Source organism: Crinia signifera, chromosome 6, assembly GCF_055691185.1.
Source record: "Crinia signifera chromosome 6, ASM5569118v1, whole genome shotgun sequence".
Lineage (NCBI taxonomy): Eukaryota > Metazoa > Chordata > Amphibia > Anura > Myobatrachidae > Crinia > Crinia signifera.
In genome coordinates, this window is record NC_139222.1 from 239,585,450 (window position 1) to 239,721,785 (window position 136,336).

The 136,336-nt window shown below is 44.4% G+C and overlaps 4 protein-coding genes across 4 annotated transcripts in view; 2 read left to right on the forward strand and 2 right to left on the reverse strand.

Moving 5' to 3' along the window:
• The first annotated feature begins 21,590 nt into the window (after positions 1-21,590).
• On the forward strand, positions 21,591-63,369 carry STYK1 (serine/threonine/tyrosine kinase 1). Its single transcript, XM_083149163.1, has 10 exons — positions 21,591-21,780; positions 42,115-42,213; positions 42,502-42,630; positions 44,795-45,034; positions 49,751-49,932; positions 53,613-53,696; positions 55,260-55,468; positions 58,561-58,601; positions 59,843-59,939; positions 61,433-63,369. The coding sequence occupies exons 2-10, from the start codon at positions 42,132-42,134 to the stop codon at positions 61,635-61,637; spliced, it is 1,269 nt and encodes a 422-aa protein (XP_083005289.1). The 5' UTR covers positions 21,591-21,780; positions 42,115-42,131; the 3' UTR covers positions 61,638-63,369.
• A 7,528-nt stretch (positions 63,370-70,897) lies between these two features.
• Positions 70,898-83,885, forward strand: LOC146009106 (claudin-10-like). Its single transcript, XM_083149164.1, has 5 exons — positions 70,898-71,211; positions 75,337-75,498; positions 81,651-81,732; positions 82,138-82,245; positions 83,700-83,885. Exons 1-5 carry the CDS (start codon positions 70,992-70,994, stop codon positions 83,824-83,826), a joined length of 699 nt encoding a protein of 232 aa, XP_083005290.1. The 5' UTR covers positions 70,898-70,991; the 3' UTR covers positions 83,827-83,885.
• A 4,502-nt stretch (positions 83,886-88,387) lies between these two features.
• Positions 88,388-101,927, reverse strand: GABARAPL1 (GABA type A receptor associated protein like 1). The gene is made up of 4 exons (XM_083149165.1): positions 101,733-101,927; positions 99,843-99,921; positions 99,442-99,560; positions 88,388-90,765 (listed from the first exon to the last, which is right to left on the reverse strand). The coding sequence occupies exons 1-4, from the start codon at positions 101,820-101,822 to the stop codon at positions 90,700-90,702; spliced, it is 354 nt and encodes a 117-aa protein (XP_083005291.1). The 5' UTR covers positions 101,823-101,927; the 3' UTR covers positions 88,388-90,699.
• Positions 101,928-107,541: 5,614 nt separating this feature from the next.
• The window catches only part of TMEM52B (transmembrane protein 52B), a 38,503-nt gene continuing 9,708 nt past the window's right edge, over positions 107,542-136,336 (reverse strand). The window contains exons 4-9 of the mRNA XM_083150185.1: positions 127,543-127,607; positions 120,728-120,771; positions 120,428-120,466; positions 119,160-119,329; positions 112,777-113,032; positions 107,542-107,603 (exon numbers count right to left, since the gene is read on the reverse strand). Coding sequence (XP_083006311.1) covers positions 112,818-113,032; positions 119,160-119,329; positions 120,428-120,466; positions 120,728-120,771; positions 127,543-127,607 — 533 coding nt within the window. The 3' untranslated portion in view covers positions 107,542-107,603; positions 112,777-112,817. The remainder of the gene's footprint in view (positions 107,604-112,776; positions 113,033-119,159; positions 119,330-120,427; positions 120,467-120,727; positions 120,772-127,542; positions 127,608-136,336) is intronic.

The window sequence follows — 136,336 nt, forward strand, 5'->3', positions numbered from 1 at the left end:
GATTTTCCTTGATGTAATTGGTCATGGCTTGAGTCTCTGGAAGAGAGAGAGGATAAGTTCTACCTCTGGGTGGTTCTTTGCCTGGGATAAGGTCGATAGGGCAATCCCACGGTCTGTGAGGAGGTAGGACATCAGCGCCAGACTTGCTGAATACATCTGAGTACTCTTGGTAGGGAAGAGGCGGAAGGTCTGCTGCATCGGCTGAAGAATGACGAGCTGGGAGTACCTTTTGGAGACAGGTACCGGAGCAGGAAGGATCCCAGGAAAGGATTTCCGATGTCTTCCAATCAAGACGAGGATTGTGAAGACGGAGCCAGGGTAAACCCAGAACCAGAGCATGAGTGGCTCGGGGTAAAAAGTTCAGTGTGCAGGACTCCCACTTTTACTGTAAGTGGCAAAGTTCTGCGGGAGACTGTCGCATCAGGAATCCTACTGCCATCCACAGCAGTAAGGAAGACAGTCTTGGAAAGACTTTCAGTGGGTAACCCCCACTTGCGGACCAGTTCTGCAGTAACGAAGTTGCCAGCGGCACCGGAATCAAGAAGTGCGGAGACAGTCTTGAAATGCTGACCAACTTGTAGGGAAACTGGAAGGACACAATCAGTTGCTGATGGAGAGGACTTAATTACTCCTAGCCTACCCTCTCCTTGACGGGCTAGGAGAAGGAGTTTTCCTGACGCTTTGGGCATGCAGAAATTTGATGTGCAGGATCGGCACAATACAGGCAGAGCTGTGCCAACCGTCGACGTTCTCCTGGAGACAAACGGAAACGGTTTATCTCCATTGGTTCTTCTTTGGAATGGACCGCAGGAGCAGTGGGTAAAGAAGGCGGAGGAGTTGGCACTTTAACTGGAGCGCTCTTGTGACGTTCTACAGCCCTTTCTCGGAAGTGTAGGTCTACTTTGATACACAATGAAATAAGGTCACTTAGACCCGAGGGTAAGTCTCTGGTAGCGAGTTCATCCTTAATACGATCGGATAGGCCATGCCAGAAAGCTGCGTATAAGGACCCATCACACCAGGAGAGTTCAGACGCCAGGATCTGGAACTGGACCAGATATTGCCCGACGGAGCGGGATCCCTGTCTGAGACGGAGGAGTTCAGTGGAGGCAGATGCTGATCGCCCAGGCTCATCGAAGATACGCCGGAATGTTGACACGAAGTCCTTGTAATTGGACAGGATGGCATCAGATCTTTCCCATAAGGGAGATGCCCATTCTAACGCTGCTCCACACAGGAGGGAGATGATGTAGGCGATCTTGACCCTTTCAGTAGGGAAGTTGCTGGGTTGCAGCTCAAAGTGAATCTCACACTGATTGAGAAAACCTTGACAGGTCTTGGGGTTCCCATCATACTTGGTGGGGACAGACAGATGAAGGCGAGGTGCAGCAGCCATTACAGGAGGATGAACTGGACTTGGAAGTTCTCTGACAGGCTCAGGGCCACTGAGAGTGGTCTGTAGCTTATCCAGCCGGGAAGACAGATCTTGCAGACAATGAATCACTTGGCTCTGCGCAGCCTCTTGCTGATCCAAGCGAACAGCCAGTTGCTGTACAGGGCTGGGTGGAGATGCTTGGTTTGCGGCTGGATCCATTTGGCTAGTGCTTACTGTCACACCAGGGGGCTTAGTCGACAAGACTGAGACCTCTGGTGGGGACCTGGACCGGTACCTGAACCGGGGAGGTTGGAGAGGACTCGTGGGATCGATGGTGGAACATCGGATGTGAAGACTGTGGGTCCGGAATGACGGACGGAAGACTTGAGCTTGACTGTGGGTCCGGAATGACGGACGGGAGATGACTGTGGGTCCGGAATGACGGACGGAAGCAGGAGATCCGGAATATCGGACTAGCGATGAAACATCGATGGTGGATGATGCTGGAGCATCGGAAGGACCAGAGTCCCGGAGCTAGGCTTGGTCGCTGGGCTGAGAGGCAGGATCACAGGCGGTGGAATAACCTGGACTTCACAGGAGATGGAACAACCTGGAACACACTGCAGCATGGAAAACAACACCAGCAGAGAAATACACTTGCACGGAGACAAGGACAGCTGACCATACACTGGAGACAACTGAAGCACTAGCAATGGTTCTGAGAGCTCCCTGCATACTTATACCCACTGGGTGGCCAGGATTGGCCGGGCAGGTATGACAGGGAGATCAGAACCAACGGGATTAGACAGCACAGACATGTGACTGGAAAGAACATGGCAGCCCCCATGTCTGCTATGGCGGGAAAGTGTGTTTGTGCACACCATGCTGGATACTGGGAGCAATGGCGGCAGACAGGTGGATTGCCGTGCACTGGGGACTGTCACTGGGAGACAGGAGGCCGGCAGAGATGACGTCTGGACCGCAAGCTGAACCTGCGGAGGCACTTAGCCGGTAAGAAAGTCTGTCTGACAGCTCGGATCGTGACACGAGGGACCGATTGAATTAGAATAACCTTCTTTGTCTTGTGTCTTTTACAAAACTGGATATTCTTTAAAGGAAGTTGGCAGTAATATCAGGCAGTGGCAGTTAAAAACAATGTCAGAAATGATGACACCATAAGTGACGTCTTTAGCAAACAATGGTAATACAGGAAGAAGAAGCCTGCAGTGTCTCCTGTCACATTAATTTAAGGCTGGCACAGAGTTTACTATTTACTGGACTGATTGCTTCCGGAAAGTTTCCCTGACTTGTGTCTGTGCCCAGTATCTACACAGATGTACTCAACAAAGAAGCTACTCTATTTCTACAAGCACTAGCCTGTCAAAATGACGGAACAACATAAGAGTCAGCACCGGCTGCTCTGCATGCCTGAAACGGAGTACCACTTGAATTGCTTCATCAGGCTATATCTATTTTCCACCAACTTGCACAACACTTGAATCCCCCCTCGCAAACACACACACATGGGCGGATTCATACCGGTTTGCAGAGGACCGAATTTGCACAGTGGTCAATTATAGGAAAAAGTGCGCATTGACTGCAATTCACGTGCATGAGGCACGGCTGTGACCGGCTTCTGCAAATTTTACTATTTTCAAGCTAAACACATGTTGATTGACAGGGAGTGGGTGTGTGTGGGTGGATCCTTCCTGTTTTGTGTGAGTGCCAAAAAAAACTGTGGGCACGCCATTCAAAACACTGGGAGCGTCATTGAAAACGCATGTGTATTTAAGCCTGCTAGTGGAGGACATAAACAGGCCCGATGTTCTTGTTTTATTTGCAGCCGCCCAGTAAGTCCTAGGCTACTCAGCGGCTATGAACACCAATGACCATTGAAGAAGGAATTCAATGGCGAGTGAACTACGAATGGATTTGGGCATATTCGTTCGTGTTACAAATGGATGTGCATCAGTACACACTCATTTGCAAACGGGGGGGGGGGGGGGTTCGCTGGTGCATTATTTACTACGCTGGCATAAGCAGTATAAAGTAAAGTGCGTTTGTTGACTATCCTTTTGGCGTCCCAAAATATCAGAATATTTTACATTTTCTGTAAGATAAATTAGACATTTTTTAAAAGGTTTCCTAAAATATGTAGAAAAAAGAACACACTTATTTTATTGAAACGTAGGGGGTTATTCTAGTTCACTCTTTCTGACAAAATCCTTTTTAGATGGACAAAACCATGTGCACTGCAGGTGGGGCAGATGTTACTTGTGCAGAGAGAATTAGATTTGGGTGGGGTTTTACTTCAAAGTGAGATCTATATTGCAGTGTAAAAATAAAGCAGCCAGTATTTACCCTGCACAGAAACAAAATAACTCACCCAAATCTAATTCTCTCTGCACATGTTACATCTGCCCCCCTGCAGTGCACATGGTTTTGTCCATCTAAGAAGGATTTTGTCAAAAAAAGTGAAATAGAATAAGGCCCATAGTCCTAGTTCAGTACAAAATAATACCCAATATTTCCTTTGTCATACAGGTATGGAAACAATGGGGATTATTCAGATCTGATCACTGGGCTGCTATTTGCAGAGCACTGCCATCAGGTAATCGCAACTCAACCAGGGTGAAATCCTGCTTGTGCAAGCCTGCGAATTTGATGTGCAATCGAAATTACGCCGATCGTTGATTAGCAGCAAATCCATACACAAGATACTTGCCATCTAATGAGTTTTCAAGTACGTGCAGTCTGTGCATAGCCCAGGCATTACTTGACCAGTGCGATAGAAACATGCTTGGTCTCTGTGACAGTTGCCACCAGCCAGGCAGAATTGAAAGCAGTGACAGCCAGGCAGAGAGCAATGGGTTGCCCTGCTGTAGTCAGAGCAGGACTGTGGCTATTTGAAATCTCCCGCTGACTCGCGAGCCAATTGGAGCTCACAGTCTGGCAGTCAGTCAGGTGTGGCAGTGGTGGTTGATTGGCTACCACACCGCATGCTCCGGATTGGCTCGCGAGTTGGTGGGATATTTTATATGTGGTCAGCTGCACATTATAATTTTGGCTTATCTGTATTAGTTTTTGTTTACGTTTTCTTTATTTATGACTTCATACTGTACATAGAAACTTTCCCTAAAAAACATATAGTAACAGATCCGTATTACAGATTCTCAGAATGGAGTATTGACTCTGTGACTCGTACCCTGTTGACTTTTAAGTGGAGAAAATGACATTTTTAGATGTTTGCTGATTAGCAGCATGTGTACACATGTAACCGGATATATATTACAGGGAGATTTTGTTCATTTATAAATGAGTTCAAATGTCCATAAATAAATAAATCACAAAATCATTCCCCAAACAAACTCGGGGCCTTATTCAGACCTGTTGGCTAAGCCTAGCGAAAAGGAAAACGCCACCCGAACACCCACTCCCCCCCACTGTGCTAATCCCATCTTTAACACGTGAGGGGATGTGTACGCTAATTGTTCATTTATTTTCGTATTTGGAGAGTTGACAGGCTGGGGCACACAGAAGCAACAAAGCCGGCGCAATGGGAGGAGCAAGGGGAATCACAGAGGAGATCAGATTGTACCAGTGACCAGAAGGGGGCGATATTAGGACATGTCCACCAGATGTGAAAAAAGGATCCAACTTGACCACAGAGGTTTCCGCCACAGATCACCAAAGACGGGGCGGGCGCTGACATCATGCGGCATCAGCCACACACCCAACCAGGGTTACGCCCAGCGTTTTTATGGGGACGGCCATAAAATACTGGGTGTTCCCCTGATGCTGCACATTTCCTCTGCTGCCATGGGAATGACTCGGCGAGTGTGATACTTGCCGAAGGCATTCAACAGGGGGTCTGCACAGGCATATATATACATGCATGTCCATACGTAAACCCCCCACTATCGGGAACAGGGCGAATTTGGACCTGTACGAATGGGTCTGAATCAGCCCATTAATGCTGTCCCAATCTCCACCATAAGACACACTGACTCATCTTGCTTTATCTCTGCACTCGCTCAGATGCTGCCCAGATGCTCCTGTACCCGGCTGTGTGGCGCTGCGCAGCTCGAAGTGGTCAGCGGTCGCGCTGTGCATCCTGTTTGCGTCACCTCTTTGCCAGCCACACCGACCTACTGCCAGACCTCTCTGCCCGCAGCTCTCGGCCTGTGTCACCTCTATGCCAGTGTCACCTCTCTGCCAGTGTCACCTCTTCGCCCAAGGCACCTCTCTGCCAGAATCCCTTCTTCACCCGCACCTCTCCGGCCGCTGCACCATGTAGTAAACCTGCACAATTAAGGTTCCTCAATTCCGGGCCTCCCTGTAATCCCAGGATTGAGCATTGTTCAATACCGATTCCCAGGATTGAAAAAATGCCCTGTGATTGGCCACCCTAATCTGAGGATGAATCTTAAAGGAGTTCTTCTGTTGAAAAGAAATTTTCAGGGAACCACCTGCGCTCACACGGAACAAGCTGCTAAGGGATCATACAAATCAGGGCTACCAAACCCCAAGAGACATATAACCAGACAACAGAGTAAATCCCAACAGCGCTAATTCACAAGATCCTTGTTCAAACTGTTCTCTCTTCTCTCAGCCCTTTGCAAATTCCAAAGGTGGTAATTCGAGGCACCGGAAAAAAGAAGAAACTTCTAATTAACGTAAGCCAACAAAATCGTGTCAATGACCCAATATGTAGGTTCTTCAACTCACCTAGGCCAGCTAGGAGAGGTTCACATAAAGGTATCTTTAGATGGCAACACTTGATGTAAGGCACAATCGGAAATAGACTTACCTAGGGACAAAGCCCTATATACATCCAAAGGTTTCTTTGATTGATGGAAATAGGCACCACGCATCCTGGTGCCTATTTCCATCAATCAAAGAAACCTTTGGATGTATATAGAGTTCTTCTGTTACCTGTAGTGCTCACTCCCTCTGTGGATATTTGACTTTACTCTTAGCATAGTTGTATAGCTGGGAGACGTAAAATCTGCTATCGGCCGAGCCCGTGGTTACACAATGGTGTGCACACATTTCTGAAATTGTAGTAAGCCATATGGTGCATAGTGAAATATTAGCCAAGGTCCACACAGAAAGCAATTAATAAAGTACATATGAACATAAGGCTACTGGACTTTCAGTTGTGTCAATGTCACATATAGTAACGACAAATGTAACTTTTGAGCCACTGACTCCTGATTGCCTGTGCAGCACACAATAGGAATGGCTGGTGGAGAGGAAGGCAATGTAAGGAATGTAATCAGAAAGGAGAGGCAAGGAGCTGCACCATACACTACAGATAACGGGGGTTATTCAGCCTTGCAAGTCCATCAAACCCAGCATTGTGAATGATTGGCTGGGGCCCCCCATTCACAAGGGCAACTTGCTTGCAGGGGTTTGGGAATGGGTGTTTTACAGTAAAATCCATTCGCAGGGCAGGGTGAACCTCCCACATCTTTCGATGGTCGCCGACCATCGAAAGATGTGGGAGGTGCACGCATATAAAAGTGACTTTCAAGTCACTTACATATCCATGCACGCTGGGAAGGAAATGGGCAGGCAGCTGACATCTGGTGATTGACAAAGATTTAGTACATTTTCTAAAAAGATAATGAACAGTATTTTGATTGTTTTTATAGGATATACTATACATTGCTCATAACTCACTTTCATTTTTGTAGAAACAGCTATTTTTTTCATAGCTATGTACCTGTTAGTACTGACAGCTACCTAGTAACACTAGTATGCCATAAACTAAAATCAGCCACCACAGAAGTAGATGGGGGGAGGGGCCAAGGCTGACGGCAAAAATCCCCGCCCCTAATCCACACAAACTCTACAATTCAAATTATGCAAAATGATGCGATTTGTGTAATTTTAGTCCCGCCCCCTCACCGCAGATTCCGAAATTTGGTTCAGCGCCCCGGGGGGGGGGGGGGGGGGTGTGCAGGGGCTTTGGGGAGCATGCGGGAGACTTGTTCATCTTCCCGTGGGGCAGGGAGGGGTCCCACACATCCGGGTCCCCCACGCCGGCACTGCTGCATGGAGTCTGGCAGCGCGGGGTCTGGCAGCGTGTGGCGGGCAGGGGGTCCCTGCGGCGGATGTGAAGTCAGCGGCGGGGTCCCTGAGGCGGATGGGAAGTCAGCGGTGGGTCCCTGCGGCAGGTGGGAACTAGTAGTGCTATTAGTTCCCATCCGCCACAGGGACCTACCGCTGACTGTCCATCTGCCGCCCCAGTACTGCACGGACCCCATTGCCCTGATCCCCGTGCTGCCCAGGTACCAGGGGGGGACCTGCCTCAGTCTGGGGGCCTACCTCCATCCACGGGGGCTGGGCTGCCTCCATCCAGGGGGGGCTCCATCTGAGGGGGGGCACAGACCTTTTGTTGTCCAGGGCCCCCACAGACCTTAATCCAGCCCTGGAGGGGCGTTCTTATGGTAATGAGGTGCGGGGGACGGGCAGCTGACATCTCCAGATGTCAGCTGCTTGCACACTTCCCCCGAGCATCCACGCATATATAACTGACTTCAGAGTCACCCCCCACATTCACAAGCCCCAACATCCATTCGCAAGCCCCTGCGAGCAATTCGCCCTTGCAAATGGGTGGCGCTAGCGCAAGGCGAGGTTTGCTGGACTCACAAGGCTTCGAATTCACAGCCTTGCGAATCAACCAGAATAAACCCCATACTGTAATGATGAACTGCAATGTATGTACTTGGGGAACACAGTGGGCATGTGGGGAACACGCAGCTGGGGGCCCATGCGATAGCTGCTAAGGGCATTTGGGGCACACTGAGGGCAATATCATCCAGTAGTGTCCCCTTTTTTGTTAATGTTTGAGTATCTGATACCTTCATTTGTGCGGGGGGTCGACAAATACATTTTGTTTGCTGTACCTCTGCCTACTTATTCACCCCACCTTTCCCCTATGGGGGCCCTGCACATTTTGGCAGTCCCGGGCCACTCAATTTGTGATGGCAGCCCTGATTGCAGATAACAGGGGCATGTATGCCCAGTATTCTGGGTGTTCTAAGGCTAATGACAGAGCACTTGGATGCCATTTTAACTTAAGGGTCGTTCTTATATACGAAGGGGCTAACTGATGTTGGTATTATAATCCCAAACTGCATCTTTGGACACAGGTAGAGAATCTCCAAATGCAGAGCTGGGCATCTTCTCACAAAGAAATATTCCATATGCGGCATCAGCGTATACTGTGCTCTCAGATCCGCTGTGACAGAAGCCTGAAACACCAATCCAAACTACATCAACCTCTGTATCAGGACCTTAGTGCCTGTCATGTAGTGACATTAGCTGGGACTAAGCAACACAGTAGATGAGACAAAGATGCTGGTGTAAGATTTTGTAAATCCCCTGGTACAGTTGCATTTATGTGATTGAGAGGCTTAGATACATGGCAACCACTGCTCTGGAGCACTGGAGAGTTCTCAGGTCAGAGCTGGAGTAAGGCTCCGAGGGGCCCGAGGTTCTTAAGACAAAGGGGGCCCCTAACGACTAAACACACACATAGAATACATTCCACCCAACATACAATACATACACACACACACACACACACACACACACACACAAAGCATACTTACATACATACACACAAACACACACACACACTGCATGCATACATATGAGTGCTGGAGGTCATGTTTTGCTACAGGGGCTGCACATGCTCAGCAGCTCCCCCTGCTGGTGTGCCTGTGTTCCATAGTCACTGCAGAGAGCACTACCGGCTTCAGAGTTGCATCATTCTGCGCAGGGTGGCCCTCAGAGATGAGGGGCCTGCCCCCCCCCCCCCCCCTATCCGGTCACTTAATTGTGGGTAATTTGCAGGCTGCCGAGTATAGGTGCCCCCTTCCTGTAAAAATCGGGACAGTTGGGATGTATGCCTTTGTATCCGGGAACACTTCAAGCAATGATCCATAGTACATTAATTTAAGATTTGTTCTGCAGCACTTAGAGGAAGAAGAATGATGATGATGATGAAAGTTAGGAAATGGACAGGGAGTGACAACAGTCTGTTCCCAAAACCACTGCTGTGAGAATAACTCTATAAATAGAACAGTCAGCTGTGTGACACATAGACCTTGTGTAGCTGAAGTCAGGTATCACACTGAGCTGCAGATACACATATTCTGTACAATGAATGCGTGGGTGCGGCTTTCCTTTTCATTCCAATGGACAGGTTTAACTGGGCTGACGTCCGTTGTTAAGTCACAGTAGATAAGCACACGTTAATAATATTCTATATCATTTAGCTGCACGTACTTAAAGTCTGGCAAATAACGTGCTGATCTCATGTGAGCTGTACACATAGATACCAGGGCATAGCATGAAATGTGCCCTTACAGGCCACAACTTGTATTAAAGAATCCAGTTATTTATATATAAAACCAGCATAGTGTCCTCAGTAACTACTTAACTTCTTAGCTGTGAAATGGGACTGACAGAAATCTATTTAATTATTTTAAATTATTTCCGTTACAACTAAGCCATACTGATTGTTATCAAATCACGCTTTATTTTATTGATAGTGGTAACACCGGCTCCTTTCCTCTTAGACATACTAAATTAAATTTATTTAACGTGTTTATTTAGTGTGGTATAATCTGTGTGCTCTATTCCGACTACTGCGCAATCCAATTAATTTGGAAATTATCACTATGGCCAATAAGGAGTAAGCATTATATGCTGTTGGCGTTAGAGAAAGTTATACCACTGACATCACAACATGTAAAATAACTATTCCCGCCCTGGACAGTAGCCATTTGAAGAAGAACTTGTCATAGAACACAGTAGGCTGCAGTGGAGACACAGATACAGACACATACAGCCACAGACATAACAAACACAACACACATTGCTGTACCTAGACATCTTTCATCTTTCTCTATCTTGTTTAAATTCAGTAATTCCTTCTATGCTCTTTAATCCTCTTTCATTCTATTCCCATCAAAAATATCTTAATTATCTTTCTTATTCACACATACACTAGTCTACCATTCATTTATCTGTTATTGATAATATTGTTTATGCTTGATCCTCTAATGTTAATATATTGGTGATTGTATTTAGTACTTCCCAGAGTAATTTCCCCATTTGTTAGTTTTTTCCCTAATTTAACCTCCACTCAAATCCACCTTAAACTCCCCACTTTTAGCATTTCTCCCTACTACCCCAAACAACTTTTAAAACCCTCACACTTCTACCTTATTACTTTCTGTCACTTATCAAACCCCCTTTAACCAATAGTTTCCGATTACCCACCCATTTGCCGCACCACTCCTCACATATACAACCTCACAACCCAATATTACCACTTATTCCACCTTCCCTCCTTCTTACCCCACCCCAAGTACATTTTCACCTTCTCCCTTACTCTACCCTCACTCACTATATTTCCTTTTTAAATTCTATTTCCCTTATGTTTTACAAATTATAAATTTCAACGATAAAATTCGACAACATGCTTTTGTAGCAAAGGTACACAAAGAATAAACAGAAATGATATATTTTGGCATGAAACGCTGGTATAATTATATAAGTCATCTAGAGACATGCTAGTGAGGTCTTCTGACTGTAACAACTGCCCGTTGTTCCCTTAGAGTTGGACAAACTCACTGGTACTTAGGATGTCATCAGGTCTTGGTGTTCAGGACAGTAGGGGCTTACATAATTAACTGGTGATCACAGAAGTATACTTGCTGGAGCAGTTGCAGACCGGAATATAACTGGGCTAAGGATAGACTCAGTTATTAGGATATGACATCAGCGGTTCAAGGGGTAAGCAGTCCTCCAAATTCAGGCTGATAGTCTTAAGGTAGAGCAGGCATGGTGAGGCACAATGGGCTCAACCAGGAGGTACCCATATTTGAAGGACTTACCTTTTAACCCACCAATTACCCCACCCTAATTGCTCACCAAAGTACCCTTTCACCCTACCCCCTTATACTACCCCCCTCTCATTTTACCTACCATACCCCTCTCACTTACACTGCTAATTCTCAAATATCACATACATGCATAAATATTGGCATTGGAAGAAGTGGGTACAGTCTGTATCAACTCCTGTGGCAAGACCAAGATAGATTATTTTAATGACTAGAAGAAGACCCATCACCAGATCCATAAAACAGTTAACGAAGAGAACCAGATGGTTTCCCACCATCGATGTCAAGCTTACACGAATAGTTTTTTTTTTTTTTTTTTCCTTAAGGTGTCGGGACATGTAGCATAGCTCTGCCCCCCCCCCCCCCCCCCCCCCCCCGGCACCCGCAAAGCCCCGCCCCCGCATTTTGATTGGCCTACAGGCCAATCACTCAAAGAAAATGGATGACCCTCGATATATATAAAACATCGATGTCATCCATTGAATATTTATACACTATCGATGGTCAGTTGCACTTTTGCCATCGATGGCAACCGTCGATGGCAAAGGCAACGATGGCCATCCCTACTTCCTGCCTGTGCTGTGTGCTATTAAGGAAAAGGGAGTGCTGCGATTGACAGGAATCAGCTGTCTGGGGCTTCCGGCTGCCGGCTCTGCTGCAATCATGTGACAGGTACAGCTGCAGCCACAGTACACACAGCAGCGGATGTTGAGCAGTTAGCTCGGGCCCTGCACTCGTCAGGGCACGGGACGCAAGTTCCCCCAGACCCCCCTAATGGCGGCCCTGAATATTTCCTATTATTGCGCAATAATACCCCTTTCACAGTTGCCAACAGCTTTGCTCCTCTGTTTCAAATAGTCTCTGGAGTAATAAATATTTATTTGTTTGCAGAATGAAGTCTTTTCCGTGACTTCTGACAGTAGCCTTATTTGTAATCCGCAAGAGTCTAAAAGGTAATTTCCTTAAACTACAGTAGGTGCAACACTGTAGAAACTTTTGTTTGCCATTCCTTTGCTGTAAATAATCTCAGGATATAGGGGGAGGGGCCCTAAACTGCACACCCTAGACATATGAGGTGCTACCTGCTGAGACTTGTAGTGCAGCAAGCAGGAGGAGGAGTTTGCAGGTGCACACTAAATATATATGCTAGACCTTTTAATATCTTGCTATATTGCATTTGAGGTTACACTAAATATATATGCTAGACCTTTTACACTAAATATATATGCTGGGCTCTTTGGGCTGCTGTTGCTGGGCTGCTCCATGGCATCATATTGTATACTTTGAATCACCCCTTTAGTTTGTTTAATATATATGTAGCACCCTTCACATTTATTATTACTTCTTACCTAGGTAAGTCCTATCACATATCATTTCCCCTATCCCTTTTACTATCACTTTAATTTCACACTAATGTGATGCCATGGGGTGGTTCTGCTGGGCTGGCCTGGGGGGCCCTGTGCCCTGGACCTGTCCCAGAGTAGTGTTAGGGACTTGTCCTATTGAGGTAACCTGGATGCGGTGGACAAGCCCATACTAATGGCCATTACTATGCTAATAACCTCAAATGCAATATAGCAAGATATTAAAAGGTCTAGCTAATCTCAGGATATACAGGTACTGTATTCCAATTACTCGTGCATATTCTCTCAGTCTGTCTCACTGAACCTCTCTCCGCTACGTTATGCACCGAGGTTTTCCTGAGTGGATTTATTAACCAGAATCGGGTTATATAATGCCCAATCCTGCAGCAATTTAGTTCTTGATGCAGATAATATTTAAATAACAACAGTTCTGTATAAATATGATATACAAGCTGTGCTGCTTAAGTTAAAATAGAAATAACTGGAACGGTGTGATAACAAGTCTATGGCTGGCAAAATGGTCACAATAGCTGCCACAATTAAGCTCTGTAGTCTCTTTAGTGCTTGCCTGTGTCCCACTACCAGTGGGGACTGTAAATAACTCTGACAGTGGCCTTGGCTGAAATGCCTTTTATATAATATAAGGTGGAGCTCCATTACCAACCCTCTTTGCTGCCTTATTCAATGGCCGTCCGCTGCCTTGCCTCTGCTTTTGGGGAGGAAACCCAGGATTTGCCTCTATGCACCTAGCACGCTCCTGCCTTAACTCACTCTCCTCAGAATTGGGGGTCCCAGATCACCATCTCACTGGGATTTGGCATCATAAAGTCTCCATTGGTGGTAACACAGCAGCATCAGCTCCTACCTCTCTCAACGTTACCTCAGACTTCAACCCCAACTGCTGTTCACTTTTAGCTGTCATCTCCCTGTCACTGGTCATGTGACTACTCAATACAAAGGCTTGCTTGCTCAGATGCCTTCTGGGGTAGACAAAATGCCAAATACTGCTAGAAGATAAAGGCGACACTCACAGGACTAAATAGCGGAAATGAAGACTGGGGCCACACTGAGGTTCCTACTAGACGTTTCAGTAGGGTAGACTTTTTTTAAGAACAAATGGACGGACCATTTGATCTTGAAAAGAGAGTACCCAACAGAAACGTTGAGTAGGACGGAGCCTCTGTTGGGAATCCCTCAGCCAGCACAGCATCCGCCCAGGATAGTCAGGTCCAGAATAGAGGGCAGGTCCATAATAGCCTGGGCGGATGCTGTGCTGGCTGAAGAATTCCCGACAGGGGCTCCTGATCTGGACTGGAGGACTGAAGTTGGAGGCCCACATTCCATCTACCTGCCTGCTGCTTGTCTGGGTTTATATGTCTTGTGCTCTTTTAAAAGTCACTTTATTGTAAGTGCAAATTGTATATTAAATTTGATTTGATCTAATTGATCTGCACTATTCCGGTTTCTCTTTTCTACCCTTATATGGACAGACATGAAGTGCTATTATTCTCATTGATTGTTGAATATCAAAAGTCCAATACCGTTAAAGTGTATAGGACATTCTGGGGGAAATTTACTAAGACGTGCATTCTACTTCCAACATCTCTATGAGAGATGTGCAAAATATCCGCTATAAATGCCGTCATCCCTCACAATTGTAAAAATTCTCATTTTCAACCTATTTTGACAAAATCACTTGGCACTCAATGGGTTAATGGCGGATGTCCACTCTACTGCATACAATGGGGGTTAATTCTGGTTGATTCACAAGGCTGAGTGAGTCCACCAAACCCCGCCTTGCGAATGGTTGGCTGGCACCACCCATACGCAAGGGCTATTCGCACACAGGGCTTTGCGAATGGAGGTTACACAGTAGCAGCGGGGACCTCCCACATCTTTCAATGACCATCGAAAGAAGTGGAAGGTGCATGCATATAAAAGTGACTTTCAAGTCAGTTACATATGCGTGCACTCTGGGAAGGAAATGGGTGGACAGATGACATCTGGTGATGTCAGCCCCCCCCCCCCGCATTATGGTCTCATCACATGAGAATGCCCAATGTTCTCATTGGAACGCCCATTAAACACTGGGCATTCCCATATGCTAATGGTGTAACAATAACAAAGTAAAAAATTTGCGTTCTTAGATGCTGTAGGGTAGCTGGTAGTACCACCCCCAACAAATATAACACAAAAAGTAAAACAATAGGAACCCGCGTTTCCTATTTTGGTAGATGGTGATAAGATTGGGAGTCTTGATTTAGAGTTCTCCTCCTTTGTGATGTTCAGTCAAAATTCGCAACCTCAAAAATGAAACAAAGAGAATCTCATGGTGCAAACTTAATGTTATATTATGAGTGACTGCTTCAGCGAAGAAGAGGTATCCATACGGTATAGGGGCCTCTCCTAGGCCAAAGAGTATAGCACAGATTGGGGATCACACTTTCTATTCCTTTATTAGATTCCTTCCAGTTTTCCTGAAAAAATATAAACATATAGGGGGAAAACTTATTGCGTAAAAATCTAATTTATTCAGATAGTAAAACACACAAAAAAAACGTAAATAACAAAGCCTGGTACCGCATCTGGCCTTTCACAATAGGCTAGGTTAGAAGCATATGTGGGGTCAGATGTTAAAACCCGGGTGGACCTCCTCATATAGGGGGAAATTTACCAATATGAAAAACCTAGTTTTTCGTATTGGTATTTTCCCTACGACTGCATACGACTGTTTAAGTCGTATGCAAAGTCGTGTTCCGGAGGATCAGTTACAAATCAGTCATATACGACTGCTTTGCAGTGCTGCAAGTAAGGGGGTACGGCGTGGTATGGAGTACCTGTAAGAAATATGTTGCAGGTACGCAGTACCACTTACTCCCTGACCCACTGTCAATTCTATTTTTATTTTAATTCTAAATATAATGCATCCGCAGCCCGCCCATCCAGCGTTATGATTGGTGATGGATGCAGCTATCGGCTACTGCTGATTTAGCATGTCACACTGACAGGCATCAGCGGTGCTGACAGCATGAAGAGCATTCTCCACAATTGTAAGCACAAGCTGTCCTGCTCTCCCCCAAGCAAGAGCCAACCCACCCCCAGTCATTCCCTGTTTCTCATTCCTTGTCTCCTGATGCCATGCTACTATTGTCATTTAGTCACTCCTCTAGCTTTGTGTGACCACGCCCCCTCATGACACATGGCCACGCCCATTTTTGGTGGAGGCTATCAGTACCACCAAGAAAAAAACTTACTTGCACCACTGCTGCTTTGTAACCCTCCGATGGTGTAATGATTCGTATTAGCGGACGTATATACGGCTGCTAATACGAATTATTTCTAGCAGTCTGCACGGATCAGTCAGATCCGTGCAGGCTGTAAGGTGTAAAAAAAAAATAGAAAAATAAATAAATAAAAAAAAAACGGCGTGGGGTCCCCCCCACAGCCGAAACCAGCACCAGGCTGACAGAGCCTGGAGCCGGTAATTAAAAATCAGGGAACCCGACAAATAGGGGTTCCCTGATTTTTAACAACCAGCCCCAGGCTCCTGCTCTAGGGCTGGTTCCCAAAATACGGGGGACAAAATGAGTAGGGGTCCCCCGTATTTTAAGAACCAGCCCCAGGCAAAACCAGCCAGCAGGGTAATGCCACAGCCGGGGGGAGACTTTTTATGCAAGTCCCCCCGGCCAAAGCATTAACCCTACCGACCAGTCAGCCTGGCCAGGGGCCCTGGGGGAGTGGGGACCCCCCCAATAAAGGGGTCCCCCCCCTCCAGGACTTACCTGACCAGGCTGAAGCCTGGTGCTGTCCTCGATGCCCCTAGGCGGTGGGCATCGAGCTGATAGTTATGTAAAAAATAGAACAAACTATTGTTTTTTACTGTGGCACTACAAGTGCCAGCAAGCCTCCCCAGCAAGCTGGGACTTGGAGAACCACAAGTCCCAGCCTGCTGGGCATTAAAGGGCCCGCTGGGTCTTGTAGTGCCACAGTAAAAAAAATAGTTAAATAAAACACACTGACACCCATTTTAAATAAAAGTTTAATACACACATTACATACATACTGATACTTACCTTTCTTGATCCCGTAGGTAGCCCTTGTCCTGATGTCCTGTGTCGTCCTCCAGGTCCATGTCGGCTGTCTGTGTCGTCCTCCAGGTCCATGTCGACGGTCCGTGTCGTCCTCCAGGTCCATGGCGGTGTCCGGGTCCGAAGAAATCCATGTTGGAGCTGTGGAAGGAAATCCTACTCACCTGTTCCTGCGCTGAAGAAGTCTTCTCTTGATCCGACGTAATCCAGGTAATCTTCATGCTGTCGGCGCTCCCCGCTGTCTGCGCTGTCTCTGCATCGCGCTGAGGAGAGATGCTGAGATGTTTCATATTCGGCGCCTCTCCTCAGACTGAATTCTATTGGCCGCCTAGCAGGCCAATCAGGAGCCGACTTTCTCGGCTCCTGATTGGCCTGCTAGGCGGCCAATAGAATTCAGTCTGAGGAGAGGCGCCGAATATGAAACATCTCAGCATCTCTCCTCAGCGCGATGCAGAGACAGCGCAGACAGCGGGGAGCGCCGACAGCATGAAGATTACCTGTATTACGTCGGATCAAGAGAAGACTTCTTCAGCGCAGGAACAGGTGAGTAGGATTTCCTTCCACAGCTCCAACATGGATTTCTTCGGACCCGGACACCGCCATGGACCTGGAGGACGACACAGACCGTCGACATGGACCTGGAGGACGACGCAGACAGCCGACATGGACCTGGAGGACGACACAGGACATCAGGACCAGGGCTACCTACGGGATCAAGAAAGGTAAGTATCAGTATGTATGTAATGTGTGTATTAAACTTTTATTTAAAATGGGTGTCAGTGTGTTTTATTTAACTATTTTTTTTACTGTGGCACTACAAGACCCAGCGGGCCCTTTAATGCCCAGCAGGCTGGGACTTGTGGTTCTCCAAGTCCCAGCTTGCTGGGGAGGCTTGCTGGCACTTGTAGTGCCACAGTAAAAAACAATAGTTTGTTCTATTTTTTACACAACTATCAGCTCGATGCCCACCGCCCAGGGGCATCGAGGACAGCACCAGGCTTCAGCCTGGTCAGGTAAGTCCTGGAGGGGGGGGACCCCTTTATTGGGGGGGTCCCCACTCCCCCAGGGCCCCTGGCCAGGCTGACTGGTCGGTAGGGTTAATGCTTTGGCCGGGGGGACTTGCATAAAAAGTCTCCCCCCGGCTGTGGCATTACCCTGCTGGCTGGTTTTGCCTGGGGCTGGTTCTTAAAATACGGGGGACCCCTACTCATTTTGTCCCCCGTATTTTGGGAACCAGCCCCAGAGCAGAAGCCTGGGGCTGGTTGTTAAAAATCAGGGAACCCCTATTTGTCGGGTTCCCTGATTTTTAATTACCGGCTCCAGGCTCTGTCAGCCTGGTGCTGGTTTCGGCTGTGGGGGGGACCCCACGCCGTTTTTTTTTTTATTTATTTAATTTTTCGATTTTTTTACACTGAAGCCTGCACGGATCTGACTGATCCGTGCAGGCTAAAACGCAAATACGACATGAAAATGGTGTTCTATTTTCCTGTCGTATTTGCGTGGGTGTTTTACACCACTAAGCAGCCGTATTATCAGTACGGCTGCTTAGTAAATCAGAAACCACCATTCTTTTGAATGGTGATTTCTGTCGTATTCTATCGATGGTGTAGACATTCGTATTTGTAAATACAAATACGAATGTTCCATCTTTAGGACTACGAATTGTTGTATTTTTGGGATTGTAAATCCCGAAAATACAAATTCGTAAAAAAAAGGTGTATTTCTCCCTACGAATACACCTTTTTTCTACGAATCCATTTTGGTAAATGTCCCCCAAAGTCTCCAAAAGTAGTCCCAATGCCAGGTTCAGATAGGGATCCCAGGTATCCTTAAATCACCAACGCATTTCGACCTGTGCATATGCACTTCCTCAGGGAGTGCATATGCTAGTGGGGCCGCCCGCCGCTCCTCTCCAGGGGGCAAAGCAAACAGAATAAGGCCCAATATCACAGAGCAGCACCTGGCTCCTATTGCTGAAGACCAGTCAAGATTTTGGTGTCACTTTTGCTGCTTTCACACCGCAAAAACTGCTTAGACCAGGTATTTAAAACGTTTGTTTTTTTTAAACGGGTCAAAGCAAGTTTAACCCGTTTCACATCGCATGTAAATACCTGGTCTAAAGACGGTTTGCAGTGTGAAAGCACCTCTCTCTCCCAGCCGTCTCTCAGTGCTCAGCAGCGGCCCACATACATACAGTACAGCAACAGCAGGGACCCAAGCCTACCCAGGAGTTCGGCTCTGCCCCGCTCCATTAATGGCTTTCGCCAACTTCCGCCGCATTTTGCGATTCACCTGGACCCCAACCTAATGTGGGATATAGTCGGGGAGCTGGTGGATGGAGCCTTCGGCAAGGTATACAAGGTGAGCGGGATGCCTGCTGCTTCTGTGCCCGGGCATACCTGCACTCAGCCCGGAGGCACTGGGCTCTGGGTGACCTGCCGGCCAGCCGCACACAGGGGAGCTGCATGTATGACTGTGTCACCCCTGGGGAGAGCCCAGAACATGAGCTGCACTAACCCAACACATGTAACCTGGCATAAGGAAACATGTATGCACGTGCCATGGTGGGTTTAGTATATTCTGCCCATGTTGATGTTCATAATGGTGGGGAGTGGGTGGGGACGGACGGCCATGAATATATAATTACAGCAGTGCATATTTAATGAGCGGGTCCCCACCCGCTCATTAAATATTCACTGCACTGGGTCTGCTCATTAGATATGCACAGAGCGGGACCACTATTGGCTGGGTCCTAAATACCGTTTGAGACCCGAACCTAAAAAGAAAAAAATAAATAAAGGCTCATGTACGAGAGAGAGAGAGAGAGAGAGAGAGAGAGAGAGAGAGAGAGAGAGAGAGAGAGAGAGAGAGAGAGAATAGAAAGAAAATATTCTGCAATCTTTCATGAATTACTGTATCAAACTTTGTAACCAGAAGTGTAAACATTGAAATATTGTCGGACCAGGTGGATTGTTTATTTTGGAAAGGTTTATAAAAGTCCATGCCATGGACTGGACAAACATGGTGCAAGACCCGAGATTTCCTGTTTGTGATGTCAGCACGGCTGCTGTAGTGCAGTTGCCCACAATAATATATTTGTGAGCCAAATGAAATATTTGCAGATATGTTACTTATTCAGCTGTACAATGGGCAAATAGGAACAGTTACAATCATTACTAACTCTGTGCCTGTATCGCTCCTCCCCAAAATAGTTATTGGAATTTTTAGATGAGCTAAAAAATAGATTTTTCCTTCTTTTCCGAGGAATAGGTTCTCTTCAGAAGGAGACCTAGCTGCATATGAACCACCTGTCTGGACTTATCACAATATTGCTGATTCATTACACATAAGCAATGTGACGTAGAGGCCAATTTGTATTCCCTACAATTTTGCACTGGTAATGATCCTTTCTTATCACTGCATATCTGGGTATTAAAAAAATATTATTTAGGTAAATTTAAGAACAGTCATTGGTTCATTCATGTGCAAATACTGTAGTGTTCACGCTAGGCTGTTTTAGTGGGGCGTTGCACCCTGCCCGATTTTTAAAGGGAAGAATGTGCCCTACGCCTCTAGCAGTGTCCTGCTAGAACAGCCTGCTGCATGTCCCAGTCGGTATGCATGGGGAAGCCCAGCACCGCCGTAGATGCCCAGCACTTCCCTGGCAGTGACTTCAGCGGGGCCAGGCCCGCCCCCTTTGTTGATGTCAGTGGGCCTCACCGCTCCTTTGGCGATGGCGGCGGGCCCGGTCATCCTTCATTTTGTGATAGTGAGACTTAGGGGCGCCCCCTGAGCCCCTTGGCAGCTACATAAAGCTGCCTGATGGTAGAGCCAGCCCTGGATGTACTGTGTATATGGTTGACGGATCTACGATGTAGACAGTTTCCTTCAAGGCTGTGCCCACAGCCTCTTCAGGAGATGGTGCTAGGAAACCCAGCACAAACAGTTTGGGATTCCGGAAAATTCTAATGGAGGACGTGACAATACGTGAATGTAAGATTAGCTAACATTAAAAACAGAAATGCATAAATACGCAGATGACTGCAGGCCCCCAATGTTGTGGGTTTGGAAGCTCCCTTTATGGACTAATCCGCGCTAGCGTGGCTGTGTGGTGTGTTCTAACTCCATGGTATAGTCCATAACAAAAAAAGCCCATCTCTAAGCAACTACAGTATGGACCTTTATTCAGATCCGTTCGCAGATTGCCTGCCTGATTCCCACAGGGTCCGATGGTTGGTGTGCGCATTTCTGTACATGTGCATACACACGCACGCACCCAACACAGCATCTCATTAGCATATGGGAACACCCAGCGTTTCATGGGTGTGACGTGCATCACCAGATGTCAGCGCCCCCCCCCCCCCCATTTCCTCCCCAGCGTGCATGCATATGTAAGGTTGACCATTGGAAAATGTGGGAGGTTCCCTCTGCCCTGCGAAGGGAGGTTAATGTGTAACCTCCCTTCGCAGGCCCCTGCAAGTAAGTCACTCATGCGAATGGATGGCGGCAGTCAACCATTCACAAGGCGGGGTTTGGTTGATTCGCATGGGTGCGAATTCGCATCCGAATGAATCAACCAGTTATATCAATTCTAAAAGTCCACTTCATAGATTCCCCAGCCAGCCTTGGTAGTAATTTTACAGTTCCAATGTCCTGTGTGTTGTCAGTGTGTTACCGAGATTGTGTGTGTGTGTGTGTGTGTGTGTCACTGAGGTTGTAAAGCACATTGGTGCCCTGCAGCTGCACCTTGCACACTGGGAAGGAGGTTTCTTACCCTGCACACAGAGAGAGGGAGGAGAGGCGGTCAGTATACATCAGAGCCAGAAAGACCTGTCAGACAGGTGTGAAGTCAGTGGAAATCTGATCACAGACGTGTATCCTGGGACCTTCCTGTCTGTCTGAAGCGCTCTACAGTGGAGAGTGTCACAGAGAAAGAAGCACATACTGTACATCGCCCAGCGACAGCGAGTGTACCAATAAAGGGCTAACAAGGACCATGATCACCAGTAAGGGGCACAGACTACATACAGGTAAGTGTTTAGGTCGGAAGTAAAATAAAACAACTCGTGGACCATGATTTGTGCTGTACACATGCATCATGTGGATGAGGACAGATACTGTACATAGTAGTTGTGTGTCGAACTTTGTACATGAAAACAGGAAAAACAGAGATACAGTATGTAGGGTACATGAGTTCGCATAGCAAAGGCATTGATACGTAGATTATATCAATGTTATTGTATTGGTTTTACATTGTTTTTGCTTTGCTTTGACATTTTATGAATTAATACTGTACAATGGTCTCCATGAGAATACATGCACAGGCACTGAGACAATGGGCGGGATGTATTAATACTGATGTACTGTATGCATATATTTGGCATATTTGTAAATGACATTTGTGTAGCATATTACTGTTTATATCGGACCGGTTCCCTTTTCCTTCTTGGCTTTCCAATGCTCTTATCTCATTAGGTTTGATGCATATAGTTGGACTGTGTATGACTTCCTATCCTTATTGCTACAGTGAAATTTGACGTAATAAAAAGCAGCAGCTGGTGTATCTGAGTACTTCTTATGCATATTGAGACTCAGTCGCACACGGATATACAAATATCACAAATCAAACTGCAAACTAGCGATGTATCTCTCACAGTCCCAATCTGCCAATTGTTTTATTTATGTGAATAAGACAAAGTTTGAGTGAGAAAAGTGTTCAGCGAGTCACCTGGACCCTAGCTTGCTGAGCAGAGCATTTCTGGGCGACTTGAGCAACAATGTATTATTGTTATACCGGCACTCTGGAAATCAGGTGTTAGTTTGCCAGGTGCCCTCTGTAGCCATCCCAATGGCATGGGACTATATACATATATAATTGGATGTTAAATTGCATAAATCTCACTAACATGTTTGGACACACTAAACACATGACCATGTATTATTTACCAATGACCGCACAACTCGCAGCAGTGTGACCGCACGCCTGAACAGCTGTATTCACGTGAGTGAAAACAATACCATCACTCATGGGGAGACTACTCAAAGAATCACCACATCACTGCCTCAGGTGGATAGAAATACAAGTATTGATGTTTACCAACGTCAGTGGCGGGTTTGGTACTTGTGTAGTTTCACGGCGGCAGGCTATGCTACGTTTTCAGTGTAGGCTAAGCTACAGTACGTTGTCAGTGTAGCCCAATGGCTGCCTAGCGTAGTCAGCGTAGTGTCCCCGCAGCAGCCCTGTGTAGTCAACATAGTGTCCTCGTCAGGCAGCATAGTCACCATAATGTCCTTGGGAGCTGCAGCTCTGTCCCCGGCGACCCTGGTAAACCTAGTAAGCGCCTCTCACACAGCAGTGGTAACCACCAGATCCCCTGCACTGGCGGACACCGGCGGAGAGGCGATCATGCGGCCGCCAGCGGAGAGGTGCTCCATCTGTCTGAGAAGCACGAGCGTCTCATACGCTTGTGCATCTCAGTAATTCTTGCGGCAGGGTACAGCAACCCTGCCCAGGGCCGGCGCCACCACTAGGCAGCTCTAGGCATTTGCCTAGGGCGCCGGCCACTGGAGGGCGGCACTTGGGACGGAGCAGGTCACAGAGTGTACCCCCCTTCCCACCCTGCTGGACCAAGGTGGCTATCCCCGGCAGCTTTGTGCAGGAGCTCTCCTGGGCGGTGATTGACAGCGGGGGATCAGGAAACGCTGCTGTGCTATGATGGTGCCATCGGACACACAGCGCGTGGGGACACTGAACTTGCGCTGTCTCACCATCATAGCAGAGCAGCGCTTCCTGAGCCCCCGCTTTCAATTGCCGCCCAGGAGAATCTCCCCCCCTGGAGTGACCCGGCAGCGGTGGTGGACGCATCACCCCCCCCCCCGGCGGGTGAGCGGCGGGTGGGGGTCGGAGCGCTCCCCCCCGCCTGGGGCGTTGTGGTAGCTAGTACCGGCCCTGACCCTGCCTGTGTCTGCTTCAGGGAGACGGACAGGGTTAGGGGTTCGGTAGCGCATGCGTCTCCTGCACAAAGGGAGGGTGCGTGCGCAAGTGTGTCTCATGCACAATAAAGGATGTATTTGCCAGTGCTCCATGTTAAATGCCTTCATTTCAAACCCGCACTCTCCACGCCAGCCTGAAGCGTGGCGAGCAGATGCGGTACGCGTTCTCCTGACCTGTTCATACCCCCACTATCCACGTTGGCGTGGAGTTGATTTTAGAAAGTGTGGCGAGCGCAGCAAGGCACAGCCCAAAGTGTGGTGAGCGCTGCTAGCCCCGTGCGGGGACATGGATTACTTGACGTGTATCAGTGGTGTATCAACACCACTTAGAGCTATTGTGTCATGGTCAGGGACCAGTTTATAAGATTTCTATAGCACTTTTGCAGATGCTTCAAAAATGTTTATAGGTTGGGGGGGGGGCACTGGGGAGGAGGAGGCGGTGCTACTAGGAGGAAAAGAAGGCATCATCTTGGCTGGTAGGAGGCCACACCATAGAGAAGGAGACAGGGAGTCATAGGGACGAGGTGCGGCCATGTGAAGGAAGAGCCTTGGACTGCAGTAGCTACAGCATTGCAGACAGCAGGCACTTTCATGTTAAAGTGGGGCTGCAATGCACGGAGGATGTAATGTGCGGTCTTTCCGCTGCTCCTCCTGTACATAGCTCCTCCTTTTCTCTGGCGCCTCTCATGAGCTGTTCCTTTGCCACCAAGACTTCCAGTGGGCCTAGGTGCTTGGGGGAAGGGGGCCAGGTCACAGGAGGGAGTGTGGATAACTCGATCATCTGTTCAGTACATACTGCCTATGGTCCCATGGTTCATGGAATAGGGGATTTTGGGTTATGTTTTTCTTGCACTCCTAGTTTTCAATATAGAACTACAGATGGAGCACATGTCAGCCAGCCTGCAGGATTGGCAGGTGGCCTGAGCTGGTGCAGGCTGGCGGACAGGATCTCTATCTGACGGGGATGCGCGACCGTCTCACACGCTCATGCATCCCCATCAGCAAGGCAGCGGGGAGCGGCTTACCTGCCCATCTCTGCTTCAGGGAGACATGCAGCGAGTGGGGGCTGCGGGGGACTTGCAGGGAGCCGGTGGAGGGCTCCAATAGAATGTGGTGTGCAAGCATCTCGTGCGTGCCCACCCCTTATGTCAAAAGACAGCGGCTGGCACGGGGCGGCGATTGGCGATTCAATAGCCATTGAGAGCTGCTCCATCTGTAGGTAATCTGCACCTGCTCTACCCCACTCTAAGCCCCAGGCACAAGTATACGGACCATTATAAGTCAGGTATTACTGGTTACTACTTCTCAAGGAACAGTTCAAAGAAATATCACAAATTCACCACTGTTGTATATGTAGATATTTACAGACAAAGAGAAATGATAAGACTTGCCAACGGTGGAGCTGGAGGAAAGGATTGTGTAACTGAAGCCTACGGCAATTGTTATTAAAGCTTGTGGTCTCAGTATTGATCCAGTAATAACCCTCTAGTCTGATGTAAAAGGTAGTGCTGGGACGTGAGCTCAGATATCCATGTGAAGATCTGAGTGCAGCGTCAGGTAAATGTATCCTGGGGAGGGGACAGAGCTGACAGGTAGGAGAAAAGGTCAGGATGAGAGAGTTGCATTCTCACACTACTCTTCTCCCACTCACCATTTGTGTGCAGGACAGGAAGAATAAGATCACTAGGATGGGACTTTAGGAAAGTCAATTGGTTTGTGTACTTGTTATGCTCAGGAATCTGGATCTGTCTGTGGGTAAATGTAATTAAATGCATTGGCATGTGTAAATGTTATCTTTTTTACTGTGACAATGAGTTGGCATTCATAGCTCAATGACAAACAATGTTTGTAATGTACAGTATGTATCCCCACTACATGGGCTTGTTAGCCTGTTCTTTCACATGCTGGACACGGAGTTGTCAATCCGTGCTGGTGCTTGGTACAGAAGGTGTACTGTATGTACTGTATATTGTTTACGGCAGATAATGGAGAAAGTAGGTACAGAATACATGTGTTATAAGGAGTAATGCTGGGTACACACCAGGACGACTAGGGCCCGATCCCCACAATCTAGATCCAATTCCGATCAATTGGATGTAGATTGTGTGCTTATTGGGCCCTTTTCTGACCTGGTGTGGAAACACAACAGGGATTGCTATCCGCACAGGACCCTCGTCTATTGGAGGTTTTAACACGGGTGGACCCCCATTTATCACATAATCTGATATATATAGATATTGTGAGAGGTGTGCTACCACTGGACACAGAGAATTAACATAAACACAAAGAGAAAAAGAATGTCCTTATGTGGTGCACCTATGAAAATTAACACGAATAAAAAGTAACCTTTATTCTTTATTAATTAAAAGAGCGAAATATAAGAACACACAAACATAACATGCAGTGTATTAAAATAACGGCGGCTCACTGTTACCACACACAGTATTATTTATTGTAATTTCAATTTACAGGTATAGATAGCCAACACTATATTGTTTATATCTTCAATTTATATTAGAGTGTTTATATGGCTCATTCCTCATATGCACATAAAGTTATTACAAATACATATTCTCCTGTATCTACAATTATGACACAATCTAGAAGAGTAGTTTATTAAGTTCCCAGAGATATGTCTGAGGTCCACTTATACTGTGTATCTTTGTGAGGACCCACTTTGAAGAGGATTCCGAGGAGTCTGTGTTCATACCATACCTCCCCACATATGAAGCTGGGATTGCTGTGTTAGGGGAGTGTGGTTTGGTAGACTCAATGGGAATCACTGGTAGGTATTTGTGGGGAGTCAACAGTATCGTGTCGACTTCAAATGTCAATTATATCCATACAATATCTCCCTGCATATAAAGCTAGAATTGCTTGGGGAGTGTGGTGTATAACCACTAGATGGATATAAATTTTGTCTAATAGTGAACATAGATGGACATATATGAGGAGTCAACAAAGTGATGTCGATTTCCAGTGTCAAGAGTTTTGATATCGGCATATAAGTAGTAGGTAAGTATTAATAGCAATTTTCTAAAGTAATCACCCCAGGATTATTGTGGTGATGCTGATCAAAATAGCAGAATATGCCCTCAATATTAATACGCAGTGTAACCCTGTACACCAATAATTAGCGCAGATCTTAGGGCAGAGTGAGAGATCTTTCAGCACTCTTAGTAGGTAAGTATTAGCAGCAATTTTCTAAAGTGATCACCCCACAGTAGGGTTATTGTGGTGATGCTAATCAAAAATAGCAGGATATGCCCTTAATATTAATACGCAGTGTAACTCTGTACACCAATAATTAGCGCAGATCCTAGGGCGGAGTGAGAGATCTTTCAGCACTCTCTTATGTGCTGTTATTATGATCAAAAATGGCAAAATATGCCCTCAATATTAATACGCAGTGTAACCATATACACAAATAATTAGCGCAGATCTTGGGGCAGAGTGAGAGATCTTTCAACACTCTCCTGTGTGCTGCTATTAAAAATTTGTAGGAAAGTCACTGGTGTAGCCGATGAACAAATTGACAATATGGTATCGGTTTCAAGTGTCAATGATATTTGTACCGTATCTCCCTTCAAAAAAAGGAGCTAATTTGCTCTGTTTGGCGGAGTATGGTTAATAATCACTATGTAGATTCAGGTAGATTTTGTTGTATAATAAAGATATAAATGAGGAGTCAACACTCTAGTGTCGACTTTTAAGTGTTGCTGGTTCTACTGTCGGCATGTAAATAGCGGTGCTTAATTGGGAATTATAGCCATAAATGGAATTGCTATGGTATTACTATTGAGGTAGCAGAAATTGCCCTCAGTAGTTGACAGGCATTGTAACCCAGCACCACTATAATCAGCGCAGGTGTGGGAGCACTTAAAAGTCGACACTAGAGTGTTGACTCCTCATTTATATCTTTATTATACAACAAAATCTACCTGAATCTACATAGTGATTATTAACCATACTCCGCCAAACAGAGCAAATTAGCTCCTTTTTTTGAAGGGAGATGCGGTACAAATATCATTGACACTTGAAACCGATACCATATTGTCAATTTGTTCATCGGCTACACCAGTGACTTTCCTACAAATTTTTAATAGCAGCACACAGGAGAGTGTTGAAAGATCTCTCACTCTGCCCCAAGATCTGCGCTAATTATTTGTGTATATGGTTACACTGCGTATTAATATTGAGGGCATATTTTGCCATTTTTGATCATAATAACAGCACATAAGAGAGTGCTGAAAGATCTCTCACTCCGCCCTAGGATCTGCGCTAATTATTGGTGTACAGAGTTACACTGCGTATTAATATTAAGGGCATATCCTGCTATTTTTGATTAGCATCACCACAATAACCCTACTGTGGGGTGATCACTTTAGAAAATTGCTGCTAATACTTACCTACTAAGAGTGCTGAAAGATCTCTCACTCTGCCCTAAGATCTGCGCTAATTATTGGTGTACAGGGTTACACTGCGTATTAATATTGAGGGCATATTCTGCTATTTTGATCAGCATCACCACAATAATCCTGGGGTGATTACTTTAGAAAATTGCTATTAATACTTACCTACTACTTATATGCCGATATCAGAACTCTTGACACTGAAAATCGACATCACTTTGTTGACTCCTCATATATGTCCATCTATGTTCACTATTAGACAAAATTTATATCCATCTAGTGGTTATACACCACACTCCCCAAGCAATTCTAGCTTTATATGCAGGGAGATATTGTATGGATATAATTGACATTTGAAGTCGACACGATACTGTTGACTCCCCACAAATACCTACCAGTGATTCCCATTGAGTCTACCAAACCACACTCCCCTAACACAGCAATCCCAGCTTCATATGTGGGGAGGTATGGTATGAACACAGACTCCTCGGAATCCTCTTCAAAGTGGGTCCTCACAAAGATACACAGTATAAGTGGACCTCAGACATATCTCTGGGAACTTAATAAACTACTCTTCTAGATTGTGTCATAATTGTAGATACAGGAGAATATGTATTTGTAATAACTTTATGTGCATATGAGGAATGAGCCATATAAACACTCTAATATAAATTGAAGATATAAACAATATAGTGTTGGCTATCTATACCTGTAAATTGAAATTACAATAAATAATACTGTGTGTGGTAACAGTGAGCCGCCGTTATTTTAATACACTGCATGTTATGTTTGTGTGTTCTTATATTTCGCTCTTTTAATTAATAAAGAATAAAGGTTACTTTTTATTCGTGTTAATTTTCATAGGTGCACCACATAAGGACATTCTTTTTCTCTTTGTGTTTATGACCTGGTGTGGACCGATACCGATCCGATGCGCGGTCCCGCGGGTCGGTCGGTCGTTATTGAGATCCTACCTGCTGCAGGTAGGATCTCAATGACGACCATACAGCTGGGTGCGGGTCAGCATCGGATCGGACCCGCTCACGGTGCACATCGTGAGCGGGTCGTGCCCCCCCGCGTCATCGTGAGCGGGTCGGACGAGACACTGACGACCCGCTCACGATGTGCATCGTGAGCGGGTCGTCCTGGTGTGTACCCCGCATAAGAGTGTTCCTTGCTCTGTATAAGAGGTCTAGAACTTTAGCATATGATAGAGTGCGAATTTTAGACTTTTGTAAACACAGCCGTGGGACACATTATAAGAAAAGGTCCACCAACTCTACCATGTGCATCATGGCAGGTCAGCCCTGGACGCTGTACCTGGGGGAATGGGGCCCCCAAACGGGTCTCGCTCCGGGCTGATACGTGTAAAATTACATTTACATTACATTTTTACAGTCGAACTACAAGTCCTAACATGCAGGGCATTAATGGGCCCCCTTGGACTTGTAGTTCACCTGTTAAAAGTTAAAATAAAGACACACACACACAGTACCACACACAATACAGTATTTTATTACTTTAATTGGAACTTGTGTCTTTTCATGGCGCCACTTACGTAGTCAGCGTAGTGTCCCTGTCAGCATCAGCATCGTGTTTCTGCAGCCAGCGTAGTCAGCGCAGCCAGCATAGTCAGCGTAGTCAGCATCCCTGTCAGCATCAGCATCAGCGTAGTCAGCGTACCTGTCAGTGTAGTCAGTACGTTTATGGCTATCCGGAGCTTACGTAGTTAGCGTAGTCAGCGCTACGCAGTTAGCGTAGTCAGTCAGCGTTGTGTCACCGTTTTTACATTGTGTGTGGAGCCTATGCATATTACATTGTGTGCGGAGCCTATGCATATTACATTGTGTGCGGAGCTTCCGCAGTTAGCGTAGTCAGTCAGCATTGTGTCACCGCTTATTACATTGTGTGAGTTATGGCTACCGAACCATTCACCATTTTTAACCTGCCACAGACCGAGGAGGAGTCGGTGATGAACAGGTTGGGAGGACGCGTACCGCAGGGCTCGCCAAGCTTCGGGCTGGCATGGATAGTGGAGGTTTGAAATTGAGGCATTTGCCAGTATTTAATATGGAGCACTGCTAAATGTGTCCTTTATTGTGCATAAGATGCACTTGCGCACCGCACCCCCCTTTGTGCACAAGACGCACTCGCTACTGAACCCAGCGGCGGGGGGGCGCTGTGCATGTGGGGGCGCCGGGGGCTGTGGTGCTATAGTTACACACCCCCCCCCCCCAATCCCCCGCAGACTTACCTATCTCGCTGGTCCTGGCGGCTCCATTCTTCTGCTGAGGACCACCACAAAATGGCCGCCCCCATATAGCACACAGTTCTCTGAAACTGTCTGCTGTATGGGGGCGGCCATTTTGTGGAACGGAGCCGCCGGGACTTGTGGTTCGCCAAGTCCCAGCATGCGGGGAAGGCCTGCTGGGACTTGTAGTTCAACTGCAAAAAGCAATGTTTTTTCATGTAATTTTACACGTATCAGCCTGGCGTCCACTGCCCTGAGAACTTGGAGACTGCCCCTTGCTTCCAGAGCTGACCAGCAACCGTGCGCATGGTACAGCTGGGGACCTTATATAAAAAGTGTCCCCTAGCTGTGAAATGACACCGTGGGTTGTTGGAGCCCGGTGCTGGTTCCAAAATATGGGGGACCCATGTTGAAAAAAACATGCATTTTCGTTACTGAAGTTAACACTTTTTTCCATACTAAAAATCGCACTAAATCGCAAATTCTGACTTTGTCTAAAAATTCGCACCCTATTACATTTGCGATTTTATAAAAAAATGTGCGATTTTTAGACATGCGATTTAGTGTGATTTTTAGACATGTCTACAAATCGCACTCTATTATAATTCACCCTTTACCTTTATATGTTCCCATGGCGACCTCTTACATTCTATTTAGCTGTTTACACAGATTACTTAAGCAAAAAGTATCACACTTTTCAGTACTTATGTATTATCTGGGCTCCCATATTAAATGCACCCCATTTTTTCATACCCCTACTATCCAACTACGCTTGGAGTTGATTTTATATAGTGTAGCGAGCGCAGCGAGCCACTGTGCCCGAAGCGTGGCGAGCGAACGCGGTCTCATAAGAAAAACGGGAGCCCAGATATTACATAAGTACCCACTTTTCATGATATGGTTGTATTAGGTTTAATACCTTTCTTTGATTATTGTAATCGGTTATTGATTGATTTGCAAATCAAGTACAGTACCTGCTACTTCTTGGATATAACCAATAGTGTGTAAAGAACAACTGTGTGCTTCACCCAGTAACATCCTACTGCCAATTCTCTTCTGTTGTTTTTGTTTGATTTTCTTTCAATACTTCTTAAATATCTTGAAAAATGTAAAATTCAATTTCTAAAAATCTTATTTGAGCAATTCTACATATAACATTGTTTTTAATAATTCCTTAACTTGCAAAGCATGCATCTGATAGTCATGGTATACAGTCTGGTATACAAATAATTATATTCCTTTCAGATTCTAACTGGAGGCAAAACAAGTTTGGCTGTGAACCTCACACATATACAGTAGTACACAGCTCCCAGCCTCTCATGTGATGGCAGGGGGGGGGGGGGGGGGGGGGGTGATGTCACGGTGAAATGAAAAGGTCAGAGTGACGTTCCAAAGGCTCTCTGCTCACTACAGCATTTGCCATGTTACTGTGGTTACAAAGGTTATCACGTAACACTGGCAATCATTAATAGCAGAAAAAAGAAATTCAATTGTAACATTTTTTTTTAATGCTTGCAAAAATAATACTATATATATGTGTGTGTGTGTGTGTGTGTGTGTGTGTGTTTCTATCTTTCTATCTGTATATCTTTAGATTTAGCCTTACACAAATAAATAATATTTTAAATGTCATTAAAAAATAGTAATGATCATTGCTTTTATACTGTATTTATAAACAAGTACACCATATAATAAGGAGTGAAGGATGATACTCGTACCGCAGATAATAATAAACACAGGTCTTGAATCAGAGACTAGGAATGTGGGACATACTTTAGAAAAAAGCTTTTGTTGAGCCACTTTGGAGAGATTTTCTAGGAAAGCAAAGCTATGGTAATATTTATTGACAGCCAAACGTGTATATCCTCTTCCCCCTTACAAAATATGTAAATTTATCTTGTGTATTTTCTCGCTAATGGATTTCTCTAAATAGGTAGAACTGGATCCACTGATGATAATTACTTGTTGACACGTGCATTATGTACTTGCAGAAGAATCTGGCCAGGCACGTCTCGTGTTCAGGCATGTGCTAATTATAACAGTTTATTGTTGGTGATTTATATGCATATTTGCATATATTTATATGTAAACAAAATATGAAACATGTTTGTCTTTTATTACATCTAAAGTTATGTTGTGTAAGCATTGTGATTAAACACCTACTGATCCCAATTTATTTAAGGCACACTCCATTGCTATTTAAAATAACTATAGAACAACATTACCATAGATCGTACCAACAATCAGGGCAGGATTAACAATGGACCTGATGGAGCTACAGCTCCGGACCCACTCTCCAAAGAGTCAGGGCTTTCCAATGAGCCCAGCCCCACGTTGCTAGCCCCCCGGGAACCATAGATACCGTCAGGCAAAGCTTGAATGTTTTCCCCATAGGATAACATTGGACCCGCTAATTCCCCCCACCCAGTTCCAACGGCTGCCAGTTCCCCCTCCGGCATCACAGAAGCTTGAGGTTGAACTCAGTCGAAACCAAATCACTGGGCCTTCAATCTGATACCAGGCTGGATCCATATGGATTCATTGGTTTTAGAGACATTGCAGGTAAACCAATTTTTTTATTTCTGAAATGTAATTTCATGGCTGTTCATGTTCTTTGAGGACAGATTTCTCTGGAACCAAAATCATTTGAAGACCACATGGGTCAGTTAATGGGTCAGTTAATTCCGAAGATATAGCTGGTTGTTTAAAGTGTGTGTGTGTGTGTGTGGGGGGGGGGGTTCTCTCCCCCTCACACCAGAAAATGCAGGGACTAGGCTGCTCTGAAAGGGGCCAGACCAGGACTGTCCCTTCAATATCCTGGGACCATGTTCCCTGGGTAAGTCCCTGCATTTTCTGGTGTGAAAGGGATATTATTTCAAATAGCTGGGACCTGCAGTGTTCTGAATACAGCCGGGCAGCCCCCTGCTCTCTGCCCAGCTGTCAATGGCTGTCAGGTCCGCCTCCCGGCCCCCGGGAAGGTGGGCAAGTCACCCGCAGCCTCCAGCAATCTCCCCTCATCAGGATAGCCCCACCTCTGGCTCTGCCCCTTTCTTGACACAGCCGTCTGCCCCGCCCCCTGTCTCTTATAGCTGGCTGTCCTCTCCCGGACACTGAACACTGAAATGAGACCTGGGGAATTTGGAGGGCAAGTCAAAGCCTTCTGTCGCTGCTTAGCAAGCAGGTAAATGCCTCCACCCACTGCCACACGAATCTCCGCACCTTCATGCAAATGGTCATGTACCCTTACACATACATCCGCATGCGGCCTAACGAGAGAAAAATCATTCGATGATCATCGACCAACAAATGATTTTTTTACCCATTCCCACATAAAAGTAAATGTCAGTTTATTTGACTCGGACAAGGCCGATTATGGGACGGGTGCTGACATCATGTGTGTCAAAGCCCCGTGCAGGCTTTGACACACATACATTCTCATGGGGACACCCATCGTTTTTTCTGGACGCACTCACCATTTTTGTGGGCACGCCCAGAAAATGATGGGCATTCTTATGGGACAGCCCCCTGCCCGCCCCACTCTGTGCGAACACATAGGGTCTGCACATGCGTATTTTTGTCATTACACATGCACAGACCAGCACCATTGGTCCCTGTGCTTAATTTGGATTTATTCAAGGCAACCTGAATCACCCCCTAAGTTTGTAAGGTGTCCGGTTGCTTTATCCTGCTGAAGAGGGCCACTGCTATCAGGGAATACTACTGTCATGTAGGGGTGCACTTGGGGCCTGATTCAGACCTGTTCGCTAGTGTAGCCGGCCGCCCAACTGAAAGCCAGACCACATCCCCTCGCATGTGACCTAAGGGGAGAGAAATCACTTGATGGTTGCCAACCATCGAATGATTGTTCTCCCTTTCGGAGATAAAGTCAGTCTAAAATTACTTATTTCCGCCACAGATCGCCAAAAAGGGGGCAGGTGCTGATGTCATGTGACATCAGCCACCCACCCTGAGCAGGCATCAAACCACCTGTGTTCCCAGGGGAACACCCAGCGTTTTTATGGGGGCGCCCATAAAACTCTGGACGTTCTCCTGCTCCAGCCTCCTGCCCGCCCCCCCTGTAGCGAACGGTCCGGCAAGTGTGAAATTCGCCAAAGCTGTTCGTTCCCGGGTTTGCGCATGTGCATATTCATGCATGCACAGCCATTGGACATGGGGCTGAGTTCGGAACCAAACAAACGGGTCTGAATCAGTCTCTTGGTCTGCAACAACAATTAGGTAGTTGAGAGGTAAACTACTAACCAAACAGCTTTGAGCTGACATTTTCCCAACACATCCTGTAAACTGACAGATGGGAGAAAATCGACTGGTACTTTATCACTCTCCAAGGCTAAGTACATCTCCGCTGATGACATGTTTTGCTTTGAATGGTATTTGTAGTTAAGAGTTCCTATTAAACATGCAGAGAAAGAGACGGCTTTGTAAACTGTCACGTTTACCCCAATGTTCCACTCCTGACAGCTAAGTACAGGAAACTGACAATACAGCAGGCACAATCTTACTACAGCTGGAGAGCTAAGTACAGGAAACTGACGATACAGCGGGCACAATCTTACAACAGCTGGACAGCTAAGTACAGGAAACTGACGATACAGCGGGCACAATCTTACTACAGCTGGACAGCTAAGTACAGGAAACTGAGGATGCAGCGGGCACAATCTTACAACAGCTGGACAGCTAAGTACAGGAAACTGAGGATGCAGCGGGCACAATCTTACTACAGCTTTACAGCTAAGTACAGGAAACTGACGATACAGCGAGGACAATATTACTACAGCTGGACAGCTAAGTACAGGAAACTGAGGATGCAGCAAGCACAATCTAACTACAGCTTTACAGCTAAGTACAGGAAACTGACGATACAGCGAGCACAATATTACTACAGCTGGACAGATTAAGATCTGTAAAATGTTGCCTGGTCTGATGAATAATATGAACACGATACTGCACCTTTGGTATGTGGTTAAACTGGAGCTTTGAAGCCTGAATATCACTGTGAAGTCCCCAGCATCTGCATGATGAATGTTTCCCGTACCTTGTTGCATCCATTCCATACCAAGAATATTTCTGTCCATTCTGGAGATAGATAGTAATGAGCCTACATAGTACTAGAAAGGTGTTCCAGCGAGTATATGTGCATGAGATTTTATCATAACATTATTTTCTGTATGCTTTAAATGCATGCACAGGGTTGGACTAGCATACAGGGGCACAGGGGAACTCTTAATGGGCACTACTCTCCTAGAGATCAGGTTCCAGACTGTACACTTCAATTATACATTATACAACTGGCCACACCCAAAACATGGACCCCTACCACTGCATTCCCTAGGTACGGATGTAGGGTTGTCCATCATTGGGTTAAATTAGAGCCTGGGGCAGATCATTGCAGGAGTGTTGTGGGCTGAGCTAAGCTTTGTGTCCCAGCACTATTCCTTGCTTCTGCATCATCAATAGTGGAAAACCATCTGGTTCTCCCCCATCAATGACAGAAGTATTCTGCTGATCATTGATGGTCGCTGGCTACTCATAAGGAAAGTGTGATGCAGAAAAAAAATACTTAGGAATTCTTTTGAAATGTGAAATAAAAAGCTGTAAATAAAAGATTGGATATTTGGTTCAGTGACACTTTTTATTTCCATAGGTTGGGGCCACACAAAGTGGCCAAGCGGGTCCCGTTCAGTGGGACCTTTGAGCCTGCACAAAATCCCCTATGTGGCCACCAAAACAAATGCAGCCAGGCTGTTGCTGTTATGAGCCACCTCTGGCGGGTCTGTGTAAATGCAGCCTGACTTGTGTTTGTTGTGTTCAGTTTCACTTGTCATATAATTGGGCAATTAGCACTCTGCCTTGTGTGTCAGGCTGATCACCTGCAATGACTTTCCTCATTATTCTTTCTTTTTTCTCCCCTAAGTTCTGTGTTGGTTATACTGCTTGTTTCAAGCTATTGCATCAGATCATACTGAGTCTTTGCCTGTATACCCTATATACCTACCTGGATCCTGTTTCCCAAAGTTTGCTTAACCCTTCATGTGCCTGTGCTGTGTTTGGTCCTGTGTATCTTAGTTGATAATTGCTCCTATGGAGCTTCTGTTTGTATCCTGGGATTATTCCCATGTCCTGTTTGCAACTAGTACTGCCCCACAGTCTGGTCTCGCTGGTCTTGCTGTACAGTTTGTCCATCTGTGTCACTGTAAGTGTCTCTTCTGCTTTTTCAGATTCTGTAACCAGTCTGTTTGTCTGCCAGTGTGTTGTCCATTAGTACTACACTTAGTTGTTATTAGTGACCAGCAATTTTTGTTCACTACTCTGTACTTACGTCAACATGTACAGTACAGTGTTATAGTGTGTAACATCTGCAACAGTGGTCTGGTGCCATTGTAATATTTCCTTGTTTACTGTTTGCCCTGTGTGTCTGGTGCTTCCTTTTGTGTCCCAATCTGACTCCAGTCCTGTGTTTGCCTTGCCCAGCCTCCTGAAGCAACCTTGTCCCCCTGTAAGACCTGGCGGCACTGGATTGGAGGCAGACCTAATTCACCCTCACAAACGTGGCTGTTATAGGTGAAGCCTTAGCCTGCCAGAGGCTTAAAGGACTGCTGGGCACGTGCATCAGACCACCTATACCACCTTGGGGGCATCCCTAACAGTTGCACAAGATGACGGGAAAACTGGATTTCCAGATAACCACATACATTTGAATGTATGTGTACACACTGAGTTCCCCTTAAAATCTGGTCGCAGTAGCTGGATCCTATTCTGCAGGATCTGGCCACAACGCTGTATGTCATGAACAGGACCCGCTTGACCGCTATGTGTGACCCAACCCTCCACTTACTTTTAATTTACTCCCTACAGATGGGGCAGGTCCCATCTTGGCAGGGGATGGAGATGGCGACTTCGAGAAGGGGACGAGCAGGCACGAGAGGCACGCGCGTCCCCTTCCGACGGCGCTTCAAGCTGCTCCCCCGTCGGCGGTAACCTGGGGTCCACGCCGCCTGCCTGCACCCCCCCTAACCCCCCTAACCCTGTCCGTCTCTCTGAGGCGGAGACGGACAGGGTTGACGTCGCCCCGCCGACTGAGATTGAGACGCGTGTGCGCATGAGACGCACGCGCGTCTCAGTCTGATGGCTAGCGAGGCTGCTGGCGGATCGCCAGCGGGGACGTTCTGGCGATTCGCCAGCCAGGAAGAGGCCTGCCCCATCTGTAGTTGCTGCTGCACTTCCATTTTCATCTGCATTTGCTGCCTCCATACAGTAGGTTACAATAGGATAATGTTGTCTCCAGATGGAATTATCCTGTAGTAGCCTACAGCCTATCCTGTGGGATTTCACTAGAGCATACCTCCCAACTGTCGTGATTTTTGTGAGACTGTTCCTTTTATTCAGGATGTCCCATCCGGCAGTGGGGGGGGGGCAGTTGGGAGTCCCCCCTGCCGGCGCCGCAGAGCCGAGAATAGACACTCTGCGCATGTGCACAGCATCTATTCAGAGGCAGAGGGGCTTGAGACATGGCCAGAAGCTTACACAGTGCTGGTCATGCCCCCGTAGTGATGGGAAATGGGGGCATGGCCAGTGGCTCCAGAATCCTCACGAAACCACGCCCCTTTTTCAGGCTACACTGCTCGTGCGTCCCGATTGCTGGAGTTAAAATGTTGAGAGGTATATCAGTACCTGATTGCTGGCAGCTACAAATTGGTAGCTGTGCGATCAGGTCTGAATTACCCCCTTTATGCAGACAGGACATGATGTCATCTGCCAATACACAATATTACATACACAACTGCTTTGTGTCCGTCTCACTAAACCTACAGGTAAAGCTGGAAATAATATAGCGTCACCTGATAGCTAGTAGGCCGGACTCCTGGACACTAATGCTACAGTAATGCTAGTGTAGTGAATAAAACATAAAGGCTTTCTGATGGGGAGGTGCTGAAATGTCAGATGTTTGTGGTGACTCCAAGACATCCTGAATGCTTTAACTTTAGACACATGAGCTGTTTACGTGTAACAGGAACCTCTCTTGTACATATTGCCTGTGACGTCTTCTCCCGACTCACGCCCTATATTATGTTATTTACTTATGGCTTTATGTTCAAATAATGATATACTAACTGCAGACAAAGTGTTCTAGTGGCATGTTTAATTTTTTTTTATTGGCACATACTCTGAAAGGGCAATACTTACATGTAACATATAGAATAAAGGGTCCTATTTATCAAGTGTTATAAACACTCCCTATTGCTGCACATTGCAGCAGCGGTTTGGAATGTGCTTTCAGGCCCATCACTTTACTTCCTGGTTCAGTTCCAGCTGAGCAATAACACAAACATAGCCATAGGCAACAGCGGTATAATGCCATCTTCAGGAGTGTGGATTAAAGACCGACAGTATATAGAGATGGCCAATAGGACACCAGTTTATTCACATTCAATACGTAGGCAGGGTCAAAAGGTCGGCAGGCTAAAATAAATTGGCAGTAAAATGGTTGACATGGACTTAGGTCGACAAGGTCAGAAGGTCAGCACGGAAATGGCCAACGTGAAGGCCAACACATGTTTGGGTTTTTTTTTGGTAATTTTTAACCCTAAACCTAACTCTCGTCCTAGCACTTATCCCCAACCCTGCCCCTTTTAATGTCTAACCCCCCACCAAGTGCTTAACTCGGTACTTATGTAGTATCTGGGCTGCCGATTTCTAAATCGGGTCGAATCGGGCACATCGCATCGCATCGCATGCGACCATCGATGCGATGCGATGCGATGCGATGACCCGATTTTTCCATAGGAATCAATGTTAAAATGGACTGAGTCCATTTTAACATGGAATTCAATGGGAAAAAGGGGTCCTTTTCATACCCCTACTATCCAAGTGGGCATGGAGTTGGATATAAACCTGTGGCGAGCGTAGCGAGCCACCGAGCCCGAAGCGTGGCGAGCGTAGCGAGCCCCGCGAGGGGACACAGAATACCGGCCCCTCGCGGGGCTCGCTTCGCTCGCCACGCTTCGGGCTCGGTGGCTCGCTACGCTCGCCACAGGTTTATATCCAACTCCATGCCCACTTGGATAGTAGGGGTATGAAAAGGACCCCTTTTTCCCATTGAATTCCATGTTAAAATGGACTCAGTCCATTTTAACATTGATTCCTATGGAAAAATCGGGTCATCGCATCCGATGGTCGCATGCGATGCGATGCGATGCGATATCGCATCGCATCGCATCTGATTGTATGCCTTAACTTAAGGCATACAATCAAAAAATCGGCAGCCCAGATACTACATACAGTAAGTACCCTTAACTCTTATCTTAACCACTAAGGGCAGGATGTACTAAGATAAAACTGCGGTAAAAACCCTGCTTTACCGCATTTTTAAATGTACTAATCCCTGGGCACCGTGTCACCGTAGGGCAGGGTATCGCCACCTTTGGGTGGTGATACCCTATAAAAGCCTATGGGCTTCTATCTCCGGCCGCCGCAGTCTCCTACCCCACTCCCCATCATCCGTGCTTCTCCTCCTCCCCCAGCAGCATGTCACAGCCGGGGATGTCCTTCCAGCTGCAGGGGGGAGCAGGTGAGGCTGGGGACCGCTGCAGAGCCCAGGAGGTGACGGAGAACCCCCCCCCCCTCCACCACCACCACATCACAGGTATTGCGGGGGTCCTCCGCCACCGCACTACGATGCTAGCCGCATATGTTAGTACATGTGCGCTAGCATCGTGGCAGGAGGGTGGTGGGGGGTGGCGATGTATGTTAATACATCCCGCCCTAACTCTTTTGGCAGTATGCCCTAACTCTTTTGGCAAAACGGATGGTGTAATTGTTAGTATTACTGCCTCACAGCGCTGAGGTCATGGGTTTGATTCCCACCATTTCCCCAACTGTGCAGAGTTTGTATATTCTCCCCGTACTTGCGTGGGTTTCCTCCGGGTACTCCGGGTTTCCTCCCACAATCCAAAAATATACTGGTAGGTTAATTGGCTCCTAACAAAATGAACAAAATTAACCTTACAATGTCTGTGTACAGATGGAGCGCCTCTCAGCCAGCGTTCCACCTGACTGTGACTCGCGAGCGTCTCACACGGACACGCGGCCCAGTTTTCGGGTGGTGTAGGATTATTTTACTGTACTAAATGATTGACTTTTTTGTTGTTGTTTTTTTCTATTATCACTGTGCATTTATTGCCATTTCTGCAATCCTGAAACAATGTTCTCATTCTTACCATTTTTACTGCCTTATTTTATTACCCACTACCAACTGTATTACTGTCTCTAACACATTCGGTTCTTCTTTTCCCTTCTGATCCACATTCTAGTATCACGGAGCCCCCTTGCTCCCCTCCAACAGTCTCGCACTATACAGAGTGAATATAATCATACTTTACAGAGTAAATGAAGCGATTTATCTGCAGTGCACATGCTCAGCACATTTGTATTACTATGATACTCTCACTGGCTCATGTGTTTGGTTCATATTCAAGATTATAGGGCACGTGCTCCATTAACAAGATAGGATGCCATAAAAAATAATTTCGGGTACAAAGGTTAAATTTGATAAGAAATGGGAATGCTATTGTGTATTGTGTATAAGTCACATGGGAAAAGGTTACAAACAAAATCGACATTCAAGGCACAATAAGAGCAGTAATACTGGTAATAATAAAAAAATATTTGTAGGTGTAAAGAGATTTTAAGTAGGGTTCAAGTAAAGTAGCAGGATGCATATTTAGAGGAATTATTGATATAACAAGGCAGGCCTGATATAACCCCTTCATTGGCTTGGCCGAAAAATTTCCGGGGACAGTAGTTCTGATGTCACTGGCCACTCTGAAAGTTTTGTCGCTAAAGTCCCAGGGGATTGGCAGCTGTGCGATCAGCACGGGGCCCTGGAATCAGCATAAATTATTATTTATTATTTAGGAGTTCTATTTCACATGAGATGTTGCTATGGGCAACCAATCAGATACTATCTATTATCTTCTAGAGGTCCTAAATAAATAAGAATTAGATTCAAATTAGTTGCCATAGAAACATCCCACGTGAAATAGCACTCCCAGCTTAGTCAATTTCCACCTCAGTGTTAAGCCAGCCCCCCCCCCCCCCCCAGAACTCATATTGGCCGGGATAACCTCCTAGTTCAGCAGCTGTGCGGGATGCCAGCCGGACTCGGATGTTTTTTAAAGGGGCAAAGCACAGCTGCCAATCTCTGAGGCTATTACATGCGCATTAGCATTTGTTGAACCCGCTCTGTGATATTGCACAGTTTTCCTCTTCGTGGCTGAGCTGCTGTTGTTCCTAATATTACATACAGCTGACCATGGAATATCCAGCAGGGATGAAATTTCACGAACCGTCTTATTGCAGAAGTGCCATCCTATCACAGTACAACGCTTATGAGCCCTTTAGCAAGACCCATTTTGTATCAGAAATGTTTGGAAATGGAGAGTGCATGGTTAGGTGCTGGATTTTATACATCTGTGTTAATGGGTCTGAATGAAACACCTGAATTCAATAATTAACAGGTGTGACCACATACTTTTGTACATGAAGTCTATACAAACACATCAAGCATAAGGAAATGTACTTTATCTGTCAATTAGACTTGCTAGGAATTCAGGTGAAGTAAAAGTTTTTTAACGGTGTCATTTATTTCTGATTTGATTTGTACTAAACCTGTCTTATTTGTTTTGGTATAGATTGTAACGAGTAAACGATGTATTTAATAATGGATGACCAACATTACCGACCCCCTGGACGTACTCTGCTGAACTGTTCCAGCACTGATCAACTCTGCCGTAAGTTACAGTACTGTGTATCCAATCGTTCAGCACTAGTGTAAGTGTGTCACCGGAACACTGCCATCTGTTGGCAGCAAGTGCTTTCGAAGCATTTGCTTGGAGTGGGCTTACTAGTATATATATGTGTGTGTGTTATACTGTAACATAATACCAGACAGTGGTGAGTAAAGCGCTACAGTTAAATGAAAATAATATTTTACCCCTGACTGATAGACGACGCACCATAAGTATGGCAATACCCCTAGCAGTATATTCATCTCGTACCGCTTCTTTTTTCCTCTCTAGTTGTGGAAACGTATCAGTATGAGGTGATCGTGGTTCCTGTCTTCCTAATTGGAATTACTGTGATACTTCTTGTCGTTATTCTGTATTACCGGTATCGCGGGAGGACGCTTAAAATGAAGCAACCCCAAGGTAATTTCATTTCCTAAGATGTTTTTTTCAGCCCATGTATATAATTGAAAAATTTCTAACGAGAGAAAAATGATGCTGCATAAGGACATGACTATGAAATATATATATATAGATGTGCCCTATTATATCATGGGTGGACAAATCTGCGCTAGGTGATTTGGAAAACGTGGACTGTAGGTAGATCTCGAGAATCGGTTTGGCCATCCCTGCTTTATATCTTTGCTCGCACTGTAGCACGCTGCGGCATGTATGCTGTAAACAGGATCTACTGGCGGGTGCAGTGTTTTCATGCTTAGTACATCTCAACCAAAACCTTCACATAATTGAGAATGGATGACATTACTTATAGATATCCTATTATTAACAGATATATTAATCAGTGGCGTAACTATACATTTTGCTCTCCCCTGCAAAGAATGTTTGATCATAAAAAATACCATCAAAATTTGCTGAGTCTTTTCTAACTTCAAACGGGAGGCAGCAGGTGGGAGATGTGGCGGGCAGTAGTTAGCAGGCGAGTTATATCACTGATGGGCAGTGGGGTGGGCAGACAAGGGAGGCGAAGTCCCATGCTAGCAGCCGCGGCTGGGACCCTGCCTGATTCTGCAGCCTGCGCGCAAGAGGAAGATTCACAGTCAGATTCAGCCGCAGCCCAGCAAGGCGCTGCAGCACCGGCAGCACCGACGGCTGCCACGGTGTCACGGCTGCTAGTGCAGAACTTTACCTGGTGACTGGTGGGGGGCCCTTTCAGTTCGCACTGTGTGACCACCGCAGACCCTGCCGGTGATGGCTCCCCCATTTTAAAATGCAATCCCATCGGATGTATTTATCATACCTCAGGGCTCAGGGACATGGCTCTGAAAAAAGAGCCCGTCCCTGCGATGCCCGGAGCCGGAAGCCGAAGGGGCCTGCGCTGACCGCACTGCCGCCAGGGCAGTGCGATCCCGTAGCCATAGGCTTCAATGGGCTATTGCCATCTCAGAATAGCGATAGCCCAGGGATACGAAGCCGGGCTGCCGGATGTTGATACATTGGGCAGCTTTGCATCCCCCATAAGTTTCCAGCCGGCGGCGGTGAAGGGGGGATCGCATCCCCTTTGATACATTCGGAGTCTACTTAATATATGCAGCTAGTAGGAGATTTAGGAGATTTAGTAGGAGTAGGAGATTTAGGAAAGTTTCTAAACTGTTAGGTTATTACTAGAGACAGGATTATATGCAACATAAAAAGCTTGAAATATGCATGCAAATATGCATGAAAAATACTTAAAATATGCATGAAAAGTGTTAAAATATGCTACATTAAATAATAAAAAAAGTAATTTTTTTACTTATTTATTTAAAAATCAGCATAAAATTAGTTGCAAATAAACCTCAAAAATAGGTCCACAGCATCTGCTGATGTCTAGTGCTATACAGCAGACTTCAGCGTCCAAAGCTCTTCTTGCATCAACTACATGGACCCTCATTTCCAGCGCCGTTGGATCAAATGTCAGCATAGCGTGTGAGCGCGGCACAGTGAAAGGCTTCCTCCCTGCACCACATACTCACTGAGACACGGCATTTCCTCCGTACCGCGTGATGTCACAACCCTTCCGTCCGCCTCCTCTGCTGCAGAAGTCTGTCTCCTGGTGTAAAGTCCCAGGTCAGGGGCAGGCAAAGGTTCAGGAACTTCGTAATGTCATCCGCCCGACTGACTTTTATCAACATGGATTGGCAGCCTAGAGCAGTGTCAGACATAGCGTACATCCAAGGTTCCCCACACTGCACACATATTGCCCCAGCCTGCTCACTCTACCACTACCTGGCCAGCAGCAGGGCAAAGCAGTGCTGTGACTCGCCGGTGGAAAGGGGGCAGGGCCTAAAATATGCAGCATCACTAGATTTTAGGTGAAATATGCAATAACCAGTGAGAATGGGCAAAATATGCAAATGCATATGCAAATATGCAAATGCATATAATCCTGTCTCTAGTTATTACTCACAGCAACAACATTCTGCCACATTTTATACTAGTGTAAATAAGAGATAAGTAGAAGCTGGTCTGTTGCCACTTTTGCTCCTTAGGAGGTTTGATTAATGTTCCTAGAGGTCCTTCATGAATTCACAGAACATTATATTATACCCACATTCTTATTTGTAATTATTTTGTTTCCCAAATGCAGAGCAACTGTTCCAGGACAGCAGCACAAGAGTCAATTTAGGGATCTCTCTGGAAGAGATGTCAATGGACAGTGTGCTAAAGTCACGAGATCCCAGTTTGTTGCCTCTGGAGACCCCATGGGAGAGAATCAGTGATCCCCTCCAGCTGATAGGGGAAGGAAGGTTTGGTCCACTTTACAGGACAGTGCTGAAAGAGAACGATGGAAGGCAAGGCAGAGATATTGTTGTCAAACAGCTCAAAGGTAGGACCACAAACACCTTGTATGATCAATACATATATGGGTGTGTCATACTCGTATCTGCATATATCAGTGTATAGTGCAGAGTATGTTGTGTGTCAAAGTGTAATGACAGTGTGAGAAGTCAAAAGCTCTGCCATCTGCTGTCAGTTGATGACACTAATGTCCAAATATTGTTAGTCAGCGTACATGACTAACAATTAGTATGGGTTTTATTTCTCTAAAGCAAGGATTCTCAAACTTGGTCCTCAGGACCCCACACAGTTCATGTTTTCCAGGTCACCCGACAGGTGCACAGGTGCCTTCATTACTCATTGACACATTATAAAAGATCCACAGGTGAAGCTCATTATTTCACTTGTGATTCTGTGAGGAGACCTGCAAAACATGCACTGTGTGGGGTCCTGGTGACCGAGTTTGAGAACCTGTGCTCTAAAGTGAAATGCAGAATAAGTAGATTGTTCATGTCTGGCTGTAAGGTCTTTCTCATCTATGTTGTTTAGCTGTATAAAACATACTTGCCTACCCTCCCAGAATGGCTGGGAGGCACCGAAAATCAGGCCTCCCTCCCAGCCCTCAGAAGGATGGGCAAGCCTCCCGCATGCCCCCCGATACTCTGCATTCCCCCCACATCTTCCTAACCTGCTGGTCAAATACCGGCATTCGTGGGTCTACGCGAAGGGGGCTGGGCAAAAATTACAAAAACTGTGTCATTTTATCCCGGCCTCCTCCATGTAGATCCGTGAATCGTGGCAATTTCTGTAATGGGGCGAGTCTTTATGATACAGGGCTCCATCCCCTCCCCCCTAAGTGCAGCTGAAAGTCTCCTCTCTGGGCTTCTCCCTGAAATAAGAGTTGAAATGTTGGCAAGTATGGTATAATGCGGACTTCTATTTAGCTTTTGCAGAATATTCCAAACTTTAAATGAAGAACAAAAAGATATACAGGGGTTTATATTTATTTAGCTTTCTCTGTCGCATGCCAGGCCCATGCTCAGAGGTTGGGTTCAGACTACTGTCCAGCAGGTGCCGGGAGATTCTCAGTATTTCAAGCAGCCCCTGCACCCACAGAAGAGTAGCCAGATTATCCGCATCCCACCCTTTTCCTAGGGCAGTGGACAGGTTGAGGAAATCCTCATGCACTGCTGTGTGGAGGGGTGGGGCATAACATACCCTTCAACTGTACCTTTTTTGGCAGGTACAGTATCATTTTTTAATGACAAAAAAAAAAAGAGAGGAGTTTGAGCGCTGATTGGCTATTCTGCACTGCAGCAGCTCCCAATAAAGGGGGATTACCAAACCCTTTTCAGAAATGCAGTACCAAAATGAAAGATACAGTGAAGCTGCGCTTTGCAAAATAGTAAACAATTTATTAAAACATAAAATACATATAAAAAAAAAGTTTTTGTACAATTATGCTGCTTTCCCACTGCAGACCAGTTTAAAGTACTGGTAATCTTAAATGGTATTTAAAACGGTATTAGCATTCCCACTGCAGCAGATTACCGGTTTAAATACCATTCCCATTGCAGTCAACCATGTAAAATGTAGAGTGCCTAACCTCCTCCCCCCCCAGTGTAAAGAGTGCCTAATCCCTCACCCCCCCAAGTGTAAAGAGTGCCTAACCCCCCGTACCTGCCCTGTGCCCCCACCTCCCCTCCCCTTGTACTTACCTGCACGGGGATGCAGGGCAGTGGGGAGGCAGCGGGGGTCCATGCAGGGTACAGGCAGTCCCAGTGCCTGATGAGAACTAGTAGTTCTCACTTTGCACATATGTAATGAGTGCACGTGCATAATAATGAGCCACTCATTACATATGCGCATATGTAATGAGCGACTCTTTATTATGCACGTGCACTCATTACACATGCACTACTCACGTCAGCGGCTTCCTCAGGAGGCATATCCCTCCTGAGGAAGCCGCTGATGTGAGTAGGCAGAGAAACGCGTACAGGGACATCTGGTGGTGACTGGAGACAAGCCTGAGGAGAGCACAGCACTCTGTAAATGACCGCAGTGAACTGCTAAAGAATTGGTCAGAGCAACTCTCAGGTACCAATTGGTCAGAGCAACTCTCCACCCCATGTGTCAGCTAATTTTTTTAATTGCCTGAACCTTGTTTCGGGTCTCCAACTGCCCATTTGAAGGGGCGTGTACCACGTTCTGCTCTTCAGATGCTGGAGAGTATGGCATAATGAAGTGAATGCAATAGTTAGCCCCACCTCTCCCCACAGACCTGCAAATCTCAACATTTTGGGGTGGAGGCGGAGCCTAGTAATTTGCCACCCTTCAGTGTCAAGCAGCATCTCCTTCCTGCTCTCCCTAATGCACCAAAATCCCTGTCAGAGTAGACAGCAGCAGTGGCAAACGCAGGATTTTCAGAAGGGGGTTTCCAGAGGGGCGGATCAAAGCACGGAGATGGACACTTAGGTGACCCAGTATATGCCGAGTCAGTTAAAGTATTATAGATAGACCAAATGTATATAAATAATAATAATAATAAATATATATATTTACACACACACACACACATATATATATATATATATATATATATATATATATATATATATATATATATATATATATATATATACAGGTTGAGTATCCCGTATCCGAGTATCCGTTATCCGAATTATTCCGAAAACCATACATTCCAGAAAGTGAAAAAAAAATATTTTTTTTGCTAAAAACTCACTGGGGACATCTGTAACAGCACTACTGAGGTCATGAAATGTAACTGGCACTATATATGTGCAAGAAAATGATTTCTTGGCATTCAAATTCAATATCTGAGATAGTACACAAATTTTGTTTCATGTTTTGAAACCTGGTTTTTTGAACAAATAAAATATATTTGTGTGTATTTTATGTGGTAATAAAATATATTTGTGTGTATTTTATGTGTTTATACAGCATACATGCAAGATACTTCAAAATACATAATTGAAATATTAAAATATTCCGAAATACGGAATAATCCGTTATCCAAAATTCTCCTGGTCCCGAGCATTTTGGATACAGGATACTCAACCTGTATATATACACACACATACATATATATATATATATATATATTATATATACATACAGGGGCGTCAACAGCAGTGTATACCCCTGGGCATAGCAATGTATTGGGGCACCAACCGATCCTCCAGCGGTAGGGGTGGGGGAAGCTTTGATGTCCTCAGGGTGGTAGGGGGTATTATCAACCGCTCAGCATGTAGGGCCTGGATCAGTAATTTCCACTAATTACCCCTTTACTGCACAGATGGTGGGAGATGGGGTGGGAGAAGGGGGCATTGGGTTGAATGAAGGGGCCCTGATACTTAACTTCCAGGGTGGTAGAGGATGTTTAATATGCAGAGGAGGGGTGTATAGTGGAGTGGGCTTATTATTCATAATTTTCTGGTGGGAGGACAGCTTGCTTGACTGCATATATCTCCAGTTCCCAGAAATAGATTTCTTAGATTTTAATGGAATTAAAAACTAGAGAATCGCACCTACCAAATGTTATTGGGGACTAGGGGATGTGAGTTCAGGAGGCAGAGCAATCTGCAAACGAGTATATAAAACTACATACCAGGTGTGTGGAGCTGGAGCAGTAACCAGCTTCTGGAAGGCTGATATCTCTGGTTCTGGGAAAACTAGAGACAAGCTGCTAGTGTCCATCAAAGGGGGAGAGTCCCAGCTTTTGGAATATACTCTCAGAAAAACTCTAAGTCAGACAGAACCTGAAATATCTGACTGGGAAGAGCAATTAACAGGCTTGGATGGGGACCACTGTTTTGAAGTCAGATATCTCTGGTTCCCAAGGGCCGATTTTCAAAATTCTTTTATCCATGGAAAGAGGGGTGCCCTTAGACTCCTGGGGGGGTTTCTGGGTACTCAGAAACCCCCCCTGCGTGCGCTACTGAGCAGTCAGCATTAGTGCAGCAGCTGAACAGAGCTGTATTGATTGCAGTAGCCAAATATATGACATTGCTTTGCACTCAAATGGATCACTGAGGCGCTAAGTACCTAAGTCAGACATGTCCAAACTATGGCCTTCCAGCTGTTGTAAAACTACAAGTCCCATCATGCCTTGCCATAATTTTGCTATTAGGGAATGCTAAAACTATGGCAAGGCATGCTGGGATGTGTAGTGTCACAAGAGCTGGAGGGTCACAGTTTGGACATGCCTGACCTAAGTCATAGCCAGTATCATATTTATAATTGTGATCTTATGATACACTATTTTTATTTTTGTATAGACTGTGCATTGGCTGGGCAACATAATGGGTCAAATGGGGTGCAGCCTCTTTACATAAATATCAGCCTGATAAAAACCTAACAGGCCGCTCCCTATAGCACACTTCCTGAACTTATTTTATGAAGGGTGTAGGAGAAAGGCAAACACATGTTACCTATCCCATTATTCAGCACTTACACCTTTATAAGACTGAGCTATGTTTGTGATTGTGTTGGTTTATGTTGGGCCAACATTGCCAATTCGGCCATGTACAGTATATTAGGACTACAGAAGCAGACGCAGCATAGGCAAATGCAGGGGGAAGGTTCCCGTAGCCACTGGCCCCTCTCCCCACCACACACTCCTATTGTGTCCACATATATAATCTGTGTCACCTTTGTCATTGTTGCATTTGTTTACTTTGCCTTCGCTTCTCCTTTCTACCTTATTTGTAAGTTCAGTTTTGTAAGTCAAATATTATTCCCCTAGGCACTGCTGAGCCCAATGATGTCCGTGATTTCCTGCAAAGGGCAGCATTTCAATTGTGGCTGGGCCCACACCCTCACCTGGTGGAGATTATAGGGTGCCGCTCCGAGGCAAAGCCTTTTTGCATGGTGCTAGAGAGCGTGCAGCCAGGATCCTTTTTGCAGTTTCTCTGGGACTGCCGCAAGGTGAGACTAATGCATCACATGTCTTCCTAGAGGGCAGCTATGCTTTACAACATATTTCAATTTCTCTTAAAAAAAATAGACCTGTCACCCTATCTGCCTCATTGGCAAATACATGTTGCTAGCATTCATCAGCGGATACATTTCTCTAAATAATTTGGAAACCGTGCCTCCGCCGATTGTAACTGTAAAATTGTAAAGCTGTGAACAATAGATCATTTCGGGAATCACCCGCCCCAAAACTCTGTCCCTACCAGGGCCGGAGCTACCCACTCAGCAGCTCCTGCAAAGCAGGGAGGCGCCATGCTGAAAAGGCGCTGCCTCCCTCCCTGCTCTGCTAAAGCTGCCTCAGCCCTCACTGTCACTGCCTCCTGCACATTGCCTGCAGCGCCTGTCTGACAGCAGGCGGGCAGCAGAATAAAGAGCTGCTCCCTGCACCGCGGGCAGCAGTATGGAGAGGCTGAGCAGCTCCCTGCACCACACACACACTGTCCTCCTCCTGCGACCTGACCCCTCTTCCTCACGGACACTTGCGCTGAGGCATGTAGCGCTGTCTCTGAATGCCTGGATGACATTTCATGTCTGGATCCGCCCCCTACCCATTGCTCCCTGCGCCTGTCAGCTGTCAAGCAAATGATGAACAGGCAGCAGTGCCACCTCCCCTTCCTTCCCTTTTCTCAGTGTGCTGTGCCAGTGACACTGCCAGTCCTCAACACTCCGCCCCCTCTATCTCCTCCCCTCTTCTTCCATCTCCTCCTACTCTCCCCTCCTTTCCCCCTCAGTCACACGAGGGGTATAATGCTGCACATACTTTTGTACTGCTTTCAGATCGCATCGCACACACATTGCATGCATGCCGTGTGATGCCATCTAGCCCATAACGTATGAGATTCTCGCAGCGTGTATGGGCACCTTTAGTGCCTGTAACATTTTGCGGACACAGCACTGAGATGGTGTATGCATACATGTACATGCACCCGAGATCCTCCATAGGATCGCATGTTGCATACGCTCCCACAATCGGGCTGCTGCTTGTTGCAATGGCAATGTGAAAGGGCGCAAAATGTATGGTTTGCAGGAGGGCGCCGGACACCCTAGCACCGGCCCTGGTCCCTACTTAAACTTGTCATCAAACCAAAAAAAAAGTTTTATGTTATTTATACAGGTGCTGTTATGTGTTGGCTTTTTGGGTTTGTTCTATACACAGTTCCAGTTTTACAAGCCCTGTACTTATTATCTATATAGAGAAAAACTTTTAACCTTTTTATGTGTTTAATACTGTGCAAGAATACAAAGATTAAGAGATTACCTCTCTATGGGCCTAATTCAGTCAGAAGCTTCTGTAGGTAGTGTTCACAGCTGCTGTGGCATTGGGCCCGATTCAAACCGGAACGCTGGGCTGCAAATCTTCGAAGCTTAGCGGTCAGGTAAACGCCGCCCCACCAGAGTGTTTCCTTGCCCCTGTGCCACAAACGGGGAAATCCATTCGGAAACACTCACCATTGAATGGTTTTCCTTCTGTATGCAGCTGCGGAGTAAGTCTATACTCAGCGCCGTGGTCGCTGCTTTTGTATGCAGGGAGACCTCACGCAGGTGTACGGCGTACCATGCGTGGTCTAACGATAATCAGCTGGGCTGCATATTCACAGCCCTGCAAATAGGTCTAAATGGAGCCCATTGCACTCACGTTCATGTGCTCGTGCAATAATTGGGTGTACTAAGCGTTATGTGGCATAGGGTGGACTGTATGAAGGTCGACTGCTGAAGGTCGATAGGGCCCGGTGATTCGGTGAGGACTGCAGGTCCTCCGGGCTCCCTGCATCTCCTTTGACCACTGGTGCAGTAAAGTAATACTGCAAAGCATCAGCTCACTTTCCAGCGCAGGTCACAGAAGCAGGAAGCCCTAGTAACAAGTGGCTCTCCAGGAGCTCTGATCAAGATGAGATCCCTGGGGTTTGGTAAGTAACTTCCCCCATACACACTGCTGCTCATACTCCCCTAATCAGAGATCCCTGCTTCTGTGACCTCCAGTACTGTAGTAGTGAGCTGCTGTTTTGTAGCATCAATTTACTGCATTGGGGGGGTCAAAAGAGCACCAGGCAGCCCCGATGACCAGCAGGCGGCAGCCCTCAACGGAGCACCAATCACTGGTTCCTACGTAGGTGAGTATGATTTCTTACTTTTTGTTCTTTGCAAATTCGGCCAGATTGCATTTCCCATTATAAGCACCCAATTTTGCTTACTAAAAAAAAATGCACATGAAAGGGTTTTGTGAAAAACTGCTCCATAATACATTCAGGTGATACTAAAATAATGTGGAAAGGGATTTTGGTAAAAATAATGTCAATCAATTTTCCCCATATGTATGACTGGTGAAAATCATTTACAAGCCAAACTTAAGGGGTAATTCAGACCTACTTGCTAGGCTGCATATATCCGCTTCCTAGCGAGCAGGTAAACGCTGTCCCACCGAAAGCACACACAAAACTAAACCTTTAACAGTGATAAAGTTGAGAGAGATAAAGTACCAGCCAGTCAGCTCCAAACTGAAATATGACAGTTAGCAGCTGATTGGCTGGTAGTGTTTCTCTCTCCATTTTAGCAATTTCCAAGGTACATAGACCCCCTAGTTATAGTTGCCGACTTCATGGCTGCCACCTCCAGGGCGGCTTGGCCTAGGAGGCGAAGAAGGAGCATGGTGTGGCACAAGCGGCTTTGGGTGGGGTTGGTTTTGTGTTGATGCCCCTTGTCTGTTATTCATTCCAAAAAGCTCTGGTTGAATAAAATGATTGTGGTTTATGTTGGAAATGCATTTGTTAATGCAAATTGTACAATATTTCATTATCCATTGGTCACTGGGGATACTGCATCAAGAGGTTACCGTGAATATGGCACACCAGTCATTGGCTAGTGCAAAACCCTTACCCCCTCCCCCACCTCACAGCCTAACCCACCCTTCTCTAACCTTAACCATCCATCCACACAATATAACCCTAAACCCCCTCCCCCGCATCCCAGCCCTTAAGTCCCCTACACTATTGCCTAAACCTAACCCCTCTTCCCTGGCTGATCCTAAACAGGATTCCAGTGCAGGCATCCTAAGCGATTTTGGGATTCCTGGCGGTAGTCGGGATGCCGATATAGTGAACGCAGAGATCCTGACCCCCAGGATACTGCTTAAAGTAGATTGGGGAACAGGTTAATGAATAAAGTTTGAATAAACACAATGTGTTTACTATGAGTGGAACACGCCAAAAATGTACACACACATTGTAGTAATACAGATGCAGTGAATGATTTTGCAGTACAAGGAAATTGCCAGCAGTGGGAAAGTCCCTGGTGTGCATAGTGTTAATGCTATCAGTATGTGAAACTAAAAACACAGCACACCAGCACACACAGGCACCTGGGAAATATATTGGCTTAGAGCGGTTTTCAAACTGTGGGTCCTGACCCCAAAGTGGGTCATGACCATCTCAGCATGGGGTCTCAACGTCAGACTGATGACTTCTCTGATCTCTCAGTTAGTGATTCGAAGAGTCTCAAAGTGGAAGCGGGACCATTTATCTACAACAATAAGATAGACAGCCATTAGGTCGACACCATGCAATAATTTGTATTGGCTTGGATTGGATTGATGAAATATAATATGTAATGATATAGAAATTTATTTTATTTTTCAGGATGTCATATCAATGGACGGGATACTCTACGACATCACAGAGTGCCAAGTTTACATCATTGCTCTGCAAATCCTTTCAGCGCTGGTATGTTTAGCAAATGTTTTCAAAAGTCTTTACTTTTCTCTACGCTGTATGGGTGGGATGTACGAAAGAAAAAGTGCAGACCTAATACCATACGTCCCAACTTTTCTGCCCAGTAAGGAGGGACAGCCACACGAGTCAAAGGCGCAAACCCAAAAATAGGGGGCGTGGCTTTCCAGCAATGGGGTGTGGCCTAAAAATTCTCGTGAGACCATGCCCCTGTTTTTACGACATCACGCCTCCGTGCTGGCACTGCCGACCCGGCGCACGCACAGTATCACACAGCTAGGGCACTCCCCCCCCCCCTTACTGTGTCAGTCACATTACCAGTCAGTCCTGCCCCCAACCACCTCCTACTGTATACACGTGGGTCGCCGGAAGCCACGGCCAGCTTCGGGTGAGTCCCACTCTGCGGTGATGAAACACTGTGTTACCTTCCCTCCCCATGTGTGTCATTCAACAGTAATATAGCTGCCTGGGGGGTAATTGCGTGCCAAGGTGCAGGGTACACAGCACTAAGTGAGCAGGGTGATAGGGTCAGGGGTGTGTGCATTGTGCAGGGTGACAGAGTGTGCAGCACTAAATGCAGGGGATGACAGGGTCAGAATCTAGCATCTTGTGATGTCATACAGATGGTAGTGGGTACCTGCGCCCCCTTTCTGAGTGTGTACCGATTTTTGCCCTTCAGATGTTGGAGTGTATGAATAGATAGAATCTGGTTGGCTGCCCATAACAACATTCTATCTGAAATAAAACTCCCATCTCAGTAAATAAACCCCTTAGCGTTAGTTGAGCACCAAGGTTGGCAAAGCCTTTCATAATACTAGTGATCAATGCCCACAAAATCACTGCTCTCCTTAGGTGCACTAATTCCCCTTATTTGTAGAACCATATAAATGAGTCAGAAACAAATGGGCCAAGCCTTCCCCTTAGTCCCAGAACTGTGTTATCAACTATTGGAGTAAAGCAGCCAGATAACCTACACTTTGGGGGATAATTCTGGTTCACTCGCAAAGGCACAATCACTCTCTAATGGACAAAACCATGTGCACTGCAGGTGGGGCTGATGTAACATATGCAGAGAGTTAGATTTGGGTGGGGGTACTTCAAACTGATATCTATATAGTACAATGCACAGAAACAATAAAACACCCACATCTAACTCTCTCTGCACATGTTACATCAGCCCCACCTGCTGTGCATATGGTTTTGTCCATTACAGAGTAATTGTGCCTTTGCCAGTGAACCAGAATAACCTCCTTTATCTGGGGTCTTTTAGTGCAGTCTCTGCGGATTTACCCACATCCCTAATAATGATACCATCTATGTTGATCTGATTATTATACCACAGGTCATTTAAGGGTGTGAACTAGTTGAAACATCAGACCACTCAGTAAATATTTCTTTGATTTGTAAGGTGCCAATGTTCTCTGCGGCCCTGTGCAATGGTACATAAACTAAGTTCCTACCTTTCTCTACTGTATTCTACTAAGTGCAAGTTCCACTTAGTGGGTATTAGCCCCATATCTCCGCCAATGATTTCCACCCATTGTGTTTCTCCCACAGGAGTTCCTGCATGAGCGTGGTCTGGTGCACGGGGATGTAGCAGCTCGGAACGTCATCATCCAGCGGGATTTTACCACAAAACTCATTGGACTGGATGGGGCCTGCGAAATGCATGTTCGAGGATCCTTTTCCACACGACGTCCTGCCCCACTGAAATGGATGTCTCCTGAACGCCTCCTTCACTTGCCTGTTACAGACAAATCTGATGTGTGAGTTCCCATTTGCTTCACACTAATGTATTAAAATGTGGATACATAAGATAATCTAAATGATCTTGTTTTATTTGGTATATTTTGAAAATGAACTGCAGTTATGTGCATCAAGTAATTGGAAATTAACTGTAGTTATGTGCATCAAGTAACTGATGTTATACAAATTTGCTACCAATTTAAATCCATTGAGTTGACTAATAATCAACATTGCTCAAAGCGGACATTTGTACACATTTTGTGGCACAGGAAACCGAGGGAGTTGGGATTTACTCTCCTCCAATCAGAAGGAGATTAATTTGACTCTCCTAAAATGTACCATTTTGATGCAATGAAACAAATACACAGATTAAGGACATATCATGGCTCTACTCTTTTGCTTTTAGTACTGTATGATGCTGTATTTCCAAATTTGCAAACCGCTTTTTGCTTCATTGTGCTGTATTTACAATGACTATTACTAACCAAAATCTTGTGTATGGTTTACTTTATACATACTGGTAGAACTATGCTTGCTGAACCTTTAGCTGAACACCACCTGGCCCGTCTGCCTCCCAAGGTCACCATGGGAGGCAGACGGGCCAGGTGGTGTTTACTTCATTAGTCCCCCCCCCCCCCCCCCCCCCCATAAATCTCTCGATTCGGGGGTCCTCAAAGTAGGGGCAGGGATAAAATATGTTATTTTAGCTTGGCCCCCACCATTTTGACCCGTGATTCCCAGCATGAAATGTCTATCCAGTCAGCTTCCCCAGGAAGCGGGTGTGATGCAGGAGGCGTATTCCACCATTCAGGGGTCTTGGGACTACCAAAACATTCTCCCACAACTTCTGGGAGAGTATGTACAGTATGGACATAACACAAGTAATGAAGGAATGAAGTAACCTTTTACTAGTACAATATACATGGAGGTTATAGCAATTGTGGTACAATACATAGAAGCACTGTAGTTGACTTAAAGTTAAAGGTTAAAGGTGCGTAATTCGTTTTCAATTAAATTTTTATTAGATTCAACCTGCTCTGAAGTTTTTTTGGTACTTATGTAGTATCTGGGCTGCCGATTTTTTGATTGTATGCCTTAAGTTAAGGCATACAATCAGATGCGATGCGATGCGATATCGCATCGCATCGCATACGACCATGCGATGCGATGCGATGCGATGACCCGATTTTTCCATAGGATTCAATGTTAAAATGGACTGAGTCCATTTTAACATGGAATTCAATGGGAAAAAGGGGTCCTTTTCATACCCCTACTATCCAAGTGGGCATGGAGTTGGATATAAACCTGTGGCGAGCGTAGCGAGCCACCGAGCCCGAAGCGTGGCGAGCGAAGCGAGCCCCGCGAGGGGACGGTATTCTGTGTCCCCTCGCGGGGCTCGCTACGCTCGCCACGCTTCGGGCTCGGTGGCTCGCTACGCTCGCCACAGGTTTATATCCAACTCCATGCCCACTTGGATAGTAGGGGTATGAAAAGGACCCCTTTTCCCATTGAATTCTATGTTAAAATGGACTCAGTCCATTTTAACATTGAATCCTATGGAAAAATCGGGTCCATCGCATCGCATCGCATCGCATGCGATATGGTCGGGTGCGATGCGATGCGATGGACCCGATTTCAAAATCGGCAGCCCAGTTACTACATAAGTACCGTTTTTTTACTTTTTGATTTCCACTATTTTCTGTTCTATTTTCCATTCCATGTGCATTCGATTTGCTATTAGACTTGCCATTAGATTAACACTGGCTTCAAGCAGGAGATGGACATTAAATCGAATGCTGCAGTGAATACATACGACTGCTGCACATGCACTATCTGCATTAGATTTGCACTATCTACATTAGATTTGTACTATCTACTATTAGATTCCCACTATACTGTATATAGTCTTGGCTGCAAAGACTATTTTTCAATTCGATTTAAGCTGTGTGCACACACTTTGATTTGCTTTAAGCCCTGTCCACACACATCGATTTGCTTTTGATTCGATTTTCTATTAGATCTGGCATTAGATGTTTCCACTCGATTTGGCATTAGATCTGTACTTTTGCAATTCGATATACATTCATAGTACATTGTACACATTCGATTTACTAGATCAGATTCGATATTTCCTTGGCTGCACAGTAGATTTTTCATTTTGATTTTATGAAAACGGGAACATGCATTAAATCGAATGTAGATCGAAAGTGACACAAAAAACATTCGATTTCATTTAGGATTCGATTCGGTTTTGCTTCTATAAGCAAAATCGAATCGAAAATTGGGAAAAATGCATGCATGTGTACAGGGCTATTTTTCAGTAGGCTCCAGCAGGAACTAAGGCCCTTATTCTAGTTCACTCTTTCTGACAAAATATTTCTTAGATGGACAAAACCATGTGCACTGCAGGTGAGGCAGGTGTAAAACCCCACCCAAATCTAATTATCTCTGCACAACTAACACCTGCCTCACCCGCAGTGCATATGGTTTTGTCCATCTAAGAAATATTTTGTCAGAAAGAGTGAACTAGAATAAGGGCCTCAGTTCCTGCTGGAGCCTACTGAAAAATAGCCCTGCATGTGTACAGGGCTTTAGATTCCATGTTAGATTTGATTTTCTATTAGATATGATTAGATCTTTCCATTATATCTGGCATTGGATCTGTACTTTACATTCGATTTGATATCAATTTCACAGTGTACACATATGATTTCCTGGATTGTATTCAATATTTACTTGTCTACACAGTCTATTTTTCTTTTCGATATAGAGAAAACAGGAGTACACATCGAATCGAATGCCAGTCGAAAGTGTCCTAAAAACTATTCGATTTCGATTTAGGTTTCGGTTCGATTTTGCTTCTATAAGCAAAATCAAATCGAAAACAGGGAAAATCGAAGTGTGTTTACACAGCTTTAAACTACATGGGAGCGTATGTAGAAAAACCATTCAATGCCCATTCAATTTTCTATTCGATTTTGCTTCTAAAAATAGTGCATATCTCACCATGTGTATGCTCTATTAGTGAATGTCAATTTGTATCTGGTTTTCAGCTTACCTTGTTTAGATAATGTACAATTTATTTACAAATAATTTTCTTGATTTGCTTCAGGTGGTCCTTTGGAATTCTCCTTTATGAGATTATAACATTGGGTAAGTAATGCTCATATGTTTATTTTTTATTGTAACCAATATATACAGTATATAATTAATTTAAAATTAACTTTTTGATTTGCGGAAGTTCTCTGATGTAAGAAACTATGTTTACGCCACCTGCTGGCAATTGCTGGTACTACAGACAATTGGGGTTATTCGGAGGGGTGCGGATTGTTTGGTTGACTGTGTCTGGCTCAAAAGTCAATAGGTGAACCACTATTGGTCGACACACAAAAAACGTCGCCATGCGTTTAGCATCGACGGGGGCCAAAAGGTCGACACAAGCAAAATGTGGACATTCATTCTATGGTGAGTGAGTTGCAAATGGATTTGCAGCTGGCTGCCAATCGGCGATATTTTCAGAAGCCATTCGCAGACTTGCACAGGGCGGGATTTCACTCTGGGTGGCGACTGTCTGATTGCCGGCCTCTGCACAGTAGTTATCAGGTCCGAATCAGACCCAGTGTGATTTCAGGGTATTTATTTTCACTCATGTACCTGCATACAGTAAGTTCTGAATATTTCAGTCTATGGGACAAATAGGATGATTGTGTGTAGGGTGGCCAATCCCGGGATCGGCGGGATCCCGGGATTTGGCCCCCAAAACGCCGGATTTCAATCCTGGGATTGGAGTTTCCAATCCCGGGATTTTCGGGATTAGACTGCGCATGCCAGGCAGCGTCTGAGCACTCGCTCAGCCGCTGCCCGGATACTCCCATACCTGGCAGAGCAACCCTGCGCAGCGTGACCTCTCAGGCAGGCAGGCAGGCAGAGATGAAGCCGCCCGTCCACCTAGCCAGCCCACCCAGCAAGCAAGCAACTCCACATTATGAAGTCGCCCGCCCACCTAGCCAGCCAGCCGACCCAGCAACCCGGCTCCCGAAGTAGGAAGCTGCCCACCCGGTATCCCGGCTCCCACCCTGCCTCCGGCCGGATGAAGCTGCCCACCCGGCATCCCGGCTCCCACCCATCAACCCGGCCGCCAGCCGCCCCTGCAAATGTAAGTAAATGCAGGGCGGCCAGGGCGTTTTTTTATTAGGAAAGCCAATCCCGGGATCCCGGGAATCCCGGGATTGAGCATTTTTCAATCCCGAATCCCGGGATTGAAAAAATGCCCCGGGATTGGCTTCCCTAATTGTGTGTCAAATAGACATAAGGAAGGAAATCAAGAAATTGTGAAACAGTGACCTAGGCCAGGGGTAGGCAATGTTGAATACATTTTCTCTTTTGTATTTTAGGTGCTCCCCCATACCCTGAGGTTCCTCCTTCCCAAATCCTGCAGCACTTACAGCGTGGTAACATCATGAAGAGACCGTCCAGCTGTAAACAATCATTGTAAGCAACAGACTCTTACCATTGGTTCTATATCTCTTGCATTCATTTTCCCATGCTCTCTTTGTTTATTTTCAATAATTAAATTAATTTGCTTGTAATATTTTTTGCTGAGTACACAGCGATATATCAGCCGTGCGAGTCAATGCCCGATATATATCGCTAGCAGGTCAGTGGGTGTAGAATGATGTCGGTCATAGACATACCGTTTTCAGTGGTGTAGCTAGGTGCCACCAGTGCTAGTCCAGCAGCCTCCAGTGCTGCTTCTGATTGGCTGTTGTACCACAAACGCTTATTGGCTACCGGTCCAGCGGGAGACTTGAATTGAAAATAGCGGTGGACTCAAGCCGGCCACAGTGGGGAGCGGGTAGGCGGGTGAGCGGGTGAGCAGGGCGGGGGAGCCGTCACCAGAGTTTGGGGTGCCCGGTTTCAGGCGCCCTGTGATCCTTCGGCACCTGGAGCTCGTGCTCTGCCGGCTCCACCCTCGCTACGCCCCTGACTGTATTGCCTCTGCATGATGCCCCGATATATCTTCAGGCGCGTCTGCCTGTGCACAATCCCCAGCACCTGCGATGTGAGACAGACACGTTGAGCGGATGACCGGTAAGTGTGTACCTGAATCGGACGCTCTGTCAATGTGGCGGAGGGTATGTCCTCAAGTTGTGATGGTGTGTACGCAGCCTTACCATTTACAGTACTTTATGTTCATTTGCACTTGTTTATAGTTGATTCTATGGGGTTTATTTACTAAGATGGAAGTTCTATTGAAGATGGGATGTTGCTATGGGAAACCAATCACAATCTACTTCTTATTTATTTATTACCTTCTAGAAGATAATAGATAGTATCTGATTGGTTGCCCATAGCAACATCCCATCTTCAATAGAACATCTTAGTAAATAAACCCCTAACTAGCTTTTTCATCATATTATGTACACTTGCAAACAAATAGGTATATTCTTTAAAAAAAAAAATACAAATTTTGCCTTAGCTTGTCTAGTATTTTTATTATAATACTTCAGTACTACATAAAGATGTGTTTATTGGAATTTGCCGTCATCCTAAATAATAAAAGGCTAAAGCTGTTCCTGCCCTCTATGTTGGTAATTCAATCATGTTGCATGTGGGTTGCCACTAGATGGTACCTGGCAGAGGAATTCAAAAGTTGCTCTATCCGGCTTTGCACAGCTGTTGACCCAGTTTTCTCGGTTTTTACCGCATTTTTGAATTCACTAAAGCCCCTCCTGGTGGAGCTTCGCTGCGGGGGGTTGGAAGAAGCTCTTATTGGAAGTACATATGCGGTGAGCATCGGCACAATGGGTGGCGGGATGTACCGCCACTGCTTAGTACATCCCGCCCTGTGTTTGAAATATGGAGCTGGTTGATTACTACTTTTCCACTTTTCCTTTTCCACTTTATCTCTCTCCAAGGCTTAGTACATAGACCCCAAGGTCACACCTACTGTATGTCTGCCTTACTATACATCTGTTTTTCAGATACAACATTATGAAGTCTTGCTGGGCCTGGAAGGCTGCTGACCGGATTTCCCTTTCGGAACTGCGCAAACGCCTGGAGAGCGGGAAGAAGACGTCCAATGATAGGACAGTGCTTCAGGTCCCTGAATTGGTTGTACCGGAACTGTATGAGGGTGTTGCTGGGACAGAAGCTGTCAAAATGGAAACTGACTACACACTCCTTTAACAGCAAAGTCTTTGAAGGCCTCTTTAGCTGGACTCATATCAATAGACTTGAAGTCTTGAACATTTATTTATGTGGATGAAGAAAGACTATTTTTTTTTAAGTAAAGGGCTGTTGTTTGTCTCACAAGATGTTACACATTGTGAGAGACAACTCTAGAACCGTAGTCCTCTAATCATGGGAATGTTACATTAACATTTTTGAAACCTTTGCCAACGGACGAAGAGGTCAGAGAACAATAATTTATATTATTACAGATGCATCGGGGAAAATTGGAAGCCACGCCCTGCTGTCACAATTCTCAGTGAATTTTCATTTTTATCTCTGTTTACAATTAATTATTTTTCCAGTTGAAACCAAGGTAGAGATTATCAAAGCTTTGATAGAGATCAAGTGGAAGGCAATAAAGTACTAGCCAATCAGCTCCTGGATGTCATTTTACATGCTCTGTTTGAAAATGGCAGTAAGATGTTGATTGTTTAGTACTTTTTCTCTCTCTATGGGCGGGATGTACTAAGGGGAAAATGCGGTAAAACCCCTGTTTTCGGGGGTTTTACCACATTTTGTAATGTACTAAGATCCGTTCGCCCTGACTTCACAAGGCAGGGTATCGCCACCCATCGCACATCGTAGATGTAGACCCCCCCCCTCCCCGTCCTCCGTGCTCTGTACTGCTCCTCCTCCCCCAGCAGCATGTCACAGCCAGGGACGTCCTTATGACTGCAGGGGGGGAGGAGGAGATGCCGGGGACCGCCGCAGAGCCCAGGAGGTGACAGAGACCCCCCGCACACCACATCACAGGTATCGCAGGGGACCTTCATCACCGCACCGCGATGCTAACCGCATATGTTAGTACATATGCGCTAGCATCGCGGCGGGGGCGTGGCGAAGGGAGGCGGTGTATGTTAATACATTCCGCCCTACATGTGTCTCACTCCAAGATTTCATAAATCTCCCCTTTAGAGACATTTCTCTTGAAGAAAATGCATTGGATCAAAATTTATAAATATGTATACTTAATAATTGCACCTTTCCATTTTGTCCTGTTTTTCTTTTTTTTATAATGTGGCCTCAAGATTTCAATTTATGAATCATCCCTACATCTTGATGCGGTTATTAGTAATTCAGGGTAAGAACATTTTGCAACCTCTATAGTGCTACGGTTTCATTGGTGGTATACACTGTTTTCTATTTTAAGATTGTGGGGGGAAATATAGAATGAAGTCAAATATTCCCAAAAGAAATCCATTTTGCTGTAAAACTATCCAGATATGGAAGATGTCTTGCCAAGTAATTAAAATGCATCTTCCGAATACACAGTGGAAGCAGCCATTTTGTTTCACAAAGAACCATTTTAAATGACACTGAGGAAAAACAAACTCTCCGTGAATGGACAGGAAACATTTCCTTGTTTATCAGTTTGCCCCACAACATGGCAGCTGTCACTGTGTGTAAATAACAGATGTACTTGGACAAGATACTGTAGCATTAACAATATAAGAAGTGACTGCAGCACTACATAAGACGTGACACACTGGGCAAGATGACTATGAAAGGAAGTGCAATATATTATTCTGGAATTCTAGTGCTACCAGTAGCTCCAGTTTTAGAAGATGTCAGTTGCTGGCAACAAGGCTTACTGAGGTGTCAAATTACTTCCCGACTACTGCAAATGGTCTATAAACATGTACAGAAGAAAATGTTACATATGCATATTTTATATTAAATACAAATATTTTTGATTGCTAATTTTCTAAATTTTCTTGCTATTAGGGAAACGGTCTCTACTTCTTACCTGGCACTGCATGCTGTGGCATGTGCAGAATAGTGCCTTTTTCTTTTGTTGATGACTGTTGGGATGATAATCAAACCAGAATATGAATCTAAAATCAACCAGAATATGAATCCACTAGCTCAAGGTGCTCTTTCCCCGTCTATTCAAAGTGATCTGCAGCAATGATGGGCTAAGTGAAGTCAGGAACCTCTTGAGAGTGATCGATTCCTTGTCTTGATGGGCCCGTAATGGGGGTTTAGGCAGAGACACACTCAAAGTCAACAGCCAAAAACAAAGCATCCTTAACCTAATGTACAGTACGGTGGCATCGTGCCCAGAGTGCTCCTGTTGGACCTGCTGAGAAGAAAAAGTATGAAGGGCAGAATAAATCTTATGCTGCCCAGGTAGGAGGATGCCATCTGGGAAGGTTAATTAAGTGTGGAAGGTGACAAAATATGGTATCCAGAATCATGATAGATTGACTCTAGGTTGACAGTCATAAGGTCGACCACTATTGGTCGACAGCGAAAATGTTGATAGCCAAAAGGTCGGCAGCCAAAAGGTTGACATGGAAAGGGTCGACATGGAAAAGGTCAACCCATGTTGACCTTTTGACCAGGTTGACCTTTTCATTCTCGATCTTTTGACCCTGTTGACCTTTTCACTGTTGACCTTTTGACCTTTTTGATCCTGTCGACATTTGGACCATGTCAACCTTTTCACTGTCAACCTTTTGACCCTATCGACCTTTTCACTGTGGATCTTTTCACTGTCGACATTTTGACTGTTGACCTTTTGACTGTTGACCTTTGGACCCTGTCGACCTTTTGACTGACGACCATTAGTGGTCGACCATATGACTGTAGACTTAGTCATTGTAGATCTAAAATACCATAACCACAAAATATTGTACTTGAGCTTTCAAGTATTCAATTCCCTGAAAGAAGAAAGCCAGCCATGGAGGACAATATGACACCATTGTGGCAAAGGACCTATGTAGGTGATGCGTCAGTGCGCTCCTTCATGTGCCTGGAAGAGAGGCCATCAAACTCTGTGACATCCAGGTCATCTCCAGCATCAGGGATGTGTGAGTCTGCGAAGTAATCATGTGATAAGGCATCAACAGAATGGAGGTCCTTTTAAAGGGGTTTATTCTAGGTCATTCTTTCTGACAAAATCCTTCTTAGATGGACAAAACCATGTGCACTGCAGGGGGGCAGATGTAACATGTGCAGAGAGAATTAGTTTTGGGTGAGTTATTTTGTTTCTGTGCAGGGAAAATACTGACTGCATGATTTTACACTTCAATATAGATCTCACTTTGAAGAAAAACCCCACCCAAATCTAATTCTCTCTGCACAAGTTACATCTGCCCCACCCGCAGTGCACATGGTTTTGTCCATCTAAGAAGGATTTTGTCAGAAAGAATGGACTAGAATAACCCCCAAAGTTTTTACACAGCATGCAGAAGATACCGTTGGAGCTTGACCATGAAACATTCAATTCCTCCTGAGGCAATATGCAGAGGGATGTGGAGAATGGAAATCCAGGGATAGAGGTCAGTCTGAACCAGCACTGGATGCCCATAAATGAACTTGTGAGCCTTTTGACATGCAAAGACCAGAGTCTACAGTTCCGTTTTAGTTTCAGCGTAACACAATTTAGTCTAAACTAGGGCCTTGAAACAAAAATAATGGGTTTGTTAAGCAGGAGGCAGACAGCACCAAGACCATGCCGGGATGCATTGGGAAAGATCACAACAGGAACATGCACATTAATAAAAATGATGCTCTGGGCTGGAAGTGAGCATAGACAATGTTTGTGATTTGTTGGTTTTCTATTAATAAATATAAAATCCGTATGATATTCTTACAGCTGTTCTGCTCCATACTATTAACATATTTGAAATAAAGCTGGCCCAAATGATAGAACTGGTAATGATCTTGATGAACAGTCTGGTGAAGGGGGTATGTCACCAGCAAAGAGAGTGCATATAGCATGTGCATGAGATGTAGCAAACCTTCAACATATAGAAACCAATGAACTTCTGTCAACTCTTCATAGACGGTGCTAGAGAAATGACAGTTAGAAGTTGATTAAGTGTTAAGGGCAATTTATTTGTGCTAATGTCTGTCACTATAGACATTACATTATCTGACAGTCGCCGTTTGCTCCATTCACTGCACTTATTTTAGTGGCTCTGAATGGTAGCCACTTGTATGTAACAGACATTAATGATAAATCGGTTTGGTTTGACATTTATTTCTGGTGCCACCTCAAATCCGTTGGTCAGATCGTCGGCATCTTTGATAAACTAATGGGAAGTAAATTTACCATTTGGATAGGTTGCTAACTTGGCATTTTATTATGGGGAACAGATTTTTTTTTAATTAAATGTGTAATCCCAACAAGCTCCAAGATTTGAAATTGTTGTCATTACAAGAAATGAGTGGTTTTGATTTGAGGAAATACAAACTTCCGGGATCTGAGGCAATCCAAACCACAGCTCAGATGTATCCCTATATGAGGCAAAACCTCACAGTTTTTCCCCAGTCGCTAATTTCAAAAAAGTCCAATTGAAATCAATGGGCTGACTGTTGGTTGTCTAAGAGAACTGCCTGTCACGGCTCTCTGCCAATAAGTACTTACCCATAGACTTCAATGGAGCAAACGCACAGCAGATGGTGGCTCCCAGTGCACTAAAGACATCGCCACTCACATTGGTGACAACTCTACACTGAGGACACTGCTGGCATTCCCGCACTGCTGACACCATCATCACCCACAGACTAAAGACACCACCAGCACACCCACACTGAGAACACTGCCGACACTTGCACTGCCAACACCACTGCCATTTCTGGCACCAACGGACTGAGGACACCACCAGCACTCCTGTACTGCTGGCACGTCACACTGAAGATACTGCTGGCTCCCCAGCAATGCCAAAACCACTGGCACCCCTACAGTAAGAACACTGAAGATACCTCTTCTATGATGACACCACCGCCAACACAGACACCCCTGGACTGAGGACACTGCTTGCACCCCCTGTGTATCTGACCTGCATTGTATCCTGCACTGTATCTGACCCATACAATATACGACCTGCACTTTATCCAACCCGAACTGTATCTGACCTGCACTGCATTCCACACTGTAACCAACTCACACTGTATCCAACCCACACTGTATTAGAGCCAGTGGCGTAAGTTCTTCAGAGTTGCCCGGAAGCAAAATAAATATTGGTGACCAATGGGCCAGATTTAGACTGAAATTTGTTTCTTTAATGGACAAAACCATGTGCACTGCAGTTGGGGCAGATCTAACAGAGATAGTTAGATTTGGGTGAGTTATGTTGTTTCTGTGCAGGGTAAATACTGGCTTCTTTATGTTTACACTGCAGCTTAGATTTCAGTTTAAACACACGCCACCCAAATCTAACTCTGCACCTGTTTCCCTACCTGCAGTGCACATGTTTTTTTTTCCATTAGAGAAAGAATGTGCTTAGCGATTCAGTTTTAATAAGGCCAAATATTGTGAGTGGTGAGGTGGCCAAAATAATACTTTAGGGGTTAATAATAGTAAAAAAGCCCAAATTATATGATTTCACAGACAAAGAATCCAAAACTAAAACCGAACAAGGAATTAGACCCAAAACCAGCAAAAATAGTTTGGCTTAGATCTCTAGTCATTACACACCCTATAAACTGTTCCTTATCCTGAGCATGAAATAAGACAGTGGCATTTGCCTGATCAATATCCAGAGCCACCCACAACTAAAAACAGCGACATCCAGTCACAGAGACAGAAGGAGTAGAACCTTTACCCAAGGCTGACCTTCTGAGCAGCATACGTTCTGACCTTCTGAGGGGCATACAGTACATGGAACAAGAAAAGAATGGCAGAGCGCAATTCTATGTAATTGAATCTGCTGCTGTCTCTGATAAGGGGACACCCCTACCCCTTAAAAAAGCAAAAGATAGAAAAAAAAATTCAGAGGCAGCACTGATTCAAATAGACAGTTTAAAATGTATTAATTACACAATTTATACAATTATCACACAGATACCGGACGGTACTACAATATAAAACAAGTGTTAATAAAGCAACGATAAGCAATAAAAATTGTTAGTGGCTTGCTACAGTCAACACTATATCCATCTTTTTCTCTCCAACTTTATGTATTATTCACTTCTATGTTTGGGTTAGTATGCGGATGAACAGTTAGCTCTCTCACAGCTTAGTCCATATTAGTAGACTAGATAGCATGCATGCTTTTAGTATTAGAGAAATGCTCAGTCATTTGAGAAAATGCAAAAAGATGGATGGTGCTCAATTGAGCTATAACCTGCCCGTCTATGGCTCAGTCACTCGGTCAGACTGTGGGGGATTTGCCGGCTGTTGATTCCTTGCTTGTGTGCAAAACAGCTCCCAGGATTGTGTCCACAGAGTGGTGTGCGGTCTTGGAGGCGAAGTATATAAGCAGGAAGGCACGGTGATGCAGCGGTCGGCACCTGGTCTCCTTAACGTGTTTCTCGGCCTTTCGCAATCGGCCGCTTCATCAGAAGGACGTAGACTAAGACCAGTAGACCAGTGTTATAAATAGTATACCACAGACCGGTATACCACCGACGCCATCAACCCTCCTGCACAGCGCAGCACTACACCGCCAGCTCCCCGAACCCACCACCTGCAACCAGCTCTCCAGCCACTGATCGCATTGCAAGCAAACACACATGCGATCGCTCATATAATTCTATAGATATTATGTTCAGCACATAATATCTATCGATGCAGTATTCAACCGACGGGCTCGCGCATCACGCCGGATGACCCATTGACGTGCATACAATCCTTCGATTTATTGCACAGATGGGGTCGAAATCTAAGGATTGTAAACTCTATATCATAACTATTTCTAGTTTTAGCAACCGCTTAGTAAAACATTCTGAATCAACGTCTGAAAATAACCTCGTGGTATCTTTTGTGTGTAATTAGAAATGTAAGTGTACAGATGCAAACTGCATTTAACCTGGATCTGGTGATTCTACGCCAAAGGCTTATTCTGCGCACATAGCTAAGTCTGAATGTATATATCTGTAAATGTAAAAGAATCCCTGTAATTAATTTGCTAAAACTGTACTTATTACTTTGTTAACAGACAATATTTGAAATCTTCTTATTGCTGCCTGACAGATAAGCACCAGTAGATGAAAACTATTCCGTGTATTAATGATTACTAGGATTTCTTTCCATCCATTATAGCGTATTCTACATTACACACTCGCTTCATAGAGAACGTTTAGGAAAATGCCTCAATTGTTATTCTGACAGGTTTGAGTTATAGGTCTCGCTAGTCGTTAATTAACTCGTTAATGTGCCTATTCTGGGCTCATTAGCCAACAGGAATCCATTAAACAAAATTTATTGGATTACTGAGGTGGAGGTGTTTAACCCTCTATGACCCAGTGCATGTTCCCGGCGTATTCCAGTGATGACACTGGTAAAGTAGATGAATGAAGATCTTAGCACCTATGGTTCGGTCACTTTCAGTTTAGTACTTAAAGTATTGCAGCTCATACATCCAAACATTTCCATTCATTCTAAATTGATATTTTGATACTAGGGGGGAGACACATTCACGTTATGTTTCCTCCACCCTTCGCCAGGTATAGCATTGTCAATAATCGCATATGCGCTAAAATATGCGATTATTAATGCAAAGGACAGCTTTTCCCATAAGAGCTGACCTTAGCGATGCAGCGCCGTCCCTGGACTTCTGGGTCTGAGATCTGGGAGTCCCTCTGCACATGTGCAAAATGAAGGTGCTGGTCGTAGGGCATGCTGGGAGGGATCTGTGATGGATCCCACAAACAGCGCTGTGAAAAGAAGCCCATCGGCTTCTAAAAGGTATCACCAGTGCTGGCGATTCCCTCCACGATGGAGCCCCAGCAGAGAAAATGTGGTAAAACCCTGAAAATGTGTTTTTTGACCTGCATTTTTTAGTGCATTATGCCCTTAGTCAACTGCAGGAAAATATTCATAGTATTTCCACACGTTTAAATGGACATTGATATTTGAATGGCAACCATCCTCAAAAGACAGTCTATACTGTACCAGTGCTTCCCAGTTGGGTACGTTGAGAAACTTGCAGGGGTGAAACAGTTAGGTGGCCTAGGACCAAAGTGTATGGGCAAAGTGATAAGCAAATCCAGTGCTGGTGGCTGCCAGTCATAAAACATGTGAACAATTAGAACCACAAATATGTCCACCCCCCTGACCCCCCCCCCCCCCCCCCCCAAATAACGGAACATATACGTGATGGGTAAACACATTTCTTAACCTAAGATATATATTTTATTTATAAAAAATAAACTTTTGGACCAGCAGTGACTTGAAAAAAATGCTGATACTTTAGGGTTCAAGAAAGTTTGGGAACCACTGGTCTATACAATACTTTTAAAAAATATATTATTATCATAATATTTTATTTCTGTGGCACCACAAGGGTTCCGCAGCACCGAACAAAGTACTGTACATAAAGAAATTAGTAAGACAGGTAGGACCAGTATATGGTATATAGACATTGTTACAATGTCTGTCAGAAATCAAGGCCTTGATGCGGTTGTAGTTATGGAGTAGAAAATGGTTTACTAAAGGGTAAGCACATGAGGGGAGAGGGCCCTGCTAGTTAGAGATAATGTCCATTAAATGGACAAAGTGTCATAAAGGGTTAACCCTAACCCACGTCAGTCCCTAAACAATATACTAATATATCTACAAATCTGTATCAATTCCTACTACAGAATGTATGTTTTCGTGTATGGGAAGATTTCATATTGGGTTATTTTTATTTTATCACTGAATATAATGATAGTGAATATACCAGGCTTTTATGTAGAGTTGAAAGCCTGTGTAACATACTGTACACTATTATATATAAGCAATTAGGTGACGAGCCCTTTCCTTGATCTTAAAGCTCATTAAGCATAAATGGGAATTAATTCAAGTTCCACTCACCTGTAGCCAACAGAATATTGTCTTTGTGGAAACTCGTGGATGCTTTAGTAATATCTATAATCTTTTCTAGGATTAGGTGATTATCGTCTGACAAACTAAACAATTTTCATTAAGTTCACAGCATTAAGTCAGGGCATTTCGTCAACTAATTGCCACTGCAGGTGTCACACTAGGCAGGACCTCTTATTTAAGAGGATTTGTTAAACCACAAAATATGTCAGCACATCAAACATTAGCGAAAGGTTGCTACAAAACATTATCACTGTTCCACTAACTGCTTAGAATGGAAATGAATTAATTAGGGAGGGACATTTAGGGAAAAAGGGTGGGATATTCCCAGTCATAAAGCTTGTGGAACAGTATTTCCAGCAGTGTCTGTCACATTCTGATGGAAGTCTTCGTAGCTGGGAACTGTCTACTCTTAGTACAGTAGTTCAGGAACATTTGTAGAACCATACAACCCATCTGCATCTGTTACTATCTATATTGCATTACCTTCTACTCATCTGAAGTTTTATTTTTGACAATATTTTTGACTAAGAGAAGAACCTGGTCCCGCAATGTCTCACATGGCATCTGAGATTATTGCCTTCCTGCTGGCGGTCTCAGGCTGGGTTTTGGTTTGTTCCACTTTACCCACTGATTACTGGAAGGTTTCCTCTATTGATGGCTCTGTTATCACCACGGCAACCTTCTGGTCCAACCTCTGGAAGACATGTGTCACTGACTCCACTGGGGTATCCAACTGCAAAGACTTCCCCTCCATGTTAGCCTTGGAAGGTAGGACACCTTGGTATTCCTATATCTCCAGCTGCATAAACTACTCTACAATAGTACTGTACACGAAGTTTGATTATGATGATGGAAATGTAATAACCAACTATTTTTCCAATTGGATGTTTTTGTGCATTTTTTTGTTTAAGAACTATTCTATTTGTCTATTTCCCCAATGTAATTACAATAAAACTTAAAACAAACAAATGCAGAGTAACTATTCAATGAAATATAGGTGACTGCATCTTTCAATGGTCCATTTTCTTGAAGCAATTAAAGATCAGAATCCGGATTTGTAGATAAGAGCTACAAGGATGCTCAGTCGTTAGGGATATGTGGATGTGGAGCCTGCATTTAATCTTTTTTAGGGGTGTGTATATACAAAGTGGAGGTTTTAGCAAGCTGCCACATCTTGGTCGGTTGGTCCCCATCGTTTAAAGCGGTGATAATATTTTTTGCATTGCCTGGCGTGTTTTGTATTTCCTGTTAGTGCTGATTTTTAAATATTTGCCTTGATCTTTGAACTTCCTGTGAGTGAAGCTTATTAATTTTTCATTTTAAATTCATTTTTTAAATAATTGGAACCTCTTAAAAAAAAAAAAAAAGTATTTTGATGTGGATCACTGTTTACTGATTCTTTTCACTTATTATTCTGGTATTTAGTTAATTATCCCCGAGCAGGTTACTGGAAAATACAAACAGCTATAATTTTAAGTGTGTGTGTGTGTGTGTGTGTGTGTGTGTGTGTGTGTATATGTATAGCTGTTACAATGACAAGTGTACATGTTCAATTACAGGTGAACATGTATTGCAGGCACGCCACATTCTGTATTGTGATTTCTGTATTTCTGTATTTAATGTTCTGTTTACCCGACCTATTGCAAGACCTATTTTTTCTCTTTATTTTACATCTGTACCTTTGCAATCTTTGTACTCACCCTGGTACAGTATGTATGGGTTTTGTTTTTTACATATGATTTTTTTTATGTGAAATTGTTTTATACCCACTTTATACTCATCATTAACAGGTAAATAATGATATTTTTTGTCATATTGAAAAAGGTATTCATTAGAATTTAAATGAAAGTTCCAATTTAACATAAATACACAATGAGCGATTTTCGCCAATCTAAGCGATTTTTGCGGGTGTGGGCGGCTTTACTAAGCACGATGCTATGGAAAGCCGTCTACCCCATCGCTCATCTGCTGGTAAACCAGCAGATGAGCAGCGATGTTCGGAGATGATTCAGGAGCGCACATCACCGCTCACTGCTCATCGCCCTGGGCATGCACATTGGACGGCTTCTGAGCTGAAAGCAGCTCAATCTGCAAAACTGAGCTGCTATCAGCTCAAAGTCACCCAGTGTGTATGGGCCTTTAGTGTGCTTTCTTCTCTGCCGTTACTAATGCTGCTGAAGGTTGCCTTGAGAAGGTCTACTGTCCAATTTGGCCACAATTGTAGAAGTGTAATTTGTCCAAATTCTGTCCGTGCGGCACTCTTTATGAAAGTGTGTTACTTCTCTGTAGTGCAATTGGAATGGGTGTGAATTGAAAGGTCTACAGTGTCTATAGGTCAACACCAAAAGCTTGACATGCACTAGCTCTACATTGGTAAAAGGTCAACACAAGCAAAATGTCAACATCAGATCTTCACAATTTTTTAATGTCAAGTTCAACACCTGTCCCCCAGGTAATGCGTACCCTCGCTTGGCTCACTTTGCTACGCACGGCTTATTCTCCCATTCCCAATTGTAGTCCAATTGGATGAACAAGTCAAAATGATGAATCCCAAAATGAACTTTTCACATGTTGACCATTACAATGTCCACCTTTTACTTGTGTCAACTTTTTTATAATGTTAACCTATTGAATGTTGACCTTTTGTCACTGTCCGCCTAATGTACAGTATGTCAACCTTTAAGTCAATTTTGACCCCTGTTGCATGTTGTCCTTTTGATGTCAACCTAGACTGTATTGGAAGGTAGCTGCACACAGCCACATAAACACACATGGCCAATATTAATTGTGCTAATAGTAAACGTTTCATTATCAGGCACTGCAGTTTCATCTTAGTAGAGTCACTATAAATACTTCCATTTATGAATGTTACCAGTATGGACCCTCCATTTGCTACACTATATAAGAATATACTGTATATTATATAACTTGTCCTATGAGGTATGCAGGTATGGATCCGGGTAGGTATCCAGGTAGGGTTTCCACCTGTCCGGTTTACAGTCTGGTAATTAACACCAGAGTCCGGAGGGGTGGCTTTCCCGGACTATACAATGTACGGGAATAGGCAGCCGGACATTATACAGTCCGGGAACGCCACTCCTCTTAATTACCGACCTGTCTGGAGTAATTATGAATGGGTGGTGGTAACCCTATATCCAGGGGCAATAACAGCTACAAGCAGGGACAGTGATCACTTGAGAAACCTTATGAGCTGTAAGGGGGCATATCTCTACAGTGGTGGTTCTTACCTCCAATCCTCCAACATGCCCCAACAGGTCATGTTTTCTAGCTTTCTTTAATTATGCACATGTGAGTTAATCTATTTTGCTGGGTCAGAAATTATCCTACCAGTTTCTGCAGATAGAAGTCTTGAAAATAGACCCTGTGCTGGCCAAATGCAAGTGTCATGGGGAAGTGATGATTCTTCCCTGGGTCCTCCACAACTGCAGCGCTCTCAAGCTCCTAGTTACTACCTCATGTTGGGGTTACTTGAAGACTGGAGATAAGAAACAGTGGTCTAGACTCTAGAGAGACCCCTTTATATCAACAGTGTGACAGTGTTATACTGTGCTGAAAAAACTGTGACCTTTTCCCCATAACCAGCTCCCACACACTGGTTACCTGTTCTTGTAAAATACAATGCTCAAAATGGGCCTTATTCTGGTTCACTCCTTCTGGCAAATTCCTTCTTAGATGGACAAAATCATGTGCACTGCAGGGAGGCAGATGTAAAATGTGCAGAGAGAATTAGATTTGGGTGAGTTATTTTGTTTCTGTGCAGGGAAAATACTGACTGCTTTATTTTTACACTGCAATATAGATCTCCCTTTGAAGTAAAACCCCACCCAAATCGAACTCTCTCTGCACAAGTAACATCTGCCCCACCTGCAGTGCACATGGTTTTGTCCATCTAAGAAGGAATTTGCTAGGAGTGAACCAAAATACCCCCCAATGTGCTACAGTCTGCAGAAAGCTTCTCATTAGAACAACTGTGACATACAGTAACAATGTAATATAAATCCTCATGAAAGAAATGGATGAATGTAAATAGCAGAGCTGATACAAGTTGAATGTTTGGAAACCTTTAGAATTGTTCGTGGAGGTTCACATGCAGGTATGCGGAAGCACCATACCCTGTAACTGTGTGTGTGTTCTAGAGTTAGAGAAATTAATGAGCCGTTTTATGGGTTTGTTAATGGCTAACTCTGAAAAACATTATTGTTTGCTTTATCTTCCTACTGTTTGAACCTATGGAGTCTATGAACATGTATAGGAGACTTGAAGGAAATATCCCACTGCCAGCATGTGTAGAGGTGAAGAGGGGGAAATCCATTAGAATTCACTCACATCGAATGAATCGCCCCTCCCTGTGTGCAGTTCCATGTAAATCAAGACTTGCTCGGCACTGCGGTGGCCATGGCCCACAGCTGATCCCGTCTGTGTTTTTCAGTGGCACTCACAGGTGCCTGTCAATCATCTTGCGCACTGCCAGTGATGGCTAGCCATCCCTAGCTTTGTTCGCAAGGGGACCTCGCTCATATGCACAGTGCAGCCCTGCGTAAGGGTCTGGATCTGAGTCTTCTAACCCAATTTCTCTTTAACATTGCATCAGGTAGTACTGTATAAGTGGGTGCTGCCATATTGTATGTTTCACTACATAGAATGACTTATTCAACATACTGTACAATACAATGAGACATTGCCCCTAATACCCAAGTTACAGTGACAATAATGGAATGCAAGTCTGGCTATACAATGCAACACATTTTGGATTTTAAGCCAAAGAAAAATTCATGTCATAGTACTTGGAAAAGTGAAATTCTAGTTACAGATGACAAAATGATTTGCACACATGTAGTAGATTATTTTAGCAAGATGTCATCTGTTTTCTAGGATATATCCAAGCCTGCCGTGGTTTGCTAATAGCTGCTGTCAGCCTGGGATTTTTTGGTTCTATTTTTGCCCTGGTTGGGATGAAGTGCACCAAGATTGGAGGCTCGGACCAGACCAAAGTGAAAATCACTGGAATCTCCGGCTTGCTGTACATTGTGAGTGGTGAGTGCGCCATCATTGGTATTATGGGTAAATACAGTATAACCTGCATGCTGAGGCATTCCCATTATCCCAGGTCAGGAAGCTCTCTCTAGCAATGAATGTTCCTATAGAAGTGTCAATGTCATAGATTCCTTCTTAGAGGTGGATTTCCTGCTAAAAAAGATACTTGGTATACATGACGTCCTAGTGACATATAGCAAGACATTAGGGCATTAATATTTTTTTGAAGTATGCAGTAAAAAATGCAAAATATTTGAACCTTAATTTTCTGCTATTGCCAGTTCTAAAATTAGTCTTGGTCATAACTCCAGTTTTAACAGCCACAGTTGTACTCCAAAATCCTGCAGCAAACACAAAAATACAATTCCAAGAACAGGTTCATAAACTAAAGTAAAACTTCCTCAATATGAATCTATATCCAAGATGCAGTTCCCAATGGTTACACACAGATCAGTATTGCTTGGATCCATTCTATATTGATGGGCATTTCTGGTGGTAAATGGGGGGGTTGGATAACAGTCACGCGAGTGTGTTGGCCTCAGTGACTGCCTCTAAAGACGCAGTTGCACAGACAACGGTGGTCACTCAGACATTCTGTGGCTGCCATAGGTAGGTGCAACGTTTTGTTCCAGCTCCTTCTGCCCAAGCAAGTCCTGCTGGCCGCTATATATGTGGCCCCAGTCTAACTGTCATTTTTCAAGCACAACATGCAAATGGCAGAAGCTGATTGGTTGGAAATTCACTTCTAATTAACTTTCCACAAGTCTGTTTGCTAGGCTGTTTTTGAATAAACTTGAGATCACTGTATGTAGATATATGGACCTGTAGGAAGCACATGAGGCAGTTTTGGTATGGTTTCCTGGACATTGATTTACCCAATCCACTCTACCTACCGTAAACCCATTCGCTTCCTGGACATAGGCCAACCAATCCACTTCACCCCCTTCTCCATTCACTCCTAGATATAGGCTAACCAATCTACACCTCTCAATCTAAGGTAATGTACTCTCTGTGCTCTCTCTCTAAAACCCCAACCCCCCCCCCCCCCCTTACCTGGACACACACAGTCCATGTTCCTACTACCTATTCCGCCCACTGGGATATACATTACTCATCTGGCCCAGCGGGTAGTCACTGCTGTCTATTCCCACTGTTACAGGTTGCCAGAGAAGAGTTAAGGTACATCCAGACGGAACGATGAGAGAAGCATTCCGACATCATTCACAAGTGTATCAAAACGTTCATCATGCGTACACATGGAACAAATTGATACACTTCACAAAAGATTGGTCTATGATCTCAGTGAAGATCATAGACCATCGTTAACAATCAGCGGGTATGCACATCATTAATGATGCACGAAACGATTTTAAAAATCGGTTGTTACCATCCATCGGGAAGGCCAACATTGGCCTTCAAATTGTTGCGTATGTTTGCACCTTTAGCCTCGTTTTCAATCCAGAATGGCTTTATTTGGAAGCAGCAGCAGTTTCAAATCAGCCATCTTGTATTCAAAGATAGGTTGCCTCTTCCCTGGGAGCCTGCAACAGGGAAAAGGAAAAGCTGTCAGTAATGGTTGAGGCTTCCTAAGGAGTGTACACCCCGCAGACCCTGTGCACATGTCTGAGTAGGTCAGATTTTTTTGTTTTTTTATAACAGTGACAATTAAGACCGGTGCTTCTCTTCAGTCGTGAGAATTAGAAAATGTGAATTTAATTAATGGTAATTATTATAACAAAGGTACTAAGCATATTTCTAACATTCCACAAAAAAGATACTTAATAAAAAAATTTTAAATAAGCAATATAAAAAGCAACTAAAAATATCAGTAGGAACATTTTGAACAGTTAAATATTCCATTTACATACTGTAAGTACTGCTGACATAATCTTATGGGATCCTGCTGGACTGTTGAGAACAGCAACAGCCTTTTTACAGATATAACTCTCCCGTACATCCAAATTGCTCCAGTTCCTTGTCTGCGGTGCAGCAGGTGCACAATTGGCACAGAATAAAAACAAACTGCCCTATGACCTCCAAGTGGGGTTTGGGTTTCTTCAGCCACATCCATTAGTCCTGAACGTGTTTCAATGCCAAAACATTTGCCTCAGAAGAATTCCAATGTGTTTGCAATGTTCTATGAGAAAATGTTCCCTTCTTTTATAGAACAGGTGATTTACTTATCCAGTGTTGGGGAATGAGTTGGTTATATTTACATATAAATTGGATTCCTCTAAGGTGAGCTGAGTTACTAATACAGTTGTAGTCTTGTTAGCTCCTCAAGTCTGATTTAATCCAGAACTCAATTTGGAGTCCATGTAAAAAAAATATTAAAAAGTCAAATAAATATGTATACAGAAAAGATTACATAACTAGTCGTCATTATATTTAGAATTCAGATGAATAGTAGGATATCAGGTCCCTGGGTCAACAAAGTCTAAAGCTGGGTACACATATATACAATCGTCGGGCCGTTCTTCCAATCTGGGGGCAAACGGCCGTTCGATTGTATAGGTGTGTACGCTGTCCCAATTGCTGCTGTGCGACCGATAAACGGCCAAAAACGCTCTTGGCCGTCCACGGTCGGTCGGTCGAAGGTTCTTTGCTGCTTAATATTTCATCCGACAGGACGGCTCCATATCGGAACAAAAGTGAAGTGTGTACGCACGTTCGATCGATATGCTTGACAGTTTGACAAAGCACGGTGGTATGCTGCATTATGAGAGAGCCTGTAACCCTTTGCCTGCTGTTTTAACTAATGTGTGTATAATGCCTCACTGCCCAACACTTTAGAGGCATCACTTTAAGACATTAATCAATGTTGAAGTTTTAATAGAGTGTGCTGGAAGCTCTTTTCAGGGCACCATAACACACTATTAAAACTTCAACATTGATTAATGTCTTAAAGTGATGCCTCTAAAGTGTTGGGCAGTGAGGCATTATACACACATTAGTTAAAACAGCAGGCAAAGGGTTACAGGGTCTCTCATATACTTCTTCTTGCGATTGTTTGGACGGGAGTACATCGGACGTCGCAAGTAAAATTGTACATATGTGTACGCGCAGAACGGTCGTATGTTTTGGACGGCCGAACGTGTATTCGGTCGATCGAACGGTCGCAAGAAAAAGGAAATTGTACATATGTGTACCCAGCTTAAGTCTAGACAGTCGCTAGGTCGGCCACTATTGGTATAAGAACTGGTAAGAATAGTCAGAATAGTCATCGACAAAGACAGAAGGTCAACATATTTTTCATGTTTTCTTTGTTTAGACCGACTTTGTTCATATTTTTACCATACAACAGGGCATATAGTGAGAATATAATAGTGTGCCGAGTGCAGAGAGCCATGTGAGGGGACATGGTGTCCATGTTGACATATACACATAGACACCAAAAAAAGTAAAAAAAAAAACTGTCAACTTTTTGATTGTTGACCATGTCCACCTTAAGCTTGTGTCGACCTTCAGTCAATGTCGACCTATGGCATGTAGACCATTTTTAGGTGTCGATCTAGTCAGGGCTATCTTAATGGATGGGCTTACTGGGCAGCTGCCCTAGGGCCCCATAGTTCTAGGGGTCTTTGATCAGGGGTTTGCGCGGGCCTCTGGAGTTTCTTGTGAGGCTAGTAGAGATTGCTACATAGGAACAAAGTAGATGGTGCACCATACACCATTTACGTCTTTATATATAATATATGAGGTTCTTGGCATAGTATTGGCCAATAGTATGAGCTTGCCCACCACTTGTCAAGGTGACCTCGTCGAACAGGTCCCTAACATTGTGGGGATTCACCGCTGGGGTGCAGGGCACCCCCAAACCGCCCAGTCCAGACCACTACAAAAATAAGAATAAAGTGGAGTGTAAGTGTTAAAATACAAAAAAGCAGCAAGATATCAGAGTGTTAGTATGAAAAATAAAAGGGAAGTGCAGGATCAGTGGGGCAGATGTATTAAGCCTTAACAAGAGATAAATGCAAGGGTGATAAGGAGAGATAAACGTCCAGCCAATCAGCTCCTTACTGACTTTTTTCAAACACAGGCTGTAACATAACAGTTAGTAGGTGATTGGCTGGATGTTTATCTCTCTTTATCACCCTTGCATTTATCTCTTGTTAAGGCTTAATACATCTGCCCCAGTGTTAGGAAAGTGAAAAAATGAAACAATAGCTGCTTGGTGTGAATTATTAAATGTGAAAGGATTGGTATGTGACAGTGTTACATATATATATATATATATATATATATATATATATATATATATATATATATATATATATATATATATAGGATACTCGTGGACGGCGGCACTCACAAATAATGACACTGAAGCAGCTGGATAAGTGTCCAACGTTTCGAGACCTAGTGGTCCCTTTATCAAGGTGCAGAGAGTAACAAATAATACAAACACACACATACCTTTTTATGCCATCCTGGCGTCCCCGCCGGCGCACCGAGCGTCACACCCGGAGTCGCATGATGACGTTATCCAAGATGGACGAGCGGTGAAGCCGAAAAGGATAAAGGGACCACTAGGTCTCGAAACGTTGGACACTTATCCAGCTGCTTCAGTGTCATTATTTGTGAGTGCCGCCGTCCACGAGTATCCTGTACAGCGCCTATCTCCTATAGGCTTCCAACACGGAGGGCACCTGTTTGTTCACCAGCTAAGGGGGAGTGCTGCTTAATGAAAAAGTCTATATATATATATATATATATATATATATATATATATATATATATATATATATAAAAGAATGGTGTCATGTTAAATGGTGGTGCCCCAAAGCGGTCCAGAGAGCAATCTATGGTGCCCCACACCCCAAAGGTTAACCACACATTTGATTTGCTATATAATAGGATCTTACCTGTAGTTTGGCAATAACATTGGGCCTTATTTTGGTTTATTCTTTCTGACAAAATCCTTCTTAGATGGACAAAACCATGTGCACTGCAGGGGGGGCAGATGTAACATGTGCAGAGAGAATTAGATTTGGGTGAGTAATTTTGTTTCTGTGCAGTGAAAATACTGACAGCTTTATTTTTACCCTGCAATATAGATCTCACTTTGAAGTAAAACCCCACCCAAATCTAATTCTCTCTGCACAAGTAACACCTGCCCCCCTGCAGTGCACATGGTTTTGCCCATCTAAGAAGGATTTTGTCAGAAAGAATGAACCAAAATAAGGCCCATTGTGCAGTCTTCAATATTAGGCCCCTACTTTAAAAACATCAGGACAGGTGGGGTGCTAGTAGAGATTGCCGCCTGGCTACTTTGATTATGAATTACACAAAATCAGAGCTATTGGGAAACATTGGAGCCACACAGTTACTGGCTGTAGGCTGCTAATTGCTGGGTGGCTGATAGCAGGAGGAGAGACACCACGGGAAGTCAAGATTTTTTTTTTTACTTTAGAAGGGGCCCCAGTGCATTGCTTTGTCTAGGGCCCACAATGCTGTTAAAACGGCCCTGGACCTAGTCACTGTCGACCATTAGTGGTCAACCTAGTGGCTGTTGATCTAGACATTGTCGACCCCGTATAACATAACCAGAAATGAGATGAGCATGTTTTAATTAAAATGGAAAAGGGTTCTAGCTTCACAGTGAAGAGCATCCGGGTATGGATCATATGGTCGACCATAAGTTGGTCGACAGTCATTTGGTCGACGCCACTAGGTCGATATGCTGAAATGTCGACATGGGTCTAGGTCGACATATGACAATGTCCACAGGTCATTAGGTCAACACAAGGTTTAGGTCAACATGGTCTAGGTTGACAGTCAAAAGGTCGACATGGGGGTTTTCACTGTTTTTTACCTGAATGTCTACACAGTCGACATGGACACAGGAAAAAGTGCACCCCTTTGCTCGCCATGCTTCAGGCTCAGTGCTTTGCTGCGCTTGGCACACTATTTTATTCTTCCACCATGCTCTAGTGGATGGTAGGGCATGAAATACCGCCTGTCAGCACATGTCGGGTCAAAAAACAGTGAAAAACCCCATGTCGACCTTTTGACTGTCGATCCTAGCCCATGTCGACCTAATGCTTGTCGACTTAATGACCGTATCCCCAGAATCCACTCACAAGCAATAGAGACAAGACACACATGGCTGTAAGGTAACTTTGGTAACTTTGTGTTCATTTTGGTTCCAGGTCTGTGTGCCATGGCTGGAGTGTCTCTTTATGCTCACCGGATAACCACAGAATTCTTTGATCCATCATTCCTGGAGCAGAAGTAAGTTACTGAATAATGGATAACATTCTCTGAGGGAGATTTATCAAAACTTGGTGGTATGAGATAAAGTGGGGAGAGACTAATTAGCTTCTGTCATTTTGTAGGATGTGTTTGAAAAATGTTACGAGCGAATTGATTGGTTCTTTATCTCCAAGGTTTGATAAATCTACAGCAGTGCTTCTCAACCTCTGACCTCAAGGACCCCCAACAGTGCACATTTTCCAGGTGAATTATTTAGCTTTACCTGTGATCTTTTAAAATGTGTCTTGAATAATGAGTGCACCTGTGCAACTGCCAGGAGACCTGGAAATTGTGCACCTTGAGGACCGAGTTTGAGAACCACTGATCCACAGCATAGTCATTATTTTTATGGTTTTCTTTTAAGAGGATTATTTTTCCAAACAGGTATGAGCTAGGAGCTGCTCTGTTTATTGGATGGGGAGGATCATCTATTACCATCATCGGTGGCTCCATCCTCTGCTTCTCTTTGAATGACAGTATCAAAGAAGCAAGGTATACAAAATGAAGCTATTAACTATACCTATATTTTACCTCAGTATATGAAATATTGCAAATCTCAGTATATAAAAGTATAGCAATAAAGCTAGTGATCGTATTTTGGGCCCGATTCACACCTGCTCGCTGACCAGCGAGTATTCGGAGCCCAGCAAGCAGGTAAATGCAGCCCCGCTGAATGCAAGCCCCCCAGTGCACGGCTGCAGCGCTGAAGGGGAACAGCAGGCAACGAGCAGATGGAAGCAGCAGCGGCTGGACGTGGGGAATGGCGGCAGCTGCAGGAGGTCTGCAGCGTGGGGGGTAGCCAGTAGAGGCTGTGGGAGCCGCCAGAGGCAGGATGAATGGCAGTGCCTGCTCCCTTGCCGCTTACCAGAGGCGGAACTACCGGTGGTTCACCAAGGCCCACAGAACTGAAGGGGCCCTCTGCCGGCATTAATAGGTCAGCCACTGCTGAGCGCCTTAATTAAAGTGTGTGGGGTCTATGGCTGGAGGAGAGGACGAGACCCGCTGCGGCCAGACAGCAACCGCAGGGGAGTTTAGCATCCAGAGCTATGCAGAAGCAGGGGAAGAGGAGGCAAAGGCAGATCAGTGGCGGGGAGGTGCCAGGCCATCTACTGACTGGCGTGGAGGGTGAGTTCAGCTTATGTGTACAGTATATGTATGGGGGCACTGTATGTGTGTGTATGTATTGGGGCACTGTGTATGTGTATACATTGTGTGTATATTGGGGCACCGTGCATGTGTTTGTTGGCACAGTGGCCCGTATTCTGGTTTACTCGCAAGGGCAAATTCCTTTTCAAATGGACAAAACCATGTGCACTGCAGGTGGGGCAGATGTAACATGTATAGAGAGAGTTAGATTTTACTTCAAACAGAGGGGTAGATTTATTAAGCTCAGTGAAGTGATAAAGTGTCTCGTTTTTATCACCGGCCAATCAGCTTTACAGGATTGGTTTGAAAAATGAGAGGTAGGAGCTGATTGGCCGGTGATAAAAAACAGACACTTTGGGGGAAATTTACTAAAGGAAATTTGTAAAAAATAGGTGTATTTGTATCCAGAAATACATTTATTTTTGACATTTACTATCCTGAAAATACTCACGTTTTTACCCCTGTACTGATCGCTGGTCGCAGGAACATGCTCCTGCGACCAGCTGATTTCCACTGCCAGGATCCCCCCGGCAATTTCTTTTTCATCAGCGACCATCTCTGGAGACACAGAGCGATATATTGCTCATCAATATATTGCTAGATATATATTGCTGAACAATATATCTCCCCCGTGTGTACGGGGCTTTAGTGTGTGTGTATATAGACCCCCCCCCCCCCCACATGAAAATCCTGCGTTTGCCACTGAATTAGGATACCCATCTTTAAGTTTCACATACTGTATGTATTATTTTTATTGAGGTGATTTCTCTTTTCATTTTGAATTTTGTTTTCTGTCATAGGACACATTACCCATATAATGGAGTAACATCTGTGAAGTCCGCGCAAACAAACCACCATGATTCTAATAAGAGCCGGAATGCACCGAGAGGATTGCCGAGACACTTTGACAAGAATGCTTATGTGTGACAGTATTGGCAATGGTGGTAAGATAGCAAAGCTGGAAATCCACCAACCTCTGTATCCAACTCATGGGTTCGACCCAAATAGGACACTTGTCCCCTTGCCCCTATTGTGCCAAAAACGCACCATGCCAGTTTCTCACCAGTAACAAGGACAGTTATTAAATATATAATTTGATGATAATTCCTTTGTATCAAAGCCAGACATCTGACACCCACATTCCAAGAAGAAAGTTCTAAATAAAGAGGAAAATCATTATCATTTGCTCAATGCTCTCAATCAAAAGAGACTCCGGCAATATCATCAATGTTATAAATGCTCCGACAGATTAAGGAATAATTCAGTAACTCAAAGACAGCAATTTAAGCAAAAGAACAGAGAAAAATCAGCAAAAAAGATTTTGCTCTAAACTTCTATGCGTTTAACACACAACACGCCTGTATTTAACCGTTCACCTAGAAAAAGTTCTAAATACAGGTGTGTGGACGATGGGAGTTTATAGTGAAATGCAAAATGTATTTGCCTGTGATGTTAAATAATATAGCAATTAAAAGTTACACTGTTTTGTTATAATAAAGTTATTCGTTTTTTTTTATATATATAATATAGGGGATGCGGTCATCTATTAGAATGAACTTAGGTCTACAGTCATTAGGTCGACCCCACTAGGTCGACTGGCAGGAAGGTCGACCTGACTTAAGGTCGACATGGGCCAAGGTCGACATGACTTAAGGTCGAATTTGCATAAAGGTCGACATGAGGAAGGTCGACTGGTCATAAGGTCGACATGGGTTTTTCACTGTTTTTTGAGCCGACATGTGCCGACAGGCGGTATTTCATGCCTTACCATCCACTAGGGCGTGGTGGGAGAATAAAATAGTGTGCCGAGCGCAGCGAGGCACCGTGCCCGAAGCATCGCGAGCGAAGCGAGCGATGCGAGGGTCCGATTCTCATTGCCAACTGTGTCCATGTCGACTGTGTCGACATTCGGATAAAAAAACAGTGAAAAACCCATGTCGACCTTATGACCAGTCGACCTTCCTCATGTCGACCTTTATGCAAATTCGACCTTAAGTCATGTCGACCTTAAGTCAGGTCGACCTTCCTGCCAGTCGACCTAGTGGGGTCGACCTAATGACTGTAGACCTAAATGCAGTCTGACGAATGATCCCATTCCTAATATAGGGAGAGAGAAGGCGAGATGTACTAAACATTGATAAAATGGAGAGTGATAACCCACCAACCAATCAGCTACTACCTGTCATTTTTTTAAATACAGCCTGTGACATGGCAGTTAAGAGCTGATTGGCTCCATTTTATCACTTTTCAAGCTTAGTACATCTGGCCCAGAGCGAGAGAAAGAGAGAGAGATTCTGAGTGTTCTTCTTTTAATGGGTGAACTGTTATTCAGTCCTGATCGGTTCTCTGCTAATTTGGAGAAACGCACCCTGTGCAAGCCTGCAAAATGCTTAGCACAGCTTGTGGAAATTAGCTGGATCGGCAATTTGCTGCAAATCCATTCGCAAGCCGCTCAACAGCTAATGATTTTTCCAGTGTGTGCAGTCTGTGCGTAGCCCAGCACTCACTCAGTAGCTGCGATAGAAGCAGTACGATCGTGGCCGTAGCTGATGGGACACACCTCCCCCTCAAACGCCTGCATTTTCCCTGACACTCCCAGAAAATGGCAGGTTTCTATAATGTCAGGTGAATGTTGTTTCTTTAAAAATATTTTTTTTTATAAATATTCATAGAATAACTTCTAATCCACTGCGGTGTTTTACTATATCAATTAAATGGTTCTTTCTATAACAAACAAGTTAAAAACCCATCATATTGCAGGAAGGTTGACATGGGTTAGGTTGACAGGGTCATTAGATCAACATGGGTTAGGTCGACAGGTCAAAAGGTCAACAACATGGGGTTTTTCAGTTTTTTTCAGCCGACATGTGCTGACAGGCAGTATTTCATGCCCTAACATCCAGTAGGTAAAATAGTGGGCCAAGCCTAGCGAGGCACCGAGCCCGGAGCATGGTGGGCGCAGCGAGCCATGCGAGGGGAGGCAGTGCACTTTAACCTGTGTCCATGTTGACTGTGTCGGCATTCAGTTAAATAACAGTGAAAACCCCCATGTCGACCTTGTGACTTTCGACATAAACCCATGTCGACCTAATGACCCTGTCGACCTAATTGCATGTCGACCTAATGACTGTCTAACGACTTGCTGGTGAGCAACTGATCCACACCCGCGGCACCACAGAGGGGAGGAGCAGCATTAGTCTGATAGCTAGATAGTGTAGCACAAGCAAATACATATGAATACAATAGCTTCTGTTCCACAGTGGTCTGCTTCTATGGTGATAAGTGAATGTCATTTCTATAAAAGAACCATTACATAAATACAGTATAAATAGAATGGCTTCTAATCTGCAGTGGTTTCAATAGAATCTGCTGCCAAAAAGAACATTCCGCTGTGGATTGTAATTCAGAAACCGCAGATTCACTTTAGACATTAAAACCGCATTTTAATAAATGCTTTCAATTAGGCCAGTGGTTCCCAACCGGTGTGCCAAGGCACTCTGGGGTGCCTTAGTGGACTTGCAGGGGGGTGCCATGGATTGGATGGATGACCAATTCAAATTATTTATGGTCAATAGAATAGGCAAATTTTGGACAAACAGCCAGCGCAGGGGTTTGGCAAAATGCCCCCACTGGAGATCGCTGGCAAAGAGGCGCTCCATCTTGACTGGGACAAGCGAGCGTCGCACCCGTGTCCCAGTTTTCAGGCAGCGGGGGAAGCAGAGATGGGCAGGGTTGGGGGGGGGGGGGTGAGGAGGTGGCAGGGACAGACGGGGAGCTCAGTCAGAAGGGGATGCACGAGCATCTCGTGCGTGCGCACCTCCTTCCGGCGGCTGGCAACCCGACTGGTGTATAGATTTCCCCCAAAACATTCAGAATTTGAGAATCCTCTCTTGTTATAGATTATAAAACAGTTTTTCCAGTCCAATACCTATGCAACAAACATGAAAAGCTGTAGATTGCAATTATATTTTAGCTATAATCAGGGCTATTTTCCAGCAGACTCCAGCAGGAACAAAAATATTTCTAAAGGTGCGTACACACGGGGGCGATTTTGTACACTATCGCGGGAATTATGGTCGCTAAGCGACCATATTGCCCACGATGGGAGTGTGCACCGGCGATACATTGCCGGGTGCGCGCTCCCATTTTAACCCCTGTAGAGATCGCTGGTCGCAGGAACATGCTCCTACGACCGGCTGATTACCACATTACCGGGCTCCCCCGGCAGTTTCTTTTTCGCTGATGAAAAGGAGAAACTGAGCAATATATCTCTCCCGTGTGTACGGGGCTTAAGATGGACAGAACCATGTGCACTGCAGGTGAGGCAGGTGTTACTTGTGCAGAGATAATTAGATTTGGGTGGGGTTTTACACCTGCCTCACCTGCAGTGCACATGGTTTTGTCCATCTAAGAAATATTGGTACTGCTTTCCTAGCACGGCGCCCACGATCTAGATTGTATGTGTGGGGCTGATATCTCAAGCATCTCATGCATCTTATGTGTTTGTGCGGCATAAGATGCATGAGATGATGCAATCGTCGCGATCGGCGAGATTTTACCATTGGAATCAATGTAAAAAGCCCCCAAAACCCCAATTTTAATTGCTAACCCCCCTCATGGGTGAAATGGCCCCCCCATTGTTAACGCCACCCCACTATTGACGCCAACCCGAAGCGTGGCAAGCGCAGCGAGCCCGCGAGGTACGTCGGTATGCGTCCTCCGACCTTTTCATACCCCCACTATCCACGTCGGCGTGGAGCTGATTTTATATAGTGTGGCGAGCGCAGCGAGTCACTGAGCCCGAAGCATGGCGAGCGCAGCGGGCCCCGCGAGGGGAAGCGGAATACATGTAAACTAGTCCGCGTCCCCTCGCCATACTTCGGGCTTGGTGGCTCGCTACGCTTCTCCACACTATATATAATCAACTCCACGCCGACGTGGATAGTGGGGGTATGAAAAGGTCGGAGGACGCGTTCCGCCGCCCCTCGCGTACCGCCGCCCCTAGCGGGCTCGCTGCGCTCGCCACGCTTCGGGTTGGCGTTGATAGTGCTGGTTGCGTTAACAATGGTTATTGGGGGCTCACAATTTTTTATCTCATACATCTCATGGATCTCATGCATCTTATGGATGCATAAGATCCATGAGATTAAAAAAATCGGGTCCATCGCGTTGATTGTATGCCTTAAGTACCTTAAACTTAAGGCATACAATCAATGAGACGGGCGCCGTGCTAGGAAAGCAGTACCGAAATATTTTATCAGAAAGAGTGAACTAGAATAAGGGCCTCAGTTCCTGCTGGAGCCTGCTGAAAAATAGCCCTGGCTATAATAATATGTTACTAAGAAAAAAAATATACATAATATAAATACAAAAATGTGCTTGCTGAAATATGAAGTAGAATGTTCTATAACAGGGCACATTTGCAGCACATTATTTCATGCATGGAATACAAATGAATCCTAGATTGAACACCATTTACTCAACTTCGGATGTTTTTACCATTTTATTCAAATATAGGGATACAATCAGAACTGTGCAATGAGATGGGATTAAACCAGACAGACGAAACAGAACTGTAAACAAAACAATAAAACAGAGAGAATAAATATACCAGTTTAAAATGGCACCAAAATAAATTAGTTTGGTCATAGTGAAATCTTCACACATTGCTTTAGATGCTGCGCAGAATATCTCTTGAACGGTAACACATTTAAAATATCTTTCATAGAGAAAATATACATTTATTTCTTTTTTGTCATATATCCAATTAGAAAAAGAGCCAGTAATTACTTTATAGCATTAATGACAACCAATGCCTTTTATTACTGTGTAGGCAGATATTACTTGTATTTTGGAAGAGTCCTCATGTTTTACCTAAAAAATTGTCCTTTTATCCAGTCTATAGATAGTAACAGTACTTTTGGGACTCCGTGAATACTGTATATGTAGGTATCGGATGTAGCAAGCATGTTGTGTATACTGTAACGATATTATAAAATCATGAAGTTGGTGGAGTCAGGTGCAGATCTTTTAATGCCAAGTTGGGTAAAACAGTTCAGATTTTAGCAGCTCTGTCCATATAGTACAGTGGTTCCCAACCCTGGTCCTCAAGTACCCCCAACAGTGCATGTTTTCCAGGTCTCCACACAGAATCACAGGTGACATAATTAGCTCCACCTGTGGAATATTTTAAAATGTGTCTGAATAATGAGTGCACCTGCTGGGTGACCTGGAAAACGTGCACTGTTGGGGGTACTTGAGGACCAGGGTTGGGAACCACTGATATAGTATATCACTATGAAGTTGTGCGGTAGTGATGTCTATTTTGTACAAATTTTGCCTATTTTATTTTGTAGTTAGGGTTGTGGGTTGTGTAGAGTAATCATTCTAGAACTTTTTTTAAGCAAAAGTTAATTTGTCTAGAATAATACTAAGCACAACTTAGGGTAGGACATCAACCGGCTTATATTATGCTAGTCTTTTGTACAGTAAATAGGAAATAAAATGCATGATTTTCATTTACACCTAAATGTAAATTCTGTATTTACTAATTGGATATACTGGGGTATACTCCCTTAGTCAATTTACCCCATCTGCTTATCAGGTCCCGAACAGAGAAGACCTAGGACTTCTTACAGAACAACCGAGACCTGTACAAAATGCACTTCTACTCCCATAGAAAACACCAACATATGGACTATCATAGTATCATCCATCTTATCGATCACAATTTAGCAAATATAAGTTAACAGGAAAAAAAAAAAACTTTAACACAGGTAAAACCAAGCAAATGCAAGTAATTAAAATGAGCTGAGTCATTGTTTAAAAAAAAAAATGTCTATTTGTATATTCCACACTGCCACCTATAGGACACTTGGAGTACATGATTCGGAGATTGCACTGCACAAACAAAATCCAGGTAAGATTCAAGGAAGCATAAAATAGCAATAATTATTACCATACTAATAGCACATCGCTAATTTGTCTACACTTGCTATATAGTGTTTTATAATTTCCCCTTAAATAAACCACATTGTAGTACAATGAATGTTCTGGTGATGTCACAAAGAACAATCGGATAGTTTCTAACATAGTTCAAAGAATCTTGGAAAAATTGACCAAATATTTGTAAATCGTTCACAATGTTGTGTCAAGCGAGAGATCAATCTGCAGGAACTGTAGATGGGAATGGCTGACACAACTCTACATACATAAGCCTGTACTGATGACCCGTCTCTCGCTCTATTGTTCCCTGCACACTTCTATGCAAAAATGCAGGGAAACAGTTGAACATTCAGTGACAGCCTGGTCAAAGGCTTTCAAACTCCCTGTATTATATTAAATGGGCGAAGTGATGTCTACTGCACAGACAGGAAAGGGTTACATGTTCCGTATGACTTCAAGTTCTGGTTTGATGGGAAATGTTTGTGGAGAACAGGAAAGATTTTGAATACACCAACATTTGAGACTGCATCCATGCTATCCAGGTCTTACTATGGTAAGCACATCGCCAATGAATCCCTGTATTCCTATCCATGTACCCCAGGTCGCATAATCTTAATTATTCAATACGAGTCTTCTAGATCTTCAGACTTTTGGGTATTTAAATTTAAAATCAAGTTTTGCCCCTGAAATTTGTGCATTCTAAGCAGCAAACCCCCTCCCTCTTGTGCCCTACCAAACTTCCCAATACAACCAGACCGACAAACATGGTTGAGTGAACTGTGCAGTCCTAGAGGTTGAACGTCCGGTGATATGAGGGTGGTGATGGTGCTTGGATGAAGGTCCCACACTGCGAGGTCACTTGCCATATACACTCTCATCACTGTAAGCCACGTACAGGAAACAGTCCTCCTCGTGGTTATCCTAAAAAGCCAGAAAGATATTTTAGGGTCCAGAGTGACAAATGGTTTTCATACAATAAATGCCATTAATTGCTGCAAGCCCCTCTATGTGTTCTTACCCGGTGTGCTATTAATCCTGTGGACATTTATTAGGTCCATGTGAGAATGTCAAAATGTTCATGATGTCAACATTAACTATGCCTACATGTTGACAATTATGTAACGTCAACCTCGTCATCACTGCAGTTTTTCCCCTTGCAACCCCTAGTGATACGCTGGAAAATGCAATGTTATTGTACCATAGTGCCCAGGGATGACTGCATCTGACCAGCTTGGGTGCTCATTACTGTACGCAACAGCAATGGTATTACAATATACAGCTGTCCCATACAATTATCTCAATATAGATACACTATCACACTGTTACCTCCTGCTTGTCACCTCCATTCCTGTTCAGATGTTTTTTGTTTTGTTTTTTGTTTAGAGGACAAAACAAGTATATCAATAGGAAACGTACAGACTTAGTGACAGATGTACTAAGCCTTGAAAAATGATAAAATGGAGAGTGATAATCAGTTCTTACCTTTCATTTTTCAAACACAGCCTGTGACATGGCAGTTCACAGCTGATTGGCTGGTGGTTTATCACTCTCCATTTTATCACTTTTCAAGCTTAGTACATCTCGCCTTTAAGCTGGCCATACACTTGTCCGATTTGGCCACTTTTCACCCGACTCTGACAGACTGGGCTGAGAAATTGGGTGAAAAGTGAACAAATCAGATGTGTTTAACATCTGAACCGATCCAATGCGCACGGGACCTCCGACACGGGCAGCGAGGAATGGGATTGCATGGTTTAAGGGAATTCTTATGAGACTTCTTCCTCCAAGAAGTCGTATAAATGTATGCTGGTCAGGGTGCAGCAAAAAAAAAAAAATGCACATTGTGCCCCCCCCCCCCCCTGCCAAAAATAAATAAAAAATAATTCTGCCGCCCCCCAACCCCATACATTTATTATAATTTTTTTACCTGAATGCACATTGACAGGGGTTTCATACTGAATGACAGGAGTTACATGCTCATTGGAATGTGTTTCAAGCACATTTCCAGGGGCTACATGCTCATTGGCGGCAGCCATTTTTGGGGGGACATTTTGAGCAGATTCCATACGAATGGCCAGAACCATTGGAATCTGCAGAGACCATGTGTCTCTACAGCGCCATTGTTACGCCACGGACTCCAGGGTGCTGTGATTCAAGAACCTTTGTGAACCACTGTCCTACTGTGATAACCTCAGACACCCTATGATCCAATTCTAATGCAAGTCTTTAACATAACTGACCTAACACATACCTAAAGCAGGTGCCAGTGAGCTTACTATAAGTGCCTTGTACGGCTAACTATACTTGTCATAATATTACCTCATGTAACCGCCTTGCTCTTCTAATATCTCGTGTGGCTGTCCCATGGGCTCTAGTGCTGTTATTTCATAAGGCTTTATTACTATCATTATTATCATTATTTATATGGAATACAAATGTATTCAGTGCATTACAGCAAATATTGATATAATTCACATCAGTTCCCAATGAAATATAAAATCTATACAGATTTGCTCACATACATCTAGCCTCCTTGCACATTAAACAGCCCTTCTAGTTGTGCCAAGAATCTTTGCATGCCACTTCTTACATTATAATGTGTCTTATTCATGAAGTAGTACAAGTAGGACACATAATCAGCTTCTGCTGATTAAAATGATATGTGGCATGCCTAAAGAATGTGTGTGACAGCAGATGTATCTGCATACAAAACGATGTCACAGTGTAACGTAGCATTTCATATGCAGATAAAGGCCCAGTCGTACGCAGAATATAGACATGCTACATATCATTTTAATCAGCCTGATCATCCTATTAACACCTCACATACTTATTCAGGATGTATTGCAACAGAAAAAGATGCGTGCAAAGACGCTTGGCACTACCAAGTCATATAGAACTTACATGTTATGTGGTACTCGACTTATAGTGCACAGGGGATAGATGTAAATGGACACATCTGTACTACGTTCTCATTGCCGCCTCTGTAAAAACCCAGTTTTTTTTGCCGGGTTCTTGGCGGGGCATAGAGCAACTCAGCTCTACAGACCCCATTCATACTTCTCCTTAGACCAGGGAAATTCCCATGTCTGCCCCTTTCACACTGCTTCCCCTGGTCTGCCTGCCAACAAGTGTGTGGAATCTAAGAGCAGCTTTGTTTGGCTGTTGAAAAAGTATCTTTGATTGCCTGTTTAAAAGCAGCTTTGAGCAATGTAATGAGCTTGCTTTTTTGCATCTTGTGAGAAAAACCCGGGTCTAGCCTGTTCACATTGCCATACACCCATGTATTACCCACGAATAACCCTGCAAAAAACCTGTGTGTAATTCCCAGGGCATTACACCCAGGAATTTCGTTCACACCCGTTCACACTGAGACAGGACACGGGAACCTACTGCTTGCCCTGGCAAATACCCGGGTTTTTGCGGCAGTGAGAACGGGGTATAATAGTGCATGGGGAATAGATGTAAATGGAAACATCTGTAATGTATTCCCTGTCAAATGGACATACGAGGGTGGATCAATAAGTACCTGTGTTGAAGACAGGTGGCGTTGCTGAGGAAACTTGGTATTACTTTCGTGTACTACCATCTTTCAAACAACACCATACCAAATTTCAGTTTGATTCCTAGGTTAGTTTTGCACTATGAATTGTTTTTTCCCCGAGAGCCACGTTTTCAGGTTAGGGAACAGAAAGAAATCGCAGGGAGAGTACGGTGGATGCGGCAACAATTCATAGTGCAATTCATGCAATTTGGCTGCAACAATTCCGGATGAGGGAGCTGGTGTATTGCAGTGGTGGAAAAAAAAAACTTACCTATTAATCAATCTGAAATTTGGTATGGTGTTGTTGGAAAGATGGTACACCTGTCTTCAAACACAGGTACTTATTGATCCACCCTCGTACATACACAAAAGGGTTTATACTCTGTCAGAAGCCAATTAACTTACAGTACCATTATGAAAACACCCAGAGAAATAAAAAACACACAAACATGAGGAGAACATACAAACTGTACACAAATACGTCAATAAATGAAAGTATGACCTCAGCACTGGGAAGCCGTAATGCCGACCACTACGCCAACAGTGCTTCACAAACCAAGGCTAAAGCGATTATAATAAGGTTGCACATCTTTCTGCTTCAAGCGGTTGCCTAATTCTAATGTCACCTTAAACATTTCCCCATAGGATAAAATGACACTTTCTGCAGCATTCACAAGCAGTAAAACTCTGGTAAATAAGATGGAGAGCTAAGACAGTGACCGGCGCAATACAATACACAGGGCCAAATGTAATAGGGTGAGAGTTTCAGAAAGTGAAGGATTTTTGGAGAGTTTTCCCCATTTTTTTTTTAAGCAGCAATCAATTACATGGCAAAATCAGCCTGGTTTTGCCATGTAATTTATTGCTGCTTTAAAAAAAATGGTAAAACTGTCCCAAAATCTCTCACTTTCTGAAACTCTCACCCTATTACATTTGGCCCACAATACAATGTCCTGTCAATAGCGGCATCCGCGATTCTACAGTATGTTGCTTAATTGATCATTTCACAACTTTGTATTGTGGGACTGTGTATTACTCATTTTCCGGGCATTGTTTTACACCGTTCACCCTTTGAGTGCCAACATTGCTGTGAGAGATCCTCAAAATATCCGCTAAAAATGCCAGGGTCGCTCACAGCAACTGTTTTTTTTTTTTTTTAGGTGCAATATTTAACTAAACTTCAATTAACTGACTCAGACATATTTGTATTTATACTAAAAGAACAATCGCTGTGAGCGACGCTGGCATTTTGTTGCGGATATTTTGAGGATCTCTCACAGCAAGGTTGGCACTCAAAGGGTTAAATGAGTCTTCTGTTCACTTATGTGTTAAGCGCTCTTTACCATTTAAGGTGCCTTATTAATAACAAAGTAATAAGGGATCACATTCATAGTAGACAATGCGATAGGAAGTTGAGTAAACGCTTCAGAAGCCCTGCTAAGTGGAATGGATTATCTACTCTTCACAGGCTTTGTTTTTGAATGACCATGTGTTTAAGGAAGGCCTAAGGGCCAAATGCAGTAAGCTTCAAAAAGTGATAAAATGGAGAGTGATAAACAGCCAGCCAATCAGCTCCTACCTGCCATGTCACAGACTGTGTTTGAAAAATAATAAAGAAGAAGAAAATAAATCAGTTTAATTTGACGCACTCCTCATCCACATAGTCTCAAACCGACTTAAAAACAAGATAATGTCATACCCGAAGGTGTATATTTTATTAGTACAAATAACTCTATAGCTAGCAGGCCATTACTTATATTAGTGTTTAATAATTGTATTAATTATACATGACCTGATAGTCTATTCCCTGTAACAGGGATCAGAATGGCGAAAATATAAAAAAAAGAATGATAGATATAGAGAAAAAGAAAATTTGAAAGATTAAAATTGGTCTCTGTAATCCATTTACAGTTGTATTAGTTGGAAGGCTTTATAGATGCCTTATTACATCAAATGTGCCAAATGTATGGGTACTCTTTACCTAGAAGGGCGCCCATCGCGGGCATCGCATGTACATCGCATGCCATTATAATGGCATGCGATGCGACCGATGCGATGCCCGCGATTTTACATAGAAATACATGTTAAAATGTAAATTGCGTCGGTCGCATCGCATGCGACCAAAAAATCGCATGCGATGCGACCGACGCGATTACCGCGATTTCCCATAGGGAACAATGTTAAATGTCCCAATTGACCCGATTTTCCATAGGGAACAATGTTAAATGGGCCACAGAGGCCAAATAGGCACCCTGAAGTGTGAAATGGCCCCCCCAATTGTTAACGCCAACGTGAACCCGAAGCGTGGCGAGCGGCGGCGGTACGCGTCCTACGACCTTTTCATCCCCTCACTATCCACGTCGGCGTGGAGTTGAGAATAGAAAGTGTGGCGAGCGCAGAGAGCCACCAAACCCCAAAGCGTGGCGAGCGCAGCGAGCCCCGCGAGGGGACGCGGATACCTTCACAGATATCCGGGTCCCCTCGCGGGCTTCACAGGTGTCCGCGTCCCCTCGCCACGCTTCGGGCTCGGTGCAATTTTTTACCTTGCGATGCCCAAGATCAAAATCGTGGGCGACCTTCTAGGTAAAGAGTACCAATGTATGTACTCTTGTGTAGGCACTATGTTGCCTTACTCATGAAGAGTGCAGGTCAGTCTTGTCCCAAGTCCTCAAATATTTATAGGATTCTTATGTGGGATTATCCTCTCATATAGCTAGTGTGTGCTGTTTAACAATTGCAACATAAGTATCACTGTGTTTGTGATTATGCTGCAACATAGATATTTAGTAACTGTTGCATATAAGTATCTCTTGTGCATTGATGTCCTGTGAACATAAATGGCTGATCTTTCTCTCCGGCTTATGTTGCCTATGACTGGTTTATTCTTTAGTCATATTCTTATGCTTGGAGTACATATATTTTAATCAGTATAAGCGCCTCAATTCACTCTTAATATGACCACATTAATTTTGTGACAGATTGCCTCTATGAATGGCATGTGTCAAAAAGGGATTCTCAGTTTTCATGTGTAGTGTCACTCTCCCGGATTTGTACTACATTCGCATTTATTAAATCAGAATTCAGAGGTGAGTTGTGTTTGCCGCTCAGCCTCTCACCTCTCCCTCTATATCTGATATTTCACCCCAGTATACACACGGTCCAATCTCTAGATTGTGTCACACATATATACGTGCACTGTGCTGCATTTAAGTTATATAGTATCAACTTTGGGTAATATTGTGACACAAATAGATTAAAGTCAGAGTGTAGATTTTATATTTCTTACACACACTGTCATATGTATTTCACACAATGGTGGGTGATAGACGTATTAGATAATCAGCAGGGTTGTCTTCACAGATATGTGTATACACAAGGTGATTTGGTCTATATGATAGTCAAACCAATTTATTGTTCAATCCCAGGTTTATCTACACACTGAGCAATTTTTGAGTGAATCGATAGTTATTATTCTGTCACAGGTTTAATTATGTACATTGCACATGTAATCTTTATTGGCAGAGGGGTGTGTTCTCCACAGAAATATTGGTATGCAAACTGAATAGTGTTTAATAACAGTGAAGTGTCAGATTTTTACCGGAGCATGCATGTCATGCTATCTGGCTTGTACTGACACGCTGTACGACGTCTCAGACAGCCCGTGCCTAGATGCTGTTTATTCTCATATATTAACATGACTGCACTTATCAGTGGTTCTAGGCGGTACAGATATGCAGCAAACAATGGCTGCTATGCTTATACTAATGGGGTGGCAGATCTCAGCCGGAGCGTTACACTCAGCGCCACCCGGCTTAGTGAACACGCTGTCAGGCGTCTCCTGTGTTACAGACAGCGTGTGCCCGCACTTGCTATGTGCGCTCTGCTCCGAAGACTCTTTGCCTACTGACACACACTATTCTTGGGTAAGGCTGACCACACACATCTACATCTATTTCATTGGCTACATGTATCAACGGATTTACAGGGGAAATTTGCCGATGCGCATTTCGCCCTATTAGCTTTTTCAAGGCTCAACCTATGCTGACTTTATGTATACTAATATCAACCTTTGTATGCTATTCATGTGTATTTGCAGAATTACTGTAATGGACTTTACTATGTACAGAACAAAATCCATTGATTCAAACTATACTGTATGTATCACAACCAATAAACTATATTTAAAAAAAAAAAAAATATATATATATATATATATATATATATATATATGTACTCCAAGCATAAGAATATGACTAAAGAATAAACCAGTCATAGGCAACATAAGCCGGAGAGAAAGATCAGCCATTTATGTTCACAGGACATCAATGCACAAGAGATACTTATATGCAACAGTTACTAAATATCTATGTTGCAGCATAATCACAAACACAGTGATACTTATGTTGCAATTGTTAAACAGCACACACTAGCTATATGAGAATAATATAGAGATTCCCACATAAGAATCCTATAAATATTTGAGGACTTGGGACAAGACTGACCTGCACTCTTCAAGAGTAAGGCAACATAGTGCCTACACAAGAGTACATACATTTGGCACATTTGATGTAATAAGGCATCTATAAAGCCTTCCAATACAACTGTAAATGGATTACAGAGACCAATTTTAATCTTTCAAATTTTCTTTTTCTCTATATCTATCATTCTTTTTTTAATATTTTCGCCATTCTGATCCCTGTTACAGGGAATAGACTATCAGGTCATGTATAATTAATAAAATTATTAAACATTAATATAAGTAATGGCCTGCTAGCTATAGAGTTATTTGTACTAATAAAATGTACACCTTCGGGTATGACATTATCTTGTTTTTAAGTCAATTTGAGACTATGTGGATGAGGAGTGCGTCAAATTGAACTGATTTATTTTCTACTTCTTTATTGTGTACCATATATCTAAATCAGTAGACAGCACCCTAAGCCAGTAGGGGTATATACGATAAGAACCCTTTTCTGACTTAAGGTGGCCATACATCAGAAAGATATTGTACCCAATCATACAATCTCAATTGATTGTAAGATGGATTGTATGCAGATTGTGTGCACATCTTGTGTACACAAATCATACAATCAATCATCAGATGGATTGTATGACTGATTGTATGATGGATTGTATGCAGATTGTGTGCACATCTTGCATACACAATCATACAGCAGATGGATTGTATGACTGATTGTAAGATGGATTGTGTGTAGATTGTGTGTCCAAAAACCACCAAAGACTGCCGGGGATTTCAAGGGAAATTGTACACAATCATGAGCGCAATCGATCTTAAGATCGACCTTTCTGATGTATGGCCAGCTTAACAGCCTTGCCATCCACAAACTGTGAACCTAAACATACGGTGCAGGTCCCCCACACTCTCTCCTTGTCTGTTTGAAAAATGTCAGACAGGAGCTGATTGGGTGTTTTTTTATCACTCTCCATTTGATCACCTTTGAAGTTTAGTGCATCTGGCCCTAATACTTTTATTTACAAAATCTGCCCACCTCACTAACCCATATGTGTGGAGCATGTATGTTCTCCTTGTGTTTGGGTATGCCAACAATACAACAATAATAGTAAATGCTGTTGTGTCACACTTGACGACTCTCTTGGAATGCCTAGGTGACTAGTGAGCTGTGCACGGAAACCTCCCACTTCCCTTTGTTGTGAATAATATCTTCAGGGCCGAACCACATGATGCAGTAGTTTGTGTCATAATGCACAAGAGGTCTATTCATGAAGGAGTAAGGACTAGAGAAACGAGCCAGTGGAGAAGTTGCTCATTGCAACCAATCATCTTTGAGGTAACATTTATCAAGAGCATTCTAAAAATTATACATAGCAGCTGATTGGTTGATATGGGCAACTTTCCCACTCTTTTCACTGTTCCTTGAATAGACCCCAAGGGGTAGACCAATGAGCAAATGAATCATATTACCACCACTCCTCCTGCACTTGGGTCTCCCCTCTGAGATCTTCCAATAGTCAGCAAGTAGGAATTACTGTACTTCCTTAGGGTTCCATAGATATAACCTTGCGGCTCTTACCTCATACAGTTGCCCCATAGTAGCACTGGTGGGAGGAATGGTGTTGTTGACAAAAAAGAAAAGTGCGTCTTCAGGGCGAAGGTGAATCCGCTTCCTGATTAGGAAGTAGAATTGTCCAACTGAAAGTGGTCAAAAAAAATTAAAATAAGTCATTAAAAAAAAAAAACATAATACAAAAAACAAACAACTACATACAATGCAAGCAATGCACAGATTTGGGATCATTTAAATGCTTATTTATTCCACAACAGCTATGGATTAAACACACAAGATTGCAACACTATTTGTGCCGCTTTAGTCCTAGATTACAAAATAATTGTTGACACAGACTCTGAACACTGCATGTAAACAGAGAGAGATGTGGCAATGTAGAACATACAGGAGGGCGTATAGCTACATACCAGTGAGGTCTGAAGGTACTAGGTATTTCCTCTTGTCCAAGTCAGGAACACGAGCTTTTGGAGCCTTTTCTACAATAACCTAAAAAAAGAAAAATAACAATTATATGTATACACATACTATTATGGGGAAAATCATGGGCTGAAAGACAGATTTGTATTTCCACAATCTGGTGGGTCCAGTTTATGGAACTCTGACGCCCTCATCTAAGTTTGTTTTAAACCCAGCGCTGAATTTATAATGCATTATGGGCAGCACGGATGGTGTAATGCATTACTGCCTCACAGCACTGGGGTCAGGGGTTCGATTCTCACCATGGCCCTAACTGTGGGGAGTTTGTATCCTCTTGGGTTTCCTCTGGGTACTCCGATTTCCTCCCACAATCCAAAACTATAATGGTAGGTTAACTGGCTCACAACAAATTAATCCTACAATGTCTCTGTGTGTGTGGTAGGGAATATAGATTGTAAGCTCCACTGGGGCAGGGACTGATGTGAATGTTCAACTATACTCTGTACAGTGCTGCAGAATATGTGTGCGCTATATAAGAAACTGTAAATAAATAAAATTAAATTGCGCCAGATGCCAATAGGCCTTATATGGAAACGTAACAGCTGGAAGCTCACAAGGTGACAATGATACCATGTGTCCATCTCCACCATACACACACGAGTGGTCCTTGGTTATTTGCAATATAGCATATTTCCCTGTTTATGTCAAGGTGACCATGATCTATGCGACAGAAGACTTTATCAGACAGGGGCTTGCTGTTCAAATAAACAGTATTCAAAAACCCTAAAGGTCCATGGTTTCCCTCAATGCTGTAAAGGATACTTAAACTGTCTAGATCACTGCAAATAGTACATGTGGTCATCTGCCAAATATCTTTAAACTGAAAAAAATATTTAACAACAAAATATGTTCTTTATACGTTACATTTTACAAGCCTGTTTAGTATACTGACAATGTACAAGATATATGCACGTCATACAATTGTTCTATATGGGAGAAGCGGCCCTATTACTTGCAGCAGCTGTATACACACCTCACGCAACACTGAAGGGGTTAAATAAAACAGACACAGGAGGAGCCCTCCCCTCTCATTGCAGTGCTCTTTCTGGGAGAGGAGGAGCCATGTGTGTGCACCAACATCCCTCCCCTGGGTACAGAATACAGCTGTGGGGGGCAGCTATGGTCTCCTCCTCCAACTCTCCTATAATTAGGGGGTTTTCTCTAGATCTGATCTCTAATAGAGTGTTTGTATTCCACAATTGCTCCACATACTGTATACACATTGCCACACCACACATGGCAAACACTATAGGACCGCAAGCCAGACAATTATGGGATTCCCATTGGCATCTTTTGTAACCATCAGGAATGGTAGATGATGAACTGGGCAATCACACCAAGACAGGCAATGGCCTCTCCTATACAGTATGTACTATGTGTTAGTGGATAAATCATAACCTTAAGCAATTCTTTATGTAAATGCCATTCCCTTACCACTTATCATTGCAAGCATCTAATAAACATCTTTATTACTCACCTACCAGTGTGCATGGGGCGATGTTTGTGCTAAAGACGTCCTTTGACTGGTTAAAACAATAAAAATAAAAATAAACTGCTCTACAGGGCAGTATAATTCGCAGCCAATGACAAAGGCCTAGTGTCACCTATTGTGTAGATGTGTTGTGGATCACTGCACATCACAATGGCTAATATATATATATATATATATATATATATATATATATATATATATATATATATATATATATATATATATATATATATATATATAGTACATAAAGCATTCTGCAAGCAAGTGGTTAATAATGCAGGGCAGAGACATCAGGACTGCAGCAGGCAGCTACCCGGCCCGTACTCACCGGTACCCTGTCTGGGTATTTCTTCCTGATCTTCTCGCCCTCCTTCTTCCTGTACTCATACGGATGATCCTCCTTGTACTGAAATTTCATGGCTGCTGCCCGGATAGATGTGCCCAGCTGATCAGTCCCTTTAAACCTCTATCCCAGTGTCTTCTGTTACTGTACAGAGCCAGAAGGAGGATGACGTTAACAGAAACACGCCCCTGGGCGGGGCCAGTCGAGCCAAACAAAGGCAGCAGCTTGCGTTAACCCCTCCTCTGCTGCTTCTCAGCTGCTCCATCTGTTGTGGAACTACAGATCCAGCATGCCCAGCCAGTTACAGGTTTATAAGGCATGGTGGGATTATAGTATATATTATTATACTATATATATATAATAATATAATACACCTATCTGACATTCATACTTACTGTAGGTGTATTATATTTCTATATTCAGTATTGCAGTATGCTGCTTGCAATTGGCAGTATTGTCGGCAGCCTTTTCTCCTGGTTTAGGCTGTGTGGTAGACGGGACAAGGTGAATGCAGCTATGCTATGTGATTATGAATGCAGCGTACTGCTAATGTTCTGTATTGCCTGCCAGCAGCGAAGCAGTTAACCAGATGCTGGTAAGGGGAGGAGATAAGTGATGCTGTGTGTTGTGTTGCTGTGCTATAATATTCTGTCTTGTGACTGTGTATCACATGAACCTAGAGAAGGTAAACAGGTGACTCAGCCAGTCTAGGGGAGCAGGTGTACTCCGCATATTCCCTGCCCTGCCAGACATGATAACATCTGTTCTGCAATTACAACATAACGGTGGACAGTAGGGTTACAAGAAATGTTGCGCCTCCTGCCAAAACAATTTCTGCCCCCCCCCCCCCCTCTCATACATGTATTATCATTTTTATTTAACTAAATTATCGTTGGCAGGTGGTATATTGTCATTGACAGGAGTTACATGTTTGTTACCAGGTGTTTCATGCTCATTGACCGAAGCTACATGTTCGTTACCAGGGGTTTCATGCTCATTGACAGGAGTTACATGCTCGTTACCAGAGGTTTCATGCTCATTGACAGGAGTTACATGCTCATTACCAAGGGTTTCATGCTCATTTCCAGTGGTTACATGCTTGTTGCTATGGGATTCATGCTCATTGCCAAGGGTAACATGCTCGTAGCCAGGGGCCCCATGCTCGTTTCCAGGTGTTTTGTATTCGATGCCAGTGTTTTTTGCCTGTTACCAGGGACTTACATGCCCATTGCCAGGGAGTAACATGCTCGGTGCCAGGGGAAATATATAGCTATCTATCTATAGATGTATATATATACTTTGCTGGGTTCCTCACTTAGAAGAACGTCAGGTGGCACTCAGTGGTCTTAATGGTGACAAAAAAGTGTTTATTTTATTCTGTCATATCAACGTTTCAAGACCCTGGGGTCTTTTCTTCAGGATAACAAACACACATATATATATATATATATATATATATATATATATATGTATATATATATATATATAGACACATACATATATATACCCAGTACCACCTCCAGCATCTATCCATCTGTCCAGTAAGACCTCTAGCATCTGTCTCCTCCAAGGTGGCAGACATTTTTGGAGGGTCGTTTTCAGCAGATTCCATACAGACAGCCAGACCCATTGGAATCTGCAGAGACCAAATGCCCCCACAGCGAGGTCTCCCCCAAGCCACAGCTTGGGCTGCAGTGTCATGTTACACCACTGACTGTAGGAAAGAACACAATGCCCTTCTCCCAGTTTTGTAACGGTGTCCATTGCCTAGATGAATATATTGAAAGAGAGACAAATGATTGGCCACATTTTGCCCTAGTAAACATCGTGTTAGCACTCCCATTTACAGCAACAAGAGATCATTCAACTTATACAGGGACGGGGCATCCAATAAGACAGTTGCCAAAGTCCACCATTACAGTCCAGTGTTTAAGGAAATCTATGCTTGATCACAGGTAACTTAATTGCTACCTGAGTCAATTTGACTTAACCAATTGGAACCAACCATAGATATCCTTCAGACCAGGGGCGTTAGTTCATTCCAGATGCCCGGAGGCGAATTAGACAGTGGTGTCCCCAATTCTCCCCCATGGCAGGTTAGTCACAACTTGATTGATCGGTGACCCCCAAATTTCTACAGACAGCATTGGTGACCCCCTAATACACCTTTTACATAGCAGATGCCAGGTCGCACCCAGGATTTGGACCCGGATCCGTCCCAGGAGCGACCTGACATTTGCGAGGTGATCCCCCCCCACCCCAGTACGCACACACATACTGTATAGTTGAAGTGGGAATTTTTAAGTTGGGGTATGGAAAATGTAAAGGTATTTAGTGTTCACTTATGAATGTGCTCAATTGGCATGTGCCAAAAAAAGGGTGTGTGGCCACTCAAAGGGGAGTGTGTCTTTAAGGGGGCAGGGGCGTTTAAACTTGATCATTAAAATAAATAACTACTTTTGGGGACAATTTCTGTTCTAGGGCCTGTTTATTAAATTGACACCACACCCCCTCATCACTGCACTCCCCTCACAGCAACATCAATACATCACCTGCCAGCTGCAGAAGCTGCTCAATACGGAAATGGTGAGTGGTCACCAGCGGACCCCACAGGGGCCTGCTCTACCAATGCCCCCTTGATCTCTGATGCCCAGAAGCCAAAGACTCCATTGCTTCAAGGAGTTATGCCACTGCTACAGACGTGGACTGTATGAGAACAATTCATGGGAATTCCCAGAGCCGCTGGCCATGCCCCCGCAGCGGCAAAAAACAGGGAGTGGCACGGTGGGAGCAGCGCAAGTATAGGCCATGCCCCTTGTCTTCAAATTCAGCCAATGTTGGGAGGTATGCTGTAGTCTAACACACATGTTCCCCACGTTTTATGTCCCCACTCCGTAGCTGGCTGTGGTGATGATGTTGATGAGGCCGTGTACTGTATATGAATTTAGGAAAGGTCTGGTATAGTAATGATATTAGTCAGTATCCTCAGGGCATTTGCACATGGACGTGGCCCGTGGTATTCCTGCCCTACTGCTGACTCAGCCTGTAAATGCAGCCTAACAGGTCACATGTGGCCTTGTCAAAGGAAACAGCTTTTGTCTTTATCATGATGCTATACCATTGTTATTTTTGTTTTGATAGATGTTGTCTAGTCATTTATTTCCAGGGAAAGATTAATAATGGGGCTGATGGCCCATCATCATGACACTATGAATTAGCTACCAACTGTCCCCTTTTCGTTTTGGGATTGTCCCACCCGTGGACAGCTGTGTCCCATGGTAGGGGGAAGGGACAGTTGTGAGAACCCCGTCACTTACTGCTCTGACTAGCAGAGCAGCAGTGAATAGATGCTGGCAGCATGCGCACAGCATCTATTCACAGGAGACAGAGGGACTGGGGGTGGGCATGCCAGGAACTCATGGAGCACTGGGCATGCCTCCACAGTAAGGTGTGGCTTGTTGGGATGTATGTCACTATAATGACATAAAGTCACCAGATGCTCATAAAGTATTACAATTGTATTCTATTTTCCTCTTTAAGGAGACAGTGGGTGTACATGCTCATATATCACTGGCTACACCCAAACAGTAACACAGACACACCTACCTGGCATTGGCCACACCCATATATCACTGTACACACCTAGCTGGCACTGGCTACACCCACACAGCACTGATCACACCCAGGCATGTACTGGCCAAGTGGGGGCCCGGGGGATTTACCATTAGGCCCCTGTGATGTTTTAACCCCACCCACTTTTTGGGGTGGCGTCTGGTGGAAACTTTTATCCCCAGGTCACCCAATGGGCAAGTGGAGCACACAGGCTGAGCCGGGAGCAGTGACAGGCACCTGGCCTGGAGCTGGATCGGGGGAGCGGTGGCAAAGCTGGAATGAGGGAGCCGGGGAGGAGCGGCAGAGTCAGAGTTGGGGTGCAGGGAGCAGCGGCAGCAGGATGGTGGGGAGTGTTTGAAGAGAAGCCTCAGCATCTTGCACTGAACAGACTGATGTCATGATGTCCGATGGCAGCCCCACGCTGTGACGTCACACATTGGACCCGCTGAAACCGATCGCACCTATATGGCAGTGGCCACAACTAAACAGCACTGGTCACATCTGTATGGCACTGGCCACCACACGGCACTGGTTACACCTACCTGGCACAGGCCACCACACGGCACTGGTTACACATACAGTACCTGGCACTGGGTGCACCCACACAGCACTGGTCACACCTACCTGGCACTGGGCGCACCCACACAGCACTAGTCACACCTACAGTACTTGGCACTGGTGGCAACTCCCCCACTGTATCGCTCTCAATGGGCTGATACATCTTCTCCTGATTCATGTATTGGCCATTTGCATGTCTCTTTAGCATGTGTCCAGCGTCACTACTGCCGGCTGTGAATTTGTAGCCCAAGCGATTATCGAACCACCCATGCACACGATACACAGTTTCCCATTGCTGGTCACTCGCAAAATGATTGACGGCCATTTGTGGGCAGTATGCCGGCGTATTCTGGGAGTGCCCTGGAGAATGCAGGTGGCATCCGTCTCCCCACAGTCTGCGCAGCGCAGAGTACATCTAGACTTACTCCGCAATTGGGAACGAGGAAAACCATTAGATGGTGAATGTTTGCGAATGGTTTTCCCCATGTGCGCGGCTGAGAACGTATTCACAGCCATGCACAGTGGCCGGGGGAACTCTGGTGGGGCAACATTTACCTGATGGCTGGCCTCCGAAGATTCACAGCCCAGTGATCAGGTCTGAATCAGGTCCTATATTCCTTTCGGTATATGTCATTAGGTCGACACCATTAAGGTCGACATACATTGGGTTGACCACTGATGGTCGACAGGCCCTAGGTTGGCACATGAAAAAGGTTTACATTCCTAAGGTCGACATGGTCAATGGTCGACACAAGCATTAGGTCCACATTGGGAAGGTCCACATTGGGAAGGTCCACATGGGTTTTTCATGGTTTTTTTTTGGGAGCCGACATGTGCCGACATGCGCTCTTTCATGACCTACCATCCACTAAGGTGTGGAGGGAGAATATAATAGTGTGCCGAGCGCAGCGAGACACCAAGCCCGAAGTGTGGCGAGCATGCGAAGGGACTGTTCAGTGTCCTTGTCGACTGTGTCAACATTCGGGACAAAAAAATAAACATGAAAAACCCATGTCGACCTTTTTAACTGTTGACCTTCCCAATGTGAACCTAATGCTTGTGTTGACCTTTTGACCCTGTCCATCTTAGTCAGGTCGGCCTTTTCTATGTGTCGACCTAAGGCCTGTCTACCTTAATTCTGTCGACCCAATGACCCACTCCTTTCTTGGTGGCAGCTTTATTAGCAAGTCTGTAGCTTGCAAGTGCAGCTGCGTAGGTGTGTGCGTACAAACTTGCATTAGGCCCTTTGCGCACAGGGCTCCGATGTGGGCAGCTTGTTATCATGCCAAATTCTGCTGTGGTTTAGCTGTGTTTTAATAAAGACATTAATAGTGAAAAAGATCAACTAATTTACATTTTACATTTCACCAACTGAGGAAAAGTATAAAAGTTTCTCCTAAATACTACTACTGCTAATATCAATAATGACAGGCAATTATTATAGCATAGTAAACACTGCAAAAGATGATTAAACAATAAAATTAGCTAATTTGGTAACCCTCATTAAGACCGACCATAATTTAGTAATTTATTTACAGTTTCTGATATAGCGCAGCAGATTCCGTTACAGTATCTTATATAGCGCAGCAGATTCCGTTGCGCTTTACAATAGTAGACAGGGATAGAAAAAACTGGATAACAACAGACAGACTTGGAGGTTGGAGGTCCCTGCTGGAAGCTTGCAATCTATAGGGACATAGAAGGGAAACACAAGGACAGGCATCAGTAATAGCATAGCAGTCACACCAAGTTACAAGTCCAGAAGGGAAGCTACATAATACATGAAGGTGCCTCAGAGGGTATGCGTATTGTACTTAAATATGATAGGCTTGCCTGAAGAAGTGAGTTTTCAGGGAACGCTTGAAAGTTTGGAGACTGGCGGAGAGTCTTATTGTGCGTGGAAGGGGATTTCATAGGATGGGAGCAGCCCGATGAAAGTCCTGTAATAGTGAAAGGGAGCTAGTGATCTGTGCAGAAGAGAGACACAGATCTTGTGCAGAGCAGAGTGGTCGAGATGGGAGATATTTTGTGATAAGTAAAGAGATATATACGTTAGAGTAGCATTTTTAAGCACAATTAATAGCTTTAATTGTGAGTAGAAGTACAGTATATTATATTGAATACGGTAAAATACAGGCAACCAATGGAGGAACTGGCAGAGCGGATCAGCAGACGATGATCGCCTTGCTAGGATGATCAGCCTAGAAGCAGCATTTAAAATGGATTGCTACTATCTTCAGTGGGGGACCGAGTGCATGGAGCGCCAGGCTGTGAGGCGAGCTGTCATTTCCACTGTCAGTGAGGAGGTGGAGGCCGTGACACTTGACAGGAGCTGCACCACTGAGCTGAGACCCCCTGAAGCACCGCTCATACACACCTATGTGCAGCATCGGGGTCCAGGCAGCGGGGTCTGGGCAGCGACGCAGGGCACGTAGTGGCAGATGCCGGGCAGCGGGCGGGAAGTGGCTGCTGAATTAAAGAATATATATATAATATATTTTAAATTCAGCAGCCACTGCCCGGACCCCAAAGATCACCGCTGCCCGCCCCCTGCCGCGGCCAGCTCCCAGGGAGTTTTTACATGGAATAAATTGCATGCAATTTATTCCATGTAAAAATGGCACATCAAGTGCCAAATTGTAAGCGAGCCTCCACGGAAGCTGCTGGGGGAGCTCAAGGGCAAACTGATCGACTTGTCCTTTGGAAAAGTCGGTCTAGTGTATGGGGCCTTTAGGATCAAAATTGTGTTATTTCAGAATGGGAGTTATCACTGCATGTTTGAATAGAGACAGAAAAGTACCAGTAGCAAGAGAGAGATTGCAGATTTTAGTTAATGTTGGGATAAGCACAGGAGTTTTAATGACTCATGAAACCTCCCAACATGGCCCTCTCCAGGAGGGACACAATGCTCTGCTCCTGGACTTTCCTCTTAATGTACGATTACCCTCATCTGTGTTGAACAGGTAAATTGCTAAAGGTGCCCATACACGTTACAATTATTGTATACAATATTGCATCTCATCGCATCTTGATTTTGCAACATACTTTTTGGACTAGATCTGATGCGATATTGTATACAATATTGTATACAATAATTGTAAAGTGTATGGGCACCTTAAGAAAGGTGCTTCAACACAGGTAATTGCAATTATAAATTGATACCCCTTTCACACCAGCCAAAATTCCCATCTAGCACTTGTGTAAAATATTCCCGGGCCAAGTTCCTGGAAAATTTCCCAAGATTTCAACCCTGCTAGCTAGCAGGGTTGCTCTTGCGACCAGCCCGGGTTGCTGGCTGATGTGAAAGCTACTGAACCGGGCTGCGGGTGGCGGTGTCCAAGCAGCAGGTGGTGAGCAGTGGGTCCAGGCTGCTGTAAGCGGTGGCTGGGAACTTGTAGAGTTATTTGCCGGGCAGTGTGGCAGGAAGCCTTGCTGAATTTGAAAACATATTGAAAAGACTGGCCGGACGCCCTCAGCCAATCAGCGTCCACCCGCTGCCCAGCTAATAGCGCTACCCTGTCATACCTCCCGACATGACCCTCTCCAGGAGGGACACAATGCTCTGCTCCTGCACTTCCCTCTCTGTCATATTTACAAACATGCTGCAATCATTCCTATTATAGATCCCAGTTTGCATAAGACACTTATCTTGAGGACAGGTTTCGCCACCTCTGACTTATACCGTGTCCATGTTGCATACCTCCCAACTTTTGTAGTTGGGAGGTCGGGACGTTCGCGCTGCGAAAAGGGGGCGTGCCCTAGAGAAAATGGGGCGTGGCCTTGCGAGATGACGCGAACTCCGGCCACGCCCCGTTTTCGCCGCTCGTCGGCACTGAATAGATGCTGTGCGCATGCGCACAGCGTCTATTCTTGGCAGACTGGGGGAGCTCCCAACTGTCCCCCCCCCACCGCGAGACAATGGAGGCCCCGGGCGGGACGCGGGAACGTCCCCGAATATCGGGACGTTCCCGCGGTAAGCGGGACAGTTGGGATGTATGATGTTGACCTACACTTTTGCATAGTAAAACTGTTTTTTAAAATACTCATGTTGACCTTTTCATGTAGACCTTTTGCATGTCGACCTTTTGACCATATAACCCTAATGCATGTCAATCTTTTTCAAACTGCCTTTCGACCAATAGTGGCCGACCTAATGGCTGTCAACCTAACGATCCATATTACTATGTGTATAAGCCCTTCTGCGCACTTTGCATTTCAGCCATTGTATTTTATGTGTCAACATACACAAGAATGAGTGAACGCTGGGACTGTTTTTATGTGACAGTTTTGTGTGTTTAAAGATTTTTATCACATTTATAGAAGTCCGTGCTCCTAGAACTACACCAGGGATACATTGTAGTGGGAGGACAACTGTAAAGTGCAAAATGTCTCATGCTGATGTCTTGAGGGGTCCATACTGTACTGTATTTGTGCTTCTTTCATGGAGATCAAATGACATTGTTTATTAGTTTACATTTAGAGTGAGTTTCAGTTTCATCCAGAAAGTGCTGAGGATGTAGCTGGCTTCTGAGGCCAGTATACTGTTAGTAGAGCACCATCTACTGGCAGCTTTGAGAAGTGGATTTTCTGTCTGCATTGGAAATTCCTCCTTAATGTAAAGCCTTGTAAACACTAGATCAGCAGTTCTCAAACTGTGGGTCCTGACCCCAAGGTGGGTCCCGACCTTCTCAGCATGGGGTCGCGACTCCATGCTGCTGACCATCAGGCTGATGACTTTTCTAATCTCGGTCAGTGATTCAAGGAGTCTGAAAAAGTCTGTTGAATTGTCTGTTACTTCAGGCTCCTCCCATCATTTAGGGGCAGATTTATTAAGCTTGGAGAAGAGATAAACTGGAGATAAAGCGGAGAAAAGGTAAAAGGAGATAAAGCATCAGCCAATCAACTCCCAACTGTCTTTTTCAAACACAGCTGATTGGCTGCTGCTTTATCTCCTTTTACCTTTTCTCCGCTTTATCTCCAGTTTATCTCTTCTCCAAGCTTAATAAATCTGCCCCCTTGTGTCTACACTAAATGCGGGAACGTCCCCGAAAACCAGGACGTTCCAGCGATTATCGGGACGGTTGAGAGGTATGCTGCTGCCTACACATGTGACGTGATGACCTTCTGCAGAAACTTGTTGGGGCTCTGTAATACATTTTATTATGTGATTGGGTCCCAGAGCAAAATAGTTTGAGGACCCCTGCACTAGATGATTTATTCCAGGGACCCAATTCAGACCCATTAGCTTGGCTGCGAATTTTCAGCCCAGGCGATTATCAAATCACTGCACTTGCGCACGGTCCGGAGTGCACATGCGCGAGCCTTCTTTGCGATCACAGCCAGCAAGTTGATTGACAGCCGGCCGGGCTTTTGGGGGGGGGACGACGACATTGTTTTCTGGGAGTGTCCCCAAAAACGCAGGCATTGCCTGGCTGTTGGGAAGGAGGGCTAATGACTTCCTTCTCTCCACGGTGTTCGCAGTGCAGAGTAATGGCCCCCATACACTTATACAATTAGGGACAATTTCACCCAAGTCCGGCTGATCGTGCCAAGAAATCTGCCCAAATCGAATGTGTTTGACACCCCATCCGACCCAATGCATGGTCCCTTGCGCATCAGGTCGGACCCTACTGATTGAACTTGCTGCAGGTTCAATCTATCGGATCGGACCCATCAGCGGCATATCGCGGGTTCTTTTTAGCACCCATGATGTGTTGGTCTGATCCGAGGTGTGTGCCAGCGGTAAAGCACTGCTGGCACACACCTATGTGAAGGGGGTGGGCAGTGTGGGGTCCGGGCTGCGTGAAACGTCTGGGGGCTGTGGGTGCAGCGGCGGGGTGGGCAGTCCGCAGTGTCTGGGAAGCCCTGAGTGGACACTGCGGACAGCGGTGGCACAATGTGATTTTTTTTTTCAAAAGATAGACCTGCTGCTGGTGTAGCTGCTACTGAAGGCAATATATTGTCATTATTGCACCATCTACTGATAGTTGCGAGATAAATTCCTAGTCATGCAGTACGGTGTGGATCAAAGGTCAAAATGCAACAAGATCGACATGGAAACAAAAGTCGACATGTTTTTCACTTTTTTTAGTGTCAACTTGTGCATTGGAGCACCTAAATCCCCTATTAGTGTATTATGTACTCGCTTTGCTGCCCATGCTTCAGGCCACTCATAATTCACATGGATCGCAAATGAAGGTGAACATTTCAGGACCCCTAAGGGTGCAGGTAATCCAACTAGGAGCACTTACCTGTTGCAAAGTGGATGGGCCTGTAGAGTGCCATAATTAATCAGGGTAGCGGGTAATTAATGTTTAGGTAAATCTTATTTCAACTGAGAGCATCAAATTTACTTCTTGATTAAAGCTGCATAAACACTATGCGATAAAGGCAGACAACGATATAATATAAAAACCCAGAGAAGAAAGTTGGTGGTTGTTGTCGACACCAGGACCGCAGCTTTCACCTCATCCTCAGAGTGTTGACCCATAAGGTGATCTTTCATCTTTGGAAAGAGGGTTGCAGCGCCTGCAGTTCAAGGAAGTTCTGCCGCACCCATTGTAGAGCCCCCGACTGCGCCTACGACTTTCACCTCTATCCAGATGAAAGAACATCTTAAGGGCCAACACTTCAACTCTGAAGGCAAGGTGAAAGCTGGTCCTGGTGTCAACAACAACCACCACATTTATTTTGGGTTTGCCCAACTCATCAAGCGTTGGTGCACATGAGTGGAAAGGGATGGCTGCTACGTTGAAAAGTGAATAGTGCATTACATAGAGGATAAACTGAGTTATCATGTACAAAAAAAAGTGTTCAAATGTGTTCATTAATATAAAACTTATGGCCATGGAGGCATTACTTTTCAATCCAGCCTCATAGATGCACTGATATGGTGGTCCATTATGGTATAGGGATTTCACTTCTTTCCTCCGGAACTGGATCAAGATGGCACAGCTTATGAGTGCTGCGGGCAACAGTAAAACGACTCATATGCAGGGCTTCTTCATAACAGGGAGGGGTCTCTGGTCCAGTAGAGGTGAGCTGGGGTGGTGGACCATGGGAGTGGGCCACAGCAAATATCCTGCGGGCAGCTGGCCCAAACACAGACTGAAGAGCTGTGGAGAGAAGACAGTTCTGAGCTTAAGAAACAAGACTCTATGATGCATTTATTACTTTACCATCGATGGACCTTTACTGTGTTTATAATTGGACATTTGTAATGGAGATTCAGGAACGTGCTAAGTGTATAGATTTCTATATAAGATTTTGGTAAAGTGAAGCCAGGCACTTATGAGAAATGCAAGAATATAATATGATTATATATATCTTTTTTCTAGTGCTAGGGGGTTACGATGTAACTTTTTTAAAATAAAACTTTATTAAATATAAAAAACAGGCAATTTCTCAGCATTTTTTAGGTAAATTGCCAGCTAAGATAGGAGAGGGCCTGTATTCAGGCTCCGTGCAGGGTCCTACTCTTTGGCAGCATAGTAGACCCTGGCATTGTGGGAACATGGCACCTGCACTATGGTGGTGATTCTGGATGACTCAGTAAGCAGCAAAAAAAAAAAATCGCTGCTTAGCGAGTCATCAAACCCCACCCACCGGGCGAGCGAATGCTCGCACTTCCCTGCTGCTTTGCGAATGGTTGTTTTGCATAAACATCCATTTGCAGGTTAGCATATGGGGGCGAAATCAATTGATCAACCGACCATCGAATGATTTTTCCCCTGTTCGCAAATATAAGTCAGTCGTGACTGACCTATATTTGCGCCGTCCAGTCCGGGAACGGGCGGGAATCTGACGTCCTGTGATGTCAGCCGCCCACCCCTGGCAGGCAGCAGCCTGTCTGTATTTGCGTGGGGACTCCCATCATTTTTCAGAGTTTTCGTGGGTGCGCCCATAAATGCTGGGCGTCCCCAATGCTGACGTCCCCTGCCTGCCTCGATCTGTTCTCCCCCACATGCAAAGGCCTCGGCGACTATGTAATAGACATGTCGCTGAAGGCATCCGCACAACAGCCCTGCACATATCCTAATATACTGTACACATGCACGGAGCGCAGACATCAGTCCCTGCTGCAAATACACTGTGGACCGAACAGATTAGGATGAGGGTTTATGTTCCCAGAGACTTCTCTAATGCGCACGCACAATTCACCAGGAAAATGAACTCTGGCAAAGATGTAAGTATGATTATATGGGTGGAAGGTGTGCACCACTGGACCCCGGTTCCTATGTGTAATGCACACTCAGCACCAGTTATACATACAGAAGATGTAAGTATGATTATATGGGTGGAAGGTCTGCACCACTGGACTCTGGTTCCTATGTGTAATGGACATTCAGCACCAGTTATACATACAGAAGAGGTAAGTATGATTATATGGGTGGAAGGTGTGTGCCACTGGACCCCGGTTCCTATGTGTAATGCACACTCAGCACCAGTTATACATACAGAAGATGTAAGTATGATTATATGGGTGGAAGGTGTGTGCCACTGGACCCCGGTTCCTATGTGTAATGGACACTCAGCACCAGTTATACATAGAGAAGAGGTAAGTATAATTATATGGGTGGAAGGTGTGTGCCACTGGACCATGGTTCCTATGTGTAATGGACACTCAGCACCAGTTATACATATAGAAGAGGTAAGTATGATTATATGGGTGGAAGGTGTGTGCCACTGGACCCCGGTTCCTATGTGTAATGGACACTCAGCACCAGTTATACATACAGAAGAGGTAAGTATGATTATATGGGTGGAAGGTGTGTGCCACTGGACCCTGGTTCCTATGTGTAATGGACACTCAGCACCAGTTATACATAGAGAAGAGGTAAGTATGATTATATGGGTGGAAGGTGTGCGCCACTGGACCCCGGTTCCTATGTGTAATGGACACTCAGCACCAGTTATACATAGAGAAGAGGAAAGTATGATTATATGGGTGGAAGGTGTGTGCCACTGGACCCTGGTTCCTATGTGTAATGCACACTCAGCACCAGTTATACATACAGAAGAGGTAAGTATAATTATATGGGTGGAAGGTGTGCGCCACTGGACCCTGGTTCCTATGTGTAATGCACACTCAGCACCAGTTATACATACAGAAGAGGTAAGTATGATTATATGGGTGGAAGGTGTGCGCCACTGGACCCCGGTTCCTATGCGTAATGCACACTCAGCACCAGTTATACATACAGAAGATGTAAGTATAATTATATGAGTGGAAGGTGTGCGCCACTGGACCCTGGTTCCTATGTGTAATGCACACTCAGCACCAGTTATACATAGAGAAGAGGAAAGTATGATTATATGGGTGGAAGGTGTGTGCCACTGGACCCTGGTTCCTATGTGTAATGCACACTCAGCACCAGTTATACATACAGAAGAGGTAAGTATGATTATATGGGTGGAAGGTGTGCGCCACTGGACCCCGGTTCCTATGCGTAATGCACACTCAGCACCAGTTATACATACAGAAGATGTAAGTATAATTATATGGGTGGAAGGTGTGTGCCACTGGACCCTGGTTCCTATGTGTAATGGACACTCAGCACCAGTTATACATACAGAAGAGGTAAGTATGATTATATGGGTGAAAGGTGTGTGCCACTTGACCCCGGTTCCTATGTGTAATGCACACTCAGCACCAGTTATACATATAGAAGAGGTAAGTATAATTATATGGGTGGAAGGTGTGTGCCACTGGACCCCGGTTCCTATGTGTAATGCACACTCAGCACCAGTTATACATACAGAAGAGGTAAGTATGATTATATGGGTGGAAGGTGTGCGCCACTGGACCCCGGTTCCTATGCGTAATGCACACTCAGCACCAGTTATACATACAGAAGATGTAAGTATAATTATATGAGTGGAAGGTGTGCGCCACTGGACCCCGGTTCCTATGCGTAATGCACACTCAGCACCAGTTATACATACAGAAGATGTAAGTATAATTATATGGGTGGAAGGTGTGCGCCACTGGACCCCGGTTCCTATGCGTAATGCACACTCAGCACCAGTTATACATACAGAAGATGTAAGTATAATTATATGGGTGGAAGGTGTGCGCCACTGGACCCCGGTTCCTATGTGTAATGCACACTCAGCACCAGTTATACATATAGAAGATGTAAGCATGATTATATGGGTGGAAGGTGTGCGCCACTGGACCCCGGTTCCTATGTGTAATGCACACTCAGCACCAGTTATACATATAGAAGATGTAAGTATGATTATATGGGTGGAAGGTGTGTGCCACTGGACCCCGGTTCCTATGTGTAATGCACACTCAGCACCAGTTATACATACAGAAGATGTAAGTATGATTATATGGGTGGAAGGTGTGCGCCACTGGACCCTGGTTCCTATGTGTAATGGACACTCAGCACCAGTTATACATACAGAAGATGTAAGTATAATTATATGGGTGGAAGGTGTGCGCCACTGGACCCCGGTTCCTATGTGTAATGCACACTCAGCACCAGTTATACATACAGAAGATGTAAGTATGATTATATGGGTGGAAGGTGTGCGCCACTGGACCCTGGTTCCTATGTGTAATGGACACTCAGCACCAGTTATACATACAGAAGAGGTAAGTATGATTATATGGGTGGAAGGTGTGTGCCACTGGACCCTGGTTCCTATGCGTAATGCACACTCAGCACCAGTTATACATACAGAAGAGGTAAGTATGATTATATGGGTGGAAGGTGTGCGCCACTGGACCCCGGTTCCTATGTGTAATGCACACTCAGCACCAGTTATACATACAGAAGAGGTAAGTATAATTATATGGGTGGAAGGTGTGCGCCACTGGACCCGGTTCCTATGCGTAATGCACACTCAGCACCAGTTATACATACAGAAGAGGTAAGTATGATTATATGGGTGGAAGGTGTGCGCCACTGGACCCCGGTTCCTATGCGTAATGCACACTCAGCACGAGTTATACATAAAGAACAGGTAAGTATGATTATATGGGTGGAAGGTGTGTGCCGCTGGACCCGGTTCCTATGCGTAATGCACACTCAGCACCAGTTATACATACAGAACAGGTAAGTATAATTATATGGGTGGAAGGTGTGCGCCGCTGGACCCCGGTTCCTGTGTGTAATGCACACTCAGTACCAGTTATACCTACAGAAGAGGTTAGTATAATAATATGGGTGGAAGGTGTGCGCCACTGGACCCCGGTTCCTGTGTGTAATGCACACTCAGCACCAGTTGTACATACAGAAGAGGTAAGTATAATTATACGGGTAGAAAGTGTGCGCCACTGCGTAATGCACACTCTGCACCAGTTATACATACAGAAGAGGTAAGTATAATTATACGGGTGGAAGGTGTGCACCACTGGACCCCGGTTCCTATGCGTAATGCACACTCAGCACCAGTTATACATACAGAATGGGTAAGTATAATTATATGGGTAGAAGGTGTGCGCCACTGGACCCCGCTTCCTATGTGTAATGCACACTCAGTACCAGTTATACATACAGAAGAGGTAAGTATGATTATATGGGTGGAAGGTGTGCGCCACTGGACCCCGGTTCCTATGTGTAATGCACACTCAGCACCAGTTATACATACAGAAGAGGTAAGTATAATTATATGGGTGGAAGGTGTGCGCCACTGGACCCGGTTCCTATGCGTAATGCACACTCAGCACCAGTTATACATACAGAAGAGGTAAGTATGATTATATGGGTGGAAGGTGTGCGCCACTGGACCCCGGTTCCTATGCGTAATGCACACTCAGCACGAGTTATACATAAAGAACAGGTAAGTATGATTATATGGGTGGAAGGTGTGTGCCGCTGGACCCGGTTCCTATGCGTAATGCACACTCAGCACCAGTTATACATACAGAACAGGTAAGTATAATTATATGGGTGGAAGGTGTGCGCCGCTGGACCCCGGTTCCTGTGTGTAATGCACACTCAGTACCAGTTATACCTACAGAAGAGGTTAGTATAATAATATGGGTGGAAGGTGTGCGCCACTGGACCCCGGTTCCTGTGTGTAATGCACACTCAGCACCAGTTGTACATACAGAAGAGGTAAGTATAATTATACGGGTAGAAAGTGTGCGCCACTGCGTAATGCACACTCTGCACCAGTTATACATACAGAACAGGTAAGTATAATTATACGGGTGAAAGGTGTGCACCACTGGACCCCGGTTCCTATGCGTAATGCACACTCAGCACCAGTTATACATACAGAATGGGTAAGTATAATTATATGGGTAGAAGGTGTGCGCCACTGGACCCCGCTTCCTATGTGTAATGCACACTCAGTACCAGTTATACATACAGAAGAGGTAAGTATAATTATATGGGTAGAAGGTGTGACCTCGGTTCCTATGTGTAATGCACACTCCAATTATACATACTGTACGCCAATGTTCTAGTGCCACATTTAAGGAAAAATCATCCCTCTCTCAGCAAAATGCTCAGCATTGGTAAACAGAGGATATAACAGGATATATACCTTGTCATTAGGCAGCTAATGCTGCATTCAAACTGTTTGCAGGTGAAGTTGGAGCAGTTGAATGACAAGTGACACATTCCTTCTGTTGGGTTGGAAAATAATCGCAGCCAGATGGCGCTAATGGTCTTTTTATGTGTCCACAAGATTTCTAGGTAACAATTTTATCATGTAGACAATGCCTTCAAATTAGTTATAAAATATTATTTGCCTTATACAGTATGCAAACATTGCATTAAACCCGATGTGAATCAGACTAACGTTACATTCATAAGAGAAAATGAAACTGCCACCAGTGTAAACATTATGTCTCCGGGCATAGATGAATGTACTAGATTTAGGGAGACTGTCAATGTGGATGTGCCTCAGTAAGGTCATACATAAAAAGCAGTTTTATACAAAGGGGAAAGGTTATTAGACTGCATTTCTCATCCTCACTCTCAAGCCTAACGAGGTTCACTGTGTTAATAACCAGAATTTATTTATAGAGTCTCCTGCTGTGATTATCAGAAACATTTTGTTGCTGTTTAATTACTTCCGCCACTTATAATATGGCCATATAAATTCATAGTCATACACTATCATAAGCAAGCACATTGCCCACATATGAACCGGGCATTTCATCACTGCAGCAATCACTGGATACTAATAACACATCAGTAATTTGGAAGTAGATTGGCATAGATAAACTGGTAACATTATCCTGTGCCATTGCCCCCCCCCCCCCCCCGGGTTACTCACAGGTGATAGTGCTCTGGATTGTGCTGTCATGGTCGATGGCTATAACTGTGACTTCACAGGGCTGTTCCCCTCCCCTGTCTGGGCAGCCTTGCTGTCTAAGGTACCAACAACGTAGACAGGTACATGTGATCCCGAATATTAGAAGCAGAACTCCTGCAGTGACTACTAGCCTAATATGGGAGTGGCATAATAAGAAAGGAGGACAAATTAGGAGACAGCGATTATAAAAGTAACATAACACAATCTATGCAATCAATGGAACAGAAAACAATGCAGTCACTGGAAATATTTTAGGTTATTATTGTATTTGAAGCAGAGGCAGAACTCTGGGAGGCAATGGAGTCATCTGCCGCCGGGCTCCTGCTCCCAAGGGGGCACCTTTCCTTCCCTTCAAGTTTGAATCATTCAAATGTAAGCAGTTGATATTGCTAATGAGGCTGACTCCCCCTCCTAACATCATTTTTGCAATTGTCCAGTGACCCTACTGGAGACAGACACCTTACTCAGGGGTATATTTATTAAGCTCGGTGAAGTGATATACTGTCTGTTTTTTATCACCGTCCAATCAGCTCCTACCTTTCCTGTTTCAAATCAAGCCGGTAACTTCACAGGTAGGAGCTGATTGGCCGGTAATAAAAACCAGACAGTTTATCACTTCACCGAGCTTAAAAAATCTACCCCTGAATGAGCTATTTGGGGGGGCACCAAAACTTATCTTGCCTCCGGGCAACTGGGATGAACTTACGCCACTGATATGAAGTACAATGGAATAAGTTCCCCGAATCTCAAAATAAAGCCACTTGTAGCGGGAGATTGATGAAGTCTTGGAGAGCTATAGGTCGGCTATTTTAAAAGAGGAAAAACAATGAAGAGAGATCGCTCTGTGAGAAAATAGGTCAGCAGACTTTGGCTCCGATTCCGACACGCTTGTAGCGGGCCCCATTCGGCCTCTACCCGATGTTTGGGATTTGTGAAAGCCTCAGGAGCACCCATGGCGAACAAACTTTTCACTGGGTGCATCCACCCAACCTTGCAGCCGGTGGGTGGGGGGCGGGGGCGGCGCACAGGGGTACACGCCCATGGGAATGCCCAGCGTTTCATGGGCATTCCCATGAGAATGCTGGGCGTTCCCATGGTAATAGCCCGGTGACGTCAGGGGTGTTTCCCTATGTTGCGGGCAGGGCCTACTGATGAGACTATTCAGCCCCATCCCTGAAGTTACCTGTAGTGTCTCCTCTCTGAGGAATAAATTAGGGGTGTCCTCTTACCATATGTACCACTGGTTAATCCATTCTGTTTTGGAGCAGCTACAGAAGTAGAAAAAAATACATTAAACTTTGTTAATCAAGCATTAAAATTATCTGAACTATATGGGACACAGAATAGAATTGTTTAACACAGAGATACATTGGTGTTTTGGGGGGAATCACACAATGGACTGAATGACAATTTTTTTATGACACAACCCCCCACCCCATAAATAAGATCAGATCTGCCACTTTGTAAAAGAATACTGTAGTATAAGATGGGATATTTTTGGTTGTAGGATATTACTGGGATTTACTCACTGTTTGGAGCTTTCGCAGTCTGAATCACAAGTTCCCCGGCAAACCTGTAATACAATAGGTTGCAGTTAAAAAGTGTGGTTTGACTAAAATGAAGAAAAAATTAAAATTTATAACAAAATATATTTTTTTTCATATACATTAGTATTTTTCAGAAACAAATGGGAAAGTTAAAAATTAACTAAAAATAATTTGTTATTCTTTATTGAACACTAAACACTAATTTCAAACGTATTTAAAGAACATATAAATAAATACATATATACATACAGATGGAGCGAGCTCAATCTTTGCAGGGGCTGGTGATAGAATCGCCAGCCCAACCAGCGGCTGGCTACCGTTAGGGGCGCGCGCGCACAAGACGCTCGCGCGCCCCTTTGCAAACGGAGCCTGCTGCCACCCCCACTGGTCCCCCTCGCTTCACTGACACACCCCCCCCCCCCCAAACTGGGCAGCGTCTCCCTGAAGCGGAGACGGGCAGGGAGACGCTGCCCAGCCGCCGTGATACTGGGACGCACGTGTGTGTGAGACGCACGCACGTCCCAGTCTCTATCGCTGGCGCTTGCCAGTGCAAGGGATCTGGCGAGCGCCGGCTAAGGATGATGCCCGCTCCATCTGTACAATACAAAACAACTCACGTAAAATGCTAAAAAATAAGTACAAATGATCCTTCTATCACATTGTTAATTTGAATATTTTACTTAAAATAGCTTTTGAATAACAGTTTTGCTAGGGTCATAGTTTAAGTTATCAGTTGTCTTTTCTCGTCTCTTTGCCTCATTGCTGAAGTAGGCAGAGAAAGAACACCTGTAGCCAATGTGATAAGCACGATAAAGCTCATTCTGTATACCCGACAAAGGGCCAGATGCACTAAGTGATAAAATGGAGAGTGATAAACAGCCAGCCAATCAACTCCTGCCTGGCATTTTTCGAACACAGTCTGTGACATGGCAAGTAGGAGCTGATTGGCTCGCTGTTTATGACTCTCTGGGTGACATTCTATGGGATGAGATAAAATTGCATTTTTTTATTTCGCTCCACATCGCCGCTCTTCGCACTTTTTGAAATCACATTTTTTAGTAATAAATCGCATATTTAATGGGATGCGATTTGGAGGCTGAAAAGTGCGATGTAGTGCGATTTGCGCAAAGTGGTGCGATTTTATGACACATAAAAGTGCGATTTCTACCGCCGGTCATGTGCGAGTTTTGGACCAACCGGAGTGCGATTTACAAGACTGTCTCCACATGACTAAGAACCCCCTAACCTATTGGCCCACCTCTGTCCCCTCCATTATGCATCACACCCCCTATATAAAGGGGCACTGGCGCCGTTTCACTCTTTGATAGGAAGTAAGGAGCATGGAGAGGAGCAGTGTCAGTGTGAGCAGAGGAAGAGGTGTTGGTGGCAGAGTGAGGAGTGGCAGAGGGCTGAGTGCCTCAGAATATAGGTGTCATGACAGTTCCCAGGGAAGCCTGCTACTACACTTAGGATTTTGAGATGACCATCACGTACCACCTGTACGTTCAAAGAGTGCCACCCACGCCGCCCCGCACGTGCGGTGCCCTAATCCCTAATCCCAATGTGTGTGCAGTCTATAGCTCCCAGCACGTGAGGGAATGCTGAGAGTCTATAGAAAGCCACCTTGTGGTCCTGCCACTCCAACTCAGAACGTGGGAATCTGATGTATGTGCGCCACAACTTCTTTAAAGCAAGTAACACTTGAGTAAAATGCTTAGAGAAAGTGGGCTGTGATACCCCCAAGGACCATGAGGTCACAGACAGAGTGGAGCCTGTGGCCAAATAGTAGAGGGTACACATTAATTTCTGCAGCCCAGACACTGCATAGTTGCCTCCCCCGAAAGGGTCCAAATCATCTCTCACCTGCTCATATAAGTCCAAAAGGTTAATGCGGTTCAGCCTAAACATCCCCACAACCTGTTGATCCGAGAGGGAGTCCAGGTACAGCCGAGCACGATACATACGTGGGGTACGCAGTAGTCGGGGGTCTACCTGGATCTGGTGTGCAGCTTCCTCCCTCCTGCGCAGCTCCTCCAAATGGGCCACATCAAAAATCAGCAACTCCAAACCACTCTGCAAAATCTCCATGTCTCAAACCTCAAAACATGATGTTGGGGTATATGTAGGGGTGTTTCTGAGTGAAATTGAGTGCACCTGTGTTGAAATTAACCATTTGTGCACTTGACCAAAGTGAGTTCTGGGCCAAATCGCCCAACAGAACCTGGTCTGAAAAAAGTGCGATTATTAGACACCTTAAAAGTGCGATTTACGAAAACGCATACCATTAAATAAGCGATTTATATACTTTTCTGTACGAAAACATCTGGATGCGATAAAAATGCGATTCTTTCATACACTTTCAGTCCGCATGAGTTATCGCACATAATATGCGATATCCGTCCCTTAGCGCATCCTATTAAATATGCGATTTCAAGGAAAAAAATTTTGGTACTTGTTTCCTAGCACGGCCACAACGATTTAGATCGTTGTGGTCGTAAGATAAAAAATCGGATCGATCGCATCGCATGCGATTTGGTCGCATGCGATGCGACCGATCCGACCGACCGATTTTTCACCCGATTTTTTTTTTTTTTCACCTGATTATTTTTAATTGCCCCCCCAAATGTTACTAAGTGGGCTAGACCCCACGATAGACGTCAACCCGAAGCGTGGCGAGCGCAGCGAGCCCGCGAGGGGCGGCGGTGCGCGTCCTCCGACCTTTTCATTCCCCTACTATCCACTAGGGCGTGGAGTGAGAATAGAATAGTGTGGCGAGCGCAGCGAGCCACCGAGCCCGAAGCGTGGCGAGCGCAGCGAGCCCCGCGAGGGGACGCGTATAACTTCACAGGTATACGCGTCCCCTCGCGGGGCTCGCTGCGCTCGCCACGCTTCGGGCTCGGTGGCTCGCTGCGCTCGCCACACTATTCTAATCTCACTCCACGCCCTAGTGGATAGTAGGGGAATGAAAAGGTCGGAGGACGCGCACCGCCGCCCCTCGCGGGCTCGCTGCGCTCGCCACGCTTCGGGTTGACGTCTATCGTGGGGTCATGGCGGGCACATAAAAAATGTGAAATGGGTCATATTGGCCCATTTCACCTTTTTTATCATTTTTCCCTATGTGAGATGGACTTAATCAAGTCCATCTCATCTTGTGCCATTATAATGGCACAAGACCGACAAGATCCTCCCGATTTCAATGTTAAAAGATTTTTTAACATTGAAGTCTATGGAAAAATCGGGTCAATCGGTCGGTCGCATCGCGGCCGATTTTAATTGGTCGCGACCGACCGATTGACCCGATTTCTGTCAATCAAAGGGAAAAAATTGTAAAAAATCGGCCACATCGTGAGGATCGTGTCCCTTAATTAAGAGCCACGATCACTCACGATTGTGGCCGTTCTAGGAAACAAGTACCAAAATTTTTTTCTAATAATCGCCAAAAAACACACATCTCATCCCATAGAATGTCACCCAATATGTTATTACTTTTGAAGCTTAGTGAAGCTGGTCCAAAGTGTCTATACTGACTTAGTTAAAAGCAACTGCAGTAGTTACAGCTTATATGGGGGTTTGTGCCTATGCATAACCTAACCATTTATGCAGTCTAGGCATAAGGGGGATATAGGCAAGGAGGGACACCAAAATACTGACTCCTCTGGTGTATGCGGTCATTAGGTTTACAAGCATTAGGTTGACCACTATATGTCGACAGTCACTAGGTCGACGCAATAAATAAAGAAAGAGACAAAATAGACAGCGCTGCGGGACTATATTTAAAATATAAAATAAATTTTATTTATACAACACATTAAACTTCATATAAAAATTCTGGTCATATATGACACAATATCACCGGCCGGTGTTAGGTAAAAAATTATTTCATATCACTCTCCTTCTGACACCCAATGGTTAATTAATTTCAAGTAGTACTGCACACTTGAGCAAAAAAAAAAAAAAAAAAGTCAGTTCTCACAGTCCTTTAGTGCAATCGGAACTGGGTTAGTAAATATAGTAAAACTTGATACAGGCAACAATTTCCTGCTCCTCAGAGCCCGTGCAATTACAGTTAGTAGTATAGCAGGTAATCAGCTGTCTTTGGCTGAAGCTTTGGTTAGTATGTTTAGTAGCAGAAGGGTTAAGGATGCACGCGGTGCAGATCATTAGCAGTAAGCATATACTTGCTCTTTTAAAGCTTGATGGCACAGTCCCTTCCGGCTACCAGGAGCGGGTCCCCGGCTGCTAGCGCTTCCCAAATAATACAGCCTTCTCTGGGAATCCTCAGCTCCGGTTTCTGAGTCTCCGGCCGTGATCCGTCAGTGCGTGATGACGTAACTGATGACGCGTTTCTCCGCCTTGTAAGGTAATCGGCGGCTTCTGAGGAAGCCGCCGATTACCTTACAAGGCGGAGAAACGCGTCATCAGTTACGTCATCATGCACTGACGGATCACGGCCGGAGACCCAGAAACCGGAGCTGAGGATTCCCAGAGAAGGCTGTATTATTTGGGAAGCGCTAGCAGCCGGGGACCCGCTCCTGGTAGCCGGAAGGGACTGTGCCATCAAGCTTTAAAAGAGCAAGTATATGCTTACTGCTAATGATCTGCACCGCGTGCATCCTTAACCCTTCTGCTACTAAACATAGTAACCAAAGCTTCAGCCAAAGACAGCTGATTACCTGCTATACTACTAACTGTAATTGCACGGGCTCTGAGGAGCTGGAAATTGTTGCCTGTATCAAGTTTTACTATATTTACTAACCCAGTTCCGATTGCACTAAAGGACTGTGAGAACTGACTTTTTTTTTTTTTTTGCTCAAGTGTGCAGTACTACTTGAAATTAATTAACCATTGGGTGTCAGAAGGAGAGTGATATGAAATAATTTTTTACCTAACACCGGCCGGTGATATTGTGTCATATATGACCAGAATTTTTATATGAAGTTTAATGTGTTGTATAAATAAAATTTATTTTATATTTTAAATATAGTCCCGCAGCGCTGTCTATTTTGTCTCTTTCTTTGTTTTTCTACTTACCAAGGGTTGAGTATCCCTTGGAGATAGCAGCTGGGACTATATTTAGGGTTATTGCGCTCAGTACATTTCTTTTTTGCGACGCAATAAATAGTTCGACATGGTTATTAGGTCGTCACACGCATTAGGTCAACATGGAAAAGGTAGAGTTTTTTCATGTTTTTTTTTTTTTCAAAACAGAGTGGTTTTTCATACTTTATTTATTTATACTTTATCCATAGAGTGAGAAGTCGAGTCGAGTGTGTAGCGTGGCACCAGGCCAGAAGCATGGTGAGCAATACTCAAGACAAGATGAGAGGGAGTTGTAGGGACACAGAGAGGCGAGGAAGCTGCTGGGGGGATACAGGGCTTAGAGCTGCTGGAGGGACATGGGTGTGAGCTGTTGAAGTGACAGCAGTAGCGCACGCAGGGGGGGTTTCTGAGTACCCAGGAACCCCCCCAGGACTCTAAGGACCCTAGGCTGAAAGCTGAGGGTCCTCTCTTTCCATGGGTACAAGAATTTTAAAAATCCATGTCGACCTTTTCATGTGTCGACATTTTGTATCTGTTTTGAACTTTTCCAGTGTCTACCCTTTGCCTGATGACCTAATGAGAATATCGACCTTTTCACCCAGTTGACTGTTTCAATTTCAACCATATAGGGAAAACCCATTGATTCATACCCCTACTAACATACTGGGTGACATTTAATAGGATTCGATTATATCGCATTCCCGAAATCGCACTTTTTAAAATTGCAATTTTTGTTTTTTGCCTGAATTTGCATTTTTAATGAGATGCAAATTCTCTGCAAAAAAAATGCGTTATGGTGTGATTTTTAGTCACAAAAATGTGCGATTTTGCGGACATGTGCGATTTGGGAGACATGGTAATGTGCGTTAAAAAAAACGGCGTGGGGTCCCCCCTCCTGAGCATAACAAGTCCCAGCTTGTGGAGAGGCCTGCTGGAACTTGTAGTTCACCTGGACGGGTGAAGTCTGGGGGGGGCCCCGTCCAGGGCTGACCAGCCACGGTGAGCATGATATGCCCGGGGGACCTTATGTAAAAAGTGTCTCCTGGCTTTGGAATGACACCGCGGGCTGTTGGAGTCCAGTGCTGGTTCCAAAATATGGGGGACCCCCAGTTTTTTTGTCCTCTGTATTTTTGGAACCAGGAACGGTCCAAGAGTCCGGGGCTGGTTTTAGAAATACAGGGGACCCCTACGCTTTTTGTCCCCCTTATTTTTGGAACCAGGTCCGGCTCAATGAGCTCAGGGCTGGTTATACTCAGGAGGGGGGACCCCACGGCATTTCTTTTTTATATTTTAACTTTTACACATAATTTAACACAGAACCATGCACAGATCTCAATGATCAGTGCATGGTTCTGTCAAATTCGCCTGTCAGCACCTGGTCTATTTGTTTGGCGATTTTTAGTAACGTTTACCAAAAATCGCATCCCATTAAATTTGCAATTTGTATACTTTATAATGGGAAGACATCTGAATGCAAATTCAAGTGTGACTAAAAATCACCAGGTCAGAATGGAGAATTTGCGGCAAAAAATGCGATTTTTCCCCCCCGCAAATCTCATCCTATAAAATGTGCGATTTTCGGGAAAATGTGCAAAAACCTATATCGCAAAAGTCACAATATCGGACCTCATTAAATCTCGCCCACTGCTTCTATTTCATCGGGTACAACCAGGTACAGTGATAATATGTCCTGCAGATATACAGTGTGTCATAATGCTTCACTCTTTATATAAATGTCTGTTTGAGTTACACATTACCAGATAGAATCCTGTGACCACAGACAGACCAATCTGCGCTCCCATGTTACTACGCCACACAGAACCTGGGAAATAAACAAAAACATTTACAAGAAACTCTGATTCTGTTGGGTATTTAAGTTACATTTATGTATTGCTAATGGTAAAATAAAAATCCCAAATGATTTTCCTATATTCTAATGGAACACATTGCACACTTTCTATTTGCAGTTTAGAATATTACAATATATATACAATATTCTAGGTGTGTGCTAAAAGCACACAAAATGGGCATCACATCTGGAGGAAAACCACATATGGGGTGGGATGGTCTAAAGCAAACATGCGGTAAAAACTTGGGGTTTTTACCGCATTTCCATATTAACTAAAACCTGCACGCCGGGTTACCGCTGCGGGGATATCGCCAGCAAAAGCAAAAGCTGGCGATACCCCATAGAGGCCTATGGGCTTCTTTTAGTATCCCCTGCTGCCCTACACCGACCCCTGCTGCCCTGCACTGGCTGCACCGCTCCCCAATCACCAGTGACCTCCTCCTCCCTAGCACCATAATCCGCCTTCTGGATAAAGGAAGGAGGAGGAGCCGGCAGCAACCAGCCAGGCACAGAGGCCACAGGAGGAGCAGGAAGAGCCGTCGGAGACCCACTGTCACGTCACCGGCTGCTCCGCAAGGGGCAGCTCTTAATGAAGGACAAATATTTTTTTACATTGCTTAAGGATCCTCTAATGATCTGTACCCTAATAATACATAACTCTAATTTGCCCAGAGTGTATGGACAGCGATGATCGCTGAAATCGCTGAGATAAAAATCGCTCTGTGTACTTTTTATAGCAGTATGCCATGGAAAGCAGTTCAGTCTGTTGGTAAAACCAGCTGACGAACGGTGACCACCAGCGATGATGCGGAACACGAATCTGCACTCACCGCTCATCGTCTGAGCTGGAAGCAAATCTGAGCTTCTTTCAGCTCAAAATCACCCAGTGTGTATGGGCCTTTAGTAAAACATGGGTAAAATGACCGTTGCCCTCCCCCATGGATGTAAAATATGTTTTACATACACATACTGTATATTCTGTCATTTAAATACAATTTTCATAGACTATTTGAGACTTGACAGGTGATTCTACGGCTGCTACATGTCATGTGTTTTTCCAGGACATTCCTGGATTTGACTCTAGAAATCATTAAATTATAATAAATAAAACATTATAAATTGTGATTCACATGGAATAAGTGATTAGTACTGGTTGCTAACGGTTAGTTCTATCATTTGGCAGATATCAAATGACTAGGAATGTTCACTCCTTCTGTCATATTCCTTCTCAAATGGACAAAACCATATGCACTGCAGGTGGGGCAGATGCTACTTGGGGTTTTACTTCAAAGTGAGTTCTATAGTGTAAAAATAAAGCAGTCAGTATTTTCCCTGCACAGAAAAAAAATACCTCACCCAAATCTAATTCTCTCTGCACATGTTACATCTGCCCCCCTGCAGTGCACATGGTTTTGTCCATTTAAGAAGGAATTTGACAGAAGGAGTGAACCAGAATAACCCCCATAGTTTTTAACCCATCAGACACAAACCATCAATATTCAGCCTTCAATGGTTTGTGTTATATATATATAAATATATATAGAGGAATGTTCAAGCAGGCAGTGGCACTCGGTGGGTTTAACAACAGGTGTTTTATTAAAGGTGACCCTTTAGGTCAAGGGTCATCTTTAAAAAAAACACCTGTTGTTAAACCCACGGAGTGCCACTGCCTGCTTGGACATTCCTCTGTACTTATCTACTGGGAGGCACCCGTGGTTACTGAACTGTCAGTGGAGTGCCAGGCTGAACAAGCATCTATAAATATACAGTATATAGAGAGAGAGAGAGAGAGAGAGAGAGAGAGAGAGAGAGAGAGAGAGAGAGAGAGAGAGAGAGAGATGAAAAAATAACCAAAACAAGAAAAACCTCAAATAAACCATTTTATTATTGTACTGATCTTCATATTTATAGTTATTTATAATTTTAGGGCAAATTGTTGGTGTATTCGATTGTGATCTTTGGCCACTGTGCCCACTAGTATCTGGTCAATAGGTCGACACCATATAGTCAATATGCTTAGGGTTGTCATGGTCACAATGTCGACATGATCAAATGTCAACATTAAATGTTATTGTAATGGTTCTATGGCAAAGGTTGACAACATATGATTGACATGAGTTTTTTTAAAGACTATTTATGTTTTTTTTATTTTACTTTTTCATACTTTACCATCCACATGGACTTTGATTGGGATTGTAAAGTGCCCATAGTGAGAGGGGATGGGGTACATTAATTGGGGTTCTACAGTATGTGCTACATTTTACAAATTGTAACCACAATAACTTGAAAAACTCATGTCGGTCTTTGTTGTATCAACTTTTGTCTTTGTTGACTTTGTCCCTGTTGACCATTTTGGGTTGTCCTTTTGACCATTGACCTTATATACCATAACTGTGCACACTGAGGTCTAACAGAGACTCTGACTGTAATTTTAATGTCAAATAGGGGCTTATTCTGAGTGGGACGTGCTGTCAGAGTTTGACACAATTGAGCCCATGCTCAGTGTGCACATAACCGTAGTTACAGTTGATTAATACTGTATCTTGTAAATGTATGGGACATTCCTGGGCAGTGACAGAGAGGTGGGTAAGTGGGCACATGGTGACGATCTATCTTATGGGCATGCTATGAGTGTGACATTATAGTGCTTGCTAATTCAGACATGTAATTGTTCACATTGGGGGCCATATTCTGACCGACAATCTGCACGCATTTTGACTGCCGGCCTAATGCTGGTGTCGACCTATTGACCTGTCGACCTAAACCCATGTCGACCTTTCCCCATGTTGACCTAATGGTGTTGACCTAATGACTGTCAACCAACTTCTTGTAGACCAAATGATCCCAACCCTGTATGTCGACCTTCATTGAGTCGACCTAGTGACCGTATCCCTTGCAATCAATAATAGGGTGTTTAAAGCAGGATTTGTGGACCCCAGAGAAAATCCTGGACCCCATTGTTCAAATAACAGTTATAGAAACAGAAAGACACATTGCATCCCTCTTACCTTTAGACTGCTGGTGTTAGGTACCTCCCAAAGGACTCCTGTTCATTCATTTAGTTTGGAAGGCGACGGTCAGTAGCAGAATAAAATGACCTCCCTCCTGCGTTCCATGCCTGGGCCGAGCTATGCCCAATGATCACTTTTATTAGTGAGCATGTGGGAGGACTCAGGCAGCAGAATTCTAATAAAGACACAGTGTAGCTACCAATGTTGTCATCAGGTGAAGTGGTTCAATGTAATAAAGCCAACCAAGAAAACAAACAGTACTCTGTGGATTTCTACCAGGCAAAACATTAAAACATTATCACTGTGTAGATCTCTTGTGGAGAGGCACCCATGCAACACATATTGTAATTGTTTTTCTTTTCTAAGACATTTTAATGGTTGTTTTACATGTTCCTTCATGCAACCAATGGCCCCGTGGGTTTTGCATTAAATTAAAATGTAGAAATCGTTGTAATTGTAAATGTTAATATTAACAGGGCACACATTAAGTGTAGTTATGCGGAACCCCTGGAAATGGGAAAACAGGAATCTGACGAGGATATACAGAGGTCAATGTAAACCAGAGATAGGGGGAAAGTTTTATGCTAATCTTATTATTGACCAGAACTCAAAAGCTATTTCCAGGGATCTGACAATAATATAAATGTTAGTGCAATGGTTCTATCATCCTAAAAAATATATACTGTAAGAACAAGTATGGCTTTTATGAAAGAGTAGTTATAATTGAATAGAACGCAATAGTTTGGAACATTGGCCTCAACAGACAAAGGACTAAAGTGGAGTTGTTAACTTCATAAAATGGGTGCAACTACTATATTCTAAACCGTTGGCTCGCGTATCCATAAACGGCTGGACTTCCTCTGCCTTTGAACTCGCCAGGGGGACATGACAGGGATGCCCTTTGTCCCCTGACCTGTTCGCCCTGGCGATTGAACCCCTTGCATGTATTCTTAGACAGAATCATAATATTGGGGGTTATTCTAGTTCATTCTTTCTGACAAAATCCTTCTTAGATGGACAAAACCATGTGCACTGCGGGTGGGGCAGATGTAACTTGTGCAGAGAGAATTAGATTTGGGTGGGGTTTTTCTTCAAAGTGAGATCTATATTGCAGTGTAAAATCATGCAGTCAGTATTTTCCCTGCACAGAAACAAAAAAACTCACCCAAATCTAATTCTCTCTGCACATGTTTCATCTGCCCCCCTGCAGTGCACATGGTTTTGTCCATCTAAGAAGGATTTTGTCAGAAAGAATGAACCAAAATAAGGCCCATTGTCCGGCTGGGGAGGAGGGATCGGGGAGATGTAGTGTCATTATACGCTGACGATTTGCTAATATATCTTTCAGATTATACCGAATCTCTACCTTTGGTTATGAAGCTAATTGAAGAACATGGGGACTATTCAGGCTTTAGAATCAATAAGTCTAAATCTTCTATCTTCCATGCTGCTGGGACAGTTAATTACTCTTCTCTCCCTCCCCTCATGTTAAAGTGGGCCGAAACCTTTAAATATCTGGGGATTTGGGTTTCTAGGGACCCAAAGGATTACATTCAATTGAATATACAACCGTTGCGTAAATGGATGGAAGGTAAATTTTAATCCTGGTATAAATTGCCAATAACCACTTCAGGTAGGGTAAACTTGGTGAAAATGATCGTCCTCCCAAAACTTTTATACATAATACATTAATCCCCGATCTTTCTTCCTAAGTCCCTCTTTAGGAAATTTAATAGTATAGTATGTCTTTCGTTTGGAATAACGCCCATCCAAAGATACAATTAAACAACTTAATGCGAGAAAAAGGGTAAGGCGGCTTGGGCCTGCCAGACCTAAGAAGGTATTACATTGCCACCCAATTAACTCAATCAAGACCATGGCTGGTGGAGGAATATGTAAGTGACATAGCCAGGGCCTTGGTTGCTCATACCACCATAGATAGTAATCCCTGGGGTAGGATACTGCAAGGTCATACCCAATTACTAGACCCTCCTCTGGTCACACAAGCCATTAAAGTGTGGCAAGAAGCACATAAAAGTATAGAAACGAGGTTTATCGATCTGGAACATCCAATAGATGACTACATTTTGTGAACTAGAGCTATTACAGGTCAAAAAAGTCTTGTTACCTTATTCAGTCACCACCCTTAAACAACTATACGATAGTGAAGGGTTAAAATCCTTTCAACAGTTAGTGGAGGAGTTCAACATCCCCCTGACGTACTTCTATCGATACCTACAGATAAGGCAGGCCCTGGAGGTACAATTCCCCAACTCCCCCCCACAATTCAGGGAATCACCAATTAAAAAAATAATAAAAAAGGGGGATAAAAATCTAGGGAAGTTGAAATATCAGGACTCCTTGGAAGGGCAGAAAGGGAAGTGGGAGGAAGAGCCGGGGAATATACGAAAGGAAGAATGGCGGGATGTTACGTTAACAATCCCCAGGGCAACTAACGGTATTCGAATACAACAAGTTCAATTATTTATCTTTCATAGATTATATATGTCATTGACGAGGATGGTTAAATTTAATGGGAGGACATCGGCAATATGCCCTAAATATAGAACAGATTCCGGCACATTTTTACATCTTCTATGGGAATGCCGGTTGGTTACCAACTATTGGCAAAAAGTCATAGAGACAATTGTACATACTGGCTTCCCTAGAGAAATCTTTACATTAAAAGGGTGTATCTTGAATATTGTGGAAGATAATGGCATCTCGAGGCATAATAAATTATACAGGTCAAGTATCCCGTATCCGAATATCCGTTATCCGAATTATTCCGAAAACCAGACATTCCGGAAAGTGACATTTATTTATTTTTTGCTAAAAACTCACTGGGGACATATGTAACAGCATCACTGGGGACATGATATGTAACTGGCACTATATATGTGCAAGACAATGATTGCTTGGCATTCAAATTCAGTGCTGAGATAGTACACACATTTTGTTTCACGTTTTGAAACCTTGTTTTTTGAACAAATAAAATATATTTGTGTGTATTTTATGTGGTAATAAAATATATTTGTGTGTATATTATGTGTTTATACAGCATAAATGCAAGATACTTCAAAATACATCATTGAAATATTAAAATATTCAGAAATACGGAATAATCCATTATCCAAAATTCTCCTGGTCCCGAGCATTTTGGATAAGGGATACTCAACCTGTATATCAACAATATGTGCTCCTTAGCAAAAGTGATAGTGGATAGACAATGGCTGTCTAACAAAAGCTGGTTATCCCTGGTTAATTAAGTAATGCAGGAAAAATATTTACATATAAACCGAAAAAATACGAACAAATTTGAACGGATTTGGCACCCATGGTTGATATCCTCTTATTATAAAGTCACTATTGACCACTGATATTTGTAATAAATTATAAAACACATACATATGAAATTAAACACTGAGTGTAAGGACACAGGACAATAAAATACAAGAGATATAAAATTATCGATTTTATTATTTTTTTATTTAAATTTATTTATTTATCTATCTATCTTATGTATAGATATATATCCACAAATATAGAGTTTAATATACAGTTAAACACAGAGAGTAGCGATAATGCACAAGAGGACATAATAGATACACAATAGGTTGACACATTTTTTTCCCTATTTTCTTTTTTCTCTCTCTTTCCCCTCACAACTTGTCAATTCACACATAAAAGTTGTCACAGTCATTGAGACCACAAGAAATGCCTCTATATATTTTAGTATTGGGCAAATGGCCTTCATTCTGCTGTACACTAACTGAAGCTTTCCTGTAATTGTATCATGTAAGCAGACAATGATCTCAGACACAACAGTACATCTACATCTGGCTGGACAAGAAAATAAGATACTTGTGTACTATCACGGCGCCAATCGCATCGCAGACCATAAGGCATGCGATGCGATGTGATATTGCGCAATGTTCCACAATGTCATACAATTTAAAAATTGTATGGCATTTTATATGGCATACAATGCCATAAAATGCGATGGGATGCGATTAATGGGTGCTTACAATGTTAAATGCACCCCCATGCCACCCCCCAAGTTTAAACGTGAACCCGAAGCGTGGCGAGCGCATCGAGCCCATGTGGGGCGGCGGTACGTGTCCTACGACCTTTTCATACCTCCACTATCCACGTCGGCGTGGAATTGATTTGTATAAAGTGTGGCGAGCGCAGCGAGCCCCGCGAGGGGACGCGCAGAACTTCACAGGCAGGGGCGGATCCAGAAAAATATGACAGGGGGGGCACCAAAATAAGTGGGCAGGCCTGTGTGCCTTTGGGTGTGGCCATAAAACATGGGGCGTGGTCTTACAGGGAATGCTGTACCTTTGAGTCACGCCCTCATTTTCATTGCGTGTGGAGCATGTGGTGCAGTTCTAGTGTGTGAGTTGAGGTTAGGGACAGGGTGAGCATGCGAAGCAGGTTTGGTGGGTGACAGTGAGGGTGTGGGGACAGGGCAAAAGTGTGGGGACAAGTCTGGTAGGGGACACAGTTATTGTGCAGAGACACGTCTGGTAGGGGACAGGGTGAGTATGCAAGGACAGGTTTGGTGGGTGACAGTGAGTTTGTTAGGACCAATCTTATAGGTCACAGGATTAGGGACAGGGTGAGTGTACGGGGACAGGGTTAGGGACAGAGTGTGTGTGTGGGGGGACAGGGTTAGGGACAGAGTGAGTGTGCGGGGAAAGGTGTGATAAGGGAGAGGGTGAGTGTGTGGGGGCAGGTGTTGTAGGAGACAGGTTTTATGGACAGGTGCTCCTGCGACCAGCGACTTCCCATGGCAGAGTGTCTCATTTTCATCAGCAACCATCACTGGTCGCTGATAAAAACAGGAAACTGGGCAGTATGCTCGCTTCACATATATATATTTATCCCACCTCCATACATACACACTGTGCATCCCATCTTCGTGCATATTAACATTTATATACATCCCATCACTAGACCTTAGTGGGCCCTATATCAACATTTTGGAAAAGGACCCCTATTGGGGGACAGGGGGAGAGAGAAAGGGGGCAGGGAGAGAGACACAGAGGGGGACAGGGAGAGAGAGGGGGACAGGGAGAGAGAAAGAGAGGGGTCAGGGGGAGATCTGCGACAAGCAGCCGCTGTACATGCCGCCGCCCATTGCACCAATGCTCATCACACATGTATTGACATATGCGATGAGCAATGCAAAGGGCAGCTCTCCCAATAAGAGCTGCCCTTTGCAATCACTGCCGCTGCCTGGACTTCCTTGTTTCAAAGGGGGAAGTACCTCTGCGCATGCATGGAGAAGCTGGCGGTCACGGTCATGCTGGGAGGGAACTGTGCCAGATCCCTCACATGGCAGCACTTCGAAGAGAAGCCCATAGGCTTCTATGGAGTTCCGACAGGAGGGGCTTTAGTGAATTTAAAAATGCAGAAAAAAAAACAGTAAAAAAAATGTTTGTACCCAAAAGGTGAGGGAGAAAGGGGACAGGGGGAAAGAAAGTAAGTGCCAGGTGAGAGATAGGGGTAAGAAGGATTGAGAGAGGGCAGGGGAAGAGAAAGGGCACAGGGTAGGAGGGAGAGAGAGGGCAGGGAAGAGAAAGAAGACTCAGGAAGTGAGGGATAATTGACAGGGGGAGAGAGAGAGGGGGTGGGGAGAGGGAGAGAGAAAAATAGAGAGAAAAAGGGCAGGGGAAGAGAGGA

Coding starts and splice junctions, on each gene's coding strand:
- STYK1 (XM_083149163.1), top strand. CDS start 42,132: ATGTATTTAATAATGGATGACCAACATTACCGACCCCCTGGACGTACT. Junction 45,035..49,750: donor TGTTGTCAAACAGCTCAAAG/GTAGGACCACAA, acceptor TTATTCCCCTAG/GCACTGCTGAGCCCAATGAT. Junction 49,933..53,612: donor TTCTCTGGGACTGCCGCAAG/GTGAGACTAATG, acceptor TTTATTTTTCAG/GATGTCATATCAATGGACGG.
- LOC146009106 (XM_083149164.1), top strand. CDS start 70,992: ATGTCTCACATGGCATCTGAGATTATTGCCTTCCTGCTGGCGGTCTCA. Junction 71,212..75,336: donor CTCCATGTTAGCCTTGGAAG/GTAGGACACCTT, acceptor TCTGTTTTCTAG/GATATATCCAAGCCTGCCGT. Junction 82,246..83,699: donor GACAGTATCAAAGAAGCAAG/GTATACAAAATG, acceptor TTTCTGTCATAG/GACACATTACCCATATAATG.
- GABARAPL1 (XM_083149165.1), bottom strand. CDS start 101,822: ATGAAATTTCAGTACAAGGAGGATCATCCGTATGAGTACAGGAAGAAG. Junction 99,922..101,732: donor AATACCCAGACAGGGTACCG/GTGAGTACGGGC, acceptor TTCTTTTTTTAG/GTTATTGTAGAAAAGGCTCC. Junction 90,766..99,441: donor CTATGGGGCAACTGTATGAG/GTAAGAGCCGCA, acceptor CTGGCTTTTTAG/GATAACCACGAGGAGGACTG.